Source organism: Salmo salar, chromosome 20, assembly GCF_965601325.2.
Source record: "Salmo salar chromosome 20, fSalSal1, whole genome shotgun sequence".
Taxonomy (NCBI): domain Eukaryota; kingdom Metazoa; phylum Chordata; class Actinopteri; order Salmoniformes; family Salmonidae; genus Salmo; species Salmo salar.
Genome location: NC_138310.1, coordinates 59,145,851 through 59,267,746, shown reverse-complemented (window position 1 = coordinate 59,267,746; position 121,896 = coordinate 59,145,851). Strand labels below are relative to the sequence as shown.

Genomic DNA, 121,896 nt, shown 5'->3' with positions numbered 1-121,896 from the left:
AATATATACAAAGTTCCATCTTGAGTGGATGGATAGGCTACAGTCTGATATCTGGAAATAATGGTATTTTCAATTATTGAACCATTGACTCTATTCTTGGATAATATAATGTATAAATGTACACCAAGGCAAGTCTTTGTCATGCCTCATCTGAGCTGGCTACATTCTGGCAAAGACTATATTCTTTTGTCTCACTTTCCCTGTTTTTGTTTGCTTGGAAATGTTGATACTGGAGGCTGTTAAAAGAAGAAACTGTGTAACCATAGCATGTATAGCAGCTAAGAAATGCATTGCCATTAATTGGAAGGTTGGTCATCCTCCCACAATGTCACAATGGATGGCAGAAATGTCAAATAATGTATCACTAGATTTGATTTATTACTAGATTAAGGGTATACTGTACAGATTTGATAAGGTACCTTATGGAATACTGTATGACAGATGGGGTCTGTAATGAAAACCTTTTTTTTTTGTCAAGCCGTCACAAATCTATATCAATTCCCCATTACAAATATCACCAGTAGTGGCCTACATTTACGGTTAATTCACAGAATTTCTCATCTGCAATGCTTACTTGGTTAGGGTAATTTACTGTTTTCAATGTCGGAGTGGATATATGTTTTGCAGAACTCACAACCTATGCTATACTTGTGAGAAACAAGTTTGTCTGATAGTATTTCTGATTGCCTTAACTCACCACCACTAATGAGCTGTGGAGCTTCTCAAAGTCATTTTTCTACACCTCAAACAGCAAGTAAACAGTCCTGTTTTTAGAATCCGTTAAGAATGACAATAGTATTTGAACAATATTTCCACCTCTCTCTCTTTTGATAACCACTCGGCAAGAAAGGGACAAATGTAATGCTCTGATCCAGTGGAAACGTCATAAAATAACTGACCCAGTTGATACAGTGTTTCGAGACGGTTGCAGACAGGCCATGCATGGCCAATGTGATTTATAGGATATTTAATTGTATCGGGATATTTTATGCCTGCAGGATGCATTGTTTTGTAGGCTTTATGTAGGCATTTGTTACATAGTTGGCAGTGGCACTAAAAGTTACTTTTAGATTTGTATAATTTTCATTTAGATTACCATTGTAGAATGTAGATTAACCACAGACAATGTTTTTGAGATACAAAGACTATTATAAATGAAATGAAAGTGTTCCACGAATATGTGCCTATTGAAAATCATAACTGGCACGCAGGTTGGTAGAAATGGTAAGATAAAAAGGCACATTGGATGTGTCTATAAATGGAAAAATCTTTTTTTAAATTTTGACAAATTGATTGGTCGAAAGAAAAGACTACTCTTGCTCGACCAAGATTTTTGTTGTTGTTGTGTACAGCACTAGTAGAAATGCAGGAAATTAGCATTAGATGCCCCAGAAAATGTATGGAGGACCCCCCCCCACTCTTCTAAAACCAGAGTTGCGCCGCCTACGAAAGGTTAAAAAAAATATGGCATCATTTAACATTACAACAGTTTTGGCAGGTTTGACCATTATTTGTGTAGACATCTGATATGAGGAAGTCTCCCTGTTGTGTAAGATCATGTAATTATCATTTCATATCCATGATTGTAGAATGTAGATTAACCACAGACAATGATTTTGAGATACAAAGACTATTATAAATTAAATTAAACTGTTCCATGAATATGTCCCTATGAAAATCATAACTGGCACGCAGTTGGGTAGAAATGGTAAGATAAATAGGCACATATAATGTGTCTATATATGGAAAATTTTGACAAATCGATTGGTTGAAAGAAAAGACTACTCTTGGTTGACCACGGTGCATTTTATCCATGCTTCTGATATCAGGAAGTCTCCCTGTTGTTTAGGATCATGTAACTAACATCTCATATCAATGATTTTATGTGCATTACACTTTCTGAAAACTGCCCTTCGAATCTGCTGGAGGTTAAGTCCATATATGACAGGGTTTAAGACAGGTGGTATAACAAGGAATTGTACAGCCATTGCATTACGCATATTTAGCGTAGTATTTACATTATTCCACCCTTGTAAATTGTCAAACAGGGTCACTGTGATGAAAATAAATATTGTTATTAAATGTGGCACACAAGTCTGTGTGAACTTAATCCTTCCCTTAGCTGACTTTACACAAGTCCTTACAATCTGACTGTAAGAAAATACAATGAATAGTATCTGTAAAACATGAACCACTATTACAAATTTGTTCAAATTCTGATTGATGGTTATGGGTAGACATGCATGTTTCAGTACAGACGGAATGTCACAGAAGATCTTATCAATGCGAGATCCACACAAAGGTAGTCTGACGGTTAAACTAACTGCTATGAGTGCTATAAATAAAGGATAACACCAAGAAAATAAGAGTAACTTTCTAACAGTTAAAGATGTCACAATGGTATGGTATAGTAGTGGTCTGCATATTGCCACATACCTGTCGTAAGACATCACTGTTAGAGTAGAAATTTCACACATGACAGATGTGTATATTACATAGGCTTGAGTGAAACATCCATCATAAGATATCACCTGAACATCTGACTGAAGGTCCAGTAAGAACTTAGGATAGAAACCAGCAGTTCCATACAATCCATTGACACATAGACTACACAGAAAGATATACATGGGCTCATGGAGACCTTTCTCCTGAATGATTGTTATGATCAGAGTCAGATTCACAGTGATGATGAGAAGGTATGTGATAAGAGACAAGATAAAATAGACCGATTTGTTGTTAAATGTCTCTTGTAAGCCAAAGAGATAAAATAACTCGACTTGGGTTGTGTTCTCCATAGCTTTTTGTTAATTTTCTTCCTCTGGTCAGTGCAAAAATTCTTAGTCCTTACAAGGCTTCAGCATGTATGGAGGTGAATGAATTCAAGTGTGAATCATTTGATTCTGTTTAGGCTGAGAAACTTGTGTCCATGAAATGTCTTCTTGCTTGAGAGAGGGATACTGGTTCAATAACTTGTCCTGGTAGCCTCTAAATATATCGTAGTGTATGATCACATGGGATTGTAGTTTCAGTGTCAACATGTAACCACTCCATAGAGATGGATCAATTTTGAGTTGATGACAAGCAGCTAATTGGTTGAAATTTACTCTATTTATGCATTAACCCAGCAAACAGGGGATGTCCTAAGGACTTTCGGCAATGTTCCAATTTAGTCCATTTCAGGCAGCGTTTACCAAACTCTGTACTGGGGACCCCAAGGGGTTCACAAGCATTTTTTTGCCCAAGCACTACATAGCTGATTCAAATAATCAAAGCTTGATGATTAGTTCATTATTTGAATCAGCTGTGTAGTGCTAGGGCAAAAACCAAAACGTGCACCCCTTGGGGTCTCAAGGTCAACGTTTGGGAAATGCTGCTTTAAGGGCTTCAGCGAGACGTTATCCCACTGATGTTCTGAGAACATTGTAGGAACATTAAATACATGACGTTAACCTCGGGACCATAATAGTGCGTTCAGTACAGATCCCAGTTTGGTCGCAGTATAACGTTATGATAAGGTATACCGAACAAAAATGTAAACGTAACATGCTTCAATTTAAAGGATTTTACAGAGATACAGTTCATATAATGAAATCAGTCAATTGAAATAAATAGAATTAGGGCCTAATCTATGGATTTCACATGACTGGGAATACAGATATGCATCTGTTGGTCACAGATACAGTACCTTAAAAATAGGGAGGGGTGTGGATCAGAAAACCAGTCAGTATTTGGTGTGACTTCCATTTGCCTCCTCCAGCACGTCACATCTCCTTCGCATATAGTTGATCAGGCTGTTGATTGTGGAATGTGGAAAATTTTCCCACTCTTCTTCAATGACTGTGCAAAGTTTCTGGATATTGGCGCGAAGTGGAACACGCTGTCGTACCCGTTTATCCAGATTATCCCGAACATGCCTGTTGAGTATGCAGACCATGGGAGAACTTGGACATTTTCAGCTTCCAGAAACGGTGTACAAATCCTTGAAACATGGGGCTGTGCATTATTATGCTCAAACGTGGTGATGGCGGCAGATGAATGGCACGACAATGGACATCAGGATCTCGTTACAGCATCTCTGTGCATTCAAATTGCCATCAATAAAATGCAAATGTGTTCGTTGTCCACAGTTTATGACTGCCCATACCATAACCTCACCACCACCACCGTGTTCACAACGTTGACATCAGCAAACCGCTCTTCCACACGATGCCATACACGTGGTCTGCAGATGTGAGGTCGGTTGGACCTACGCTACCATTCAAAAGTTTGGGTTCACTTAGAAATGTCCTTGTTTTTGAAAGAAAAGCACACTCCAGGATGCTGGCCTTCAAGGAGGAGTTGCAAAGAAAAAGCCATATCTCAGACTGGCCAATAAAAAGAAAAGATTAAGAGGGGCAAAAGAACACAGACACTGGACAGAGGAACTCTGCCTAGAAGGCCAGCATCCCAGAGTCGCATCTTCACTGTTGACGTTGAGACTGGTGTTTAGCGGGTACTATTTAATGAAGCTGCCAGTTGAGGACTTCTGTTATGTGAAGCATCTGTATCTCAAACTAGACACTCTATTGTACTTGTCCTCTTGCTCAGTTGTGTACCAGGGCCTCCCACTCTTTCTATTCTGGTAAGAGCCAGTTTGTGCTGTTCTGTGAAGGGAGTAGTACACAGCATTGTACGTGATCTTCAGTTTCTTGGCAATTTCTCGCATGGAATAACCGTCATTTCTCAGAACAAGATTAGACTGACGTGTTTCAGAAGAAAGTTCTTTGTTTCTGGCCATTTTGAGCATGTTATCGAACCCACAAATGCTGATGCTCCATATACTCAATTAGTCTAAAGAAGGCCAGTTTTATTGCTTTTTTAATCAGAACAACAATATTTTTCAGCTGTTCTAACATAATTGCAAAAGGGGTTTCAATTAGCCTTTTAAAATGATAAACTTGGATTAGCTAACACAACATGCCACTGGAACACAGGAGTGATAATGGGCCTCTGTACGGCTGTGTAGATATTACATAAAAAAATCAACCGTTTCCAGCTACATTAGTCATTTACAACATTAACAATGTCTACACTGTATTTATGGTCACTTTTGATGTTATTTTAAAGGACATTTCTAAGTGACCCCAAAGGGAATTTTTACTAGGATTTAATGTCAGGAATTGTGAAACTGAGTTTAAATGTATTTGGCTAAGGTGTATGTAAACTTCCGACTTCAACTGTATGTGTGGGGACCCTCTAGCCTGGTAATTTACACTGTAGAAGAAGTATGTGACATCACCAATGTGCTGGGCAGGCAAAGCTATCAGATCTATCATTAACTCTTTTAGCAGGAGTTTGTGTGCTATGTATTGTGCACCATGTACAAGAAAGAAATGCCTCTGACAAAGGAAAGGTTTCCCGGACCATATAACCTATCTAGGGAAAAGAGAGAATAACTCTGAAGTCAGAGATATACTTTAAAACCTAGGCCCAGAGCTATTCCTGCTCAGGTAAAAGTGAGGACCCTTATTGCCACTCTTGGATATCCTAGACGTTCAGTACACTTTCAGGGTCTACACTCCCAGAGGCCATGACAGAAGGTGTGTCACAAATGGCACTCTATTCCCTATATAGTGCACCACTTTTGACCAGACTAATCTGGTCAACATAGGGAATAGGGTACCATTTGGTATGCAATCAAGACCAGCCGTGCCTCTCCTTCAGCCCCTCAGGTCTCTACAGGTTAATAGCTGCAGTAATTGGGTCCCAGGGAGCGAGGTGATAGAGTGGACTAATGACCTCCTACTTACTGACTCAATAAACTTGTTTTTTATGCTCTTGTTATTGGCTTCTGCTTTCCCTATGGTAAGGTATGCATGGAGTGAAAAACATACTGGTGTTTCGCACATAATTTTCTTTTGACAGAACTACAAAACATACAATACATCATAATTACCCTTACTGTATTATTTTATTCAGTGGGTCAAACATATCTGCACAGTGACCTTAAAAAATCAAGATTGGTATGTGGTTGTCCCACCTAGCTATTTTAAGATGAATGCACTAACTGTATGTCGCTCTGGATATGAGCGTCTGCTAAATGACTAAAATGTAAATGTATAAATGGGTATCTGGTCCTCCGATTTCTCAATACAAATGAAATAAAGTATATGCAGTATATTTGTTATAAGCAAAGAATTATCTGGAATTTGTTAGGACAGAATAAGCTATCCATATTTGACAACAGGTTTCTCTTGTGTCCCAGGTAGTTGCCTTTCTGGTATGACTCGACATTTCTGAGGATTACCAAAACTAGTCATCTGTCAGATAGTTGGCACACAGATATCATGTTACATACAGTAGATCAACTGGTCCTCAGAGAATATAGTTTTTCATGCTACATTATTTCTCTCTCAAAATGTGAAACAATCGCCAACCTTGTACTGAATATACCATATAGGGCCTATTTTCCATTAGGGATGGACGTAATGGTACCAGATGGGCAAAAAGGTGGGCTTACCTTTTACACATTTCAAATCAAAGTTTATTTGTCACGTGCGCCGAATACAACAGGTGAAAACCTTACAGTGAAATGCTTACTTACAGGCTCTAACCAATAGTGCGAAAAAAAAGGTGTGTAGGTGTGTGTGTGAGTGGGTAAGTAAAGAAATAAAACAACATTAAAAAAACATTTGAAAATAAGAGTAGCAAGGCTATATACAGACACCGGTTAGTAAGGCTAACTGAGGTAGTATGTACATGTAGGTATAGTTAAAGTGACTGTGCATATATGATGAACAGAGTAACAGTAGCGTACAAAGAGGGGTTGGCGGGTGGTGGGACACATTTACATCCAGTGTATCGATCCAGGCAGTTTTAAATTTCTAGATTTGTTACTTACTTAGATTGTCACGCCCTGATCTGTTTCACCCCCCTCCAGGTGTTGTTTATTATCCCCGGTGTATTTATCCCTGTGTTTGCTGTCTCTCTGTGCCAGTTTGTCTTGTTTTGCCAAGTCAACCAGCGTTTTTTCCCTTGCTCCTTATTCCCAGTCTCTGTTTTTTCCTAGCCCTCCTGGTTTTGACCCTTGCCTGTCCTGACGCCGAACCCGCCTGCCTGACCACTCCCGCCTGTTCTGTCCTCAAGCCTGCCTATCGCCTGGTACTGTTTGGACTCTGACCTGATTACTGAACTCCTGCCTGCCCTGACCTCGAGCCTGCCTATCGGGACCTCGAGCCTGCCTATCGCCTGGTACTGTTTGGACTCTGATCTGGTTTATGAACTCTCGCCTGTCCCCGACCTGCCTTTTGCCTACCCTTTTGTTATAATAAATATTGGAGCTCAACCATCTGACTCCTGTGTCTGCATTTGGGTCTCGCCTTGTGCCCTTATAGTACGAACTGGCCATGACAGACCCAGCAGACTTGGACCAGCTTCATCACGTTGTCTCCCTGTAGGGAGCCACCATTGGGAGGCATGAGGCGCAACTTCGGGACCTCTTGGAAGGGCTTTGTTCCCTTACGGAATGCCACGACCAAGGGTTCAAGGCTATATCGGAGAAAATCTGTGAATTAGCTCATAGGCAGCATGCCACATTTGAGACCTCCCAACCACCCAGTAACCTTTCTACTACTAGTGGATTTGTTCAACCTACCCCGGATCCCCGAAAACCCTGCTTACCTCCTCCGGAGCGTTATGCAGGTAATCCTGGTACCTGCCGGCATTCCTTTCCCTGAGTTCCCTCATTTTCAAACTCCAGCTCTCTTCGTTCCCATCGGACCGATCGAAGATAGCGGAGAGCCGAAAACACCCGAGGTTCCCCGGGAATCATCGGCGGTGGGTGAGTTGGGAGTCCTTAATTTCCATCACCTGCCCACCTTTTTTTGTGATTCTGCTGTGGGGAGACCAGTCTAAGTCTGTATGGGTGCTCACTTACTCTGGGGCTGATGAAAGTTTTATGGACGCTACCATGGTTTCTGAATTAGGTATTGCCACTCAACTTCTCTGTCTCCATGGATGCAAGGGCACTAGACGGCCTCCCTTTTGGAAGAGTCACCCATAGCACAGTGCCCGTTCATATACGGGCATCAGGAAATCACAGTGAGACCATACAGTTCCTCCTCATCAATTTTCCCTCCCATGTTCCTGTGGTTTTGGGATTTCCTTGGCTCCAGAAACACAATCCTGTTATTGACTGGACCACAAGCTCCATCCTGGGTTGAAGCCCGTTTTGTCATTCTCATTGCCTTAAAGCGGCACAGCTGTCTTTGAGATGTCCCCCTCAGGACGTAAGCAAAGCCTCGGCTGTCTCTGCCATTCCCACTGAGTACCATGACCTCCTGGAGATCTTCAGTAAGGCACGTGCTACTTCTCTTCTCCCGCACCATCCTTATGATTGTGCCATTGATCTCCTCCCTGGCACCACACCACGGCGTGGTCGGCTATATTCTCTATCCAGCCCGGAGACCAAGGCCATGGAGGAGTACATAGAGGAGTCTCTGGCTACTGGAAGCATCCGTCCGTCTGCATCTCCTGCCGGCGCACGGTTTTTCTTTGTGGAGAAGAAGGACAAGGCCCTGCATCCGTGCATTGATTACCGGGGTCTGAATGACATAACAATCAAGAATTACCCCTTACCACTCCTCTCCTCGGCTTTCGAACATCTTCAGGGGGCCACTATTTTTTCCAAGCTGGACCTTCGGAATGCCTACCACCTTGTTTGGATACGCAAAGGACATGAGTGGAAGACAGCATTTAACACAGCCAGTTGCCGTTATGAGTACCAGGTCATGCCATTTGGACTCGCCAACTGTCTTCCAGGCTCTGGTAAACGATGTGCTCCGAGACATGCTAAACCGTTTTGTGTTTGTCTACCTTAACGACATCCTGTTGTTTTCCCGGTCTGCCCAAGTACATGTTCTTCATATCAGACAAGTCCTTCAGCGCCTCCTGGAGAACCAATTGTTTGTGAAAGCCGAGAAGTGTGAATTCCACCGCTCTAGCCAGTGGAGGCACTGGCTGGAAGGAGCAGAGCAGCCATTCTTGGTTTGGACCGACCATAAAAATTTGGAATATCTCCGTACAGCCAAGTGCCTTAACTCCAGGCAGGCCCGGTGGGCTTTGTTTACAATATTCAACTTCACCATTTCCTACTGCCCATGGTCCAAACATGTGAAGCCTGACACCCTCTCCCACCTATACAGTTCCTCTGCCACACACTCGGTCTCCAAAACCATTCTTCCTACCTCATGCCTTGCGGCTTCAGTTGGTTGGGGTATTGAAACCTTGGTCCGCAAGGCACAACGTTACCAGCCTGAACCTGAAGGGGGCCCGGCTAACCGGTTATTTTTTCCTAACTCAGTCCGGTCCCGTGTCCTGGAAAGGACTCATTCCTCCAGGCTGACCTGTCATCCAGGTTCCCGTCATAGCCTAACCTTCCTCCGACAACGTTTCTGGTGGCCCACAATGGTTCCTGACGTCTCTGCCTTCATCGCCACATGCACTGTGTATGCTCAGAACAAGACTCCGCAGCAAGCTCTTTCTGGCCTCCTTCAGCCGCTACCTGGCCCTCATCGCCTCTGGTCCCACATCTCTCTGGACTTTGTCGTTGGGCTCCCTCCATCTGATGGCAACACTGTCATTCTGACAATAGTGGATCGGTTCTCCAAGGCTGCCCATTTCATCCCTCTCCCCAAACTGCCCTCTGTCAAGAAGACGGCCCAGCTTATGGTGCAGCACATCTTCCGGATCCATGGACTCCCGGTGGACAAGGTCTCCAACCAGGGTCCTCAGTTCTCGTCTCTGTTCTGGAAGGCATTCTGCACCCTTATTGGGTTGTCGGCCAGCCTGTCCTCTGGATTCCATCCCCATTCAATGGCCAGTCAGAGCGAGCTAACCAGGACCTGGAAACCACCCTAAGATGCCTGGTGTCAACCAACCCTAATACCTGGAGCCGACAACTGGTCTGGGTGGAGTATGCCCGGAAAACCCTTCTCTGTTCAGCCACAGGACTCTCCCCCTTTGAGTGTTCAATGGAGTATCAGCCTCCGATCTTCCCAGAAGAAGAGCAGGAGGTTAACGTACCCTCGGCCCAGATGTTTGTCCGCCACTGTTGACGTGCCTGGAGAAGAGCTCGGGCGGTAACCATCTGCCTCCTGTGTCTGCATTTGGGTCTCGACTTGTGCCCTTATAGTACAATAAAGCAGTCTTTGGCAAAACTGTAAATGTAAGTAAGGAATTCAAAGTAATGAACTTCTGTTATTTCTTATTTTACATTTACATTTACCTCATTTAGCAGACGGTCTTATCCAGAGCGACTTACAAATTGGTGCATTCACCTTATGATATCCAGTGGAAGAACCACTTTACAATAGTACATCTATATATTTTTGTTGGGGGGGGGGGGGGGTGTAGAAGGATTACTTAATCCTATCCCAGGTATTCCTTAAAGAGGTGGGGTTTCAGGTGTCTACGGAAGGTGGTGATTGACTCCGCTGTCCTGGCGTCGTGAGGAAGCTTGTTCCACCATTGGGGTGCCAGAGCAGCGAACAGTTTTGACTGGGCTGAGAGGGAACTGTGCTTCCGCAGAGGTAGGGGGGCCAGCAGGCCAGAGGTGGATGAACGCAGTGCCCTTGTTTGGGTGTAGGGCCTGATCAGAGCCTGAAGGTACGGAGGTGCCGTTCCCCTCACCGCTCCGTAGGCAAGCACCATGGTCTTGTAGCAGATGCGAGCTTCAACTGGAAGCCAGTGGAGTGTGCGGAGGAGCGGGGTGACGTGAGAGAACTTGGGAAGGTTGAACACCAGACGGGCTGCGGCGCTCTGGATGAGTTGTAGGGGTTTAATGGCACAGGCAGGGAGCCCAGCCAACAACGAGTTGCAGTAATCCAGACGGGAGATGACAAGTGCCTGGATTAGGACCTGCGCCGCTTCCTGTGTAAGGCAGGGTCGTACTCTGCGAATGTAATGTTGTATAGCATGAACCTACAGGATCGGGTCACCGCCTTGATGTTAGCGGAGAACGACAAGGTGTTGTCCAGGGTCACGCCGAGGCTCTTAGCACTCTGGGAGGAGGACACAATGGAGTTGTCCACCGTGATGGCGAGATCATATAAAGGGCAGTCCTTCCCCGGGAGGAAGAACAGCTCCGTCCTGCCGAGGTTCAGCTTGAGGTGGTGATCCGTCATCCACACTGATATGTCTGCCAGACATGCTGAGATGCGATTCGCCACCTGGTTATCAGTAGGGGGAAAGGAGAAGATTCATTGTGTGTCGTCTGCGTAGCAATGATAGGAGAGACCATGTGAGGATATGACAGAGGCAAGTGACTTGGTGTAAAGCGAGAATAGGAGAGGGCCTAGAACTGAGCCCTGGGGGACACCAGTGGTGAGAGCACGTGGTGTGGAGACGGATTCTCGCCACGCCACCTGGTAGGAGCGACCTATCAGGTAGGATGCAATCCAAGAGTGAGCCGCGCCGGAGATACCCAACTCGGAGAGGGTGGAGAGGAGGATCTGATGGTTCACAGTATCAAAGGCAGCAGATAGGGCTAGAAGGATGAAAGCATAGAAGAGAGAGTTAGCTTTAGCAGTGCGGAGAGCCTCCGTGACACAGAGAAGAGCAGTCTCAGTTGAATGACCAGCCTTGAAACCTGACTGATTTGGATCAAGAAGGTCATTCTGAGAGAGATAGCAGGAGAGCTGGCCAAGGACGGCACGTTCAAGTTGTTGACATCGGAGGGATCGAGTGTAGGTTTTTTGAGAAGGGTGCAACTCTCGCTCTCTTGAAGACGGAAGGGACGTAGCCAGCGGTCAAGGATGAGTTGATGAGCGAGGTGAGGTAAGGGAGAAGGTATCTGGAAATGGTCTGGAGAAGAGAGGAGGGGATAGGGTCAAGTGGGCAGGTTGTTGGGCGGCCGGCCGTCACAAGACGCAAGATTTCATCTGGAGAGAGAGGGGAGAAAGAGGTCAAAGCATAGGGTAGGGCAATGTGAGCAGGACCAGCTGTGTCGTTTGACTTAACAAACGAGGATCGGATGTCGTCGACCTTCTTTTCAAAATGGTTGACGAAGTCATCCGCAGAGAGGGAGGAGGGGGGGAGGGGGAGGAGGATTCAGGAGGGAGGAGAAGGTGGCAAAGAGCTTCCTAGGGTTAGAGGCAGATGCTTGGAATTTAGAGTGGTAGAAAGTGGCTTTAGCAGCAGAAACAGAGGATTCCTGTAGAGAGGAGGGAGTGAAAAGATGCCAGGTCCGCAGGGAGGCTAGTTTTCCTCCATTTCCGCTCGGCTGCCCGGAGCCCTGTTCTGTGAGCTCGCAATGAGTCGTCAAGCCACGGAGCAGGAGGGGAGGACTGAGCCGGTCGGGAGGATAGGGGACATAGAGAGTCAAAGGATGCAGAAAGGGAGGAGAGGAGGGTTGAGGAGGCAGAATCAAGAGATTGGTTGGAGAAGGCTTGAGCAGAGGGAAGAGATGATAGGATGGAAGAGGAGAGAGTAGCAGGAGAGAGAGAGCGAAGGTTGCGACGGCGCAATACCATCTGAGTAGGGGCAGAGTGAGTAGTGTTGGAGGAGAGCGAGAGGGAAAAGGATACAAGGTAGTGATCGGAGACTTGGAGGGGAGTTGCAGTGACATTAGTAGAAGAACAGCATCTAGTGAAGATGAGGTCAAGCGTATTGCCTGCCTTGTGAGTAGGGGGGGACGGTGAGAGGGTGAGGTCAAAAGAGGAGAGGAGTGGAAAGAAGGAGGCAGAGAGAAATGAGTCAAAGGTAGACGTAAGGAGGTTAAAGTCACCCAGAACTGTGAGGGGTGAGCCATCCTCAGGAAAGGAACTTGTGAAGCTCATTGATGAACTCTCCAAGGGAACCTGGAGGGCGATAAATGGTAAGGATGTTAAGCTTGAATGGGCTAGTGATTGTGACAGCATGGAATTCAAAGGAGGAGATTGACAGATGGGTCAGGGGAGAAAGAGAGAATGGCCACTTGGGAGAGAATAGGATTCCAGTGCCACCACCCCGCTGACCAGATGCTCTCGGGGTGTGCGAGAACACGTGGTCAGACGAGGAGAGAGCAGTAGGAGTAGCAGTATTTTCTGTGGTAATCCATGTTACCGTTAGTGCCAAGAAGTCGAGGGACTGGAGGGTAGCATAGGCTGAGATGAACTCTGCCTTGTTGGCCGCAGACCGGCAGTTCCAGAGGCTGCTGGAGACCTGGAACTCCACGTGGGTTGTGCGCGCTGGGACCACCAGGTTAGAGTGGCAGCGGCCACGCGATGTGAAGCGTTTGTATGGCCTGTGCAGAGAGGAGAGAACAGGGATAGACCGACACATAGTTGATAGGCTACAGGAGAGGCTACGCTAATGCAAAGGAGATTGTAATGAAAATTAACTAAACAACTGGGGAAGCGAGAGAGCAGGGCCTCCCTCACTAACCATTCACTGAAACACTCAAATATAACTATTCCAACTTCCACTTAGAAATTATAATTGATGTAAACTACAGTGGTTCAATGTTTCCAGGAATAGGCTCAAACTTAGTTTATTCCGCTAGATAACTTGGTACAGTATTCTTCCGTGAAAACCCACCTAGTGCACCGTGTCCTATGACGCCGTAGCTAACTAGCATGCTAGCATCCTATAACACACGGTTAGCACCAATACTTGGTAACAACAAGCTACCAATGGATCATTCGTGTCCGTGTCTAGTTCATAACGCAGAAGTAATTAAACGTTGGCTAGCTAACACAAAGTCAGTCCTGCTAGCTACGCAAGTGGACTACACATCTCAAATTTTCAGAAAGTTAAGCTTACGTTGCAAAAATCTTATTGACTAAAAATGATACAGCTAGCTGGTAGGGTTAGCTAGCTAGCAGTGGGCGCGTTGTTGACTATGTTAGAAAATGTAGCTGGCTAGCTAACCTCGATAGTTACTCTGTACTACGCTTTTATCTTGATACAAAGACAACTATGTAGCTAGCTAACATTACACTAGTCAAATCGTTCCGTTGTAATGTATATAGTTTCTACAGCACTGCTAATTGGTAAAGTTGGCTAGCTAGCTGTGGTGATATGGTGTTAACGCCGTTTCAAAAACGGCGCGAACGAACGAATACAGCTGGCTAGCGAACCTTGTTAGTTCCTCAGAGCTACACCTTTATCCTTGATACAAAGACAGCAGAGACAACTATGTAGCTAGCTAACTATACACTAATCAAATCGTTCCTATGTAATGTAATGTAATGAAATGTAATATTACCCGCGGAGCGAGGTGCAGCACGACTACTCACTCCAGCATAATTTATTACATATGTAAAGTGCTTTTCATTATAAAATAATAATCTCAAAGTGCATAAAAAAGATAAACAAATCATGAAAGCAACAATCAAAGTCTAGAAAGAAGGGACAGCTCATATAGATGAGTCTTAAGGCCTGCTTTAACCTGTTATGGCTAGGGGGCAGTATTTTCACGGTTGGATAAAAAACGTACCCGATTTAATCTGGTTACTACTCCTGCCCAGTAACTAGAATATGCATATAATTATTGGCTTTGGATAGAAAACACTCCAAAGTTTCTAAAACTGTTTGAATGGTGTCTGTGAGTAAAACAGAACTCAAATGGCAGGTCAAAACCTGAGAGATTCCTTTACAGGAAGTGGCCTGTCTGACCATTTCTTGAACTTCTTTGCCATCTCTATCTTTTACAAAGGATCTCTGCTCTAACGTGACACTTCCTACGTCTTCCATAGGCGCTCAGAGCCTGGGAAAAACCTGAATGTCGTCATCCCAGCCCCAGGCTGAAACACATTATCGCCTTTCTCAAGTGGCCGATCAAGGGACTGTGGGCTTAGGCGCGTGACCTGGCCGCCCCCGTCTTTGTGATTTTTCCTCTGTTTGCCGAAAAGGATATTCCCGGTCGGAATATTATCGCTTTTTTACGAGAAAAATGGCATAAAAATGGATTTTAAACAGCGGTTGACATGCTTCGAAGTACGGTAATGGAATATTTAGATTTTTTTTGTCATGAATTGCGCCATGCGCACTTCCCTTATTTACCATTCGGATAGTGTCTGGAACGCACGAACAAAACGCCGCTATTCGGATATAACGATGGATTATTTTGGACCAAACCAACATTTGTTATTGAAGTAGAAGTCCTGGGAGTGCATTCTGACGAAGACAACAAAAGGTAATCAAACTTTTGTAATAGTAAATCTGATATTGGTGAGTGCTAAACTTGCCGGGTGTCTAAATAGCTAGCCCGTGATGGCTGGGCTATGTACTTAGCTTTTTGGTGAAAGCACATTTTGCAATATTCTATTTTAAAATCGGACATATCGAGTGCATAGAGGAGTTCTGTATCTATAATTCTTAAAATAATTGTTATGCTTTTTGTGAACGTTTATCGTGAGTAATTTAGTAAATTGTTAGTGAATTCGCCGGAAGTTTGCGGGGGGTATGCTAGTTCTGAACGTCACATGCTAATGTAAAAAGCTGGTTTTTGATATAAATATGAACTTGATTGAACAAAACATGCATGTATTGTATAACATAATGTCCTAGGGTTGTCATCTGATGAAGATCATCAAAGGTTAGTGCTGCATTTAGCTGTCTTCTGGGTTTTTGTGACATTATATGCTAGCTTGAAAAATGGGTGTCTGATTATTTCTGGCTTGGTACTCTGCTGACATAATCTAATGATTTGCTTTCGTTGTAAAGCCTTTTTGAAATCGGACAGTGTGGTTAGATTAACCTGTTGGGGATAGGGGGCAGTATTTGCACGGCTGGATAAAAAACGTACCCGATTTAATCTGGTTACTACTCCTGCCCAGTAACTAGAATATGCATATAATTATTGGCTTTGGATAGAAAACACCCTAAAGTTTCTAAAACTGTTTGAATGGTGTCTGTGAGTATAACAGAACTCCTATGGCAGGCCAAAACCTGAGAAGATTCCATGCAGGAAGTGCCCTGTCTGACAATTTGTTGTCCTTCTGTTGCATCTCTATCGAAAATACAGCATCTGTGCTGTTACGTGACACTTTCTAAGGCTTCCATTGGCTCTCTAAAGTGTTCAGAAAGCGGAATGACGTGTCTCCTGTCTCTGGGCAAAGTACAGCAGCAGAGTTTGTAAGTGGCCTGCCTGGGGACAGTGAGACTGAGATGCGCATTCACGAGACTTCTCCATTTTTTTCTTTCAGTCTTTGAATGAATGCAACGCTGTCAGGTTGAAATATTATCGCCATTTTAAGACAAAAATAGCATAAAAATTCATTTTAAACAGCATTTGAAATGCTTCGAAGTACGATAATGGAATATTTTGAATTTTTTTTGTCACGATACGCGCCGGCGCGTCACCCTTCGGATAGTGTCTTGAATGCAAGAACAAAACGCAGCTATTTGGATATAACTATGGATTATTTGGAACTAAAACAACATTGGGTGTTGAAGTAGAAGTCCTGGGAGTGCATTCTGACGAAGAACAACAAAGGTAATAACATTTTTCTTATAGTAAATCTGAGTTTGGTGAGTGCCAAACTTGGTGGGTGTCAAAATAGCTAGCCATGATGGCCGGGCTATCTACTCAGAATATTGCAAAATGTGCTTTCACCGAAAAGCTATTTTAAAATCGGACATATCGAGTGCATAGAGGAGTTCTGTATCTATAATTATTAAAATAATCGTTATGTTTTTTGTGAACATTTATCGTGAGTAATTTAGTAAATTCACCGGAAGTTTTCGGTGGGTATGGTAGTTCTGAACGTCACATGCTAATGTAAAAAGGTGGTTTTTGATATAAATATGAACTTGATTGAACAAAACATGCATGTATTGTATAACATAATGTCCTAGGAGTGTCATCTGATGAAGATCATCAAAGGTTAGTGCTGCATTTAGCTGTGGTTTTGGTTTTTGTGACATTATATGCTAGCTTGAAAAATGGGTGTTTGATTATTTCTGGCTGGGTACTCTCCTGACATAATCTAATGTTTTGCTTTCGTTGTAAAGCCTTTTTGAAATCGTACAATGTGGTTAGATAAAGGAGAGTCTTGTCTTTAAAATGGTGTAAAATAGTCATGTTTGAAAAATGGACGTTTTGGGATTTTTGAGGAGTTTGTAATTTGCGCCAAGCTCTATCATTGGATATTGGCGAGGCGTTCCGCTAGCGGAACATCTAGATGTAAGAGGATAACATAATGTCCTAGGAGTGTCATCTGATGAAGATCATCAAAGGTTAGTGCTGCATTTAGCTGTGGTTTTGGTTTTTGTGACATATGCTTTGAAAATGGCTGTGTGATTATTTTTGGCAGGGTACTCTCCTGACATAATCTAATGTTTTGCTTTCGCTGTAAAGCCTTTTTGAAATCGGACAACGTGGTTAGATTAACGAGTGTCTTGTCTTTAAAATGGTTTAAAATAGTCATACGTTTGAGAAATTTAAGTTATAGCATTTTTGAGGTATTTGTATTTCGCGCCACGCGATTCCACTGGCTGTTGACTAGGGTGGGACGCAAACGTCAAACCGTCCCACTGGCCCAGAGAGGTTAACCTCCCTGGGATATGTGGGACGTTATCTCATAATTCAAATTTCTCAAACATACAAGCATTATACACTATTTTAACCTCCCTGGGCGAGGTGGGACGCTTTCGTGCCACGCGATTCCAACAGCCAGTGGAATCGCGTGGCACGAAATACAAATACCTCAAAAATGCTATAACTGCAATTTCTCAAACATATGACTATTTTACACCAGAGATGCTGTATTTTCGATAGAGATGCAACTGAAGAACAACAAATTGTCAGATAGGGCACTTCTGTATGGAATCTTCTCAGGTTTTGGCCTGCCATATGAGTTCTGTTATCCTCACAGACACCATTCAAACAGTTTTAGAAACTTTAGAGTGTTTTCTATCCAAATCTACTAATTATTTGCATATTCTCGTTTCTGGGCAAGAGTAGTAACCAGTTTAAATCGGACCCTTCCAACTGTTTGGATTACAGAAATCTTGTTTCATTATTCAACCTTTTGATGTTATTGTACTGCAACTTCTCTCTGTGGTAACAAAGTGATTTAACTTCCATTTCTGAAAGAGTGGGAGAGAGTTTTCCTGCAGGTATTTCCGACAATCATAAAACTGTGGTGGGAGAGAGAGAGAGAGAGAGAGAGGTGGGATCTGGCATCTTTGATCCTTACTCAAAAGGGCAAGTCATGACACCTGATTACCCATATAGAAGTAGGACTAGTCTACCTGGCCTGCGTGCAAATCTAGGCCTATACATGTGCCCATTTAGGGATGTCTAATAGTATTTCTGAATGTCATAACTCACCACCACTAATGAGCTGCAGAGCTAATCAAAGTATTTTTTCTTCATCTCAAACAGAAAGTAAACAAAGTCTGTTTTTAGAATTAATTGTAACGCCCTGGCCATAGAGAGGGGTTTTTTGCTCTTTATTTTGGTTAGGCCAGGGTGTTACATTGGATGGGCGTTCTATGTTCATTTTTCTATGTTTTTGTATTTCTTTGTTTAGGGCCGTGTGTGGCTCCCAATCAGGCACAGCTGAAGTTAATTGTTGCTGATTGGGAGTCACACATAAGGAGCCTGTTTTTCCTTTGGGTTTTGTGGGGGATTGTTTTCTGTTTAGTGTAGTTCCTGACAGAACTGTTGGCTGTCGTTTCTTTTCGTGTTTTGGTATTAGTGTTCAATTCGGTCTATTAAAAGTCTCATGATGAACACATCCTCCGCTGCACCTTGATCTCCTCTTTCCACCAACGACGGTCATTACAGAATCCCCCACCAGAAACGGACCAAGCAGCGGAGGAGGGAGCAGCACAAGGAGGACTATAGGAAGCAGCGCGCTCGGAAAGTCATGGCATCCTGGTCGCTGGAGGTGTTGGAGTCCAGGATTGACTGGACATGGGATCAATTATTTGACCACTGCAACAACCTGCCGAGGGAGAGCGACGGACACGGGAGGCAGCCCCAATAATTTTTTGGGGGGGGGCACACGGGGAGATTGGCGGAGTCAGGCGGTAGACCTGAGCCAACTCCCCGTGCTTACCGGAAGCAGCGTGGTACTGGTAAGGCACCGTGTTATGCTGTGGAGCGCACGGTGTCCCCAGTATGCGTTCAAAGCCCAGTGCGCTACATACCAGCCCCCCGCAAGTGCCATGTGAGGGCAGGCATCGAGCCAGGACCGGTTGTGCCAGCTCAGCGCGTCTGGTCTCCAGTGTGCCTTTTCGGGCCAGGGTATCCTGCATCGGCTCTGCGCACTGTGTCTCCAGGGCGCTGGGAGGGTCCAGTTCGCCCAATGCCTGCTCCGCCCGTGCCGGGCCAAAGTGGGCATTCAGCCTGGAGTATGGGTAAAGAGCGTAAAGTCTAGAACTCCAGTTCTCCTACACAGCCCGATTTATCCTGTGCCTTCTCCTCGGACCAGGCCTCCAGTGGATCTCTCCAGCCTGGTCCGTCCTGTGCCACCTCCCAGGACTAGGCCTCCAGTGGGTCTCCCCATCCTGGTTAAGCCTGTGCCTCCTCCTCGGACCAGGCCTCCAGTGGGTCTCCCCATCCTGGTCCGTCCTGTGCCGCCTCCTAGGACTAGGCCTCCAGTTGGTCTCGCCAGTCCAGAGCCGCCCGCCAGTCCGGAGCCGCCAGAGCCGCCCGCCAGTCAGGAGCCGCCAGAGCCGCCCGCCAGTCAGGAGCCGCCAGAGCCGCCCGCCAGTCAGGAGCCGCCAGAGCCGCCCGCCAGTCAGGAGCCGCCAGAGCCGCCCGCCAGTCAGGAGCCGCCAGAGCCGCCCGCCAGTCAGGAGCCGCCAGAGCCGCCCGCCTGTCAGGAGCCTCCAGAGCCGCCCGCCTGTCCGGAGCCTCCAGAGCCGCCCGCCTGTCCGGAGCCTCCAGAGCCGCCCGCCTGTCCGGAGCCTCCAGAGCCGCCCGCCTGTCCGGAGCCGCCAGAGCCGCCCGCCTGTCCGGAGCCGCCAGAGCCGCCCGCCTGTCCGGAGCCGCCAGAGCCGCCCGCCTGTCCGAAGCCGCCAGAGCCGCCCGCCTGTCCAGAGCCGCCCGCCTGTCCGGAGCAGTCAGAGCCGCCCGGTGAGTCCTGTGCCTGCGCCTAGGGCCAGGCCTCTTACATGTCTCCTCAGCCTGGTGAATCCTGGGTCAGTGCCGTCGGAGCCGCCAGGGACGCCTGCCAGCCGGGCGCAGCCAGGGACGCCCGCCAGCCGGGCGCAGCCAGGGACGCCCGCCAGCCGGGCGCAACCAGGGTCGCCCGCCAGCCGGGCGCAGCCATCGCCGCCCGCCAGCCGGGCGCAGTCAGGGTCGCCCACCAGACCTTCGGCGCGGCCAGGTGCGCCACCTAAGAGGGCGACGCCGAGGGTGGAGCAGAGGCCACGTCCCGCACCTGAGCCGCCTCCGTAAGAAGGCCCACCCGGACCCTCCCATTCAGTGTCAGGTTTTGCGGCCGGAGTCCGCACCTTGGGGGGGGGGGGGGGGATACTGTAACGCCCTGGCCATAGAGAGGGGTTTTTTGTTCTTTATTTTGGTTAGGCCAGGGTGTTACATTGGGTGGGCGTTCTATGTTCATTTTTCTATGTTTTTGTATTTCTTTGTTTTGGGCCATGTGTGGCTCCAAATCAGGCACAGCTGAAGTTCATTGTTGCTGATTGGGAGTCACACATAAGGAGCCTGTTTTTCCTTTGGGTTTTGTGGGGGATTGTTTTCTGTTTAGTGTAGTTCCTGACAGAACTGTTGGCTGTCGTTTCTTTTCGTGTTTTGGTATTAGTGTTCAATTCGGTCTATTAAAAGTCTCATGATGAACACATGCTCCGCTGGACCTTTGTCTCCTCTTTCCACCAACGACGGTCGTTACATTAATTGAGAATGACAACAGTTCCTGAAAGTATTTGAACAATATTTCCATCTCTCTCCCTTTTGATAACCACTCGGCATGAAAGGGAAAAATGTAATGCTCTGATCCAGTGGAAACGTCATAAAGTACCTGACCCAGTTGATAGTTGATACAATGTTTAGAATTCGTTGCAGACAGGCCATGCGTAGCCAATGGGATTTATAGGATATTTATATTTATGAGGATATTTTTCTGACTGCAGGCTGCAATATTTTTATGTGTTGGCTTTATGTAGGCTTTTTTTTTACATAGTTGGCAGTGGCAATAAAGGTTACTTTTAGATTTGTATCATTTTCTTTTAGATTTGTATCATTTTCTTTTAGATTTGTATCATTTTCATTTAGATTAATATTTTAGAATGTAGATTAACCACAGACAATGTTTTTGAGATACAAAGACTATTATAAATTAAATGAAACTGTTCCACGAATATATGCCTATGAAAAGCATAACTCTCTCGCAGGTTGGTGGAAATGGTAAGATGTGTCTATATATGGAAAAATACATGTTTTAAAATGTAGACAGATTGATTGGTCGAAAGAAAAGACTACGATTCGTCGACCAAGATTTTTGTTGTTGTGTACTGCACTAGTAGAAATGCAGGAAATTAGCATTAGATGCCCCAGAAATTTAGGGAGGGCCCCCAGTCCCCCTGCCAGGCTATGTCCCACCCCCCCTACACTTCTAAAACCAAAGTTGCGCCTCTTACTAAAGGTATCAAGAAATAGGGAGCCATTTAACACTGCAACAGTTTAGCAGATTTTACCTTTATTTTGTTGACTTCTGATATTTTTGAGGGTTGCTCCCTAACTTTGAGTTGAATTAAGATTTGTGAAAATGTAAAAATATCTACAGTACTAGTCAAAAGTTTGGACACCTACTCATTCAAGGGTTTATCTTTATTCTTACTATTTTTTACATTGAAGAATAATAGTGAAGACATCAAAACAATGAAATAACAACTGTAGAATCATGTAGTAACCAAAAACGTGTTAAAGAAATCAAAATATATTTTTGATTCTTTTAAGTAGCCACCCTTTGCCTTGATGACAGTTTTACACACGGTTGGCATTCTCTCAACCAGCTACACCTGGAATGATTTTCCAACAGTCTTGAAGGAGTTCCCATATGCTGAGCACATGTTGGCTGCTTTTCCTTCAATCTGCGGTCAAACTCATCCCAAACCATCTCAACTGGGTTGAGGTCGGGTGATTGTGGAGGCCAGGTCATCTGATGCAGCACTCCATCACTTTTCTTCTTGGTCAAGTAGCTCTTACACAGACTGGAGGTGTGTTGAGTCATTGTGCTGTTGAAAAACAAATGATAGGAAAAGGGGGATATCTAGTCAGTTGTTCATCTGAATGTTTTCAACTGAAATGTGTCTTCTGCATTTAACCCAATGCTTCTGAATCAAAGAGGTGCGGGGGGCTGTCTTAAATCGACATACACGTCTTCGGTGCCCGGGCTACAGTGGGTTAACTGCCTTGCTCAGGGGCAGAATGACAGATTTTTACCTTCAAACCGCTAGGCTACCTGCCACCCCACTAAGCGCAAACCAGATGGGATGGCGTAACGCTGCAGAATGCTGTGATAGCCATGCTGGTTAAGTGTGCCTTGAATTCTAAATAAATCACAACAGTGTCACCAGCAAAGCACCCCCGCACACTCACACCTCCTCCTCCATGATTTACGGTGGGAACCACACATGCGGAGATCATCCGATCACCAATTCTGCGTCTCACAAAAACACGGCGGTTGGAACCAAAAATCTCAAATTTGGACTCATCAGACCAAAGGACATATTTCCACTGGTCTAATGTCCATTTCTGGTGTTTCTTGGCCCAAGCAAGTCTCTTTTTATTATTGGTGTCCATAAGTAATGGTTTCTTTGCAGCAATTTGACCATGAAGGCCTGATTCATGACGTCTCCTCTGAACAGTTGATGTTGAGATGTGTCTGTTAAAAGTTGTAAAGTTGCCTTTACATTTGATCATTTACATTTATATTAAGATTGTAGAATGTAGATCAACCACCAACAATGATTTTGAGATACAAAGACAATTATAAATTAAATTAAACTCTTCCACAAAAATGTGCATATGACTATCATAACTGACGCGCAAATTGGTAGAAATCGTATATAAATTGGCACATAGGGTGTGTCTATATATGGAAATATACATGTTTAAAAATGGACAAATCAATTGGTCGAAGGAAAAGACTATGTTTGGTCGACCAATAGAAATGCAGGAAAGTAGCAATAGATGCCCAAAAAAATGTAGGGAGAACCCCCAGAAATCCCTGCCAGATTATGTCCCCACCACACTTCTAAAACCAAAGTTGCGCCCCTTGATATAGGTATCAAGAAATGAGGCACCATTTAACCCTCCAATAGTTTTGGCAGATTTTACCTTTATTTTTGTTGACTTCTGACATCAGGAAGTCTCCCTGTCGTGTAAGATCATGTAACTAACGTCTCATTTCAATTATTTATGTGCATTACACTTTCTAAAAACTGCCCTTCGAATCTGCTGGAGGTTAAGTCCATATATGACAGGGTTAAAGACAGGTGGTATAACAAGGAATTGTTCAGCCATTGCATTACGCATATTGAGCGTAATATTTACATTACTATTCCACCCTTGCAACGTGTCAAACAGGGTCACTGTGATGAAAATAACCATTGTTATTAAATGTGGCATACAAGTCTGTGTGAACTTAATCCTTCCCTTAGCTGACTTTACACAAGTCCTTACAATCTGACTGTAAGAAAATACAATGAATAGTATCTGTAAAACATTAACCATTATTACAAATTTGTTCAAAATCTGATTGATGGTAATGGGTAAACATGCATGTTTCACTATAGACGGAATGTCACAGAAGAGTTTATCAATACGAGATCCACACAAAGAAAGTCTGGCGGTTAAACTAACTGCAATCAGTCCTATAAATAAAGGATAACACCAAGAAAATAAGAGTAACTTTCTAACAGTTAAAGATGTCACAATGGTATGGTATAGTAGTGGTCTGCATATGGCCACATACCTGTCGTAAGACATCACTGTTAGAGTAGAAACTTCACACATGACAGATGTGTATATTACATAGGCTTGAGTGAAACATCCATCATAAGATATCACCTGAACATCTGACTGAAGGTCCAGTAACAACTTGGGGTAGAAACCAGCGGTTCCATACAATCCATTGACACATAGACTACACAGAAAGATATACATGGGCTCATGGAGACCTTTCTCCTGAATGATTGTTATGATCAGAGTCAGATTCACAGTGATGATGAGAAGGTATGTGATAAGAGACAAGGTAAAATAGACCGATTTGTTGATAAATGTCTCTTGTAAGCCAAAGAGATAAAATAACTTGACTTGGGTTGAGTTCTCCATAGCTTTTTGTTAATTTTCTTCCTCTGGTCAGTGCAAAAATTCTTAGTCCTTACAAGGCTTCAGCATGTATGGAGGTGAATGAATTCAAGTGTGAATCATTTGATTCTGTTTAGGCTGAGAAACTTGTGTCCATGAAATGTCTTCTTGCTTGAGAGAGGGATACTGCTTCAATAACTTGTCCTGGTAGCCTCTAAATATATCGTAGTGTATGATCACATGGGATTGTAGTTTCAGTGTCGACATGTAACCACTCCATAGAGATGGATCTATATTGAGTTTATGACAAGCAACTAATTGGATTATATTTACTCTATTTATGCATTAACCCAGCAAACGGGATGTACTAAGGACATTAGGCAATGTCCCCATTAGGTCTATTTCAGGCAGCGTTTACCAAACTCTGTCCTGCGGACCCCAGGGGGTGCACAAGCATTTTTCTGCCCAAGCACTACATAGCTGATTCAAATAATCAAAGCTTGATGATTAGTTGATTATTTGAATCAGCTGTGTAGTGCTAGGGAAAGATTTGTAAGTCGCTCTGGATAAGAGCGTCTGCTAAATGGCTAAAATGTAAAATGTAAAATGAAAGAAACAAAACATGCACCCATTGGGGTCACCAGGTCAACGTTTGGGAAATGCGGTTTAAGGGTTTCAGCGAGACGTTATCCCACTGATGTTCTGAGAACATTGTAGGAACATTAAAACATGACAGTACAGATACCGATTTGGTCGCAGTATAACGTTATGATAAGGTACAGTGGGGGGGAAAAGTATTTGATCCCCTGCTGATTTTGTACGTTTGCCCACTTACAAAGAAATGATCAGTTTATAATTTTAATAGTAGGTTTATTTGAACAGTGAGAGACAGAATAACAACCAAAAAATCCAGAAAAACGCATGTCAAAAATGTTATAAAATTATTTACATTTTAATGAGGGAAATAAGTATTTGACCCCTCTGCAAAACATGACTTAGTACTTGGTGGCAAAACCCTTGTTGGCAATCACAGAGGTCAGACATGTCTTGTAGTTGGCCACCAGGTTTGCACACATCTCAGGAGGGATTTTGTCCCACTCCTCTTTGCAGATCTTCTCCAAGTCATTAAGGTTTCGAGGCTGACGTTTGGCAACTCGAACCTTCAGCTCCCTCCACAGATTTTCTATGGGATGAAGGTCTGGAGACTGGCTAGGCCACTCCAGGACCTTAATGTGCTTCTTCTTGAGCCACTCCTTTGTTGCCTTGGCCGTGTGTTTTGGGTCATTGTCATGCTGGAATACCCATCCACGACCCATTTTCAATGCCCTGGCTGCGGGAAGGAGTTTCTCACCCAAGATTTGACGGTACATGGCCGCGTCCATCGTCCCATTTATGCGGTGAAGTTGTCCTGTCCCCTTAGCAGAAAAACACCCCCAAAGCATGATGTTTCCACCTCCATGTTTGACGGTGGAGATGGTGTTCTTGGGGTCATAGGCAGCATTCCTCCTCCTCCAAACACGGCGAGTTGAGTTGATGTCAAAGAGCTCCATTTTAGTCTCATCTGACCACAACACTTTCACCAGTTGTCCTCTGAGTCATTCAGATGTTCATTGGCAAACTTCAGACGGGCATGTATATGTATCCTTGAGCAGGGGGACCTTGCGGGCGCTGCAGGATTTCAGTCCTTCACGGCGTAGTGTGTTACCAATTGTTTTCTTGGTGACTATGGTCCCAGCTGCCTTGAGATCATTGACAAGATCCTCCCGTGTAGTTCTGGGCTGATTCCTCACCGTTCTCATGATCATTGCAACTCCCCGAGGTGAGATCTTACATGGAGCCCCAGGCCAAGGGAGATTGACACTTCTTTTGTGTTTCTTCCATTTGCGAATAATCGCACCAAATGTTGTCACCTTCTCACCAAGCTGCTTGGCTATGGTCTTGTAGCCCAAATCTTGTCCCTGACATCCTTGGAGAGCTCTTTGGTCTTGGCCATGGTGGAGAGGTTAGAATCTGATTGATTGATTGCTTCTGTGGACAGGTGTCTTTTTTACAGTTACCAAGCTGCGGTTAGGAGCACCCCCTTTAAGAGGGTGCTCCTAATCTCAGCTCGTTACCTGTATAAAAGACACTTGGGAGCCAGAAATCTTTCTGATTGAGAGGGGGTCAAATACTTATTTCCCTCATTAAAATGCAAATCAATTTATAACATTTTGTCATGCGTTTTTTTTTATATTTTTGTTGTTATTCTGTCTCTCATGTTCAAATAAATCTACCATTAAAATTATAGACTGATCCTTTCTTTGTCGGTGGGCAAATGCACAAAATCAGCAGGGGATCAAATACTTTTTCCCCCCACTGTATACTTGTCACGATTGTCGTAAGGATTGGACCAAAATGCAGCGGGTACGTGAATGCTCATTTTCTTCTTTATTCAATAAATGAACACTGAACAAAAAGAACGACGAAAACAGTCCTGTCAGGCACACAGCTAAACAAGAAACAACTACCCACAAAACCCATAGAAAAACAACCCTACTAAATAGGACCTTCAATTAGAGGCAACGAGGAATAGCTGCCTCCAATTGAAAGTCAAAGCAATAAACTAAACATAGAAATATAATAACTAGAAAATAGAACATAGAAATACAAAACACAGAACACTACCCAAAAACCCCGACAACACAAAACAAACACACCCCTGCCACGTCCTGACCAACTACAATAACAAAATGTAAACGTAACATGCATCAATTTAAAAGATTTTACCTAGTTATAGTTAATATAAGGAAATCAGTCAATTGAAATAAATGAATTAGGGCCTAATCTATGGATTTCACATGACTGGGAATACAGATATGCATCTGTTGGTCAAAGATACAGTACCTTTAAAAAAGGTAGGGGTGTGGAAAAGAAAACCAGTCAGTATTTGGTGTGACTTCTATTTGCCTCATACCAGCGCGACACATCTCCTTCGCATATAGTTGATCAGGATGTTGATTGTGGAATGTGGAATATTTTCCCACTCTTCTTCAATGACTGTTGCAGGATATTGGCACGAAGTGGAACACACTGTCGTACCCGTCGATCCAGATTATCCCGAACATGCCTGTAGAGTATGCAGACCATGGGAGAACTTGGACATTTTCAGCTTCCAGAAACGGTGTACAGATCCTTGAAACATGGGGCTGTGCATTATTATGCTCAAACATGAGGTGATGGCGGCAGATGAATGGCACGACAATGGATCTCAGGCTCTCGTTACAGCATCTCTGTGCATTCAAATTGCCATCAATAAAATGCAAATGTGTTCGTTGTCCACAGCTTATGACTGCCCATACCATAACCCCACCACCACCACCGTGTTCACAACGTTGACATCAGCAAACCGCTCTTCCACACAATGTCATACACGTGGTCTGCAGATGTGAGGTCGGTTGGACCAAAGGTACCGTAAAAAGTTTGGGGTCACTTAGAAATGTCCTTGTTTTTTAAAGAAAAGCATACTCCGGGATGCTGGCCTTCAAGGAAGAGTTGCAAAGAAAAAGCCATATCTCAGACTGGCCAATAAAAATAAAAGATTAAGATGGGAAAAAGAACACAGACACTGGAAAGAGGAACTCTGCCTAGAAGGCCAGCATCCTGGAGTCGCCGCTTCACTGTTGACGTTGAGACTGGTGTTTAGCGGGTACTATTTAATGAAGCTGCCAGTTGAGGACTTTTGAAGCGTCTGTTTCTCAAACTAGACACTTTATTGTACTTGTCCTCTTGCTCAGTTGTGCACCGGGGCCTCCCACTCCTCTTTCTATTCTGGTAAGAGCCAGTTTGCACTGTTCTGTGAAGGGAGTAGTACACAGCGTTGTACGAGATCTTCAGTTTCTTGGAAATTTCTCATACGGAATAGCCTTCATTTCTCAGAACAAAAATAGACTCACAAGTTTCAGAAGAAAGTTCTTTGTTTCTGGCCATTTTGAGCCTGTAATCGAACCCACAAATGCCGATGCTCCAGATACTCAACTGGTCTAAAGAAGGCCAGTTTTATTGCTTATTTAATCAGGACAACAGTTTTCAGCTGTGCTAACATAATTGCAAAAGGGTTTTCTAATGATTAATTAGCCTTTTAAAATGATAAACTTGGATTAGCTAACACAACATGCCATTGGAGCACAGGAGTAATTAATTTATTTTATTTTTATTTCACCTTCATTTAACCAGGTAGGCAAGTTGAGAACAAGTTCTCATTTACAATTGCGACGTGGCCAAGATAAAGCAAAGCAGTTAGACACATACAACAACACAGGGTTACACATGGAGTAAAACAAACTTACAGTCAATAATACAGCAGAAAAATGGTGGCAATGTAAATACAATATAGCAAGTAAAACACTGGAATGGTAGATTTGTAGTGGAAGAAAGTGCAAAGTAGAAATAGAAATAATGGGGTGCAAAGGAGCTAAATAAATAAATACAGTAGGGGAAGAGGTAGTTGTTTGGGCTAAATTATAGATGGGCTATGTACAGTTGCAGTGATCTGTGAGCTGCTCTAACAGCTGGTGCTTAAAGCTAGTGAGGGAGATAAGTGTTTCCAGTTTCAGAGATTGTTGTAGTTCGTTCCAGTCATTGGCAGCAGAGAACTGGAAGGAGAGACAGCCAAAGGAGGAATTGGCTTTGGGGGTAACCAGAGAGATATACCTGCTGGAGCGCGTGCTACAGGTGGGGTGCTGCTATGGTGACCAGTGAGCGGAGATAAGGGGGGACTTTACATAGCAGGGTCTTGTAGATGACCTGGAGCCAGTGGGTTTGGCGACGAGTATGAAGCGAGGGCCAGCCAACGAGAGCGTACAGGTCGCAGATGGGGCTTTGGTGACAAAACGGATGGCACTGTGATAGACTGCATCCAGTTTATTGAGCAGGGTATTGGAGGCTATTTTGTAAATGACATCGCCGAAGTCGAGGATCGGTAGGATGGTCAGTTTTACGAGGGTATGTTTGGCAGCATGAGTGAAGGATGCTTTGTTGCGAAATAGGAAGCCAATTCTAGATTTAACTTTGGATTGGAGATGTTTGATGTGAGTCTGGAAGGAGAGCTTACAGTCTAACCAGACACCTAGGTATTTGTAGTTGTCCACATATTTTAAGTCAGAACCGTCCAGAGTAGTAATGCTGGACGGGCAGGCAGATGCGGGCAGCGATCGGTTGAAGAGCATGCATTTAGTTTTACTTGTATTTAAGAGCAGTTGGAGGCCACGGAAGGAGAGTTGTATGGCATTGAAGCTCGTCTGGAGGGTAGTTAACACAGTGTCCAAAGAAGGGCCAGAAGTATACAGAATGGTGTCGTCTGCGTAGAGGTGGATCAGAGACTCACCAGCAGCAAGAGCAACATCATTGATGTATACAGAGAAAAGAGTTGGCCCAAGAATTGAACCCTGTGGCACCCCCATAGAGACTGCCAGAGGCCCGGACAACAGGCCATCCGATTTGACACGTTGAACTCTATCAGAGAAGTAGTTGGTGAACCAGGCAAGGCAATCATTTGAGAAACCAAGGCTATTGAGTCTGCCGATGAGGATGTGGTGATTGAGTCGAAAGCCTTGGCCAGGTCAATGAATACAGCAGCACAGTATTGTTTCTTATCGATGGCGGTTACGATATCGTTTACGACCTTGAGCGTGGGTGAGGTGCACCCATGACCAGCTCTGAAACCAGATTGCATAGCGGAGAAGGTGCGGTGCGATTCGAAATGGTCGGTAATCTGTTTGATGACTTGGCTTTCGAAGACCTTAGAAAGGCAGGGTAGGATAGATATAGGACTGTTGCTGTTTGCTTCAAGAGTGTCCCCTCCTTTGAAGAGGGGGATGACAGCAGCTGCTTTCCAATCTTTGGGAATCTCAGACGACACGAAAGAGAGGTTGAACAGGCTAGTAATAGGAGTTGCAACAATTTCGGCAGATAATTTTAGAAAGAAAGGGTCCAGATTGTCTAGCCCGACTGATTTGTAGGGGTCCAGATTTTGCAGCTCTTTCAGAACATCAGCTGACTGGATTTGGGAGAAGGAGAAATGGGGAAGGCTTGGGCGAGTAGCTGTGGGGGGTGCAGTGTTGTTGACCACGGTAGGGGTAGCCAGATGGAAATCATGGCCAGCCATAGAAAAATGCTTATTGAAATTCTCAATTATAGTGGATTTATCAGCGGTGACAGAGTTTCCTATTCTCAGTGCAGTTGGCAGCTGGGAGGAGGTGTTCTTATTCTCCATGGACTTTACCATGTCCCAGTAATAATGGACCTCTGTACAGCTATGTAGATATTACATGAAAAATTAAACCGTTTCCAGCTACAATAGTCATTTACAACATTAACAATGTCTACACTGTTTTTATGATCAATTTGATGTTATTTCAAAAAAAAAATGCTTTTCTTTCAAAAACGAGGACATTTCTAAGTGACCCCAAAGTTTTACATAATAGGCTAGAAAAGTGGTGGACATTATTAGAAAATAAATTAATAAAAAGTACAGTTGAAGTCGGAAGTTTACATACACCTTAGACAAATACATTTAAACTCAGTTTTTCACAATTCCTGATGTTTCATCCGAGTTAAAATGCCCTGTCTTAGGTCAGTTAGGATCACAACTTGATTTTAAGAATGTGAAATGTCAGAATATTAGTAGAGAGAATGTTTTATTTCAGCTTTTATTTCTTTCATCACATTCCTAGTGGGTCAGAAGTTTACATACACTCAATTAGTATTTGGTTGCATTGCCTTTAACTTTTTTAACTTGGGTCAAATGTTTCAGATAGCCTTCCACAATCTTCCCACAATAAGTTGGGTGAATTTTGGCCCATTCCTCCTTACAGAGCTGGTGTAACTGAGTCAGGTTTGTAGGCCTCCTTGCTCGCACATGCTTTTTCAGTTCTTCCCACAAATTTTCTATAGGATTGAGGTCAGGGCTTTGTGATGGCCACTCCAATACCTTGACTTTGTTGTCCTTAAACCATTTTGCCACAACTTTGGAAGTGTGTTTGGGGTCATTGTCCATTTGGAAGACCCATTTGCGACCAAGCTTTAACTTCCTGACTGATGTCTTGAGATGTTGCTTCAATATATCCACATAATTTTCCTACCTCATGATGAAATCTATTTTGTGAAGTGCACGAGTCCCTCCTGCAGCAAAGCACCCCACAACATGATGGTACCACACCCATCTCTCACAGTTGGGATGGTGTTCCTCGCCTTGCAAGAGTCCCCTTTCCCCTCCAAACATAATGATGGTCATTATGACCAAACAGTTCTATTTTTGTTTCATATAGCTACTTGCCCTGTTAAGAAACCATACTCTGGTGAGCCAGACTGGGTCTCCCCTAATTTCCATCACCTGCCCACCTTTTTTTGTGATTCTGCTGTGGGGAGACCAGTCTTAGTCTCTCTGGGTGCTCATTGACTCTGGGGCTGATGAAAGTTTTATGGATGCTACCATGGTTTCTGAATGAGGTATTCCCACTCAACGTCTCTGTCCCCATGGATGCAAGGGCACTCGACGGCCGCCCTATTGGAAGAGTCACCCATAGCATAGTGCCCATTCATATACGGGCATCAGGAAACCACAGTGAGACCATACAGTTCCTCCTCATCGATTTTCCCCCCCATGTTCCTGTGGTTTTGGGATTTTCTTGGCTCCAGAAACACAATCCTGTTATTGACTGGACCACGAGCTCCATCCTGGGTTGGAGCCCGTTTTGTCATTCTCATTGCCTTAAAGCGGCACAGCCGTCTTTGAGATGTCCCCTTCAGGACGTAAGCAAAGCCTTGAATGTCTCTGCCGTTCCCACTGAGTACCATGACTTCCTGGAGATCTTCAGTAAGGCATGTGCAACTTCTCTTCTCCTGCACCATCCTTATGATTGTGCCATTGATCTCCTCCCAGGCACCACATCACGTCGTGGTTGGCTATATTCTCTATCTGGCCCAGAGACCTAGGCCATGGAGGAGTACATAGAGGAGTCTCTGGCTACTGGAGGCATTTGTCTGTCTGCATCTCCTGCCGGCGCAGGGTTTTTCTTTGTAGAGAAGAAGAACAAGACCCTGCGTCCATGCATTGACTACCGGGGTCTGACTGATACTACGATCAAGAACGTCTCCAGTGGGCTACCATATTTTCCAAGCTGGACCTTCGCAATGCCTACCGCCTGGCTGGGATACGTGAATGAGATGAGTGTAAGACAGCATTCAACACAGCCAGCGGACATTATGAGTAGCAGGTCATGCCATTTGGACTCACCAACTGTCTTCCAGGCTCTGGTAAACGATGTTCTCTGGGACATGCTAAACCGTTTGTGTTTGTCTACCTTAACGACAGCCTGTTTTGTTTTGGAGGCGCCTTCAGCGCCTCCTGGAGAACCAATTGTTTGCGAAAGCCAAGAAGTGTGAGTTCCACCGCTCTAGCCAGTGGAGGCACTGGCTGGAAGGAGCAGAGCAGCCATTCTTGGTTTGGACCGACCATAAAAATTAGGAATATCTCCGTACAGCCAATGGTCTTAACTCCAGGCAGGCCCGGTGGGCTTTATTGTTTACAATATTCAACTTCACCATTTCCTACTGCCCATGGTCCAAAAATGTGAAGCCTGACACCCTCTCCCGCCTATACAGTTTCTCTGCCACACATTCGGTCTCCAAAACCATTCTCCCTACCTCATGCCTTGCGGCTTCAGTGGGTTGGGGTATTGAAACCTTGGTCCGCAAGGCACAACGTTACCAGCCTGAACCTGAAGGGGGACCGGCTAACCGGTTATTCTTCCCTAACTCAGTCCAGTCCCGTGTCCTGGAATGGGCTCATTCCTCCAGGCTGACCTGTCATCCAGGTTCCCGTTGTATCCTAGCCTTCCTCTGCCAACGTTTCTGGTGGCCCACAATGGTTCCTGACGTCTCTGCCTTCGTCGCCACGTTCACTGTGTGCTCAGAACAAGACTCCACGGCAAGCTCCTTCTGGCCTCCTTCAGCCACTACCTGCTCCTCATCGTCCCTGGTCCCATATCGCTCTGGACTTTGTCATTGGGCTCCCTCCATCTGATGGTAACACTGTCATTCTGACGGTAGTGGATCGGTTCTCCAAGGCCGCCCACTTCATCCCTTTCCCCAAACGACCCTCTGCCAAAGAGACGGCCCAGCTTATGGTGCAGCACATCTTCCGGTGGACAGGGTCTCCAACCGGGGTCCTCAGTTCTCGTCTCTGTTCTGGAAGGCATTCTGCACCCTTATTGGGTTGTCGGCCAGCTTGTCCTCTGGATTCCATCCCCAATCAACGGCCAGTCGGAGCGAGCTAACCAGGACCTGGAAACCACCCTAAGATGCCTGGTCTCAACCAACCCCAATACCTGGAGCCGACAACCGGTCTGGGTGGAGTATGCCCGGAACACACTTCCCTGTTCAGCCACAGGACTCTTCCCCTTTGAGTGTTCAATCTGGTATCAGCCTCCTCTCTTCCCAGAAGAAGAGCAGGAGGTCAACGTACCCTCGGCCCAGATGTTTGTCCGCCGCTGTCGACGTACCTGGAGAAGAGCTCGGGCGTCAACCATCTGTCTCCTGTTTCTGCGTTTGTGTCTTGACTTGTGGCCTTATAGTACGATAAAGCAGTCTTTGGCAAAACTGTAAATGTAAGTAAGGAATTCAAAGTAATGAACTTCTGTTATTTCTTATATATTATAATAATAATTTATTAAATTTGTAAAGTTCTTTTCATTATAAAATAATCTCAAAGTGCATAAAAAAAAGATCAAAGTCTAGAAAGAATGGAAGGCTCATAGAGATGAGTCTTAAGGCCTGCTTTAAAGGTAGTCAATGGAGATCAGCAAGTGGATAAAAGGTAAATGAAAATATTATACAAATCAGCAAATGTTTTACAAGTCTGATTTTGAACATCCTCACCTCCATTCATTATTGCACCTACTGTATAAGCAACAAAACACACAAGTCAACATCACAAAAATCTGACAATCAGGACAAAAAAGGTCACACTAATGTTTAGCTTATGTTTTAGGATACAGACCACTGGTAGTATGTTTTTATAAGCCTGTCTGATTTCAGCCATCCTAAATCCATACACAATAGGATTTAAAAGTGGCTGGCAGATCAGATTCAAAGACTCAAGTCATCCAAGTCATAGACTGTTTTCTCTGCTACCGCACAGCAAGTGTCAAGTTTAGCTCCAAAAGGCTCCTTAACACCTTCACCCCCAAGCCATAAGACACCCCACCCCCTTTGATTTTACACTGCTGCTACTCGCTGTTTATTATCTATGCACAGTCACTTTACCCCTACCTACATGTACAAATTACCTCGACTAACCTGTACCCACGCACATTGACTAGGGACCGGTACCCCCGTATATAGCCTCGTTATTGTTATTTTATTGTATTACTTTTTATTTTTTACTTTAGTTTATTTAGGAAATATTTTCTTAACTTTATTTCTTGAACTGCATTGTTAGTTAAGGGCTTGTAAGTAAGCAATACACAGTAGGGTCTACACCATGTGACAAATACAATTTGATTTGATATGCGATAGTACACCGATGAAATAGTGGGTACAGTTGGAACATTTTTCATAGGCCTTTCAAATCTACTCTGGGGCAGATTTAAGAAACAGATGAAAGAGAAGTTGAGCACAGGTGCTGAAAGCTTTCTATCTGGTCTCGATGGAAGTTTTCCCAACAGTTTTTTTTTCTCTCGTCAGGACCAGAACGAAAGAAACTGCTCAGACATTTTTTTTACACATATTACATTAAGTCAGGTTGACACAAATGAGAGAACACCTCACTCCGACCATTTTAGACACCATAGCAGAGCTGGTTAGACTAGTTTTCAAGTTATACACAAGACACACCCACATAAAAGCACGCCTCCAATACACGTCTCTCTGGCTGTTAACTAACATGTTATTTGACATTCCCAATAAACTTACTTTCTTAAAGCCGCACTGCCCCCTCAAGACAAACTTACACTTTCAAACTTGGTGAACTTGATAGCCATGCATGGTAGGTGAGCATTTTATATAAATAATTAAGTCATTGTTGGAGGATCTATCCATTCAACGCTAATTCCCCCAGGGGTGACTGAATACAGGTGAATGACTACAAAATATGTAACTTTAACAAGAAACTCAATTCAGACAACTGACAAACATTTTCTTTCACTTTTATGTGATACTGTTGTTACATAACAAATACTGTTGCAAAACAAATATAGCTACCCTGGCCCTGAAATAAAATAGCTAAAACTAGTTTGAGGTGTCTGTTAACGAATGTTGGACTTCCGTTGCCCGCGATACTGCAAAATGTAGCGCTGTATAGAAGCTAGTTTTCATCCTCTGAGCCTAATTGAAAGAATGATAACACTACCACTTCTTCATCACAGAGGGAAGGGCCAGCAAAGCTACAATCAATGGTTGGCAAGTCAATATGTCAATCCAACTCAAGATTCAAGTTTGTCCAATCACAAGTGTAAATCATCTGACTTTGCCTATTTGGAGGTTAGTCTCTCATATTTGGGAGTTGCTCTGTTTCTCTTATAGTTACTGCTTGAAGCTAAACATAACCTATAAGACATTAAAAATACATAATTTCTAATTGTCAGAATATTTATATAGACAATAATTTTGGCAGAAAATGTACATAGAATATATATTCCAATTGGAGAAAAATGTGTGTAGTGATTCAATTGAATTGAAAATCAGAATGGGATATTTCTGCTCAGTATTCTTTTATCTTGTTTATTCAATTTATCACTCCAAATGTGTAGCCTACATTCAACCATACTTTCTAGTTACATGCATATTGTTGTTATAGCGTCAATGAAATAATGATTTTTATTCAAGTGGTCGTTAATATCCACTTATTTTGAGATACACTGAGGAGGGCTGGTTAAGAACATAGATGCGTTATCAGAACTCAGTAACCTAAAATAATATAAATTATTTGACAGTATTTTCCCCACAAACATTATTGACATCATTTATTTTCTGAGAGTATTAAGAATAAAGCACACTTGACAGAGTAGCTTTGCATGTTGTTGCATATTGTTGTTCAAAAAGCCTACAGTACATGTTAGGTTACCCAGTGTCTAACCAGGAGGAGGATTGGCCATTCCTTTTATAACATTTGGAAGATGAACAAGATAAGTCATAGTGACACAAATGAGAGAACTGACTCTGACCATTTTAGTCACCCTAGCAGAGCTGGTTAGATTTGTTTTCAAATTATCTAGAGTGGTGACTTTAATGCAGGTTAGCGTTTTCGTCATGAATCTTGATCTGGAGGCAGCTCTGCAGTGTTCACTAGCTGGCACAGCCACAAACTGATTTTAAACAACCTTAACCACACTGCTAACACTAATGCCTAACCCTAAATTAAGACCAATAAGCAAATAGTTATTCCTGAATTAACACAATATAGCCAATTTTGACTTTGCAGCTGGCCTATCTAAGTGGAAATAGCTCAATTCTGCTTCCAGGACAAGACTCAGAAAATAAATGTCATCCTGTGACTGTAACTATGTTAGTGTTTTGCATGTACAAACACTTCCCACTTGCAAAGACACAAAAAAGAAACACCCACATCAAAGCACGCCTCCAAGACTCAAATCATTTTAGCTGTTAACAAACATGCTATTTGACATTCAAATCAAATCAAATCAAATTGCATTGGTCACATACACATATTTAGCAGATGTTATTGCGTATGTACCGAAATGCTTGTGTTCCTAGCTCCAACAGTGCAGTAGTCTCTAACAATTCACAATGCTCACAAATCTAAAAGTAAAAGATTGGAATAAAGAAATACAGTGGCAAGAAAAAGTATGTGAACCCTTTGGAATTACCTGGAATTCTGCATAAATTGGCCATACAATTTGATCTGATTGTCAAAGTCACAACAATAGACAAACACAGTCTGCTTAAACTAATAACACAAAAAAAGATACGTTTTCACGTCTTTACAGTGCAGGATAGAAAAAGTATGTGAAACCTTGCATTTAATAACTGGTTGACCTCAACCAAACGTTTTCTGTATTTGCGGATCAGACCGGCACAACGGTCAGGAGGAATTTTGAAGCATTCCTCTTTACAAAACAGTTTCAATTTAGTAATATTCTTGGGATGTCTAGTGTGAACCGCTCTCTTGAGGTCATGCCACAGCATCTCAATCGGGTTGAGGTCAGGACTCTGACTGGGCCACTCCAGAAAGCGTATTTTTCTTCTGTTGAAGCCATTCTGTTGTTGATTTACTTCTGTGTTTTGGGTTGTTGTCCTGTTGCATTCACCCTACTTTTGTTGAGCTTCAATTGGCAGACAGATAGCCTAAGATTCTCCTGCAAAATGTCTTGATAAACTTTTTCCCGTCGATGATAGCAAGCTGTCCAGGCCCTGAGGCAGAAAAGCAGCCCCAAACCATGATGCTCCCTCCACCATACTTTACAGTTGGGATCAGGTTTTTATGTTGATGTGTTGTGGTTTTTTTATCCACACATAGTGTTATATGTTCCTTCCAAACAACACAACTAAGTTTCATCTGTCCACAGAATATGTTGCCAGTAGTGTTGTGGAACATCCAGGTGCTCTTTTGCAAACTTCAGACGGGCAGCAACGTTTTTTTTTGGACAGCAGTGGCTTCTTCCGTGGTGTCGTCCCATGAACCCCATTCTTTTTTTGTGTTTTACTTATCGTAGACTCATCAACAGCGATGTTAGCATGTTCCAGAGATTTCTGTAAGTCTTTAGCTGACACTCCAGGATTCTTCTTAACCTCATTGAGCATTCTGCGCTGTGCTCTTGCAGTCATCTTTGCAGGGGAACCACTCCTAGGGAGAGTACCAACAGTGCTGAACTTTCTCCATTTATAGACAATTTGTCTTACCGTAGACTGATGAACATCAAGGCTTTTAGAGATACTTTGTAACCCTTTCCAGCTTTATGCAAGTCAACAATTCTTAGGAATAGGACCTAGTGGGACACCAGCCGACAACATCCGGTGAAATTGGAGGGCGCGCAATTCAAATAAATAATCGTAATATTAAACATTCATGAACATGCAAGTATCTTATATCATTTAAAAGCTTAACCTCTTGGGGCTAGGTGGGACGCTAGCGTGCCACCCGTGGTGCACTCCATCAACAGCAGGTGCATTTCAAGAGCGGCAAATTTGAATCCAAATAAATGTCAAAATTCAAATTTTTCAAAAATACAACTATGTTACACCATTTGAAAGATAAACATCTCCTTAATCTAACCACGTTTTACGATTTCAAAAAGGTTTTACGGCGAAAGCATAAATTTAGAGTATGTTAGGACAGTACATTTACAAGAGTTGTGTGTAATGTTTTGTCAAGTCAAAGACAGGGTCACCAAAACCATAAAACCAGCTAAAATTATGCACTAACCTTTTACAATCTCCATCAGATGACACTCCTAGGACATTATGTTAGACAATGCATGCATTTTTAGTTCTATCAAGTTCATATTTATATCGAAAAACAGCGTTTTACTATGGCATTGATGTTGAGGAAATCGTTTCCCTCCAATAACCGGCAGTCAAGTCAGCGTAACAAATTAAATAATTAAAATTAGAAAACATTGGTAAAATATTATATTGTCATTTAAAGAATTATAGATTTACATCTCTTGAACGCAATCAACTTGCCAGATTTAAAAATAACCTTACTGGGAAATCACACTTTGCAATAATCTGAGCACTGCGCCCAGAAAAATACGCGTTGCGATACAGACTAGACGTCATGTTGGGGAGATCTAAAATCGAAAATACTATGTAAATAATCCATTACCTTTGATTCTCTTCATCAGATGTCACTTCCAGGTATCACAGGTCCATAACGAATGTAGTTTTGTTAAAAAAAGCTCATCATTTATGTCCAAAAATCTCCGTCTCGTTAGCACATGATGTAAGCCAGCCGGACTTCTCGTCATGAACGAGGGGAAAAAATATATTTCCGTTCGTTCAAACATGTCAAACGTTGTATAGCATAAATCATTAGGGCCTTTTTTAACCAGAACATGAATAATATTCAAGGTGGACGAATGCATACTCTTTTATAACGTATTGGAACGAGGGTACCCAACATGAACTCGCGCGCAAGGTGTCTAATGGGCCATCATCGTTCCATGGCTCTTGTTCGGTCAGATCTCCCTCCAGAAGACTCAAAACACTTTGTAAAGGCTGGTGACATCTAGTGGAAGCAATAGGAAGTGCCAAAATATTCCTAAACCCCTGTGTTTTTCAATGGGATAGGTTTAAAGTCAATACAACACATCAGGTATCCACTTCCTGTCAGAAAATGTCTCAGGGTTTTGCCTGCCAAATGAGTTCTGTTATACTCACAGACACCATTCAAACAGTTTTGGAAACTTTAGAGTGTTTTCTATCCATATATAATAAGTATATGCATATTCTAGTTACTGGGTAGGATTAGTAACCAGATTAAATCGGGTACATTTTTTTTATCCAGACGTGCAAATGCTGCCCCCTAGACCCAACAGGTTAAATTATTGTTAATCTAACTGCGTTGTCCGATTTCAAATAGGCTTTACGGCGAAAGCATACCATGCGAGTGTCTGAGGATGGTGCCCCACAACATATTTTTCAACCAGCACAGGCTTCATAAAATCACAATTGCGATTAAATAAATCACTTACTTTTGAAGATCTGCCTCTGTTTGCAATCCCAAGGGTCCCAGCTACAATATGAATGGTCGTTTTGTGAGATAAAATACTTCAGTTTAATTGGCGCCATCGATTTCAGTAATCCACTTGTTCAACATGCAGACAAAGGAGCCCAAAAAGCTACTGCTAAACAAGTCAAACAACGTTTCTATTTAATCCTCAGGTACACTAAAATGTAAATAAACAATAATATACGGAAAGTAGTATGTTCAATTGGAAAGGAAAATTAGTAAGCCCTCTCCCTCGTGCACCGAAAGACTATTGTTCCGGTGCTCTTCTCACCAAAACTCCAAATACTTGTTCGTTTTTCAAAAAACAAGCCTGAAACCTTGAATAAAGACTGTTGACATCTAGTGGAAGCCATATAAATTGCAACCTGGGAGACAGATTTACACAGAAACAATAGGTTTCCATAATAAGAGCCTGGGACTTCAAAAAAAAATGTCTGGTTGGATTTTCTTCTGATATTTGCCTCTGTAAATAAATATATAAATGAGTTGCCATACCAGGCAGTGATACAGCCCGACAGGATGCTCTCAATTGTGCATCTGTAAAAATGTGTAAGGGTCTTAGGGGCCAAGCCAAAGTTCTTCAGCCTCCTAAGGTTGAAGAGGCACTGTTGCGCTTTCTTCACCACACTGTTTGTGTGGGTGGACCATTTGAGATTGTCGGTGATGTGTACGCCGAGGAATTTCAAGTTTTTCACCTTCTCCACTGTGGTCCGGTCGATGTGCATAGGGGCATGCTCCCTCTGCTGTTTCCTGAAGTTCACAATCAGCTCCTTCGTTTTGTTGACGTTGAGGGAAAGGTTATTTTCCTGGTAGGGCCCTCACCTCCCTATAGGTTGTCTCGTCATTGTTGGTACTCAGGCCTGCTACTGTGTCGTCTGCAAACTTGATGATTGAGTTGGAGGCCTCTGTTTCCCCGCAGTCATGGGTGAACAGGGAGTACAGGAGGGGGCTGATCAGACACCCTTGTGGGGCCCCTGGATCAGCGAAGTGGAGGTGTTGTTTCCTATCTTCACCTCCTGGGGGCAGCCCGTCAGGAAGTGCAGGACCCAGTTACACAGGGCGGGGTTCAGACCCAGGCCTGCGAGCTTAATGATGAGCTTTGAGGGTACTATGGTGTTGAAGGCTGAGCTATTGTCAATGAACAGCATTCTTACGTAGGTATTCCTCTTGTCCAGATGTGATATGGCAGTGTGCAGTGCGATGGCGATTGCATTGTCTGTGGATGCATTGGGGCGGTATGCAAATTGAAATGTGTATAGGGTGTCAGGTAAGGTAGAGGTGATATGATCCTTAACTAGCCTCTCAAAGCACTTCATGATGACAGAAGTGGGTGCTATGGGGCGATAGTCATTTTTAATTCAGTCACCTTCCTTTGGTACAGGAACAATTGTGGACTTCTTGAAGCAAGTGGGGACAGCACTGGGATAGGGAGAGATTGAATATGTCCGTATACACTCCAGTCAGCTGGTCTGTGCATCTGGGCTGGGCAGCCTTGAGAGAATTAACATGCTTAAATGTCTTACTCATGTTGGCCACGGAGAATGAGAGCCACAGTCCTTGGGAGCGGACCGTGTCGGTGGCACTGTGTTATCCTCAAAGCGGGTGAAGAAGGTGTTCAGCTTGTCCCGTAGCAAGATGTCGGTGTCCGCGACATGGCTGGTTGTCCCTTTGTAATCCATGATTGTCTGTAGACCCTGCCACATACGTCTTGTGTCTGAGCCATTGAATTGCGACTTTGTCTCTGTACTGACATTTTGCCTGTTGGTTGCTTTACGGAGGGAATAACTACACTGTTTGTATTCGACCATAATCCCAGTCACCTTGCCATGGTTAAATGCGGTGTTTCCCGCTTCAGTTTTGTGCGAATCATGCCATCTATTCACAGTTTCTGGGTTGGGTAGGTTTTAATAGTCTCAGAGGGAACAACATCCTCTATACACTTCCTGATGAACTCAGTCACCATGTCCGTGTATACGTAAAGGTTTTTCTCAGAGGCTACCCGGAACATAACCCAGTCCCCGTAATCAAAACCATCTTGAAGCATGGATTCTGATTGGTCAGACCAGCGTTGAATAGACCTTAGCATGGGTACTTCCTGTTTGAGTTTCTGCCTATAGAAAGGGATGAGCAAAATGGAGTTCTGATCTGATTTGCCGAAGGAAGGGCAGGGGAGGCCCTTGTAGGTCGAGGGTTTTAGCAGAGCGAGTTCTACAGTCAATGTGCTTTGTTAAAATCACCCGCTACAATAAATTCAACCTCAGGATATGTGGTTTCCAGTTTGCACAAAGTCAGGTGTAGTTCCTTGAGGGCTGTTGGGGTATTGCCTTGAGGGGGAATATACACGGCTGTGACTATAATTGACGAGAATTCTCTTGGTAGGTAATATGGTCGGCATTTGATTGTGAGGTGTTCTAGGTCGGGTGAACAAAAGGACTTGAGTTTTTGAACGTTATCAAATTTACACAATGAGTGGTTAACCTGTTGGGGATAGGGGGCAGTATTTACACGGCCGGATAAAAAACGTACCCGATTTAATCTGGTTACTACTCCTGCCCAGTAACTAGAATATGCATATAATTATTGGCTTTGGATAGAAAACACTCTAAAGTTTCTAAAACTGTTTGAATGGTGTCTGTGAGTATAACAGAACTCATATGGCAGGCCAAAACCTGAGAAGATTCCATACAGGAAGTGCCCTGTCTGACAATTCGTTCTCCTTCTAGGGCATCTCTATCAATAATACAGTATCTCTGCTGTAACGTTACATTTTCTAAGGCTTCCATTGGCTCTCAGAAGGCGCCAGAAAGTGGAATGACGTCTCTGTAGTTTCTGGGCGAAAAACAGCAGGAGTTTTGTGAGTGGTCAGGCAGGGAACAATGACACTGGAGTGCGCATCCACGAGAGGACTCCATGTTTTTCTTTCAGTCTATGAATGAATATAACGTCGCCCGGTTGGAATATTATCGCTATTTTACGAGAAAAATAGCATAAAAATGTATTTTAAACAGCGTTTGACATGCTTCTAAGTACGGTAATGAAATATTTAGAATTTTTTTGTCACGAAATGCACCCTTCGGATAGTGACCTCAACGCACGAACAAAACGGAGCTATTTCAATATAACTATGGATTATTTCTAACCAAAACAACATTTGTTGTTGAAGTAGAAGTCCTGGGAGTGCATTCTGACAAAGAACAGCAAAGGTAATCCAATTTTTCTTATAGTAAATCTGAGTTTGGTGAGGGCCAAACTTGGTGGGTGTCAAATTAGCTAGCCGTGATGGCAGAGCTATCTACTCAGAATATTGCAAAATGTACTTTCGCCGAAAAGCTATTTTAAAATCTGACACCGCGATTGCATAAAGGAGTTCTGTATCTATAATTCTTAAAATAATTGTTATGTATTTTGTGAACGTTAATCGTGAGTAATTAAGTAAATTAACCGGAAGTTTGTGGTGGGTATGCTAGTTCTGAACATCACATGCTAATGTAAAAAGCTGTTTTTTGATATAAATATGAACTTGATTGAACAAAACATGCATGTATTGTATAACATAATGTCCTAGGAGTGTCATCTGATGAAGATCATCAAAGGTTAGTGCTGCATTTAGCTGTGGTTTTGGTTTTTGTGACATATATGCATGCTTTGAAAATGGCTGTGTGATTATTTTTGGCAGGGTACTCTCCTGACATAATCTAATGTTTTGCTTTCGCTGTAAAGCCTTTTTGAAATCGTACAGTGTGGTTAGATTAACGAGATTCTTGTCTTTAAAATGGTGTAAAATAGTAATATGTTTGAGAAATTGAAGTTATAGCATTTATGAGGTATTTGTATTTCGCGCCACACGATTCCACTGGCTGTTGACTAGGTGGGACCTCCTCCCTATAGGCTGTCTCATTGTTGTCTGTGATCAGGCCTACCACTGTTGTGTCATCGTCAAACTTGATGGTGTTGGAGTCGTTAATGGCCGTGCAGTCGCAAGTGAACAGGGAGTACAGGAGGGGACTGAGCACACACCCCTGAGGGGCCCGTATTGAGGATCAGTGTGGCAGATGTATTATTTCCTACCTTTACCACCTGGGGCCGGCCCGTCAGGAAGTCCAGTTTCAGAGGGAGGTGTTTAGTCCCAGGGTCCTTAGCTTTTTGATGAGTTTTGTGGGCACTGTCCCGTCCCGGGGACGTTTTTGGGATGTTGTGAAAGGGTACCCTGGAGTTCTAGTTCCTGGATTGTCCGTGGGATGTCCCTGAGTATATTTAAGACGTTCTTGGGAAGTTGTCATGTTCCCCTTGAGGTTTTTTTGCCACGAGATGGTCCCAGGTGTCCCAAACCATTATAAAATCAATGGTATGGGCGTTCAGGTAAGTGTTACGCTGGTCAGCTAAAAATAGTTTTAAAATCTTTGACAGGATTACTTAGAACTGACTTTTCATCATGACCCCACCTGGCACTTGAACTTGGGGTATACTGATGTTTCTGCTTGCCACAAAATCTGTTGAATTTCAGAAGTCCCCCCTCTGCACATTCATTACCTATAATACATCTCTGCGCAGCAAAACAGTGCCAGCTCCAAAGTCATTTTAGTTATCAGTATAACGTATACCCGGAGAGTCAGGAAGCGGGTACAGAATGTGAGTTTAATAATAATAAACAAGAAAAAAGTACAAAACAGGAGAAGTGTACTGAACGTAACCAAAACCAAAAATGCCTGATGAGGGCTATATGAAGGGAGAGTAATCAGGGAGGTGATGATGTCCAGATGTGCTTAACGATTGGGAGCAGGTGTGCGCAATGATTGTTGCCAGCACCGGTGGCTAGTAGACCGGCGATGTCGAGCACCGGAGGGATGTGAAGCTGACCGTGGACCCTAGGGCGAGGAGCAGGCCGGTCTGGACAGCAGAGATGGAAATCCCGGATGATGTTGGGGTCCAGGATGTGGACGCAAGAGCGCTCCTCAGGACCGTACCCCACCCAGTCTACCAGGTACTGGAGCCAACCTCCACGACATCAGGAGTCCAGGAAGGGCTTAACAACATAGGCTCGATGTCAGCTCGATGTCCAGGGGAGGCGGAGGGGTGTTGCAGGGGACGGCGTCAGCCAGGGGACCAGTAACCACCGGCCTGAGGGAAACATGAAAGCAGGGTGAGACAGGCAGTTGGTGGAGAGTTCTAAACAATAGGTTACCTCATTGACCCTCCGGAGGACCTTGAAGGGGCCCAGAAACCGGGGGCTCAGCTTCCGGCAGGGCAGGCGGAGAGGGAGGTTCCTGGTGGAGAGCCAGATGCGATGGAACACGGGAGCCTCACTGCGGTGGCGGTCCACCAGATCCTTCTGACGGCAGGCTGGAGCCTCATGTGAGCAGAGTTCTACACCTCTGCTTGCCGGAACCACTCGTCAACTGCAGGGGCCGCGGTCTGGCTCAGAGTCCTCGGAGCCAAGGTCAGCTGATATCCCAGAACGCAATGGAAGGGAGTCTGTGCGTAATCCACCCAGGGAAATAACTGGGGCATCTGACCCTACCGGTCCTGGCAGTGATTCTTCAGCAACCTCCCCAGATCTTGGTTTGTCTTCTCCACCTGCCTGTTAGACTGAGGCCGGTACCTGGATGTGAGGCTGACCGTGGCCCCCAGCTTCTCCATAAAGGCTTTCCAGACCCGCTACGTGAATTGGGGACCATAGACGGAAATGATGTCCTCCGGAAGGTCATTGAATGCATAACGAACATGAGTTGACATAGTGGGTGACGTCCTGTGCCAAAGTGGTCCACCAGTATTTATCGGAGAGGGATTAGATGGTGCGGGGTCATGCCTGGGTGTCCAGCAGTGAGGAATGTGTGTACCCAGGTCAACAACCGATCTCTGACCCCTGTGGGGACATAGATGCGCTCTGGAGGGTAGGTGGCAGGAGCAGGTTCCTTCCAGAGCGTGACGGATGTCCATATCTACGTCCCAAAACACGGGGCCAACGGTACTGGAGGACCAATTGATGGGCTGGAGGACACTCACAGGACCCTCCACTGACGTGGAACCACAGGGTGTGGTAAAACAGGTCGTCTGGCATCCTGGTCCCCAGGCGGTGATTCTCATCTTTGACTAGGAGATGGTAGGGTTATGAAGTTGGAGCCACGGGGGCTGAGGATGACTGTGTATGGGTGGTGATGAAGTGAAGGCTTTCCTGGTGCTTGCATCCCACTGTGAGGGGTGCTGTGACATAATTGTAATTGTGCCAGATCCCAATGTTCACATATCCAGAGATTGGACAGGAAAAGGAGAGGGGGTATGAAGTTATGTTCAGGGAGGAGGCAACGGCCTGGTCGATAAAGTTCTCTAGGGACAGCCAGCAGTGAAATGGGAACCAGCAAGGGTTTGGCCGCAAACAATGCACCGGATACCACTGAAGCTGGTGCCTCTCCAGCGAACCCTACTGCCATAGGTTCAGGCTCTGCCTCAGGACAGCCAAAGGAGGGAGTTGAGTGGCAGGTCGACACCGGCGCACCCGAAGAAAGTTAAGATAAACGGCCATCGCGATGAGAGCGTCCAAGAATATGTTGTTGCAGAATAGAGTGCGCAGCGCATGTTCATTCCATCCGCTGGAGGCTACTACAGTCCGAAAGGTGAGGGTGTACTCCGCAGCGGTCTGAGCACCCTGCTGGAGTTGGCCGTTGCCCACGCCAACGCCTGTCCGGATTGCAGAGAAATTACTGTGGCAACCTTTGACCTCTCTGTGGTGGGGGCTCCCATCTGATAGGCGGAATAGAACTGGACGGATGGCTGGGTAGGCTGGGGGACTGGCTCACTGTGACGGCCCATGGTAGGAGGCCCTCCATCAGTGGTATGGAGAACCTCGCAGGTGGTGTCGAGCAAGTGGAGAACCTACTTCATGGTCGTACACAGTAGAGCCAGCCGGTCGTGGGGTTGGTGGAGTAGAGGACCCTGTTCCTCAACCGTCTGGAAGATGGTGTAATCTTCTGCTGCTTCCATAATATCTGAGGCAGTATTCTGTAACGTTTATGCAGGGAGTCAGAAAGCAGGTGCAGAAGCTGAGTTTAATAATAATAAACTTGAAGAAAATACAAAACAGGAGACTCATACTGAATGTAACAAAATCCAATCTTGACTGAGGCTGCTGAGGGCTATATGAAGGGAGAGAAATCAGGGTGGTGATGAAGTCCAGGTGTGCTTAACGATGGGGCGCAAGTGTGCGCAATGATGGTTGACAGGTGTACGCAATGTGTGTTGCCATCTTTAGGTGGGTTGCCAGGACCGGTGGTTGACAATCAGTTAATCTGACTATTCACTTATTATTGATTTCATTTTCTTATTTCAGCTATTTGAGTTTAGGTTTTCAGTATAGTTGTCTAATGTTGGTGGGGCATATTATTTGGTTTTAATCGTTCTCCAGAATCACTACAAGTATAATAGTTTTACTTGAGTGTATTTTTAACAGAGCTGAGATTTACTTTGAAGTGTAAAGTGTAGGAATAGAAGTGAAGTCAGTCATTGACAGACACGGTGGCATAGCAGGAATATCGGAATGCTATGCAGGAAGAGGTTGTGAGTTCGAATCCCAGGTGAGGACATATTTGAATAGTAATTACTGTATGAATGAAAATGCACAATGTAATCATTTACAGTATGTCAAATATGTTAGTTGAAAACAGATGGTATGGTAAAAGCACTGTGTAGGGGGTTTTCCCTAACATTGCAAAAGGCAAAGAGCTGTAAATGGATCAGTGGTTCACAAATCAGGGACTTGATGGGCTTGACAACAGTAGCAAGGGGTGATGTCTAATGAAACAAGGGTATGCATGCACTGGATATTTATATTTATTTTTTGGGGGGGAGAATGTTTCTTTTCTACCGTCAAGTGAAGTCCCCGGGAAAAACTGGGAACTAGACAAAAGATCCAGGGGACAATGACACAATGTCCCAAGAATGTCCTAAAAACGCAGTGGCGAACCGAGACTATTCAACCTAGGCCTTCAGAAGGAACAAAGATTTTTCAATAGCCAACATTGAATCAAACCAAAAAATCCAGAAAAGTAACAGACAACATAGCTTCACTTAATGAGCTAAAATTAATGAGCTAAAATTTGAAGGGGATGGCCAGCAGAGATAGGTGGGATGAGATGAGAGAAACTGAGGGTTGAAATCTGGAACTGAAGATGAGTGAGAGTGAAGTTTCTCTGTAAAATGACGATTAACTTCTTTGGGATAGGGGGCAGTATTTTCACGGCTGGATAAAAAATGTACCCGATTTAATCTGGTTACTACTCCTGCCCAGAAACTAGAATATGCATATAATTGTTTCATTTGGATAGAAAACACCCTAAAGCTTCTAAAACTGTTTGAATGGTGTCTGTGAGTATAACAGAACTCATATGGCAGGCCAAAACCTGAGAAGATTCCATACAGGAAGTGCCCTGTCTGACAATTTGTTGTTCTTCTGTTTATCTCTATCAAAATTACAGCATCTGTGCTGTAACGTGACATTTTCTAAGGCTTCAATTGGCTCTCTAAAGCCGCCAGAAAGTGGAATGGGGTGTCTGCTGTCTCTGGGCAAAGAACAGCAGCAGAATTTGTTAGTGGTCAGCCTGGGGACAGTGAGACTGTGATGCGCGTTCACGAGACTACTCCATTTTTTTCTTTCAGCCTTTGAATGAATACAACGTTCCCCGGTTGGAATATTATCGCTATTTTACGAGAAAAATTGCATAAAAATGGATTTTAAACAGCGTTTGACATGCTTCGAAGTACGGTAATGGAATATTTTGAATTCTTTTGTCACGAAATGCGCTCGCGCGTCACCCTTCGGATAGTGACCTGAACGCACGAACAAAACGGAGCTATTTGAATATAACTATGGATTATTTGGAACCAAAACAACATTTGTTGTTGAAGTAGAAGTCCTGGGAGTGCATTCTGACGAAGAACAGCAAAGGTAATCCAATTTTTCTAATAATAATTCTGAGTTTAGGTTGTCCCAAACTTGGTGGGTGTCAAATTAGCTAGCCGTGATGGCAGAGCTATGTACTCAGAATATTGCAAAATGTGCTTTCGCCGAAAAGCTATTTTAAAATCGGACATAGCGATTGCATAAAGGAGTTCTGTGTCTATAATTTAAAAAAATAATTGTTATGCATTTTGTCAATATTTATCGTGAGTAATTTAGTAAATTCACCAGAAGTTTTCGGTGGGTATGCTAGTTCTGAACATCACATGCTAATGTAAAAAGCAGTTTTTTTATATAAATATGAACTTGATTGAACAAAACATGCATGTATTGTATAACATAATGTCCTAGGAGTGTCATCTGATGAAGATCATCAAAGGTTAGTGCTGCATTTAGCTGTGTTTTGGGTATTTGTGATGCGTGCTAGTTGCTTGGAAATGGCTGTGTGGTTTTTTGTGTCTATGTACTCTCCTAACATAATCTAATGTTTTGCTTTCGCTGTAAAGCCTTTTGGAAATTGGACAACGTGGTTCGATTCAGGAGAAGTGTATCTATAAAATGGTGTAAAATAGTCCTATGTTTGAGAACTTTGAATTATGACATTTTGTGGTTTTAAATTTGGCGCTCTGATTTGTCACTGGCTGTTGAATAGTGTGGGACGATTTCGATCTTTTATATATATATAAAAGATTACAACATCATCCACCTTGAAGTTGATCACAATTGATGCTGATGCAGTTGTCGTCGCCACCGTCACACTATTAAAACACAGCTAGCGACTAGCTACTAGCATGTGAAGATTACTGCTTGCTATTGCCACTGATTCTTTACTCTTGCACACTCAGTAGTGACGTACCTAGAAAAGTCAGTTCTTTTTTTTGTACAGTACCACTCATTGCAAGTCAAAATGTGGTTGGTTCATTCCATTCTCACTCCACAATTTTGCTCTAATACAGTTGAATGGCAGGGAAAGGGGATACCTAGTTAGTTCACAACTGAATGCATTCAACCAAATTGTGTCTTTCGCATTTAACCCAACCCCTCTGAATCTACATCATCAGCGCCCAGGGAGCAGTTGTTGTCGGGGGTTAACGAGATTTTTGCACCTTACCAGCCCAAGGATTTCAATCAGCGACCTATCGGTTACTGACTCAACACTCTTAACCGCTAGGCTACCTGCCACCCAGCATCTGAAGGCCTAGGCAATGGCTGGCTGAACTAGATGGATTCTTCTACCCAGAGACCACCAAAGAAAAAAATCCTGATATTTTTTGCTTCAGTATTAACCCTACTCTTTCCAAAATGAATAAAACAACTGAAGAGATGCAATCAGAATATCATTAAATTATTGAAAAGATGAATTAGAATTTAAAACGAAATCTAAAAAGTCATCGGGGAAGCCCCCAGGATAAACCGGGAACTAAACAAAACCTCTAGGGGACTATGACACAACGTCCTGACCAACATTTTTGTGACGTTCCGGGGACTTCCTAATAACACATTTTTGTTTGCAGGGAACCAATCCAAACATCTGCCAGCAGAACATACATTTTCACCCCAATTCTGAATACTGTATAAAACCAGAATTGTTCTAAAACAGCCTAGGGAACACCATATTTAATTGGTGAATTATAAAGATCAGATACCTAATATTACATATAACATTCTCAGTGACAATACACAATGCAATGTTTTAAATCATCTTTGGGCTACAGAGAAACGATGCCAAAATGCCACATATTTCTATAGTCAATTATAGCAACTTAAAAAACACAACATTGTCACATAATCCATCGTGCTGTTGAAAGGAGGACCAAGGCGCAGCGGGAATATGGATGCTCATATTTTAATTTAAAAAAAGGGAGTAAAGCATCCACTGAAAAAACAATAAACAGTACTCACGATACGACAGTGTAGCAGGCTAAACCCCAAAAAAGCAGTGCTCACAACAATTCCCCACAAACACACCCAACTAATATAGGACTTCCAATCAAAGGCAACACCACACAGCTGCCTTCAATTGGAAGTCCACCCCAATTACCTCTACATAGAAACACCCAACCTAGACAGAACAAAGAACCCAACTTCTTCTGCCACGCCCTGACCAACACTTGTACACCTACTCCACCTGCTGGTCAGGACGTGACATTACCCCCCCCCCAAAGGTGCAGACCCTGAATGCACCTTCAAAAGAAAAACACAAAACACCCAAAACAACCCGAAAATTTCCCCCTAACTACAGGGAGGGAAGGGAGGGTGGCTGCCGTCAACGACGGCACTGTGCTACACCCCCCCTCCCCAACCCACCTATGTTGGAGGCGGCTCAGGTTCTGGCCGTTCCAGGCAGTCGGGGCAGTCCGGCGGCTCGGGGCAGCCTGGGGCAGTCCGGCCACTCTGACGACTGTTGACTGGCGGGCAGCTCTGACGACTGTTGACTGGCGGGCAGCTCTGACGACTGTTGACTGGCGGGCAGCTCTGACGACTGTTGACTGGCGGGCAGCTCTGACGACTGTTGACTGGCGAGGCTGGGTTTACGCACTTGGAGCCTGGTGCGTGGTGCTGGTACTGGCCGTACCAGATTGGGAACACGCACCTCAAGGCTAGTGCGTGTAACGGGAAACACCGGACCGTAGAGGCGCACTGGCAGTCTTAAGCGCAGGGTTGGCATCTCCGGTGCTGGCTCGATGCCTACTTTCCCCTGGCACGTGCGGGGTGCTGGTATTGAGCCTACTGGCCTAAAAATACCAGGCCTTACCATGACACCTACCCCAAAGCACGGGACCTGTCCAGTCTGTTTACTTTTAACAAGGGTACGGGGCGCTGGCCTGGGTCTCCAATCTTGCCCCGTCACACAGCCCTTGTGCCCCCCCCTAAAAAAATTATTGGGGGTGCCTCTCGGTCTCCCTTACCCGTCGTGTTCCCCAGTCCTCGCCAGAATTCTTCCGCTGCTTGGTCCTGTGTTGGTGGGGAATTCTGTAACATAATCCATCGTGCTGTTGAAAGGAGGACCAAGGCGCAGCGGGAATATGGATGCTCATATTTTAATTAAAAAAAAGGGAGTAAAGCATCCACTGAAAAAACAATAAACAAAACAATGAACAGTACTCACGATACGACAGTGTAGCAGGCTAAACCCCAAAAAAGCAGTGCTCACAACAATTCCCCACAAACACACAGACAAACACACCCAACTAATATAGGACTTCCAATCAAAGGCAACACCACACAGCTGCCTTCAATTGGAAGTCCACCCCAATTACCTCTACATAGAAACACCCAACCTAGACAGAACAAAGAAAACCCAACTTCTTCTGCCACGCCCTGACCAACACTTGTACACCTACTCCACCTGCTGGTCAGGACGTGACAAACATTCAATATTACAAAAATAGGTTAACCTGTTGGGGCTAGGGGGCAGTATTTTCACGGCTGGATAAAAAAACGTACCCGATTTAATCTGGTTACTAATCCTACCCAGTAACTAGAATATGCATATACTTATTATATATGGATAGAAAACACCCTAAAGTTTCTAAAACTGTTTGAATGGTGTCTGTGAGTATAACAGAACTCATTTGGCAGGCAAAACCCTGAGACATTTTCTGACAGGAAGTGGATACCTGATGTGTTGAATTACCTTTAAGCCTATGCCATTGAAACACACAGGGGTTGATTAATGTTTTGGCACTTCCTATTGCTTCCACTAGATGTCACCAGCCTTTACAAAGTGTTTTGAGTCTTTTACTGTGAGATCTGACCGAATTAGACTCTGGCGCGCGAGTTCATGTTGGGTACCCTCGTTCCAATACGGTATAAAAGAGAATGCATTCGTCCACCTTGAATATTATTCATGTTCTGGTTAAAAAAGGCCCTAATGATTTATGCTATACAACGTTTGACATGTTTGAACGAACGTAAATATATTTTTTCCCCTCGTTCATGAAGTGAAGTCCGGCGGGCTTAAATCATGTGCTAACAAGACGGAGATTTTTGGACATAAATGATGAGCTTTTTTGAACAAAACTACATTCGTTATGGACCTGTGATACCTGGAAGTGACATCTGATGAAGAGAATCAAAGGTAATGGATTATTTACATAGTATTTTCGATTTTAGATCTCCCCAACATGGCGGCTAGTCTGTATCGCAACGCGTATTTTTCTGGGCGCAGTGCTCAGATTATTGCAAAGTGTGATTTCCCAGTAAGGTTCTTTTTAAATCTGGCAAGTTGATTGCGTTCAAGAGATGTAAATCTATAATTCTTTAAATGACAATATAATATTTTACCAATGTTTTCTAATTTTAATTATTTAATTTGTGGTGCTGACTTGACTGCCGGTTATTGGAGGGAAACGATTTCCTCAACATCAATGCCATAGTAAAACGCTGTTTTTGGATATAAATATGAACTTGATAGAACTAAAAATGCATGCATTGTCTAACATAATGTCCTAGGAGTGTCATCTGATGGAGATTGTAAAAGGTTAGTGCATCATTTTAGCTGGTTTTATGGTTTTGGTGACCCTGTCTTTGAATTGACAAAACATTACACACAGCTATTGTCAATGTACTCTCCTAACATAATCTAACTTTATGCTTTCGCCGTAAAACCTTTTTGAAATCGTACAACGTGGTTAGATTAAGGAGATGTTTATCTTTCAAAGGGTGTAAGATAGTTGTATGTTTGAAAAATTTGAATTTTGACATTTATTTGGTTTCAAATTTGCCGCTCTTGAAATGCACCTGCTGTTGATGGAGTGCACCACGGGGGGGACGCTAGCGTCCCACCTAGCCCATAGAGGCTAGTTCCTTTTTACAAGCCTGCCTGGTTTTAATGATCCTAATGCCATACATAATAGGATTTAAAAAGGATTTAAAAGTATAGGAGGACAATGTGCAGTATCATGCCTTGTAGAATCACAAATAAACAGCCAAAGGAGAAGTTCAGCAATGAGGTGTGCAAGTGTCAAACACTTTCTGTTTTGTCTCTTTTGAACATATTTCAAAAATTCTTACCTATGATTATATGTTAGGAAATATAGTACATGCCAAAGACAGCACAGTTACAACAAGACCCCATATGATATTTTCGTGTAATATTTGAACAAGCAAGTGTCAGTGGAATTTTCTATCCCAATGATAATAATTAACAATCAATAAGCATTGACTAATCCCCAAGGTTTGTAAGACACTGGGTTAAGAATAATTAGGCAAGGACTCAGCTTTCTGCAAAAGGTCTGTACAGTTTATTCAGAGAACGTTCTGAAGTCCATTACACAAAGACATTAGTTTTATGCTAACTCTCCACTTACGCACTGTTGTATCCCTCCCTGGAGTTCTCACCACTGTTAATCACTACCCAGTGCTGTCTGTTCCTTTCCCCCGAGATTAGAGAAACCTTGAGGGTCACTCCCTTTCTTCTCTAAGTTACTCAAAGTTCCTCAGCTGTTGGGTCAATCACAGTCCAGTTGTTGTTTTCTTAGGCTCACTAATACACATACACACACATTTAATTTTTGTTCCGGGCCTCTACTAGACCTTATGGGCCTTTCGATTAGTACTTTAATTATTCATTATACATGCTACATAACTACTAATTACTAATTGGTTACGTGACAGGGTTGGATTCTTTAATCATTTACCTTTGAACATATTATTCCCTTATCAGCAAGCTTGACTACCAACTAGTTCACAATACACTCTGTCTATAACATTACCGCAAACTCAGGGAAATAGGGATGACATCCACTGAAAATGAATACAACCAGGACAGCAGAAGTAAGCCACTAATTATTTTAGTTTTTGTAATATTGTTATACAGTAGAGCAGTGCTTCCCAAACCTTTTCACTCGGGCCCCCCTCATCACTGGGAAACATGTCTTATGTGTCTTCATGTGATATCTGAACCATCAAATGGGCAAAGCATCAATACAGGACTAAGATCGAATCGTACGACACCGGCTCCGACACTCGTTGGATGTGGCAGGGCTTGCAAACTATTACAGACTACAAAGGGAAGCACAGCCGAGACCTGCCCAGTGACATAAGCCTACCAGAAGAGCTAAATTCCTTCTATGCTCGCTTCGAGGCAATTAACACTGAAACATGCATGAGAGCATCAGCTGTTCTGGACGACTGTGTGATCACGCTCTCCGCAGCCGATAAGAATAAGACCTTTAAACATGTCAACATTCACAAGGACGCAGGGCCAGACAGATTACCAGGACGTGTACTCTGAGCATGTGCTGACCAACTGGAAAGTGTCTTCATTGATTTTTTTCAACCTCTCCCTGTCTGAGTTTGTAATACCAACATGTTTCCCTCAGACCACCATAGTCCCTGTGCTCAAGAACACTAAGGCAAGGATTCCATATCTGTTATTTCATAGAATTGATGTCTTCACTATTATTCTATTTCAGCAAACTTAACATGTGTAAATATTTGTTGTTGAACATAATGAGATTCAACAACTGAGACATAAACTGAACAAGTTCCACAGACATGTGACTAACAGAAATTGAATAATGTGTCCCTGAACAAAGGGGGGGCTCAAAATCTAAATTAACAGTTAGTATCTGATGTGGCCACTAGCTGCATTAAGTACTGCAGTGCATCTCCACCTCATGCACTGCACCAGATTTGCCAGTTCTTGCTGTGAGATGTTGGCACCTGCAAGTTGGGTGAACGGTTGGGTCACAGCAAGAAGTTGGGTCAACTACTTCAAGGTCTCAGAGCGAGTGACGTCACCGATTGAAACGCTATTAGCGCGCACTCCGCTAACTAGCTTGCTATTTCACACCGGTTACACCCGACTTGAATTTTTTTTTAAATATACACATTGCGAGATATTTGGCAAAATAGACAGACATGCCTATATTTCCACCATAGGAAACAATGGGAAGACCGCAGAGTTCCAATATTATTTTTGTTGTTTACATTTTGTTGTTTACATTTTAACTATAAAACAATGTGAGCAGGTCTCATTGCCAACAATAGCGAAGCAGGCATTGTGACGTTGAACAATAAGTTTGGAATTGAATGTTCGGAAGGCCGAGTTGATGCCACAGTGCTCAGTAGTTCTAATAGGAGCTGGCAGGGTGAAAAATGCACTAAAATAAGGCCTGTTTTTTCGTGATTAATTCAAAACGACAGCAAGCCGCTGGGAAATATGGTCATATTATGAAACTGGGCTCCACGGCGGATGCAATGAACTAGTTTTTATCAGAAAAGAACGTTGTTAAAATGTTTGTGTCCAGCCTACTATCTACACGGATTTCAGAGCACCCTCGTCTGAGTGTACCAGAGCGCAGAATAATTACTTTATGAGCGCTCAACACCCATTGAATATGGCCGGTGTCAGTAAATGGTCAGAGTGGTCTCATTTGTGTCTGGAAGTAGCTAGCCAAAGTTAGCTTGGGTGCTTGACTTATGTTGTATGGCCAGAACGCTCAAATCAACCCAACTCCTCGCCCGAACATCCAGTGTGCGCTCAGAGAGCGCAACGGTCTGAATTTACAAACTGACAATATTTCTCTGAATGGAAACACCATACTATTAATCAAATTAATTAAGCCAAATTTCTTAAAATCAATCCCATATACTATGTTATTACAATAAAGGTTTTAAATTCTCTGGTAATGCCAATACTGAACACTATCAAATGCTTCTCAAAGATGCCCTCTGGTGGTCAAACTAGCAATAACTTGCAGTAGCTGATGAAATGGCTGAGAATTAAATGACGTGCCACAGAATGCTGCAGCAGCAGGCAGGGTGTGCCGCAGTATGACACAACTTTTAAAGGAGGAACCACTGTACGTACTAATATGACCCCAGCTATGGAAAGGGGAGACTCTCATGAACTCGATGGTGTTCTCTGTTTTGCTCAGTGTCATGGGACTCGTCTGAAGGTAACCCATACAAAGAGTGGAAGTATGGAGGTAGTTTTGTGCTAAGGGGATAAATATGTGTCCAAAAAACACAAACATTTCCTTAGCTATCTTATATCTCCTAGATATATGCCTGACACTTCAAAACCTTATTTGTTGTGATTTATTTTTGGATTGTCTTTTGGGACATTTATGAATGTGTTATTAATTGCGTTTCGATGGGCTGTAGTAATAAAGGCCAAATTCAAAATGTGTATCAAATAATTTGTCAATATTTATTTTTCATATACCTAAAGATCCTACACCTGTAGTACACAGGCCTGACTAATATTAGGCTTAGGGATGACTGAAACACAATACCCTTATGCCTGCAACTTGACAGATGGCCACTTGTTTTAGTCTTGCTGGAAATTGCAATCATTATAAAGACAACTCATTTGGGATTTCAGTGTTTTGAAATGCACTCTATTTATATGGGAATTTCTTCAAGGGAAGGTAAAACATTATATGTAATATTGTGTGTTTGAGATATAACATAAAAGTGTATACCACATAGAAACGCAGAGACATTGGGATGTTAAGTAACGACTTAGATGCCTGTTCATTATCCTCATGCCTTAGGGTATATAGAAGTTGGTCAGTTGAGCAGGAAAACATGTTTAATGTATTTGTTTGGCCCTGAGTCTTCAGAAAACAGGTCATTAGTCCACTGTATCTCTCAATTCCCTTGAAAACCTTATAGCAACACCTACCTGTGAGATCAGAAAGACTGAAACAACAACAAAGTTAGGCCTTGGTTACCGTCTCTTGTCTCTTGTTAAGCCAATTGAAGGGTTAGTCCCAGGGAGGTTTACAGTGGCATTAGGCTTAATGGCCTCCCTTCAGACTGGTCTGATGTGAATGATGCAACAATATTGAACTGGGCCTAACAAGAAGTTGGCTGCACCAGAAAGATACTACATACACATATTGTTGATCATACTATGTTGGCCTGTGACCTGAGAGTGAAAATTATGATAAGGTCAAGAATATGTAAAATGGTGTTAGCTTCTCAAGCTTGATCTATCTGCTAGGAGAATAGAAAATACAGACCATTGCAACCAATGTGTTGAACCTTGGGTTGAACTGTGTGTCATTAAAAATCTGTCACAACTACTCAATAGGGAAATTGGCATGCTCAGATATCTTGTATGTTAACATTTACACCTCAACTATAAAGATTATTAGAATCTATTCTTACACAATCATTGCAGTTTGCCTAAATGTAACCAAATCTAGACAAACTGAAGTGATGACAACATGCGTCCCACATGTAGTAACTTTTAAAAATTTGAGCTGTTCCACAGCAGATTTGATATTGAGTCATAGCACACCAAATTGGGGTGAATCTATCTGTATTTTTGTATCTATTTCACCTGCTGTAAATTCAATCAACTATGGAGATAGAACACAAAAGATTGTCATTGCAATACAGAACAAGATATTTGTATATTTTGGAGGATACATTTGTTTTATTTTACAGTGGGAGAAAATTTTTTTTTTAAATATATCTTTTTTTATTAAATGTAAAACGTGTATTTTGATACATCTATAGGTGATATAATGTTCTACACTTAAACTTGAGAAAACTAAAGTGCATCAACCATTCAGGACAACTGAAAGCTAGGAAAAGGTTCAGCAATTTTTTCAGTGTAGTGTTTTCAAGATTAAGCATTCATGGATCAATTCAATTTAATTAACCTATACTGTATTATTGACATTTTTATTTAACCTTTATTTAACTAGGCAAGTCAGTTAATAATAAATTCTTCCTGCCTTGTTCAGGGGCAGAATGACAGATTTTTACCTGGTCAGCTCAGGGATTTGATCTTGCAACCTTTCGGTTACTAGTCCAGTGTGCTAACCACTAAGCTACAGTGGGGCAAAAAAGTATTTAGTCAGCCACCAATTGTGCAAGTTCTCCCACTTAAAAAGATGAGAGAGGCCTGTAATTTTCATCATAGGTACACTTCAACTATGACAGACAAAATTAGAAGAAAAAAATCCAGACAATCACATTGTAGGATTTTTACTGAATTTATTTGCAAATTATGGTGAAAAATAAGTATTTGGTCACCTACAAACAAGCAAGATTTCTGGCTCTCACAGACCTGTAACTTCAACTTTAAGAGGCTCCTCTGTCCTCCACTCGTTACCTGTATTAATGGCACCTGTTTGAACTTGTTATCAGTATAAAAGACACCTGTCCACAACCTCAAACAGTCACACTCCAAACTTCACTATGGCCAAGACCAAAGAGCTGTCAAAGGACACCAGAAACAAAATTGTAGACCTGCACCAGGCTGAGAAGACTGAATCTGCAATAGGTAAGCAGCTTGGTTTGAAGAAATCAACTGTGGGAGCAATTATTAGGAAATGGAAGACATACAAGACCACTGATAATCTCCCTCGATCTGGGGCTCCACGCAAGATCTCACCCCGTGGGGTCAAAATGATCACAAGATCGGTGAGCAAAAATCCCAGAACCACACGGGGGGACCTAGTGAATGACCTGCAGAGCGCTGGGACCAAAGTAACAAAGCCTACCATCAGTAACACACTACGCCGCCAGGGACTCAAATCCTGCAGTGCCAGACGTGTCCCTCTGCTTAAGCCAGTACATGTCCAGGCCCGTCTGAAGTTTACTAGAGAGCATTTGGATGATCCAGAAGAGGATTGGGAGAATGTCATATGGTCAGATGAAACCAAAATATAACTTTTTGGTAAAAACTCAACTCGTCGTGTTTGGAGGACAAAGAATGCTGAGTTGCATCCAAAGAACACCATACCTACTGTGAAGCATGGGGGTGGAAACATCATGCTTTGGGGTTGTTTTTCTGCAAAGGGACCAGGACGACTGATCCGTGTAAAGGAAAGAATGAATGGGGCCATGTATCGTGAGATTTTGAGTGAAAACCTCCTTCCATCAGCAAGGGCATTGAAGATGAAACGTGGCTGGGTCTTTCAGCATGACAATGATCCCAAACACACCGCCCGGGCAACGAAGGAGTGGCTTCGTAAGAAGCATTTCAAGGTCCTGGAGTGGCCTAGCCAGTCTCCAGATCTCAACCCCATAGAAAATCTTTGGAGGGAGTTGAAAGTCCGTGTTGCCCAGCGACAGCCCCAAAACATCACTGCTCTAGAGGAGATCTGCATGGAGGAATGGGCCAAAATACCAGCAACAGTGTGTGAAAACCTTGTGAAGACTTACAGAAAACGTTTGACCTGTGTCATTGCCAACAAAGGGTATATAACAAAGAATTGAGATAAACTTTTGTTATTGGCCAAATACTTATTTTCCACCATAATTTGCAAATAAATTCATTAAAAATCCTACAATGTGATTTTCTGGATTTTTATTTCTCATTTTGTCTGTCATAGTTGAAGTGTACCTATGATGAAAATTACAGGCCTCTCTCATCTTTTTAAGTGGGATAACTTGCACAATTGGTGGCTGACTAAATACTTTTTTGCCCCACTGTACCTGCTGAGATTACCTGCTGCAGTAGCTATTTTTCACATGGTCAAATAAAATCACAGAATTGTTAATCTTGTCAATCACCTCCCCAGGCATGTCAGTAATCTCCATCAACCAAGCATTTTCCTTAATTTTGGCACTAACCTAACCACCCACGGTAGGCTGAGAGTCACACCATGACAATTGAATTCTTCGTGTCATTGGAGTTCAAGAGAACATACTGCTGAATACTGGGTTTTTTCTTCTTACAGCTCCTTAAGGATAGGGGGCAGTATTGACAATTTCGGAAAAAATATGTGCCCATATTAAACTGCCTCCTACTCAAACTCAGAAGCTAGGATATGCATATTATTAGTAGATTTGGATTGAAAAGTTTCTAAAACCGTTTGAATGGTGTCTGTGAGTATAACAGAACTCATATGGCAAGCAAAAACCTGAGAGAAATCCTACCAGGAAGTGGAAATCTGGATGCATGGGCTCTCTTCAAGTCGTTTCCTATTGAATACACAGTGACGTAGTAATAATTGTGCACTTCCTACGGCTTCCACTAGATGTCGACAGTCTTTACAAAGTTGTTTGAAGCTTCTACGATGAACAGAGCCCGAATGACAAGGTGGGGAAGTTGTTGAGGCAGGGGGTGACATCACTTCTTGGAGCACGTTCATGAGGATGGATCCCTCCCATTCCAAAACCTTTTTCAAGACACAGGAACCGTCCGGTTGAAATATTATAATCTTCACATTCTGAAGGCCCTAAAGATTGATGTTTTACAACGTTTGACATGTTTGAACGAACGTAAATACAACTTTTTTTTAATTTTTCATCGCGACATCGTCCACGCGCTTTCTACACTTGGAGTAGCATACCGGATGCATGAACAACAAGGAGTTATTTGGACATAAATTATGGACTTTATCGAACAAAACAACATTTGTTGTGGACCTGGGATTCCTGGAAGTGCCTTCTGATGAAGATGATCAAAGGTAAGGGAATATTTCTAATGCAATGTATGATTTTAGATGACTCCAAGATGGCGGCTATCTGTATAGCCTAGTGTATTTTTCTGAGCTCAGTACTCAGATTTTTGCAGATCTTTCATAGCGTTTGTATAAAGGAGATGTTCATCTATAATTCTTTGAATGACAGTTTAATTTTGTATCAATGTTTATGACAAGTATTTTTGTAAATTGTGGCGCTGAAAATATTTTCTGAACGTCACGCGCCAATGTAAAATGCTGTTTTTATATATAAATATGAACTTTATCGAACAAAAAATGCATGTATTGTGTAACATGACGTCCTAGGAGTGTCATCTGATGAAGATCGTCAAAGGTTAGTGCTGCATTTGGCTGTGTTTTGGGTATTTGTGATGCATGCTAGTTGCTAGGAAAATGGCTGTGGGGTTGTTTTTGTCGATGTACTCTCCTAACATAATGTAATGTTTTGCTTTCGCTGTAAAGCCTTTTTGAAATTGGACAACGTTGTTCGATTCAGGAGAAGTGCATCTATAAAATGGTGTAAAATAGTCCTATGTTTGAGAAACAGAAAAAAAATGATTTGGTTTTGAATATGGCGCTCTCGTTGCACCATGAGAAGAGGATGGCTGCATCAAAGCTCCCAAACAAAAGGTTGGTAAAGTATGTTACACTAAGATAGGACAAAGATTTTTGGTACACATCATCTTTAACCTGTTAGGGCTAGGGGGCAGTATTGACACAGCCGGATAAAAAACGTACCCGATTTAATCTGGTTACTACTCCTGCCCAGTAACTAGAATATGCATATAATAATTGTCTTTGGATAGAAAACACTCTAAAGTTTCTAAAACTGTTTGAATGGTGTCTGTGAGTATAACAGAACTCAAATGGCAGGCCAAAACCTGAGAAGATTCCATGCAGGAAGTGGCCTGTCTGACAAGGTGTGTTTTATCTTGGCTCTTTTTATTGAAGACTGAGGATCTTTGCAATAACGTGACACTTCCTACGGCTCCCATAGGCTCTCAGAGCCCGGGAAAAAGCTGAAGGATATCGAGGCAGGCTCTGGCTGAAACACTTTATCGCTTTTGGCAAGAGGCCGCTCAGAGTACTATGGGCTTAGGCGCGTGCCCGAGTCGACCGAATGCTTTCTTTTCTTTTGTCTGTTTACCTAAACGCAGATTCCCGGTCGGAATATTATCGCTTTTTTTATGAGAAAAATGGCATAAAAATTGATTTTAAACAGCGGTTGACATGCTTCGAAGTACGGTAATGGAATATTTAGAAATCTTTTGTCACGAATTGCGCCATGCTCGTAACCCTTATTTAACCTTTCGGATAGTGTCTTGAACGCACGAACAAAACGCCGCTGTTTGGATATAACGATGGATTATTTTGGACCAAACCAACATTTGTTATTGAAGTATAAGTCCTGGGAGTGCATTCTGACGAAGACAGCAAAGGTAATAACATTTTTCTTATAGTAAATCTGACTTTGATGAGTGCTAAACTTGCTGGGTGTCTAAATAGCTAGCCCTGTGATGCCGGGCTATCTACTGAGAATATTGCAAAATGTGCTTTCACCGAAAAGCTATTTTAAAATCGGACATATCGAGTGCATAGAGGAGTTCTGTATCTATAATTCTTAAAATAATTGTTATGCTTTTTGTGAACGTTTATCGTGAGTAATTTAGTAAATTCACCGACAGTGTTCGGTCGGAATGCTAGTCACATGCTAGTCACATGCTAATGTAAAAAGCTGGTTTTTGATATAAATATGAACTTGATTGAACAAAACATGCATGTATTGTATAACATAATGTCCTAGGGTTGTCATCTGATGAAGATCATCAAAGGTTAGTGCTACATTTAGCTGTGGTTTGGGTTTATGTGACATTATATGCTAGCTTGAAAAATGGGTGTCTGATTATTTCTGGCTGGGTACTCTGCTGACATAATCTGATGTTTTGCTTTCGTTGTAAAGCCTTTTTGAAATCGGACAGTGTGGTTAGATTAACGAGAGTCTTATCTTTAAAATGGTGTAAAATAGTCATATGTTTGAAAAATTGAAGGTTTTGCATTTCTAAGGTATTTGAATAACGCGCCACGGGATTACACTGGCTGTTGAGTAGGTGGGACGCACCTAGCCCATAGAGGTTAAGGTGTCTAGTATTGATATATGTGTTTGCAATTACTCAACTTTGTTCAGTGTGGTCATAGGATGAGTAAACATGTTGACGGCAACAATAGTGATCGGCAGGATAACACAGTGCATCTAGTGTTACGGCTCGTTAGTGATTGCAGCTGGTGTGATTGGAGCCACCTGGGCTCAGGGTATTTAACCAACTGCTCCACTAACCTCTCTCTGGTCTGGCTGGTCTGGCTCCTCGCTGAGCTTCTGGCTCGCTGGGCTTGCTCTCTCTTTCTCCCTGCTCCTCCAGGTATGATCCGGTTTTGTTTGTTCCTTTGTAGCTGTATTTAGTTTCCACTCAGTCATGTTTACACATACATATTCACGCATCCATGCACCTTACATTATGACATTTCCACACCTCATTCCTTTTTCTTTGTTTATAGTTAATAGTTTTGTTTTATAATAAAGAACGTTTTGAATTGGCCTATACCAGTTGTCGATGTCCTCGCATTTTTGCCACAGGCTATGAGCCGGTATACACATACCTATACACATACATAGTTCTTGTTCTACCTAACTTTCTACTCTGTTCTTTCTTTTAGTTTCACTTTGAGTTCTGGATATGTTGGATCTATGTGACTGCTCAGACGAGGCGTGCAACATTGCAGTTATCCCTCAGAGATTATGATAGCGATGGGTCAGACATGGACTATGAGGGGGAGACAGGCCATTTGCCAGCCAGGCTGTTGAATGTATATGCTGAACCTATGCAAACGGATCATGACAGGAACAATGTTATCAGTGATGATGACCTACTCCTCACCACCCCACACTCTCCTCCCTGAGACTGGGTTGGGTCATGGACCCAGTGTCGTTCTTGGTGTTGCAGAGCAATCTCAGGTGCCTCAAGGTTGCAAGTTCCTTCATGACAACCTCTTCACTTCGCTTACACTCCTCGATGAAATGACAAAAAGAGGATAGGGGAGCTCTGGAACGATGAGGCAAAATTGTCTGTTTGATGTCCAAGCCACAGAAGGACTTCATGAAGTTAACCCGGGGAACCTCTGAGGTTCTGACCCAAGGAGACAAGTTGCTGATCCATTAGAAAGACAATGACATTGTCACAGTGGCAACAAACATGGAGGAGAAATACAGTGAGACCTCTGTCAAGAGATGGAACAAGGAGTGACGTGCCTTTTGACAAAGTCCCACAAGCAAAATGCATCAACCGATACAATGAGCACATGGGTGGTGTTGAACTTCACAACCTACAAGTTTCAAGATACCATATCTCCATCAGGTCTAAGAAGTGGTGGTGAACCGTCTTTGCATGGTCTCTCAACAATGCACTCGCAAACAGCCATTTATTTTACAGAGATGTTATGGGAGGGACCATCAACCTGCTCACCTTCTCATGGATAGTGGCACAGTCTCTTATGCAAAAGTTTGGCACGAAACCACTGAGCCATGGAAGGAGATCTCTACTGGCTGCTACTGTTTAAGATCAGGCAAGATATGACAAAGCTTCTTACTGGCCAATCAACACGATGCATCAGTTCCATAGATGTCGTCATTGTGACGAACGCACTACCTACACATGTGAGAAATGCAAAGCGCCACTGCACATTAAGTGCTTCAAGATATACCACGGACAGAAGAAAAGGAGATAAGAGCAAATGAAAAAGGCTGAAAAAGCCAATAAAAGAAAAATAGAAAAGTCACTAAAGGGTGAGGAGAAGCAGTACAACGGACTCTAGCAAGAAAAGAAAAGTTGACAAAAAAGGGAAAAAGACAATCAAAATGACTGAAATGTTTTTGGAAAAGAGGATCAATTGATTCAAGACATACTGTGGTCTGACTGATCGTAGTTTAAAATAGTGATGCACAAACTAATCGTGCACTTGGTTCTGAAGCCTACCGCTATAATAAATATATATATATATATATATATATATATATATGTATGTGTGTGTATATATGTATGTGTATAATATATATAATTTTTTTTGTTTGTTCAGTGTAGGCCTCTACTTGAATGCATGTTCTACAGGCTACCTCTATCCTAAATGTTACCTTTATGTTCAATGTGAATGAATGACACGACTACTATACAGTTATTAGGGAATGTTGCACTAAAATGTCACAATGTTACAATGAATATTGCCCTAAAGTTCAACTGTTACAATAAAGTTACAATATTAATGTTTCAATACATGTTGCACTAAAGTAACAATGTTACAATGTATGTTACAATGTATGTTACAATAAAGTAACAATGTTGAAATACGTTGATGGTTGTTGTTTTTTTGTTTTTGCTCTCGGTATTCATATCGGTGTTGTAGAAGGGTTTTTGATATGTAAAATAGTCACACTAGAATGTGATGGGGCATTTTGGTAGCAATGCTGGGGACTGCCAGTGACAGTTTTAAATGTGTTAATAACTGGGCTGGGATATATAAGAATTTTCATGACTGCATAGGAGAATCATGTTAATTCAGTATACACCATAAAACACACTTTTTCACCTACTTTTCCATGAAAATTTTTAAAAAAAAGATTGATTATTTTAAAGGCTTACTAATGACACAAGATTTGGATATTTTCATGTCTGGGAATTTTTTTTGGATTAAATGGTGTAAATCCTGTATTTATTTTTATATACTTTTATCGGTACTATTAGGAAATTAGAGAACTCAACACAATTCGCATAATTTATACTAGCTGGATATAGCGACAGTGGACAACTAAAGTACTTGTATTTCATTATAAAACTGTGTTATACGTCTCCACAGTTTTTGCGAACACAGTGCTTATTGTGGTTATTTGCATGGAGAGACGCCTTCCTACATGAATCCATGTATCTGTTTCTGTGCAGTTTGTTTGTAAATGACTTATATGGTAGCACTGGTTTGTTCCCTACACTCATGACTCATTTGGTTTCAGATGACCATACAGTTTCCACTGTGTGATGTTACCTACAGATATTTTGCATGAACACATATGGAACTATTGAATTCAGCAATTTAGCAGCCGATGTCCTATGACAGGTACCTTGCTATATGTTATCCACCACAGTATAACAACATCATGACACACAACAGGGTGTGTATTTTAATTTGTGTAATATGGTTGTACTCTTTTGCTAAAAGCATAAAAACACTGTCTTTAATCATTCATTTGCAATTGTGTGGGAACGTTATCTTCTATGGGCTAGGTGGGACGGTTGCGTCCCACCCTAGTCAACAGCCAGTGGAATCGCGTGGCGCGAAATACAAATACCTAAAAAATGCTATAACTTACATTTCTCAAACATATAACTATTTTTCACCATTTTAAAGACAAGACTCTCGTTAAACTAACCACATTGTCCGATTTCAAAAAGGCTTTACAGCGAAAGCAAAACATTAGATTATGTCAGGAGAGTACCCTGCCAAAAATAATCACACAGCCATTTTCAAAGCAAGCATATATGTCACAAAAACCAAAACCACAGCTAAATGCAGCACTAACCTTTGATGATCTTCATCAGATGACACTCCTAGGACATTATGTTATACAATACATGCATGTTGCTGTATGCTGTATTTTCATGCAATACATGCACAGATGCTGTATTTTCGATAGAGATGCAACAGAAGGACAACAAATTGTCAGACAGGGCACTTCCTGTATGGAATCTTCTCAGGTTTTGGCCTGCCATATGAGTTCTGTTATACTCACAGACACCATTCAAACAGTTTTAGAAACTTTAGAGTGTTTTCTATCCAAATCTACTAATTATATGCATATTCTCGTTTCTGGGCAAGAGTAGTAACCAGTTTACATCGGGTACGTTTTTTATCCGGCCGTGAAAATACTGCCCCCTAGCCCCAACAGGTTATAGACAAAGTGTATTGTGACAAGTACCTGGTAGTAAAACTTGCCTGTTGAACTTCAGACATGACAGTTAATAAGATCTATGGACTATGTGGTATTGTTTGACTGTTATCCCTGTTGAGGAACCCTTCCCGCTCTGATCCCGGTACCGGGATTTATTGACAAGATACCATGGCGGGAAATTCAAAACTGCAAGAATCTAATAATTTCAATTTCTCAAACAATCAACTATTTTTCACCATTTGAAAGATAAACATCTCCTAAATCCAACCACATTGTCCGATTTCAAAGAGGCTATACGGCGAAAGCATAAAGTTAGGTTATGTTAGGAGAGTACATTGAAAATAGCTGTGTGTAATGTTTTGTCAATTCAAAGTCAGGCGTCACCAAAAGCAGAAAACCAGCTAAAATTATGCACTAACCTTTGACAATCTTCATCAGATGACACTCCTAGGACATTATGTTATACAATACATGCATTTTTTGTTCCATCAAGTTCATATTTATATCCAAAAACAGCATTTTACAGTGGCGGTGAAATTCCGCATTTTTTTCCCTCAAATGCTTCCGGTGAATCAGCGTTACAATTTACTAAATTACTATTCGAAAACATTGGTAAATTATAATATTGTCATTCCAAGAATTATAGATTAACATCTCGTAAATGCTACTGCATTGCCAGATTTCAAAATAACTTTACTGGGAAATCACACTTTGCAATAAACGGGGTGCTAAGCTAAGAACAATAGGCTAGGATATACAGGTTAGCACCATCTTGTAACCATCTAACATCAATAATAATATTGTAAATAATCCCTTACCTTTGATTATCTTCATCAGAAGCCACTTCCAGGAATCCCAGGTCCACAACAAATGTGGTTTCTTTCGACAAAGTTCATAATTTATGTCCAAATAACTCCAAGTTATTCCATGTTGTTAGTGTTCAGTAGGCTCCTCAAAAGTAGGGCGGGGGGGGGATGGGAAGTCACGACGAAAAGTAAAAAAAAATCTATTTACGTTCGTTCAAACATGTCAAACGTTGTTTAGCATCAATCTTTAGGGCCATTTTTAACGTGAAACATCAGTAATATTTCAACCCGACCTCTCCTGTGTCTTGAAAAACGTTTTGAAAAATGTCTCGCCTCACATGAACTCACATGAACGCGCAGGTGCGCGCAATAATGAAGTGACGACATCCCAGGGCCGTCAACTTCTCTTCCTTGTCATCCAGTCTCTGTTCATCATAGACGCTTCAAACAACTTTATAAAGATCGTTGACATCTAGTGGAAGCCGTAGGAAGTGCGAAATGAATCCTTTGTCACTGTGTGATCTATTAACAATGACTCGAAAATAGTACAGCCACAAAATTCTAATTTCCTGGTTGTATTTTTCTCAGGTTTTTGCCTGCCATATGAGTTTTGTTATACTTACAGACACCATTCAAACAGTTTTAGAAAATTCAGAGTGTTTTCTATCCAAATCTGTTAATAATATGCATATCCTAGCTTCTGAGTTGGTGTAGGAGGCAGTTAAAAATGGGCACATATTTCTTTCAAAATTCTCAATACTGCCCCCTAGCCTCAACAGGTTTTAATTACTATGTGTTCATCGAGACCTGACAAAAAGCTTTCAGCACCTGGATTCCTGATCTGGCCTTGCTGCTCAACTTCACTTTGTGTTGTTTCTTAAATCTGGTCCAGAGTAGATTTGATAGGCCTATGAAAAATGTTTGAACTGTACACACTATTTTATCAGTGTACTATCTGATGTGCCAGCCACTTTTAAATCCTATTGTGTTTGGAGTTAGGATGGCTAAAATCAGACAGGCTTATAAAAACATACTACCTGTAGGTCTGTACCCTAAAACATAAGCTAAACATTAGTGTGACTTGTCCTGATTGTTAGATTTTTGGGATGTTTACTTGTGTGTTTTGTTACTTAAAGGTGCAATAGTGAATGGGGGTGAGGATGGTGAAAATCAGACATAAAACATTTGCTGATTTTTATAATATTGTCATTGACCTTTTATTCACTTTCTGATCTCTATTGACTATCTGTCCCTCAAAGAATTTACTTTAACATTCACTTCCTTGTCTACAACGCCCTGAATGGAATCGGACCCGCCTACCTGTTAGACCTACTCTCCCCCATGAACCTCCATGCACCCTAAATTTAAGCCTCGCCAAGCTGCTCCATGCCAGCAGGACCTGTATTAACACAATGGTGGAACGTTTCTTTTGCCTTTGGAATTCCCTTCCTGACAATCTCAGGGCTGCTCAGACTGTTGGGGCCTTTAAAGCAGGCCTTAAGACTCATCTCTATAAACCTTCCCTTCCTCCTAGACTTTGATTGTTGCTTTCATGATTTGGTTATATATGTTTTGTTGTCACGATTTACCAGGAGCAGTAGAGAGGCATAGTCAATTGCAGGAGACAGAGGTCCGGTAGTGCGATAGCGTTTAATAACAACCCGAAAACAACACAAGAAGCCGAAAGGCACAGGGTGCACACAATACCCAAAGAGGGAACACGTTCCCAAAACAAATGACGCACGGGGCGCAGCCCGGCCAATACTAGAATAGGGAGCAGCGCTTACTAACGTCTGTCCTGAATAGACATAAAACAATTCATACGAAATCCTGAACTGAAAAGACACACTAAATACCCCCCCCCCCCCCCCCCCACTAATGACAGACAAGGAACAGGTGCGGATCAGACAGACAAAACCAAAAGACACAGAAACATGGATCGGTGGCAGCTAGTAGGCCGGTGACGACGACCGCCGAGCACCGCCCGACCGAGGAGGGGCGCCACCTTCTGTGTATCCTGTGACATTTGTACTCTCTTTTTTTGTACATTTTTTATTTTATGGACTTTGAGATTACAATTTTATAATGAAAAGCACTTTACAAATGTAATAAATTCTTATTTAAATAAAAAAAACAGAAGTTGATAAATTTGAATTCCTTACTTATTAACCTGTTATGGCTAGGGGGCAGTATTTTCACAGCCGGATAAAAAACGTACCCGATTTAATCTGATTATTACTCCTGCCCAGAAACTAGAATATGCATATAATTATTAGCTTTGGATAGAAAACACTCCAAAGTTTCTAAAACTGTTTGAATGGTGTCTGTGAGTATAACAGAACTCATTTGGCAGGCCAAAACCTGAGAAGATTCCATGCAGGAAGTGCCCTGTCTGACAATTTCTTGCCCTTCTTGATTATCTCTATCCATTACAGAGGATCTCTGCTGTTACGTGACACTTCCTATGGCTCCCATGGGCTCTCAGAAGGCGGCAAAAAGCTGAATCGTGGCTTTGCAGGCTCTGGCTGAAAAAGTAGCGCGTTTGGGTAGTGGCTGGTTACAGTACTGTGAGACTCAGGCTCGTGCCCGCGTCGACCGAATGCTTTGTTTTCTTTTGTCTAAACGCAGATTCCCGGTCGGAATATTATCGCTTTTTTATGAGAAAAATGGCATAAAAATTGATTTTAAACAGCGGTTGACATGCTTCGAAGTACGGTAATGGAATATTTAAAAATCTTTTGTCACGAATTGCGCCATGCTCGTCACCCTTATTTACACTTCGGATAGTGTCTTGAACGCACGAACAAAACGCCGCTGTTTGGATATAACTATGGATTATTTTGAACCAAACCAACATTTGTTATTGATGTAGCAGTCCTGGGAGTGCATTCTGACGAAGAACACCAAAGGTAATCAAACTTTTGTAATAGTAAATCGGAGTTTGGTCAGGGCTAAACTTGGTCAGTGTCTAAATGGCTAGCCGTGATGGCTGGGCTATCTACTGAGAATATTGCAAAATGTGCTTTCACCGAAAAGCTATTTTAAAATCGGACATATCGAGTGCATAGAGGAGTTCTGTATCTATAATTCTTAAAATAATTGTTATGTTTTTTGTGAATGTTTATCGTGAGTAATTTAGTAAATTCACCGGATGTTTGCGGGGGGTATGCTAGTTCTGAACGTCACATGCTAATGTAAAAAAGCTGGTTTTTGATATAAATATGAACTTGATTGAACAAAACATGCATGCATTGTATAACATAATGTCCTAGGGTTGTCATCTGATGAAGATCATCAAAGGTTAGTGCTGCATTTAGCTGTGGTTTTGTTTTTTGTGACATTATATGCTAGCTTGAAAAATGGGTGTCTGATTATTTCTGGCTGGGTACTCTGCTGACATAATCTAATGTTTTGCTTTCGCTGTAAAGCCTTTTTGAAATCTGACAGTGTGGTTAGATTAACGAGAGTCTTGTCTTTAAAATGCTGTAAAATAGTCATATGTTTGAAAAATTGAAGTTTTCGGATTTTAGAGGAGTTTGTATTTCGCGCCACGCCCATCATTGGATATTGGAGCAGGTGTTCCGCTAGCGGAACGTCTAGATGTAAGAGGTTAAATTGACATTTTTGCCAGAGGCTGCTGTATCTAAGTATGTAACAAATCTAGAAATGCTAAACTGTCTGGATCGATAAACTAGATGTAAATGTGTAAAAGGTAAGCCTACCTTATAGCCCAACTGGCACCCTTACATAGCTCGCTAATGGAAAATAAGCCCTGTAGGGTACATACAAGCTTGGGGATTGTTTGACATTTTGAGAGAGAAATCTAAGGAAATACAGATCTCAAACTATATTCGGTCTTAGATCTGGATGCATGTCATGTTTTCTGAGGGACAGCTGTTCTATGTGACATGATATCTGTGTGCCAGCTATCTAACAGATTACCTGCTTTGGTATTCCTCAGAAATGTTGAGTCATACCAGAAAGGCAACTACCTGGGACACAAGAGGAACCTGTTGCCTGATTTGGATATCTTACTCTGTTATTATGGTTCACCAACTACTTCTCTGATAGAGTTCAGTGTGTCAAATCGGAGGGCCTGTTGTCCGGACCTCTGGCAGTCTCTATGGGGGTGCCACAGGGTTCAATTCTTGGGCCAACCCTTTTCTCTGTATACATCAATGATGTCGCTCTTGCTGCTGGTGAGTCTCTGATCCACCTCTACGCAGACGACACCATTCTGTATACTTCTGGCCCTTCTTTGGACACTGTGTTAACTACCCTCCAGACGAGCTTCAATGCCATACAACTCTCCTTCCGTGGCCTCCAACTGCTCCTAAATACAAGTAAAACTAAATGCATGCTCTTCAACCGATCGCTGCCTGCACCTGCCCGCCTGTCCAGCATCACTACTCTGGACGGTTCTGACTTAGAATATGTGGACAATTACAAATACCTAGGTGTCTGGTGTTAGACTGTAAACTCTCCTTCCAGAATCACATCAAACAACTCCAATCCAAAGTTAAATCTAGAATTGGCTTCCTATTTCGCAACAAAGCATCCTTCACTCATGCTGCCAAACATACCCTCGTAAAACTGACCATCCTACCGATCCTCGACTTCGGCGATGTCATTTACAAAATAGCCTCCAATACCCTACTCAACAAACTGGATGCAGTCTATCACAGTGCCATCCGGTTTGTCACCAAAGCCCCATATACTACCCACCACTGCGACCTGTACGCTCTCATTGGCTGGCCCTCGCTTCATAATCGTCGCCAAACCCACTGTCTCCAGGTCATCTACAAGACCCTGCTAGGTAAAGTTCCCCCTTATCTCCGCTCACTGGTCACCATAGCAGCACCCACCTGTAGCACGCGCTCCAGCTGGTATATCTCTCTGGTCACCCCCAAAGCCAATTCCTCCTTTGGCCGTCTCTCCTTCCAGTTCTCTGCTGCCAATGACTGGAACGAACTACAAAAATCTCTGAAAATGGAAACACTTATCTCCCTCACTAGCTTTAAGCACCAGCTGTCAGAGCAGCTCACAGATCACTGCACCTGTAAATAGCCCATCTATAATTTAGCCCAAACAACTACCTCTTCCCCTACTGTATTTATTTATTTATTTAGCTCCTTTGCACCCCATTATTTCTATTTCTACTTTGCACTTTCTTCTACTACAAATCTACCATTCCAGTGTTTTACTTGCTATATTGTATTTACTTTGCCACCATGGCCTTTTTGCCTTTACCTCCCTTATCTCACCTCATTTGCTCACATTGTATATAGACTTATTTTCTATTGTATAATTGACTGTATGTTTGTTTTACTCCAGGTGTAACTCTGTGTTGTTGTATGTTGTCGAACTGCTATGCTTTATCTTGGCCAGGTCGCAATTGTAAATGAGAACTTGTACTCAACTTGCCTACCTGGTTAAATAAAGGTTAAATAAAATAAATAAATACAAATTATTGAGAAATCGGAGTACCAGATACACATTTACATTTTAGTAATTTAAGCGACTTACAGTTAGTGTATTCATCTTAAAATAGCTAGATGGGACATCCACATACCCATCTTGTTTTTACAGGGTCACTGTCAGATATGTTTGACACACAGAATAAAATAATACAGTAAGGGTAATGATGATGTATTGTATGTTTAACACACATTGGTCATGTACTCCATCCATCCTGTAAAAAGCTGTAAAACGTTGTGTAGTGTTGTCAATGAAAAAAATTTGAAACACCAGTATTTTTTTTTACTCCATGCATACCTTACCATGGGGAAAGCAGAAGCCAATAACAAGAGCATAATAAACATGTTTATTAGAGTCATTAGGTATCAGGTCATTAATCCACTCTATCACCTCGTTCCCTGGGAACCAATTAATGCAGCTTTTAACCGGTCTTCTTGAATGCATACCAAATGGTACCCTATTCCCTATAGTGACCAGAGCCCTCTGGTCAAAGTTGGTGCACTATATAGGGAATAGTGCCATTTGGGACGCAGATCCTTCTGTCAAGCGTACTGTAGGCCTAGGATAGCCCAGAGTGACAATAAGGGTCATAAATGTTTTATTCATTTAACCTTTATTTAACTAGGCAAGTCAGTTAAGAAAAATTTCCTATTTACTCTGTTGGCCTAGTTGCAACCTCCCCCACCCCCCGGTTTTACATGTAATCAATTTACTACTTTTCCTTTGAATGTAGGAAGTAATATTTTATTCAACTCAGTCAGGCTTTCAACTTGCTCTTGAAAGTTATAATAGTCGAATGCACAAGGTGCAATTTCGATATTGGGTAATGCATCAGCAGTTTACCTCGTCATGTCAGTGATTGCAGACCTTAGAGAGCTATTTAACTGTAACTTGTCAGAAATGTCCAGATCAACTAGCTCATGTCAGCTAACGTTTTTCAGATAGGTTTTTTAGCCCATTGATTTTGTTGTAATGTTTGGGTCACTCAGATATTACATGAACACTTGAACGTGCCGTCCTTGGCCAGCTCTCCTGCTATCTCTCTCAGAATGACCTTCTTGATCCTAATCAGTCAGGTTTCAAGACTGGGCATTCAACTGAGACTGCTCTTCTCTGTGTCACGGAGGCTCTCCGCACTGCTAAAGCTAACTCTCTCTCCTCTGCTCTCATCCTTCTAGACCTATCTGCTGCCTTTGATACTGTGAACCATCAGATCCTCCTCTCCACCCTCTCCGAGTTGGGCATCTCCGGCGCGGCCCACGCTTGGATTGCGTCCTACCTGACAGGTCGCTCCTACCAGGTGGCGTGGCGAGAATCTGTCTCCGCACCATGCGCTCTCACCACTGGTGTCCCCCAGGGCTCTGTTCTAGGCCCTCTCCTATTCTCGCTATACACCAAGTCACTTGGCTCTGTCATATCCTCACATGGTCTCTCCTATCATTGCTATGCAGACGACACACAATTAATCTTCTCCTTTCCCCCTTCTGATAACCAGGCGGCGAATCGCATCTCTGCATGTCTGTCAGACATATCAGTGTGGATGACGGATCACCAGCTCAAGCTGAACCTCGGCAAGACGGAGCCGATCTTCCTCCCGGGGAAGGACTGCCCGTTCCATGATCTCGCCATCACGGTTGACAACTCCCTTGTGTCCTCCTCCCAGAGTGCTAAGAACCTTGGCGTGATCCTGGACAACACCCTGTCGTTCTCCACTAACATCAAGGCGGTGACCCGATCCTGTAGGTTCATGCTCTACAACATTCGCAGAGTACGACCCTGCCTCACACAGGAAGCGGCGCAGGTCCTAATCCAGGCACTTGTCATCTCCCATCTGGATTACTGCAACTCGCTGTTGGCTGGGCTCCCTGCCTGTGCCATTAAACCCCTACAACTCATCCAGAACGCCGCAGCCCGTCTGGTGTTCAACCTTCCCAAGTTCTCTCACGTCACCCTGCTCCTCCGCTCTCTCCACTGGCTTCCAGTTGAAGCTCGCATCCGCTACAAGACCATGGTGATTGCCTACGGAGCTGTGAAGGGAACGGCACCTCCATACCTTCAGGCTCTGATCAGGCCCTACACCCAAACAAGGGCACTGCGTTCATCCACCACTGGCCTGCTGGCCCCCCTACCTCTGAGGAAGCACAGTTCCCGCTCAGCCCAGTCAAAACTGTTCGCTGCTCTGGCACCCCAATGGTGGAACAAGCTCCCTCACGACGCCAGGACAGCGGAGTCAATCACCACCTTCCGGAGACACCTGAAACCCCACCTCTTTAAGGAATACCTAGGATAGGATAAAGTAATCCTTCTAACCCCCCCTTAAAAGATTTAGATGCACTATTGTAAAGTTGTTGTTCCACTGGATATCATAAGGTGAATGCACCATTTTGTAAGTCGCTCTGGATAAGAGCGTCTGCTAAATGACTTAAATGTAAATGTAATGAACACACATAGGACATGTTCCCAAATGATGAAGGGAGGCCCGAGTTAAAATGTTTGTGAACCACCGCTCTACTGTGTAACAATTATTATGAAACCTAAAATAATTAGTGGCTTAATTCTGCTGTCCTGGTTCTATTACTTTTTCATCAACACCATCCCTATCTCCCTGAGTTTGCAACTGTCATTTTGTGGTAATGTTATATGATGATATATAATAAGAAGAATTTGTTCTTAACTGACTTGCCTAGTTAAATAAAGGTTAAATAAAAAAATTAAATAAAAAATATAGACAGTGTAATGTGACAACTACTTGGTAGTCAAGCTTGCTTGTTGAAATATTACACCAAATATAATATGGGATTTTGTTGTAACTGTGCTTTCTCTGGGTTGTACTATGTTTCCTAACGTATACTCATATGTAAGAATTCTAGATATATGTTTAAAGTCTTCAAAAGTGACTAAACAGAAAGTGTTTAACACTTGTACACCACATATAGCCTCTTTGCTGAACTCCTCCTTTGACTGTTTATTTGTGATTCTACAAGGCAGACATAATACTGCACATTGTCCACCTATACTTCACACTATTATTTGTTTATTTTCTAATATGTCCACCACTTTTCAATTATGTTATGTATATCTTCATTAGGATCATTAAAACCAGGCAGGCTCAAAAAAAGGTACTAGGCCTTAACCCTTAACTTGATTGTTTATTTTTTAAATATTAAATTAAGTGTGTTTTGTGTTTTTTAAGTTGCTATAATTGACCATACAAATATGTGGCATTTTGGCATAGTTTCTCAGTAGCCTAAAGATTATTCATTGCATGTGTATCATGTACTGTCACTGAGAGAATGTTTTATGTAATATTAGGTATCTGATCTTTATAATTCACCAATTAAATTTGGTGTGCCCCAAGGCTCTGTTTTTACAACCATACTGGTTTTATGCGGTATTCAGAATTGGGGTGACAAAGGTCGCTGATTCGAATCTCCTGGGAAAATCTGCTTTTCAGCCATGGAGCAAGGCAGTTAACCCCCGACAACAACTGCTCCTCGGGCGCTGAGGACGTAGATTCACAGGGGTTGGGTTAAATGCGGAAAACACAATTTGGTTGAATGCATTCAGTTGTGCAACTGACTTGGTATTCCCTTTCGCTGCCATGCAACTGTATTAGAGCAGAATTATAGAGTGAGAGTGGCATGAACCAATCACATTTTGACTTGCAATGGGTGGAACCGTAAAAAAAAGTGTCTAGGCACGTCACTATTGAGAGAGCAACAGCATAGAATCAGTGGCAATAGCAAGCAGTAATCTTCCCACGCTAGTAGCTAGCGTGTGTTTTAATTTAATAGTGTGTACAATCACGACGACAGCTGCAGCAGCAGCAGGTGTTAACAAGTTTAAGGCGGATGATATTGCAAAAAATATTTATATATTTGTTTTGTATTTTAAAGTACAATCCATTCTCAACATTTACGTTATATATTAGTCATCTAGCAGATGCACACATCCAGAGCGACTTACAGGAAAAACCGTCCCATCCATTGGATGTAACAACCTTTTTTTTGTATTTTTGTATTTTTTGAACTGTAATTTTTCCCCTCATTCAGCAACTTCAATCTCTCTAATCTCCAGTTCCAGATTCCAACCCTCGGTTTCCCTCATCCCATCCCATCTGTCTCTGCTGGCCATCCCCTTCGGATTTCAACGCATTAAGTGATGCTATGTTGTCTGTTATTTTTCTCGATTTTTTGGCTTGATACAACATAGGCTATGTTGCCTCTGAATGCCTAGGTTAAATAGTAATGGTTCGCCACTGTGTTTTTTTTACATTCTTGGGACATTGTGTCATGGTCCCCTTGATCTTTTGTCTAGCTCCTGGTCTGTCCCAGGGACATCACTTGATGGTAGGAAAGCAACATTCTCCACCCCCGCCCCTCCCCCCAATCTACCCAGGCCATGCGCACCCTAATTTCATTACACATCACCCCTTGCTACTGTTACCAAGCCCATCAAGTCCCTGATTTGTGAACCACTGATCCATTCACAGGTCTTTGTCTTTTGGCAATGTATTGTTTGCAGGGACACTACGTCCTAATGACTATTAAAATTAAAGTCCTTGGAACATCCTAAGAAAGTCCTGATATGGTCCTCAGTGACGTCCTAGTAACTTAGCGGGAACTAGACAAAGGTTCCCCAGTGAACATTCCCTTGGGACCATCTCGTGACGTCCTGAAGACTAGTAAAATGAAGTCCTGACAACGTCCTAAAAAATTCCATCATGTGACCCCCTTGACCATTATGAAACGTCTCTTTCTGATCATTGGATGTCTCATGGATAACATCCGACACAAATAGGAACCTTTTCATAATGTTCCCTAATGGACATCAAAATACACTGAACAAACATATAAACACAACATGTAAAGTGTTGGTCCTATGTTTCATGAGTGTAAATAAAAGATCCCAGTAATTTTGCATATGTAAAAAGTTTGATGCACAAATATTACTAAGTAATTTAAGAGTTTATTCGGAAGATAACAGCTCTATAAACGTTCTTCCGTGGTGCCCCGACTTTCTAGTTAATTACATTTACATGATTAGCTTAACCAGGTAATATTAATTACAGAGAAATCATTTTATAAGTTAGCATGTCATATCACTTAATCCGGCATAGCCAAAGACACGACATATTGGAGCCCCTGTGCGAGGAATCTAAAATAGGATGAAGCTTTTATTTTGATTCAGCATATATAAAATTGAAAAGCAGATTACATAATATACCAAGTTGATTATATACATTATGGGAATTGTAGATCGGAATTATTGGTGCGTGTGTGCTCTGGAGAATCGCCTCCGTGTTGTGCTCTGACTTAGTCAGTGGGTAGCATAAGCTATACAGTTCTGTAGGACTGATAAAGCTATCTGAGAAATAGCGTTTCAGACGCGTGTTGGCTAGGTCATTATTAATTTCTCGAGCGAGGACAAAGAGCCAGCCGATTGAAATTTAGGAGAGATTAGCTTGACCAGCGATAAGTATCTCTCTGTCTCTCGCGTTTCGATGCGAGTAGACCACGGTGCGTTTCGTTGTTTCCCGCGAGTTCCGGTTAAAACATCGTCAAATATCGCCGAAAAGGGTTGAACATAATACGTTATAAGTAAAACCTTTCCCTTGCCAAGGGAATCCTATGTTGAGCATTTTTCAGGCATAAAGTAGCATTAGCTTGCTCGAGATGCTAAGCTAACAAAATGGAAAACAGCCATTTTGTTTGTGCCACATTGTAATTCATCCGTCTTGAGTTGGATTTCAGCGTGTGCCAGCAGGGACCTTCCTTCAAATAATTAGTCAGGTGACACTCAAGTCGTTACTCGTGATATCCAGACGGATATCGATGTCTTATTCAATTGAACTAATAAGTGAAATTGCCAGATTTACATTCTCAAGTTTAAATAATATCCAAATTTATGAGTTTTCTAAATGAGACTTTGTAATCTTTTTTCCACATTAACCTAGATGATAAACCTCTCAGGTTAATTAAAGTTTAAATCCCATATAGCCTATACAGGTTTGATTTATCATTAAAATTGATCAATCAGTAAAATTTGGTTTTTGCAAAACCCATTCAGTAATCCAGTACTGACAGAAGTCCCGCCCCAGCGGGAATCCCATGTGGCTTCAGCCCAAGGAAGAAGTGTACCATAGTGGGGAGTGTTCCCAACATTTGATCTACTGTTTACACTTATGATATCCAATCAATGGAGATTGTATGGATTATCATCTCATTCAATTTAATAAGTTAAATTGTTGAACATACCTTAATGTTCTTGCAATCAAATGAGACACTTTTAAACTTCCCATATTAACCTGGATGAAGCAACCTCAGGTTAATTCAAGTTTAATACCCAGATAGCCTACCCAGGTAGGATTAATCATTGGCATTGATTAATTAATTCAATTTGCTTTTGCAAATTCATTCACGTCCAATTTCCACATTACTGGTACAGTACTGATGGTTCATCAACATCTATAAATAGATTAAACTTGTCTTTGCAGCTTCCAATGAATTCCAAACCCAAACATTGAAAAAAAAATAGGAACATTTTTCCTCAAAATTTTTCTAATAATGTGCAAGCTACCAAAGGAGGTGGTCACCACTCCTCCGCTAATTAGTGAACCTCCACCCATAAAAGGATTGATCTCTGACCTCAGCAGTGATACCAACCCTAATTATGCCATTAGAAAAACAACAGCCGAAATTGCGAACGCTCTCCAAAATCAACCATAAAATACAGGCTTTGTGACTGTTCTCTCCACTTTAGCACCTATGTATCGCCATCAAAGGTTGGCATCGGTCCAATACCACAGTGCACAGCTGAAGCACGTGCAAGACATGGCTAACATGAGGGCACAGGTGGAGAGAACTGAGCAACTATTGACAAAAGCAGGAAATGAAAACATTCTGCTAGTCAAGGAACTGCGTTTGAAATCGGAACAATTAAAAGTAATTGCAAATACTTATGACGATGAACGAGCACAAACTCTCCAACAAAATCGTCATCTGCAGGAACAACTCGATTTAGCCAAAACTAAATGCGATGTAGTCCACGCCAAACTAGATAAATCTGTCGAGTTACCTACAAACAGGAACGCGCAATTTGATAACATGCAGGCAGTTTTGTTTAACGTTACTCAAGGTAACAATGTTCTACTCCAAATTCTGCAGACCAAAGACGATCAGTTGATGAACACAATGACAAAGTTGGATGACAAATCAGCAGAACTTATTGAAGTCGCTGACCAAATGAATGATGAGAGAACTCAGGTGATGAGGATGGAAATATTGATTTCTAAGCAAGCAAAGGAAATCTCATCACTGAATCTCTCGCTCCGTACTCGAGACCTCTATCTGCAAACCATGACAGATAAGTTTGAGACCGAAAGGAGCAGGTGTGACACTCACGTGTCCAAAATTGGTACTCTAAGCGCTCAAGTGGACTCTGCAATGCAGCAGAAGACCACCCTTAGGTACCATCTGGAGGAAGTCCAGAATGGTCACGCTCTACAGCATGACTACCCATCCAAGCAACCGGAGTCCGGTACTCAAAGGAGTGAAGACGATAGGTTTCAGACATTGCCTCCATCATGTGTCCCTCAGTCTTCTCCTCTTGGCCATTCGGCACTGAGTAATATGGAGCCTCTTGGCCAACAAAGCCAAAGCTTGGCTTCTCCTCTTGGCCTGTTGGCCCCAATTTCTCCACAGGATGAAGCCAACCCTCTCCGCCCGCTTGGCGCGGAATACCTTGACAAACTCGTCAAGAATTTCCCCACCTTTGACCCCGTTCCAGGTCAGCCAAACGATACTGAGACGTTCCTAGCTGACATAGAGGACGCGTTGGGTGGCTACCCGAATGCTACGGGTTCTGACAGGGTTTACCTGTTGAAGCGAACGTCGAATAGACACGTGACGAGGTTCATTCGCCTACAACAGCAACACGTGCTAAATGACTACGCTAAACTTGCCACAGCTTTGATATTAGAATTCAGTGGTTCTGCGACTCGCAAACACGATAGCTCACTGGCTAACACGGTCAAACAAGCTCGGAACGAACACCCACAAGCTTTCTATCATAGGCTTCGTTCAGCTTACTTTGGCCTACTTACGGAAACAGGAATGGAAGAGCTGTTACCATTCAAACAAATGTTTCTGTCGAACATGTATCCCACCTTCATTACCTACTTGGGCCCTGCAGCCCACGTTGGCTTGCCTATCTTACAACTCAGAGAGCTTGCAAGCACAGCTTTTGAGGCATCAAAAGTTCACAACGCTAAGAGCCCTGACCACTCGGTTTTGAAGTTTAACCAGGAGCACTCACTCCAGTTAGAGGGTGCATTATCAGGTATTGGAGCGTCGAGAGATGACGCACAACAACAGTTTCTACCACGAAACCATGATTCCAATAACCTCCGCGGTCGAAATAACTGTAAAGTACGTAGCCATCAACATGACTACCGCTACAAACGACCCGTTCGCTACGTTCCTGCACCCAACCCACAAAAAGTGTCAGAGCACAAGGGTAACAAAGGGTTGAATGACGATCAAAACGTAGACCAATGTTCTCCAGAAGTCCCACTACGGGAAGAACTTAAGCGAGAACAATTTGAGAAAAGGGTAAAAGATAAGTCACAAGGACTAGACGGGGAATTACCGGACACCAGGTCCGCAGGAATTAACACCCATAGCAAGGACGTTAAAGTTCAAATTTCTCCCGCTCTCATTCAAGACCCTATCCAGGGCCCGCTTGATCAAGAAACAAGCCCCCGGGCTCTGTCTATAGACTCTGATACAAAAGTTGCGAAGAAAAAGGTCAAACGCTTCGTTAAAGCCAAGCCCACTCAAAATCGGAAAAGTCAATCTGCTTCCATCTTGAACAGACATGGCACATCACGTCGTTGCGAACGACCACTCCACTTTGTGGGGAATATGTCCACTAACCACGAATCTAAACGGCCATACCTGGAAACAGTCCTGGAGGACTGCTTAGCTTGTCATGCGCTAATTGATTCGGGTGCGACAATATCACTCATCTCTCAAACATTGTTTGATGATCTCAAAAGGGCTTTGAAGCCAACTAAACGTTGGTTAAAAGTGGAACGATGCGACACTACACTTCGAGGGGTCACTCAGACTACCTCGCCTCTCACATTGAGAGTCATGCTGAAACTACACTTCCAGGACGTATCGCTCGTTCACCCTGTGTATGTTACCAGCCTCGAAACTGTAACCCTGCTACTTGGAGCAGACTTGATGGATCGGTTACTCCCATTGATGGATTGGAAAACCAACCAGGTATGGTCACAGGCCACAGTGCCTTCTCCACTGACCACACTGTCTTCCCCTAACGCTAGCTGCAATGCAGTCATTCACGAGGGGTGTCTGTCGAAAGCACCCCTTTGGGAAAAGACGTTTAGAAACCTCTTGGTGCAGAATCCGATCCAAGGAGATATTACGATATCTCGACACATTCCATCAGCCAATCTAATTGACCATTCTTTTCATGATTTCGAGCCAGCTGTCTCTGTGAATGAGCAACTTCCCTCCTTCTTGCAGTCGTGCAATACGGTAGTTGAGATGAACTTCTCTTGCCCTTCGGACACTTCCGCAAGCACTGCGGCCGTCTCAGCAAGAAAAACATTGATGTGCAGAGTACACTCTGCTTCCGATGATACACCTTCTGCTTTGTTGGGGACTGTCACCCCTTACAATGACACTAATGGCGTCAGTCCAGCAACTGACCCGATGACTCCCACTGGTGAAACACTTTGCGATATCACAGACCGATATCCTCGTCTCAGTTTGCAGGTACTGAAAAGGTTGCCACACGAGGACGCGGTGGTGACTGACAGACCTCAACAGCCACTGAGGGTGTTGAAGCACAAACACCAGGAGATTTGGTTGAAAGGTTACAGCCATTCTCATAATAACGCGGCCACGGACAACTCGTACATAGGGTCCGACCTTTTCGTTTGCGCCTCGGACACCAACACCACCCGCTGGTGGGGGGGTCCCGAGACACAAAGGGGGGGAATAGTATCCCAGACCCATGATGAGCCTCATCGAGGCCGGTGGGGGGGTCGAGACTACGGACAACACCGTACGAGGCCGCCAGAGCATAAATCAAATCTAGTTGTAAACTCCCCTATGAGAACAGTGAGGAGCAGACAGGCCCCTAGACGGGGATTATCTTAGAACACGTCTAAGATAGTACTGAGGTGTACCACACTGGTCGTAAAGGAAGTCCAATGGACTTGTCCAACTCCAAAACAAATGGAAACAATAATCATTCCTTGCCCTGTGTAGGTTCAACTACAATACAACTAGTAATATGCTCCAATCATGTGTTCCGGATAATATTTCAGAATAAATCGGTAGGACAACTGGACCCCTTGAATACCAGTACCAATACCGCAGTCAGTCCAGCAACACTCAGTAAGAGGATTAGTAACCTCACAAGTTAAATTGCTATTGATAATAGCGACATAGGAGTCACTCAGAGTGCAACACGGGGAAGGGAATCTCCATCGCACTCTTCCAATGGTTAACACATGCCACTAATAAATAGAACCCTCCGTCCAGGAGAAAATTATTAGAAGTCATGAACCATGATCACACCACGTACGACTGGTCTAATACTTAGAGTACTTCCGTCGTGAGGTTAGCTCCTCCGGGGATAACATAGCTATGAAATTGACTTCATACCTACTGCCACTACAATAGTGGAAGACACAGTGACTTGTAGAAAACTACTACAGACTCCCTTGACACCAATTCTGACTGACCTCTAGGCATTGACCTGAAAATTACCTGACTACGTCCGACTCATTCTGAACAAGTTGCAATCTGCCAGGATACTTGGTTTTCTTCCCTTGACATGCGCGATTGTGTAAGCATAAACGCACATGCACAACGGAACATCCAATTAGGATTTATGCTAGGATCACTTAAGGGTCCAAGCAAAATACCAGCCTTAGTAAAGTTGAACATTTACTTCTAGGCCTTTGACTCTACAGCACTCACCAGTTTTCTAACCAGAAGTCCATAGGTCATCCTGTAGACTGCCCAAAACTAGTGCCTTACAGCTGTAGACTTATCATATAGTTGTCAACTTAGGATAGTACCCTAAGCGCCACCCCGCAAATTAGGAAATCCCTAAATATGTCATTAGACAATGCCATGATAGGGTCATTTTGCAAAGACCATGGACGTAGATAGAATACAGTCCAATTAGATGATTAAGGTGGCATAACTATATTTTGTTTTGTTTATGCTTTCATTCATTTTGTTTCATTTTCTTCGGCACATAGAAAGTGATAGAGCCATAAACAACTCCCCCATACAACCATCAGTTAGTGCCACAACGCCGCTCATTTGGGAGGAAATGTAATGATATATTTCATGAGTGTGTGTGCGTTGTTAACATCTGCCTAAGTTACTGCCCAGATATTCTAGTCTGGACGACCAGACGACGGGTCCGGAACGGCGATCCCAATCCGGACATCCGCTGCCGAGTCATGGAACGGACATCTTCATTTGCAGAGACCCTACCCGGGTCGACCACCAGAGGGGGGACTGCAATAGCAACCACCAACTGGACATCTACTGCCCAGCCTTGGAGCGGACTTCTTCATTTGCAGACACCCTACCCAGGTCGACCGCCAGATGGGGACCACAACGATGATCCACAACCAGGACAACCCACGTTCATTTTTATGATTGGTTTACAACATGCAGTTTAATCGCAAGATTGAACCCAACATGGGGGGACTGTCATGACGTTGGCCTGTGGGTAAGGTTTATGACCCCCCCCCCATAAATACCTTTCCCCCTTCCCCTCTCTTACTGACCCTACTGAAGGACTGCTGTCCTGTTAAATATAGAGAGTCTGGGAACATCAAACAAATGTGGAAAGGTACCACATATTTTGTTAATAAAACCAGTTGGAAATATGCTTGGGAACTTAATGAGTATGTATGTCAGTTCGGTTGTCATCTGAGACATTATGACTAATGACAGGACGACATAAACTGTATGTGAGAAAGTATACACCCCCTAGTTATCAGAGTCACATGGAATTGTTATGCAATTGAAATGTTTGATATTGAAAATGTTTGTTAGGAGATGAAATGTAATTTTAGCTTCCGAATGAGAGATTTGGGTTTTCATAAGGAAAGTGCCCTGCTCGATCAGTGGCCCAACCCTGTGAAGAGACCAAGGGGTTATAAACGATGAAACACCTCCCTCCCCCTCTCCACTATATAATCCTTTGACGAAAAGATAACCAGGTAGTTCCAGTACGGGAGGCCTGCAGCCTCTACGTTAGAAGGACACACATGTCAACTAAGCCAACCTCGGCGTGAGCTATGGTATGAACTGGTATGAACTTTGAGCTTATTCACTACAGAAGTGCTACTTCCTAGCCGTTGAGTTAGCAGCGGCTGCTGTAACGTGGGCTAGGAAAGGACGGACGACGGATCCAGTCTAACAGACGGACGAAGATACCACCACGTATCCAATTGACCACCAGAGACATTCTTCCGAGTAACAGGAAGATCTGTTGGCCAACCGGCCAGCATCTACGACCAATCTACCGAAGCGCAGCTCAGAGTAAATATTTATTGCATTTTCCTTTTCCAAATGGGCGGTAATTTAGAATGCATAAGATAATGTATTTACGATAGCATAGCTGCTGTTTCTCTGTTCCTAAATCTTCCCGCTCTTTCATTCAAGCCCAACCCCCTTTCCTTTGTGTAACCAGCCGTCATATCTGTTCCGTCTACCGGGACGTTTTCTGTATGACGACATTGTATTCTGTGTATTTGTAATTCTGTGTGATTAGTTAGGTATTTAGTAAATAAATAATTAAACCCAATTTTGTATTGCTGATTCAACTTGTTAGCCAGGGTTCGTGAAGATAGCCAAGAACTTACAACTTTCATTATGAGACTGAAAATAAGACAAGGGTTAATATTGACTGCTATCGAGGTAAAATATTACTAAGTATTTTAAGAGTTTATTCGGAAGATAACAGCTCTATAAACGTTCTTCCGTGGTGCCCCGACTTTCTAGTTAATTACATTTACATGATTAGCTTAACCAGTTAATATTAATTACAGAGAAATCATTTTATAAGTTAGCATGTCATATCACTTAATCCGGCATAGCCAAAGACACGACAGTCTGCATACTTACCAGACATGTCACCCATTGAGCATGTTTGGGATAATCTGGATTGACATGTGCGACAGCGTGTTCCACTTCCCGCCAACATCCAGCAACTTTGCACAGCCATTGAAGAGTAGTGGGAAAACATTCCACATTACACAATCAACAGCCTGATCAACTCTATGCGAAGGAGATGTGTCATGCTGGATGAGGCAAATGGAAGTCACACCAAATACTGACTGGTTTTCTGATCCACACCCCTACCTTTTTTTAAGGTACTGTATCTGTGACCAACAGATGCATATCTGTATTCCCAGTCATGTGAAATCCATAGATTATGGCCCAATGAATTTATTTCAATTGACTGATTTCCTCATATGAACTGTAACCAGGTGAAATCTTTTAAATTGTTGCATGTTATGTTTACATTTTTGTTCAGTATACCTCAAATCAAATCAAATCAAATTGTATTAGTCACATGCGCCGAATACAACAGGTGTAGACCTTACTTACTTACGAGCCCTTAACCAACAGTGCAGTTTCAAAAAAATATGGACAAGGAAAAGAGATAAAAGTAACAAGTAATTAAAGAGCAGCAGTAATAAATAGCAATATATACAGATGGATGACGGTACAGAGTCAATGTGCGGGGTCACTGGTTAGTTGAGCTAGTATGTACATGTAGGTAGAGTTATTAAAGTGACTATGCATAGATGACAGAGAGTGGCAGTGGTGTGGAGGGGGGGGCAATGTAAATAGTCTGGGTAGCCATTTGACTAGATGTTCAGGAGTCTTATGGCTTGGGGGTAGAAGCTATTTAGAAGCCTCTTGGACATAGTCTTGGCGCTCCGGTACCGCTTGCCGTGCGATAGCAGAGAGAAAAGTCTATGACTAGGGTGGCTGGAGTCTTCGACAATTTTTAGGGCCTTCCTCTGACACCGCCTTGTATAGATGTCCTGGATGGCAGGAAGCTTGGCCCCAGTGATGTACTGGGCCGTTTGCACTACCCTTTGTAGTGCCTTGCGGTCGGAGGCCGACTGATGCAACCAGTCAGGATGCTCTCGATGGTGCAGCTGAGGATCTGAGGACCCATGCCAAATCTTTTCAGTCTCCTGAGGGGGAATATTTTTTGTCGTGCCCGCTTCACGACTGTCTTGGTGTGCTTGGACCATGTTTGTTTGTTGGTGATGTGGACACCAAGGAACTTGAAGCTCTCAACCTGCTCCACTGCAGCCCCGTCGATGAGAATGGGGTGTGCTCAGTCCTCTTTTTCCTGTAGTCTACAATCATCTCCTTTGTTTTGATCACGTTGAGGGAGAGGTTATTGTCCTAGCACCACACTGCCAGGTCTCTGACCTCCTCCCTAAAGGCTGTCTTGTTGTTTTCTGTGATCAGGCCTACCACCGTTGTGTCATCGGCAAATTTAATGATGGTGTTGGAGTCGTGCCTGGCCGTGCAGTCATGAGTGAACAGGGAGTACAGGAGGGGGCTGATCACGCACCCCTGAGGGGCCCCTGTGTTGAGGATCAGCGTGGCGGATGTGTTGTTACCTACCCTTACCACCTGGGGGCGGCCCGTCAGAAAGTCCAGGATCCAGTTGCAGAGGGAGGTGTTTAGTCCCAGGGTCCTGAGCTTATTGATGAGCTTTGAGGGCACTATGGTGTTGAACGCTTAGCTGTAGTCAATGAATAGCATTCTCACATAGGTGGGAAAGGGAAGTGTGGATTGCAATAGAGATTGCATCATCTGTGGATCTGTTGGGGCGGTATGCAAATTGGAGTGGGTCTAGGGTTTCTGGGATAATGATGTTGATGTGAGCCATGACCGGCCTTTCAAAGCACTTCATGGCTACAAATGTGAGTGCTACAGGTCAGTAGTCATTTAGGCAGGTTACCTTAGTGTTCTTGGGCACAGGCACTATGGTGGTCTGCTTAAAACATGTTGGTATTACAGACTCGGACAGGGAGAGGTTGAAAATGTCAGTTGGTCAGCGCATGCTCGCAGTACACATACTGGTAATCCGTCTGGACCTGCGGCCTTGTAAATGTTGACCTGTCTAAAGGTCTTACTCACATCGGCTACGGAGAGCGTGATCACACGGTCTTCCGGTACAGCTGGTGCTCTCATGCATGTTTCAGTGTTATTTGCCTCGAAGCGAGCACAGAAGTAGTTTAGCTCATCTGGTAGACTCGTGTCACTGGGCTGCTCTCGGTTGTGCTTCCCTTTGTAGTCTGTAATGATTTGCAAGCCCTGCCACATAAGACGAGCATCAGCCGGTGTAGTATGACTCGATCTTAGTCCTGCATTGACGCTTTGCCTGTTTGATGGTTCGTCGGAGGGCATAGCAGGATTTCTTGTAAGCTTTCGGGTTAGAGTCCTGCTCCTTGAAAGTGGCAGCTCTAGCCTTTAGCTCAGTGCGGATGCTGCCTGTAATCCATGGCTCTGGTTGGGGTATGTACGTACGGTCACTGTGGGGACAATGTTTTTTATTTTTTTATTTCACCTTTATTTATTATTTATTTCACCTTTAATGTTATCGATGCACTTATTGATGAAGCCAATGACAGATGTGGTGTACTCCTCAATGCCATTGGAGGAGACCCGGAACATATTCCAGTCTGTGCTAGCAAAACAGTCCTGTAGCTTAGCATCTGCTTCATCTGACCACTTTTTTATTGATCTAGTCACTGGTGCTAGCAGGAATCAGGAGGATGGAATTATGGTCAGATTTGCCAAATGGAGAGCGAGGGAGAGCTTTGTATGCATCTCTGTGGATGAAGTATAGGTGGTCCAAAGTTATTTTCCCTCTCGATACACATTTAACATGCTGATAGAAATTTGGTAAAACTGATTTAAGTTTCCATGCATTAAAGTCCCCGGCTACTAGGAGAGCCTTCTCTGGGTGAGCATTTTCTTGTTTGCTTATGGTGGAATACAGCTCATTCAATGCTATCTTTATGCCAGCCTCTGACTGTGGTGGTAGGTAAACGGCTACAAAGAATACAGATGAAAACTCTCTCGGTAGGTAGTGTGGTCTGCAGCTTATCATGAGAAACTCAACCTCAGGCGAGCAATAGCTCGAGACTTCCTATAGGTCATGCTCCAGCAGTCTACCAAGCACCTTGCGCACCAGGGACACATGCGCGGAGCGAGTGGCGGAATATATCAGAATGTCATCGATATAGACAATCATGCCCTGCCCGTGCAGGTCCCTGAGAATTTTGTCAACAAAGGATTGAAAGATGGCTGGAGCATTTTTCAACCCATACGGCATGACGAGGTACTCATAATGGCCTGATGTGGTACTAAAGGCGGTTTTCCACTCGTCTCCCTTCTTGATACGCACCAGATTATACGCACTCCTGAGATCCAGTTTTGTGAAGAACTGTGCTCCGTGAAATGATTCCACCGCCGTAGCGATGAGAGGTAGTGGGTAACTAAACCCCACCGTGATAGCGTTTAGACCTCTGTAATCAATGCACGGACGCAGACCTCCCTCCTTTTTCTTGACAAAAAAGAAACTCGAGGAAGCGGGTGAGATGGAGGGCCGAATGTACCCCTGTCCCAGGGATTCCGTGACATATGTCTCCATAGCCGCCGTCTCCTCCTGTGACAAGGGGTACACGTGACTCCTGGGAAGCGCAGCGTTAACCTGGAGATCTATCGCACAATCCCCTTGTCGATGAGGTGGTAATTTAGTCGCCCTCTTTTTAAAAAAAGCGATCGCCAAATCGGCGTATTCAGGGGGAATGTGCACGGTGGACACCTGGTCTGGACTTTCCACCGACGTGGCACCTATGGAAACTCCTAGACACCTCCCTGAACACTCCTCCGACCACCCCTGGAGAACCCCCTGTTTCCACGAAATACAGGGATTGTGACCAGCCAGCCAGGGGACCCTCAGCACCACCGGAAACGCAGGCGAATCAATAAGGAAAAAACTCATGCGTTCCTTATGATTCCCCTGCGTTATCATGTCCAGTGGCACCGTAGACTCCCTGACTAGCCCTGACCCTAATGGTCGGCACGGGGAAAGGGGAATCTATCGGCACCCGCGGAATGCCCAGCTTAATGGCAAGTCCACGGTCCATAAAGTTCCCAGCTGCGCCTGAATCAACTAGCGCCCTATGATGGGAAGAGGGAAAAAAAATTGTAAACAAAACAGGTAAAAACACGTGACCAACAGGGGGTTCTGGGTGAATCTGGTGCTGACTCACCTGAGGTGACCGAGAAGTGTTCTGCCTGCCCTCTCGACTCCCAGACTGGCTCCTCCAGCATCGGTCGGCCGTGTGTCCTCTCCGACCACAGCTGGTGCAGGAGGAGCCAACTCCTCCTGTGCTCCTTGGCACGGCCCCCACCTACCTCCATAGGGGTAGGGGCGGGGGTGCACAGGGGTGGAACGGGCAGGACCCTCTCCGAACGCCCGCGGGCAGCCAGCAAATTGTCCAGACGTATGGACATGTCTATCAGCACGTCCAGGGACAGAGCTGTGTCCCGACAGGCCAGCTCCCTGCGGACGTCCGCCCGGAGACTGCAGCGGTAGTGGTCTATGAGGGCCCTGTCGTTCCACCCCGCCCCAGCAGCCAAGGTCCTGAACTCCAGCGCGAAGTCCTGAGCACTCCTCGTCTCCTGCCTGAGGTGGAACAGCCGTTCACCCGCCGCTCTTCCTTCCGGAGGGTGGTCGAACACGGCCCGAAAGCGGCGGGTGAACTCTGGGTAGTGGTCCCTCGCCGAGTCTGGACCATTCCAGACCGCATTAGCCCACTCCAGAGCTCGGCCCGTCAGGCAGGAAACGAGGGCACTCACGCTCTCCTCTCCTGTGGGAGCAGGTCTGACGGTGGCCAGGTACAGCTCAAGCTGGAGCAAAAACCCCTGGCACCCAGCCGCCGCCCCATCGTACTCCCTTGGGAGCGCCAAACGAAGCGCACCAGAGCCAGACGTCGTGGGAGGCGACGATGGCTGTATCGGGGGAGGTGGAGGTGGAGAGAGGATACCACTTCTCTCCCATCGGTCCATCCTCTCCATCATCTGGTCCATTGCCGATCCGATGCGGTGTAGGACCGTCGTGTGGTGGAGCACGCGTTCCTCCATCGAGGGCAGAGGAGTGCCCGCTGCTCCCGCTGATTCCATGGCTTTTCAGACGGTGCGGGATTCTGTAAGGGCTTTGGTAGTCGCGTTTGCAGGAATGAGGCGCAGGAAGCAACGAACACAGGGAGTGGTGTTTTTAATAACACTTGAAGGAAAAAAACAAAGTTCCCAAGCACAGGGGAATAAATACAATCAGCGACAATGTCAAGCCGACACGAACAAGACAGTCGACATACAACAATCAATCCCGCACAACAAGGAGCGGGCCAGCTAAACTAAATAGCCCCTCTAATGGCTAATTGACCACAGGTGTCCAAAATCGAAAAAGGGGAAAAGCAAAAGGGAATCGGTGGCAGCTAATAGGCCGGTGACGACGACCGCCGAGCGCCACCCGAGCAGGAGGGGGCGCCACCGTCGGTGGGAATCGTGACACCGTCCTCTGGGCCTCTCTTTCTCCGCCTCCTCTTCACGCAGATCATGGGGCTCGGGGCCTGTTCCCGAGGGAGCCATATATCCTCCGCCTCGGGCTCGTCAGAGTCGTGAAAGATGAAAAAGGATTCTGCTAGTCCGTGGTGAGTAATCGCAGTCCTGATGTCTAGAAGTTATTTTTGGTCATAAGAGACAGTAGCGGCAACATTATGTACAAAATTAGTAAAAAAATAAGTTACACACAATGCAGCTATACCAACAAAAAACACAATCGGTTGGGGGCACGTAAAACATCTGCCTTCTGCTCCAGCGCCATCTTACCTAACGTTATACTGCAACCAAACGCCCTCTTATGGTCCCGAGGTTAATGTCATGTTTTAATGTTCCTACAATGTTCTCAGAACATCAGTGGGATAATGTCTCGCTGAAACCCTTAAAGCAGCATTTCCCAAACTTCAACCTGGGGACACCAAGGGGTGCACGTTTTCTTTTTTGCCCTAGCACTACACAGCTGATTCAAATAATCAAATAATCATCGAGCTTTGATTATTTGAATAAGCTATGTAGTGCTAGGGCAAAAAAACGCTTGTGCACCCCTTGGGGTCCCCAGTACAGAGTTTGGTAAACGCTGCCTGAAATGGACCTAATGGGAACATTGCCTAATGTCCTCAGGACATCCCCTGTTTGCTGGGTTAATACATAAATAGAGTAAATAGAATCAATTGTGTTGCTTGTCATAAACTCAATATAGATCCTTCTCTATGGAGTGGTTACATGTTGACACTGAAACTACAATCCCATGTGAGCTTACACTATGATATATTTAGAGGCCAGAAGGACAAGTTATTAGAGCAGTATCCCTCTCTCAAGCAAGAAGACATTTCATGGACACAGCTTTCTGAGCCTACACAGAATCAAATGATTCACTCTTGAATTCATTCACATCCATACACACTCAAGCCTTGGAAGGACTAAGAATTTTTGCATTGACCAGAGGAAGAAAATTAACAAAAGCTATGGAGAACTCAACCCAAGTCAAGTTCTTTTATCTCTTTGGCTTACAAGAGACATTTAACAACAAATCGGTCTATTTTATCTTGTCTCTTATCACATACCTTCTCATCATCACTGTGAATCTGACTCTGATCATAACAATCATTCAGGAGAAAGGTCTCCATGAGCCCATGTATATCTTTCTGTGTAGTCTATGTGTCAATGGATTGTATGGAACCACTGGTTTCTACCCCAAGTTGTTACTGGACGTTCAGTCAGATGTTCAGGTGATATCTTATGGTGGATGTTTGACTCAAGCCTATGTAATATACACATCTATCATGTGTGAAATTTCTACTCTTACAGTGATGTCTTACGACAGGTATGTGGCCATATGCAGACCACTACTATACCATACCATTGTGACATCTTTAACTGTTAGAAAGTTACTCTTATTTTCTTGGTGTTATCCTTTATTTGCAGGACTGATTGCAGTTAGTTTAACCGCCAGACTTTCTTTGTGTGGATCTCGCATTGATAAAATCTTCTGTGACAATCCGTCTATACTGAAACATGCATGTTTACCCATAACCATCAATCAGAATTTGAACAAATGTTTGATAGTGGTTCATGTTTTACAGATATTTTTCATTGTATTTTCTTACAGTCAGATTGTAAGGACTTGTGTAAAGTCAGCTAAGGGAAGGATTAAGTTCACACAGACATGTGTGGCACATTTAATAACAATATTTTTGTTCATCACAGTGACCCTGTTTGACAATTTGCAAGGGTGGAATAATGTAAATATTACACTAAATATGCGTAATGCAATGGCCATACAATTCCTTGTTATACCACCTGTCTTTAACCCTGTCATATATGGACTTAACCTCCAGCAGATTCGAAGGGCAGTTTTTAGAAACTGTAATGCACATAAAATCATTGATATGAGATGTTAGTTACATGATCCTACAGAACAGGGAGACTTCCTGATATCAGAAGCAAGGATAAAATGGGCCTTGGTCAACCAAGAGTAGTCTTTTCTTTCGACCAATCGATATGTCTAAATTTTTAAACATGTATTTCTCCATACAGCCATATTTCTCACATTCTATGTGCCTATTTATCTTACCATTTCTACCAACCTGCGTGCCAGTTATGATTTTCATCGGCACATATTCGTGGAACAGTCTTTTTATCTCAAAATCATTGTCTGTGGTTAATCTACATTCTACAATCATGGATATGAAATGATAATTACATGATCTTACACAACAGGGAGACTTCCTCATATCAGATATCAACAAAAATAAAGGTAAAATCTGCCAAAACACAAGCGGCACAACTTTGGTTTTAGAAGTGTAGGGGGGTGGGACATAACCTGGCAGGGGGTCTGGGGGTCCTCCCTAAATTTTCTGGGGCATCTAATGCTAATTTCCTGCATTTCTACTAGTGCTGTACACAACAACAAAAACATCTTGCTCGACCAAGAGTAGTCTTTTCTTTTGACCAATCAATTTCATAGGCACATATTCGTGGAACAGTTTCATTTAATTTATAATAGTCTTTATATCTAAAAAGCATTGTCTGTGGTTAATCTACAGTCTACAAAATGAATCTAAATGAAAATGATACAAATCTAAAAGGAAATTTTAGTGCCACTGCCAACTATGTAAAAATAGCCCACATAAAGCCAACACATAAAAACAATGCATCCTGCAGGCAGGAAATATACTGATACAAATAAATATCCTATAAATCACATTGGCTACTCATGGCCTGTCTGCAACAAACTCAAAACACTGTATCAACTATCAACTGGGTCAGTTATTTTATGACGTTTCCACTGGATCAAAGCATTACATTTGTCCCTTTCTTGCTGAGTGGTTATCAAAAGAGAGAGAGCTGGAAATATTGTTCAAATACTTTGTGGAACTTTTGTCTTTGTTAACGGATTGTAATAACAGACTTGTTTACTTGCTGTTTGAGGTGTAGAAAAATTACTTTGAGAAGCTCCACAGCTCAATAGTGGTGGTGAGATAAGACATTCAGAAATAGTAGGGATATATATAATGGGCACATTTATAGGCCTACATTTACACGCAGGCCAGGTAGACTAGTCGTACTTCTATATGCGTAATCAGGTGCGAGTCCTTACTTAATAAAAACATTGATAGGAGAGTTTCAAACAAAAAACTATGAACAAAATGATAAAACTCATAAATGGAATGAAATAAACAAAAACGTATTTCTCTCAATATAGCATAGGTTATGAGTTCTGCAAAACAAATATCCACTCCGACATTGAGATGGTAAGTTACCGTAACCAAATAAACATTGCAGATTAGAAATATTGTGAAGTAATGGTAAATGTAGGCTCATACTGGTGATATTTGTAATGGGGTATTGATAGAGGTGGCAAATGCACACAATGAAGTTATGCAACAATGAATATGGAGGAAGAGAGCCACAATCCCCATATTCTTGAACGGTGGCCTCCCCGCAGCCTCTCAATGGATTAATCCACGGAGACATGCGCAAATCAGATAGGTGTCTCGTGTGCCATAAAAAAATCTAGATTTTGTGACTGACTAAAAAAAATGTTTCATTACAGACCCCATTTGTCATACCCAGACCTTATCAACATTGTGCAGTATACTCTTAATCTTGTAATAAATCAAATCTAGTGATACATCATTTGGCATTTCTGCCATCCACTGTGACATTGTGGGAGGATGACCAACATTCCAATTTATGTCAATTCATTTCTTAGCTGCTATACATGCTATGGTTACACAGTTTCTTCTTTTAACAGCCTCCAGTATCAACATTTCCAAGCAAACAAAAACAGGGAAAGTGAGAATCTGTAGACATGCTGAGACAAAAGAACACAGTCTTTGCCGGAATGTAGCCAGCTCAGATGAGGCATGACAAAGAATTGCCTTGGTGTACATTCATACATTATATTATCCAAGAATAGAGTCAATGGTACAATAATTGAAATGACCATTATTCCCAAATCTCAGACTATAGCCTATCCATCCACTCAAGATGGATCTTTGTATCTATTCACTGATTGTTATAATATACTGCAAAATTCACCTGCGCTCTAAAGACTGGCCTTCCCTCGCTGTCTGATCCTGCTAAGACATGATGAGCATAGTGTTGTGTACTGACTGTGCACCATGACAGTAAAGCTTTTAGAGCTGTTTATACCATGTCCGTGTGAAAAGTAGGGAACTATATAGGAAAACTGACAGATCAATAATGTTACATTGCTATACTGACACTAATAAAAACTCACATTGCGCTCTCAAAAAACATCAGAATATCGGTCTTCCATCCATTGGCTGCTGGTTCCATTACATACACAAATCCAAAAATAATATTTTTTTTAGGTTATTAAGTTGTGATCGATGCATTATGTGCTTATAACCAGGCCTCCATAGTGTATCTCTCAAAATAAGTGTCACGTCCTGACCATAGAAAGCTGTTATTTTCTATGGTAGAGTAGGTCAGGGCGTGCCAGAGGGGTTTTTCTAGTTTCGATTTTCCATGTTGTTTTGTAATTCTATGTTGGGCTTTGTTTGGGATGATCTCCAATTAGAGGCAGCTGGTCATCGTTGTCTCTAATTGGAGATCATACTTAAGTAGGTGTTTAGCCCACCTGGGTTTGTGGGAGAACGTTTTTGAGTAAGTGTATGTTGTAACTCTTCGTCACGGTTTGTTGTTTTGTTCATTCAGTTTATTTGTATGTATTGCATAGTTTCACAGTTTAATAAAGAAAATGTGGAATGATACACACTCTGCACTTTGGTCCGCTCCTTCATCCTACGACAACCGTGACAATAAGTGGATATTCACAACCACCTTGGAAGAAAATTCATTGTTGCATTGATGCAATAAGAATAATATGCATGTAACTAGAAAGTATGGTTGAATGTAGGCTACATATTTAGAGTGAAATAATGTGCATAAACAAGATACAAGAAATACCAAACAGAAATATCACATTCTGAATTTCTATTTAATTTAATCACTACATTTTTAGAAATCCTAGTTTAACATTATATATTCATATTCTGACAAGTCGAAATAATGTATTTTTAAAGTGTTATGGTGGTATGAATGATTGTTTTAGAAATGGAACAAAGTAGGCTATGTATAGCTTCAGGCAGTAAATCAAATGATTTACACTTGTCATTGGACAAACCTTGCATCTTGAGTTGGATTGACATATTGACTAGCCAACCATTGATTGCAGGTTTGTTTGCCCTTCCCTCTCTGATGCAGTGGTAGTGTTATGATTTTTTTTCTACTAGCATAACAGGATGGAAAATAGCCTACTATGTATAGCCTACTATACATTGTTGCGGTATCAGGTTCAACGGAAGTGCAAAATTCAAAACAGACACCTCAAATGAGATTTTAACTATTTTATTTCAGTGCCAGGGGTAGATATGTCTGTTTTGCAACAATTGAATAGCACATACAAGTGTAAGTAAAAATAAAAAGGTTTGCCAGTTCTCTGCGTTCTGGCCTTGAATGGATCCTCTAACAAAGATTTAATTCTACAATCGTGGCCAAAAGTTTTGAGAATTACACAAATATTAGTTTCCACAAAGTTTGCTGCTTCAGTGTCTTTAGATTTTTTTTGTCAGATGTTACTATGGAATACTGAAATATAATTACAAGCATTTCATAAGTGTCAAAGGCCTTTATTGACAATTACATGAAGTTGATGCAAAGAGTCAATATTTGCAGTGTTGACCCTTCTTTTTCAAGACCTCTGCAATCGGCCCTGGCATGCTATCAATTAACTTCTGGGCCACATCCTGACTGATGGCAGCCCATTCTTGCATAATCAGTGCTTGGAGTTTGTCAGAATTTGTGGGTTTTGTTTGTCCAACCACCTCTTGAGGATTGACCACAAGTTCTCAATGGGATTAAGGTCTAGGGAGTTCCTGGCCATGGACCTAAAATATCTATGTTTTGTTCCACGAGCCACTTAGTTATCACTTTTGCCTCATGGCAAGGTGCTCCACCATAATGGAAAAGGCATTGCTTGTCACCAAACTGTTCCTGGATGGTTGGGAGAAGTTGCTCTCAGAGGATGTGTTGATACCATTCTTTATTTGTGTCTGTGTTCTTAGACAAAATTGTGAGTGAGCCCACTCCCTTGGCTGAGAAGCAACACCACACATGGATGGTCTCAGGATGCTTTACTGTTGGCATGACACAGGACTGATGGTAGAGCGCAACTTGTCTTCTCCGGTCAAGCTTTTTTCCGGATGCCCCAAACAATCGGAAAGGGGATTCATCAGAGAAAATTACTTTACCCCAGTCCTCAGCAGTCCAATCCCAGTACCTTTTGCAGAATATCAGTCTGTCCCTGATGTTTTTCCTGGAGAGAAGTGGCTTCTTTGCTGCCCTTCTTGACACCAGGCCATCCTCCAAGTCTTCGCCTCACTGTGCGTGCAGATGCACTCACACCTGCCTGCTGCCATTCCTGAGCAAGTTCTGTACTGGTGGTGCCCCGATCCCGCAGCTGAATCAACTTTAGGAGACGGTCCTGGCGCTTGCTGGACTTTGTTGGGCGCCCTGAAGCCTTCTTCACAACAATTGAACCGCTCTCCTTGAAGTTCGTGATGATCCGATAAATGGTTGATTTAGGTGCAATCTTACTGGCAGCAATATCCTTGCCTGTGAAGCCCTTTTTGTGCTAAGCAATGATGACGGCACGTGTTTCCTTGCAGGAAACCAAGTTTGACAGAGGAAGAACAATGATTCCAAGCACCACCCTCCTTTTGAAGCTTCCAATATGTTATTCAAACTCAATCCGCATGACAGAGTGTTCTCCAGCCTTGTCCTCGTCAACACTCACACCTGTGTTAATGAGAGAATCACTGGTCCTTTTGTGGCAGGGCTGAAATGCAGTGGAAATGTTTTTTTGAAATTCAGTTCATTTGCATGGCAAAGAGGGACTTTGCAATGAATTGCAATTCATCTGATCACTCTTCATAACATTCTGGAGTGTATGCAAATTGCCATCATACAAACTGAGGCAGCAGACTTTGTGAAAATTAATATTTGTGTCATTCTCAAAACCTTTGGCCACGTCTGTATATGTAAAATGCTCACCTACAATAAAAGTTCACTAAGTTTGCAAGTGTAACTTTGTGGGGGACAGTGCGGCTTTGAGAAAATAAGTTCAACCACAAAGTTATTTGTAAATGTCAAATAGCAGGTTAGTTAACAGCCAAAGAGATGTGTGTATTGGAGTCGTGCTTTGATGTGGGTGTTTCTTGTGTGTGTCTTTGCAAGTGGGGGCTAGGGGGCAGTATTGAGAATTTTGAAAAAAATATGTGCCCATTTTTAACTGCCTCCTACACCAACTCAGAAGCTAGGATATGCATATTATTACCAGATTTGGATAGAAAACACTCAGAATTTTCTAAAACTGTTTGAATGGTGTCTGTAAGTATAACAAAACTCATATGGCAGGCAAAAACCTGAGAAAAACAAGAGTTTTGTGGCTGTACTATTTTTTCGAGTCATTGTTAATAGATCACACAGTGAGAAAGGATTCATTTCGCACTTCCTACGGCTTCCACTAGATGTCAACGATCTTTATAAAGTTGTTTGAAGCGTCTATGATGAACAGAGACCGGATGACAAGGAAGAGAAGTTGACCTCCCTGGGATGTCGTCACTTCATTATTGCCCGCACCTGCGCATTCATGTGAGTTCATGTGAGGCGAAACATTTTTCAAAAACGTTTTCAAGACACAGGAGAGGTCGTTACTGATGTTTCACGTTAAAAATGAGCCTAAAGATTGATGCTAAACAACGTTTGACATGTTTGAACGAACGTAAATAGATTATTTTGAACTTTGTTGAAAGAAACCACATTTGTTGTGGACCTGGGATTCCTGGAAGTGCCAATGGATGAAGATAATCAAAGGTAAGGGATTATTGACAATAGTATTATTGATATTAGATGGTGCTAACCTGTATAGCCTAGCCTATTGTTCTTAGCACAGCACCCCGTTTATTGCAAAGTGTGATTTCCCAGTAAAGTTATTTTGAAATCTGGCAATGCAGTAGCATTTACGAAATGTTAAACTATAATTATTTGAATGACAATATTATAATTTACCAATGTTTTCATAGTAATTTTGTAAATTGTAACGTTGATTCACCGGAAGCATTTGAGGGGGAAAAAAAAATCAGAATTTCACCGCTACTGTAAAATGCTGTTTTTGGATATAAATATGAACTTGATGGAACAAAAAATGCATGTATTGTATAACATAATGTCCTAGGAGTGTCATCTGAGGAAGATTGTCAAAGGTTAGTGCATAATTTTAGCTGGTTATCTGCTTTTGGTGACGCCTGTCTTTGAATTGACAAAACATTACACACAGCTATTTTCAATGTACTCTCCTAACATAACCTAACTTTATGCTTTCGCCGTAAAGCCTCTTTGAAATCGGACAATGTGATTGGATTTAGGAGATGTTTATCTTTCAAATGGTGAAAAATAGTTGATTGTTTGAGAAATTGAAATTATTAGATTCTTCTTGCAGTTTTGAATTTCCCGCCATGGTCTCTTGACAATAAATCCCGGTACCGGGATAAGATCCCCAAGAGGTTGAGATGTGTGTATTGGAGTCGTGCTTTGATTTGTGTGTGTCTTTGCAAGTGGGAAGCGTCTGTACATCCAAAACAGTAACACAGTTATAAGCTGTGTTCGAATACTCATACTAACCGCACTACCTGTACTATTTGTGACCCCCCCCATTCTGGGAAAAATATGATTCGTCCCCCCCAATATATCACTGAAACATAACTATGTAATTTAAATAATATTAATAATACCCAATGAAAGCAATTGTGCTGATTATAGACACTTAATAGCGCGTTTTTAAGTTTCAAAAGATTGCGACCCCCCCCCCACCCTTTGCCTCAATGGTTTGATCCACTGCCAGTTCCTTAGTTGGCAAGGTAACAGAGGGGTCGTGTCTACTGTCTGAAAGGCACTCAATGCACGTAACTGACGTGAGGTTAATCCAGTCAATCGCGCACACACTAGCTGAATATGCAGAGCTAGCGCGCAAATATTAACTATTAAGCTAGCTAGTACCTATTCCATTTATGTGGTGTCGTCAAAGATGGAATCTTTGCTATCGTCAATTTATTCCAAGCTCAGCATGCAGATGATGTAAGTTAGTACTTCAAAGTCCCTGTGATAAGGTTAGTGATAAACTGAAGTCCAAACTGAACAGAACTACACTCTCTTCTACCATTGTCTTAAATATATTTAATGGTCTCGTTGCAAAAGCTAAATTGTCGCAAGGGAACATTTATTTATTTATTTTATTTCACCTTTATTTAACCCGGGTAGCAAAGATTATAGCAAACACCACCGAAACTGAATTGGTGCTCGCTAGCTTTGTAAATTCAGCTATTGTTGGAAGCCAGCCAATATGAAACAAACTATTAAAATTACAAAAGGTTGCAGCATATGTTGTGTAAATGGTGAACTCATACCGCTGTCAGCTCTTGTCATTTTAATCCGTTTCAAATTTGCTAGCTACCTTTTAGATCGAAGCCCAAATAGAATGATAGATGATAGAAGCCCATCTCCTACTGTAAATAACCTACACACTGTGTGTGTGTGTAGCCAGCCAGCCAGGTAGAAAAATGGCAGAAAAATAAAAGACGGACATCAGAGTATTTTTCAATACACCAAAACGCATAGTAAGAACCCTAGTAGCCTAATATCTCAAAGACTAGTTGATAAAATGTTCATAAGAAAGAAATGAAATTCTAATGGAAATGTTTCACAATGATGTCATTAGGCAGAGCAGGCAACAGATGGCACACAGACAGCAGAGTTGGGGACAGATATGCAGGGACAGACTGGCAGAGACAGGGAGTCTCAGGTAAGTTTGTTGAGTCTTTGTTTGGCAACATTATGAAAGGTTCTCAATTTTTTTGACTTGTAAAATAGGAACATAATTGGAAAATGCCATGGATACCCCCACTCTTAACTTAAACTGGTGACTGAACTAAGATTTGTTAAAGGCAATGGTATTGCTGTTGTGAATAGTTGTGTAGTTTGGGGTACCGGTAGTTAGGAGTACGACAAACACCTTATTTCTTTGGTTCCTCAATATACATTTACCATATTACAACGTAGGCTATGTGTTACAGCATTACTTTTGGTGTCCCCCTCAGGAATTGCTCTTGAGAAAATTTCATGTAATTGTCCCCTCCAAAGTTGATATCAGATTTTTGCCCCTGCTGTGACTTATCTCGTTCATCTTCCAAATGTTATAACAGGAATGGCCAATCCTCTTCCTGGTGAGACACTGGGTAACCTAACATGTACTGTAGGCTTTTTGAACAACAATATGCAACAGCATGCAAAGCTACTCTGTCAAGTGTGCTTTATTCTTTATACTCAGAAAATACATTTTCAATGATGCTTGTGGGGACAATACTCTATAATAATATTCTGACAATTAGAAATGATGTATGGTTACTGTCTTATTGGTAATATATAGCTTCAGGCAGTAACAGAAACAGAGCAACTCCCAAATATGAGGGACTAACCTCCAAATAGGTGGAGTTAAATGATTTACACTTGTGATTGGACAAACCTTGTATCTTTAGTTGGATTGACATATTGACTAGCCAACCATTGATTGTAGCTTTGCTGGCCCTTCCCTCTGTGATGAAGTAGTGTTAGTGTTCTAATTTTTTCGATTAGGCTAAGAGGATGAACACTAGCTTCTATCAGAGCTTCATTTTGCATTATCGCGGTCAACGGAAGTGCAACGTTTGTTGAACTAGTTTTAACTATTTGATTTCAGTGCCAGGGTAGCTATGTTTGTTTTACAACAATATATGTTTTGCAACAAAGGTATCACATAAAAGTGAAATAAAAAGTTTTCAAGTTATCTGCATTGAATTTCTTGTTAAAGTATTCAGCCATCGCTGGGGGAATTAGCCTTGAATTGATCGATCCTCCAACAAAGACTTCATTCTTTATGTAAAATTCTCACCTGCCATGCATGACTACCATGTTCACCATGTTTGAAAGTGTAAATTTGTCTTGTGGAGGCAGTGTGGCTTTGAGAAAATATGTTTATTGTGAATGTCAAATAGCATGTTAGTTGACAGCCAATGAGATGTGTGTGTTGAAGGAATGCTTTGATGTGGGTGTGTCTTGTGTGTGTGTTTGCAAGTGGGAAGTGTTTGTACCTGCAAAACAGTAATGGTTGTAGTCACTAAGCTGTCTAGATAACTTGAAAACTAGTCTAACCAGCTTGGCTACTGCGACTAAAATGGTCCGAGTGAGAGGTTCTCTCATTTGTGTCACCCTGACCTAACGTATCAGGCGTAAAAAAAAAAAACATCTGTGTGTCGTTTCTTTGTTTCTGGTACTGATGAGAGAAAAAACACTGTTGGGATGTTGTCTTCTGCACTGTTCAACCAATCCGGTAAATGTGGAGGATGAGTTAAGATGGCTGGAACACAGGCTCTTTCAATTTCCTTAAAAAACTGGATGCATCCACTTTTTTCCACCCGCAGAGGGTGGTGCCTCTCAGACTTATCTGCTTAGCTTCCAAATGTTTAAACAGGAAAGGCCAATCCTTCTCTTGGTGAGCCATTGGATAGCCTACCTTATACACTTTTGTTCCAGCCCTGCTCGAACACACCTGATCCTACTAATTATCTGCTCATCTTGACTTTGATTAGCTGAATCAGGTGTGTTAGAGCAGGTCTGTAACAAAAGACTACCTAGGCTACCCAGTAGCCCTACAGGAGGATATTTTGATTTGCTGATGATAAAATAATATATTAAAACTTTCTAAGGTTCATTATAATAATAAAAGCAAAACATATTGATGATGGTCTTACAGGAGTGTAAAACAATGTTCTGCCCTTATTTCTACATTGTGAATACAGTACAATTACAGTACAACCATCACAACTACTCAGAGGCCTGGAAAGAGGTAGAAGTGCTTTGTTAGAGTTGCTCTGTCTTTGGTAGGTGTCTTCAAAGCGACCCATGACCTGTATGGAACAAAATACAAACACGTTGTGGCTCAAAGTAAATCAAAGCTGATACATTTTTCCAGGCAGCAGAATGCAATGAGGAAAGAGCATTGATAACTGTTCGGTTCCCAGATACTTGCCTTCTTGAACAATTCTCATATGATCATCACGTTTTGTCATGGTCAAAACATATTGACGCAACAGTAGCTAAGATGGGGAGAGGTCTGTCTGTAATAAAGTACTACTCTGCTTTCTTGACATCGCTGTCAACAAAACAAGTTTTACAGGCCCTAGTTTTGTTGCACCCGGACTACTACCCAGTCATAGGGTCAAGTGCCACAAAGAGGGACATAGGCAAATTACATTTGGCCCAGAACAGAGCAGTATGGCTGGCCCTTGAATGTACATGGAGCGCTAACATCAATGACATGCATGTCAATCTCTCCTGGCTCAAAGTAGAGGAGAGATTGACAGCATCACTATATTGTCTTTGTAAGAGGTATTGACATGTTGAAAGCACCATGCTATCTTGCGCTCAGACACTGATGCATACCCCACAAGACATGCCACCAGGGGTCTCTTCACAGTCCAAAAGTCCAGAACAGACTCAGGGAAACACACTGTAGTACATAGTCATGACTACATGGAACTCTACTTTTTCATTATTTCAAAACGTTTCTGCTTTAATTTCCAACATTTTGGTAGGCTATTTGTTACCCAACTTGTCTATAATTAGATACATGCAGCTTCTCTTCTGCCATATCTTTCCCTTGACGACTAAGTAAAGCTTTCTCTGTCAACTCTGGTTCCTTCGCAGAGCCAAGACATTTAGGGACTGGGGAGAAAATGCAATAACAAAAATAAAACTGGAAAGACTTTCTGTGCAACATTTTAAAATGACATCATTTTGACCTGTTATAAGGAAATAGAAAGCTATGAAAATGACCCAACATGTTACTGGTTGAAATACTATCAGCTTTATGATGCTGATAAAGATAGCACCTCTATACAGACAGTATCTAACTGCGAATTCGCATTCTCTCAAGATGCTGAAAGACATCAATTATATTTCTCCACTCCTGTTCCCGAGTCCAAATTTGGCCTACATTTGGTGTATAATTATACTGCAAGGAATGCTTCATTCTGCAGGAGTTAATATTAAGGCCATGTGAGAGGTTCTATACCTACAGTCTGTGTCCAGATTTCAGTTTCCTTTTAACCCATCTGAACAGTAGGCTACAGTTCTCTTGACGTGCCATAGGCCTATTTGAAGTCCTGTCCTGTGACTTTTCTAATTGTATCATCCTCTTTTACCACTTTACCACATTTTCCCCAAACTACTTTTCTGGACCTCCCTTCGCTTTATTTTTAACTCTTCATTCAATAAGAGAAAGCTGCAAAACTCTGACATTCTCCTTTTTTTGGCTCCATGGATCGACATGAACTTTCTCTGCCCGTTCCCAAAAGCATTTAGTGACTGGCATGTAGGCTATTTGGCACACCTACAGTTTGGCCCTAAAGCTTAGGTTTACACACTAATGCGATATAGCCTAAAATAATGAAACAAAAACCTCAAAGTAGCTTATAGATATATATAAATTGTGGAAGAATTATACTTTTTTATGTTTTAAGGTAGGCTATTGTTTTCTCTTTGTTCAACCCAAATTCAAGCCTGATGCTACCTGAGCCAGATGAGCCATACATTTAACATATCCTTTATTAAAAGACATTTAATTAGCCTGAGCCCAAGCCAAAATAAGGCCAAATGATTGTGCCATTATACAATACATATATGATATAGGCTACTGCACATTACGGACGACAGCAAAATAAAAAAGCCCATAGATGTAGCTAGATATATGCTCTCTTGGGTAAATAAATGAAACTAGTTCCAGTAGGGCAGTGGTTCCCAAACTTGTTATAGTCCCATACCCCTTCAAACACCAGGGTCAGTGTGATATGTAAATGTTGTTTTTTGCGATCATTGTAAGCCTGCCACACACACACACTATACAATACATTCATTAAACATGAGAATGAGTGTGAGTTTTTGTCACAAATTTTGCTCTTTATTTATCCATCTTACATATAAAACCTTATTCACAATTTTTTATGAACAAATAACTCACCACAGGTTAATGAGAAGGGTGTGCTGGAAAGGATACACGTAACTCTGCAATGTTGGGTTGTAGTGGAGAGACCCTCAGTCTTAAATCATTTTCCACATGCAGTCTGGGCCTGTATTTAGTTTACATGCTAGTGAGGGCCGAGAATCCATTCTCACATAGGTACGTGGTTGCAAAGGGCATCAATGTCTTAACAGCGTGATTTGCAAAGGCAGGATACTCTGAGCGGAGCCCAAACCAGAAGTCTGGCAGTGGCTTCTGATTAAATTACATTTTCACAGAACTGCTTGTTGCAATTTCTATGAGGCTGGAGGCAGGGCATGAAAGGGATAACGAATCCAGTTGTTGTGTCGTCCGTTTCGGGAAAGTACCTGCGTAATTGCGTACCCAGCTCACTCAGGTGCTTTACTATACCAAATTTGACATTTTCCGTAAGCTTGAGCTCATTTTCCCAGAAATATCATCATACAAGACCTGTGTTGTCCTTGTTAATGCAGACAGAGAAGAGCACCAACTTCTTAACCTGTTATGGCTAATAGTAATAGCATTTTTAAGGTATTTGAATATCGCGCCACGGGATTAGACTGGCTGTTGCGTAGGTGGGACGATTTGGTGCCACCTACCCTAGAGAGGTTAAAAATGCTATTACTTCAATTTCTCAAACATATGACTATTTTACACCATTTTAAAGACAAGACTCTAGTTAATCTAACCACACTGTCCGATTTCAAAAAGGCTTTACAACGAAAGCAAAACATTAGATTATGTCAGCAGAGTACCCAGCCAGAAATAATCAGACACCCATTTTTCAAGCTAGCATATAATGTCACCAAAACCACAGCTAAATGCAGCACTAACCTTTGATGATCTTCATCAGATGACACTCCTAGGACATTATGTTATACAATACATGCATCACATTTTGACACCCACCAAGTTTGGTACTCACCAAACTCAGATTTACTATAAGAAAAATTTGATTACCTTTGCTGTTCTTCATCAGAATGCACTCCCAGGACTTCTACTTCAATAACAAATGTTGGTTTGGTTCCAAATAATCCATAGTTATATCCAAATAGCGGCGTTTTGTTCGTGCGTTCAAGACACTATCCGAAGAGTAACACGCCCGGCGCGTTTCGTGAGAGATGCAACAGAAGGACAACAAATTGTCAGACAGGGCACTTCCTGTATGGAATCTTCTCAGGTTTTGGCCTGCCATATGAGTTCTGTTATACTCACAGACACCATTCAAACAGTTTTAGAAAGTTTAGAGTGTTTTCCATCCAAATCTACTAATTATATGCATATTCTCGTTTCTGGGAAAGAGTACTAACCAGTTTAAATCGGGTACATTTTTTATCCGGCCGTGAAAATACTGCCCCCTAGCCCCAACAGGTTATGAAGTTGGTGCTCTTCTCTGGCTGCATTAACCTCTTACATCTAGACGTTCCGCTAGCGGAACACCTGCTCCAATATCCAATGATAGGCGTGGCGCGAATGACAAATTCCTCAAAAATCCAAAAACGTCAATTTTTCAAACATTTGACTATTTTACACCATTTTAAAGACAAGTCTCTCCTTTATCTAACCACACTGTCCGATTTCAAAAAGGTTTTACAGCATACGCAAAACATTAGATTATGTCAGCAGAGTACCCAGCCAGAAATAATCAGACACCCATTTTTCAAGCTAGCATATAATGTCACAAAAAACAAAACCACAGCTAAATGCAGCACTAACCTTTGATGATCTTCATCAGATGACACGCCTAGGACATTATGTTATACAATACATGCATGTTTTGTTCAATCAAGTTCATATTTATATCAAAAAACAGCTTTTTACATTAGCATGTGACGTTCAGAACTAGCATTCCCACCGAACACTTCCGGTGAATTTTCTAAATTACTCACGATAAACGTTCACAAAAAACATAACAATTATTTTAAGAATTATTGATACAGAACTCCTTTATGCAATCGAGGTGTCCGATTTTAAAATAGCTTTTCGGTGAAAGCACATTTTGCAAAATTCTGAGTAGATAGCTCGCCATCACAGGCTGGCTAATTTGACACCCACCAAGTTTGGCCCTCACCAAACTCAGATTTACTATAAGAAAAATTAAATTATCTTTGCTGTTCTTCGTCAGAATGCACTCCCAGGACTTCTACTTCAACAACAAATGTTGTTTTGGTTCCAAATAATCCATAGTTATATCCAAATAGCTCCGTTTTGTTCGTGCGTTCAAGTCACTATCCGAAGGGTGATGCGCCGGCGCATTTCGTGACAAAAATTTTCTAAATATTCCATTACCGTACTTCGAAGCATGTCAAACTCTGTTTAATAACCTCTTACATCTAGACGTTCCGCTAGCGGAACACCTGCTCCAATATCCAATGATAGGCGTGGCGCGAATTACAAATTCCTCAAAAATACAAAAACTTCAATTTTTCAAACATATGACTATTTCACAGCATTTTAAAGACAAGACTCACCTTTATCTAACCACACTGTCCGATTTCAAAAAGGCTTTACAGTGAAAGCAAAACATTAGATTATGTCAGCAGAGTACCCAGCCAGAAATAATCAGACACCCATTTTTCAAGCTAGCATATAATGTCACAAAAACCCAGAAGACAGCTAAATGCAGCACTAACCTTTGATCTTCATCAGATGACACACCTAGGACATTATGTTATACAATACATGCATGTCTTGTTCAATCAAGTTCTTAAATTCAATCTGGAGTGCCAGAGTAAGCTCGTAAATTCAGAGCATTGTCAGATTGTCCGTTTGCAAATTCAGAGCGTTTCGCTCTCGGGGGGCACATACTGAGCATTCTGACCTTACAACGGCAGTCAAGCACCCAAGCTAGCGTTGGCTATCTTGCTAGCTACTTCCAGACATAAATGAGTCCACTCTGACCATTTTACCCGCCCTAGCAAAGCTGGTTAGGCAGTTTTCATGTTATCCAGAGGGTTGGTGACTGTAACTGTGCTGCTGGCAACAATTTAATTACGATTTTTATGCTGACGTTTTACTGACACCGACCAAATTGAAGTGGTGTTAGGCGCTCGTAAATTCATTATTCTGCGCTCTGGTATAGTCAGACGAGAATGCTCTGAAATCTGAGTAGATAGCCAGAGCGAATTTACGAAAGCACCCGGATGTCCATTGAGCATGCACAACAACGATACCATTTAGCTAAGCTAAGAATGACAGGAATAATGAAGTCAATAAACATTGGGTATTAGTTAGCCTATTGTTAGGTGCCTCCTAAGAAGAGGTAGGTGCAGGAGTCAGGAGCAGGAGAGCAAGGAATTTCCAGTAGCACAATCGTTTATTGAACATCCCAAAACAAGACAACAACAGGTGGGGAAACACACCCAACGAAGTCACCACACACAGGGAAATAAATGCAACACACAGAGGAGAAACCTCTACTCCTAAATACACTACAAATGGTACAACACGACCGTGAAGGGAAAAAAAACCCTGTGGCACAAATACGCACCCCTAGCAGAGCAACAACAGCAAATAATCCCGCACAAAGAATAGCAGGCAGCGGAGGTTAATAAACCCACCGAAATTAACTAATAGGACACAGGTGTAACCAAAACAGACACACAAACAAAAAGGAAAAATAGATCGGTGGCAGCTAGTAGGCCGGCGACGACGACCGCCGAGCACCGGCCGAACAGGGAGAGAAGCCATCTTCGGTGGAAGTCGTGACAGTACCCCCCGACGCACGGCTCCAGCAGCGCGCCGACGCTGGCCTCGAGGACGACCCATAGATGGGTCCAAGACATCCTCCACCGGCACCCAGCATCTCTCCTCCGGACCGTACCCCTCCCAATGCACGAGGTACTGCAGGCCCCTCACCCGACACCTGGAATCCAGTATGGATTGCACTGCATATGCCGGGGCCCCCTCGATGTCCAGGGGGGGCGGAGGGACCTCCCGTACCTCAGCTTCTTGAAGCGGACCAGCTACCACCGGCCTGAGGGGAGACACATGAAACGAGGGGTTAATACGGTAATAAGGGGGGAGCTGTAATCTATAACACACCTTGTTTATTCTCCTCAGGACTTTAAATGGCCCCACAAACTGCGGACCCAGCTTCCGGCAGGGCAGGCGGAGGGGCAGGTTTCGGGTCGAGAGCCAGACCCGGTCCCCTGGTGCGAATCCCGGGGCCTCACTGCGGTGGCGTTCAGCACTCGCCTTCTGCCGCCCTTCGGCCCGTTTCAGGTACCCGTGGACGGCCTCGAGCACTTCACCCATTCCTTCACCACCGGAGCCTCGGTCTGGCTCTGATGCCACGGTACCAGGACCGGCTGATACCCCAACACGCACTGGAAGGGTGAAAGGTTAGTTAAGGAGTGGCGGAGGGAGTTCTGGGCCATCTCTGCCCATGGAACGTACCTCGCACACTCCCCTGGCCGGTCCTGGCAATACGACCACAGAAACCTACCCACATCCTGGTTTACTCTCGGGGTGAAAACCCGAGGTCAGGCTGACCGAGACGCTCCATAAATGCCTTCCAAACCCAGGACGTGAACTGGGGACCCCGATCAGAAACTATGTCCTCAGGCACCCCATTGTGTAAACAGGGCCTCTGTCTGTAGGGCCATAGGGAGACCGGGCAAAGGGAGGAGACGACAGGACTTAGAAAACCGATCCACAACAACCAAGATTGTGGTGTTGCCCTGGGACGGAGGAAGATTGGTCAGGAAGTCCACTGACAGGTGTGACCAAGGCCGCTGTGGAACGGGGAGGGGTTGTAACTTCCCTCTGGGCAGGTGCCTAGGAGCCTTGCTCTGAGCGCACACCGAACAGGAGGAGACATAAACCCTCACGTCCTTAGCTAAAGTGGCCCACCAGTACTTCCCCCTAAAGCATCGCACCGTCCTATCGATACCTGGATGACCAGAGGAGGGTAACGTGTGAGCCCACCGAATCAACCTGTCGCGAACACCAAGCGGGACGTACTTCCGTCCAGCTGGACACTGAGGTGGAGTAGGCTCTGACTGAGATGCCCGCTCGATGTCCGCGTCCACCTCCCACACCACCGGTGCCACCAGACACGAGGCCGGAAGTATGGGGGTGGGATCGATGAACCGCTCCTCTGTATCATACAGACGGGACAGTGCGTCTGCCTTAGCGTTCTGGGAACCTGGTCTATACAAGATCGTAAATCTGAATCGGGTAAAAAACATAGCCCACCTTGCCTGGCGAGGGTTCAGTCTCCTCGCCACCCGGATGTACTCCAGATTACGGTGGTCAGTCCAGATGAGGAAAGGGTGTTGAGCCCCCTCAAGCCAATGTCTCCACACCTTCAGAGCTTTTACGACAGCCAGTAAATCCCGGTCCCCCACGTCATAGTTACGCTCCGTCGAGCTGAGCTTCCTCGAAAAGAAAGCTTCGGTGGCGCGCCCGAGCGCTGTGAGAGCACGGCTCCAATCCCAGCCTCAGATGCCTCCACCTCCACCACGAATGCTAAAGAGGGATCCGGATGAGCCAACACGGGAGCCGAGGTAAACAGATTCTTCAAGCGACAAAACGCTCTGTCCGCCTCAGCCGACCACCGCAGATGCACCGGTCCCCCCTTCAGCAGTGAGGTAATGGGAGCAGCCACCTCCCCAAAACCCCGGATAAACCTCCGGTAGTAATTGGCAAATCCTAAAAACCGCTGCACCTCCTTTACCTTAGTGGGAGTCAGCCAATTACGCACGGCAGCAATGCGGTCACACTCCATCACCAACCCTGATGTGGAAATGCGATACCCCAGGAAGGAGACGGCCTGTTGGGAGGACACGCATTTCTCAGCCTTGACGTGCAGGTCATGCTCCAACAGTCTACAAAGGATTGGAAGACGGCTGGAGCATTCTTCAACCCATACGGCATGACTAGGTACTCATAATGGCCGGATGTGGTACTAAATGCTGTCTTCCACTCATCTCCCTCCCGGATACGCACCAAGTTATACGCCCTCCTGAGATCCAGTTTTGTGAAGAAGCGTGCTCCGTGAAATTACTCAATCACCGTGGCGATGAGAGGTAGCGGTTAACTGTACCCCACCGTAATGGAATTTTGACCTCTATAGTCAATGCACGGACACAGACCTCCCTCCTTCTTCTTCACAAAAAAGAAACTCGAGGAGTCGGGTGACGTGGAGGGCCGAATGTACCCCTGCCTCAGAGATTCAGAGACATATGTTTCCATAGCCACCGTCTCCTCCTGTGACAGGGGATACACGTTACTCCGGGGCAGTGCGGCGTTTACCAGGAGGTTTATCGCACAATCCCCTCATCGATGGGTTGGTAATTGGGTCGTCCTCTTTTTACAGAAAGTGATAGCCAAATCGGCATATTCGGGAGGAAAGCGCACGGTGGAGATTTGGTCTGGACTCTCCACCGTCGTTGCACCGATGGAAACTCCCACACACCTACCTGAGCACTCCTCTGACCACCCCTTTAGAGCCCTCTGTTAACCCGAAATAGTGGGGTTGTGAAAGGCCAACCAGGGAATCCCCAGCACCACTGGAAATGCAGGAGAATCAATGAGGAAGAGACTAATTCTCTCCTCATGACCCCCCTGCGTAACCATGTCCAGTGGAGCCGTGGCCTCCCTGACCACCCCTGACCCTAATGGTCGACTATCTAGGGAGTGCACGGAGAAGAGTTTGTCCATCTGAACCAGGGGAATCCTTAACCTATGTGCGAAACCGCAGTCCATAAAATTCACCGCTGTGCCTGAATCTACTAGCGCCTTATGCTGGGAATGGGGGCAAAACTCAGGGAAAGAAATCAACACATACATGTGACCAACAAGTGTCTCTGGGTGAGCCTGGTGCTGACTCACCTGGGGTGTCCGAACAGTGCTCGGCCTGCCGTCTATACTCCCAGACGAGCCCCTCCAGCACCGGTCGGCAGTGTGCCCTCTCCAACCACACCTAGTGCAGCAAGGAGCTCATCCTCCAATCACCCTTGCTGCAGCGGCCCCTAACTCCATGGGTGTTGGAGCGGAGGCGCTGGGGGGTGAAACAAACAGGACCCGATCTGGACGCCCGCCCGTAGCCAGCAATTTGTCCAACCTTATGGACATGTCCTCTAGCTGGTCCAGGGTGAGGGTTGTGTCTCTGCATGCTAGCTCCCTGTGGACGTCCTCATCTAAACTGCACCGATAGTGGTCAATCAGGGCCCTGTTGTTCCACCCCGCGCCAGTGGCCAAGGTCCTGAACTCCAGAGCGAAGTCCTGTGTGCTCCTTGTCTCCTGTCGTAAATGGAGCAGACGTTCACCCACCGCTCGATCCTCAGGTGGATGGTCGAACACGGCCCGGAAGCGGCGGGTGAAGTCTGGGTAGTGGTCTCTCGCCGAGTCTGGTCCATCCCAGAACGCGTTGGCCCACTCCAGAGCTTTGCCTGACAGGCATGAGACGAGGGCGTTCATGCTCTCACCTCCCGAAGGAGCCGGGTGAATGGTTGCCAGGTAAAGATCCAGCTGGAGCAGGAACCCCTTGCACCAGGCAGCCGTCCCATCGTACTCCCTCAGGAGCGCGAGCCGAATACCGCTGGGGCCAGACGACGTCGGAGAAGGTGGTGGTGCTGGTTGGAGTGTGGCTGGTGGAGGGGTAGGGAGGCCATCACTTGATCCATGGCGGTCCCCAGCTTGTGGAGGACTGTGGTATGGAAGTGGAGAAACGTCAGCTCCTGCTGACTCCATGATAGTTTTTTGGGATTCTCTTAGGTGCCTCCTAAGAAGAGGTAGGTGCAGGAGTCAGGAGCAGGAGAGCAAGGAATTTCCAGTAGCACAATCGTTTATTGAACGTCCCAAAACACGACAACAACAGGTGGGGAAACACACCCAACGAAGTCGCCACACACAGGGAAATAAACGTAACACATGGAGGAGAAACCTCTACTCCTACAAACGGTACAACACGACCGTGAGGAAAAAAACACTGTGGCGCAAACACGCACCCCTAGCAGAGCAACAACAGCAAATAATCCCGCACAAAGAATAGCAGGCAGCGGAATAGCAGGCAACCCACCAAAATTAACTAATAGGACACAGGTGTAACCAAAACAGACAGACACAAACGAAAAGGAAAAATGGATCGGTGGCAGCTAGTAGGCCGGCGACAACGACCGCCGAGCACCGCCTGAACAGGGAGAGGAGCCACACCTATAGTTAATATACTGGCAAGTTTGATGTATAAGTAGCCAACAAAATTTAGGGAGCTAGCCTCTTGGGGCTAGGGGGCAGTATTTTCACGGCCGGATGAACAACGTACCCAATTTGAACAGGTTACTAATCTGGCCCAGAAACTAGAATATGCATATTATTAGTAGATTTGGAATAGAAAACACTCTGAAGTTTCTAAAACTGTTTGAATGGTGTCTGTGAGTATAAAATAACTCATATGGCAGGCAAAAACCTGAGACAATTCCAAGCAGGAAGTGGAAAGTCTGGTTGTAGTTTTTTCAAGTGATTGCCTTGACTGTATACAGTGAGTTAGGGTTCATTTTGCACTTCCTAAAGCTTCCACTAGATGTCAGCAGTCTTTAGAATGGTGTTTGAGGATCCTATGGTGAATTTGATGGGAATTACAGCCCTAGGAAGTAGGTGTCCCATTATAGGGCATGGGCTCAGTCACGCGCAATGACTTGGGAGCGAGCTGAGTTCATATTCACTGCTAAAGAGAACATATAGGTCCGGTTGGAATTTTATTCAAGATATATGATAAAAACAACATAAAGATTGATTCTATACATCATTTGACATGTTTCTACAAACTGTAGTATAACTTTTTTGACTTTTCATCTGGACTAAGTAAGCATGCACGTTGTGAATTTGGATAGTGAACCTAACACGCAAACAAAATGGATTATTTGGACATATAAATGAACTTTATCGAACATTTATTGTGGCGCTGGGGTTCCTGGGAGTGCCTTCTGATGAAGATAATCAAAGGTAAGTGAATATTTATAATGTAATTTGTAAGTTTTATTGACTCCAAGATGGCGGGTTTCTGTTTGCTAGTTGTTAGTGTCATCTGGGCTGTACTCAGATTATTGCAAATTGTGCTTTCACTGTGAACCTTTTTTGAAATCTGACAATGCGATTACATTTAGGAGAAGTGTATCTATAATTCTGTGCATAACACTTCTATATTGATCAAACATTTTGATGAGTATTTCTGTAATATGTGTGCTCATTGTGCTGATTCACCGGGGAGGTTTGGAGGGAAAACATTTCTCAACATTACGCGCCAATGTAAAATGCTGTTTTTGGATATAAATATGAACTTTATTGAGCAAAACATACATGTATTGTGTAACATAATGTCCTAGGAGTGTCATCTGATGAAGATCGTCAAAGGTTAGTGCATCATTTAGCTGTGTTTTGGGTTTTTGTGATGCATCTAGTTGCTTGGAAAATGGCTGTGTGATTTATTTTTGTCAAATGTACTCTCCTAACATAATCTAATTTTATGCTTTCGCCATAAAGCCTTTTTGAAATCGGACAATGTGGTTGGATTTACGAGAAGTGTATCTTTAAAATGGTGTAAAATAGTTGATTGTTTGAGAAAATGGAATTATGAGATTTTAGCTGTTTTGAATTTGGCGCTCTGATTTTTCCACTGGCTTTTGTTAACCTGTTGGGGGTAGGGGGCAGTATTTACATGGCCGGATAAAAAACGTACCCGATTTAATCTGGTTATTACTACTGCCCAGAAACTAGAATATGCATATAATTATTGGCTTTGGATAGAAAACACCCTAAAGTTTCTAAAACTGTTTGAATGGTGTCTGTGAGTATAACAGAACTCATATGGCAGGCAAAAACCTGAGAAGATTCCTTACAGGAAGTGCCCTCTCTGACAAGATCTTGTTCTTCTTGTCTCTGTTTATTGAAGACTGAGGATCTTTGCTGTAACATGACACTTCCTACGGCTCCCATAGGCTCTCAGAGCCCGGGAAAAAGCTGAATGATATCGAGGCAGCCCCAGGCTGAAACACATTTGCGCTTTTGACAAGTGGCCGATCAGAGGACAATGGGCTTAGGCGCGTGCACGAGTCGACCCCATGCTTTATTATCTTTCGTCTTTTTACCTAAACGCAGATTCCCGGTCGGAATATTATCACTTTTTTATGAGAAAAATGGCATAAAAATTGATTTTAAACAGCGGTTGATATGCTTCGAAGTACGGTAATGGAATATTTAGAATTTTTTTGTCACGAAATGCGTCGTGCTCGTGACCCTTCTTTACCATTCGGATAGTGTCTTGAACGCACGAACAAAACGCCGCTATTTGGATATAACTATGGATTATTTTGAACCAAACCAACATTTGTTATTGAAGTAGAAGTCCTGGGAGTGCATTCTGACGAAGAACACCAAAGGTAATAACATTTTTCTTATAGTAAATCTGACTTTGGTGAGTGCTAAACTTGCTGGGTGTCTAAATAGCTAGCCCTGTGATGCCGGGCTATCTACTGAGAATATTGCAAAATGTGTTTTCACCGAAAAGCTATTTTAAAATCGGACATATCGAGTGCATAGAGGAGTTGTGTATCTATAATTCTTTAAAAAATTGTTATGCTTTTTGTGAACGTTTATCGTGAGTAATTTAGTAAATTTTTTTGTAAATTCACCGGAAGTTTGCGGGGGGTATGCTAGTTCTGAACGTCACATGCTAATGTAAAAAGCTGGTTTTTGATATAAATATGAACTTGATTGAACAAAACATGCATGTATTGTATAACATAATGTCCTAGGTGTGTCATCTGATGAAGATCATCAAAGGTTAGTGCTGCATTTAGCTGTGGTTTGGGTTTATGTGACATTATATGCTAGCTTGAAAAATGGGTGTCTGATTATTTCTGGCTGGGTACTCTGCTGACATAATCTAATGTTTTGCTTTCGTTGTAAAGCCTTTTTGAAATCGGACAGTGAGGTTAGATTAACGAGAGTCTTGTCTTTAAAATGGTGTAAAATAGTCATATGTTTGAGAAATTGAAGTAATAACATTTCTAAGGTATTTGAATATCGCGCCACGGGATTACACTGGCTGTTGAGTAGGTGGGACGCAAGCGTCCCACTGGCCCAGAGAGGTTAACTAACCTGCTATTTGACATTCACAAAACTTTGTGGTTGAACTTATTTTCTCAATTCCACACTGCCCCCCACAATATTACACTTGCAAACTTAGTGAACTTGCAATGTAGGTGAGCATTTTACATATAGAGTCGGGGACAAAGGTTTTGAGAATGACACAAATATACATTTTCACAAAGTCTGCTGCCTCAGTTTGTATGATGGCAATTTGCATATACTCCAGAATGTTATGAAGAGTGATCAGATGAATTGCAATTCATTGCAAAGTCCTTCTTTGCCATGCAAATGAACTGAATCCCCCAAAAACATTTCCACTGCATTTCAGCCCTGCCACAAAAGGACCAGTGATTCTCTCATTAACACAGGTGTGAGTGTTGACGAGGACAAGGCTGGAGATCACTCTGTCATGCTGATTGAGTTCGAATAACAGACTGTAAGCTTCAAAAGGAGGGTGATGCTTGGAATCATTGTTCTTCCTCTGTCAAACATGGTTACCTGCAAGGAAACACATGCCGTCATCATTGCTTTGCACAAAAAGGGCTTCACTGGCAAGGATATTGCTGCCAGTAAGATTGCACCTAAATCAACCATTTATCGGATCATCAAGAACTTCAAGGAGAGCGGTTCAATTGTTGTGAAGAAGGCTTCAGGGCGCCCAAGAAAGTCCAGCAAGTGCCAGGACCGTCTCCTAAAGTTGATTCAGCTGCGGGATCGGGGCACCACCAGTACAGAACTTGCTCAGGAATGGCAGCAGGCAGGTGTGAGTGCATCTGCACGCACAGTGAGGCGAAGACTTTTGGAGGATGGCCTGGTGTCAAGATGGGCAGCAAAGAAGCCACTTCTCTCCAGGAAAAACATCAGAGACAGACTGATGTTCTGCAAAAGGTACTGGGATTGGACTGCTGAGGCCTGGGGTAAAGTCATTTTCTCTGATGAATCCCCTTTCCGATTGTTTGGGGCATCCGGAAAAAAACTTGATGGGAGAAGACAAGGTGAGCGCTACCATCAGTCCTGTGTCATGCCAACAGTAAAGCATCCTGAGACCATTCATGTGTGGGGTTGCTTCTCAGCCAAGGGAGTGGGCTCACTCACAATTTTTCCTAAGAACACAGCCATGAATAAAGAATGGTACCAACACATCCTCTGAGAGCAACTTCTCCCAACCATTTAGGAACAGTTTGGTGACGAGCAATGCCTTTTCCAGCATGATGGAGCACCTTGCAGTAAGGCAAAAGTGATAACTAAGTGGCTCGTGGAACAAAACATCGATATTTTGGGTCCATGGCCAGGAACTCCCCAGACATTAATCCCATTGAGAATTTGTGTTCAGTCCTCAAGAGGCGGGTGGACAAACAAAACCCACAAATTCTGACAAACTCCAAGCATTGATTGTGCCAGGGCGGATTGCAGAGGTCTTGAAAAAGAAGGGTCAACACGGCAAATATTGACTCTTTGCATCAACTTCATGTAATTGTCAATAAAGGCCTTTGACACTTATGAAATGCTTGTAATTATACTTCAGTATTCCATAGTAACATATGACAAAAAAAATTTAAGACACTGAAGCAGCAAACTTTGTGGAAACTAATATTTGTGTCATTCTCAAAACTTTTGGCCACAACTGTAGAATTAAATCTTTGTTAGAGTATCCATTCAAGGCTAGATCCCCCAGTGGTGGTTGAATACAGGTGAATTACTACAAAATATGTAACTTTAGCAAGAAACTCAATGCAGAGAACTGGCAAATCTTATTATTTTACTTGCACTTGTATGTGCTACGCGATTGTTGCAAAACAGACATCTACCCCTGGCACTGAAATAAAATAGTTAAAATCTAATTTGAGGTGTCTGTTATTGAATTTTGCACTTCCGTTGAACCTGATACTGCAACAATGTATAGTAGGCTATACATAGTAGGCTATTTTCCATCCTGTTATGCTAGTAGAACAAATCATAACACTACCACTGCATCAGAGAGGGAAGGGCAAACAAACCTGCAATCAATGGTTGGCTAGTCAATATCTCAATTCAACTCAAGATGCAAGGTTTGTCCAATAACAAGTGTAAATCATTTGATTTACTGCCTGAAGCTATACATAGCCTACTTTGTGCCATTTCTAAAACAATCATTCATACCACCATAACACTTTAAAAAGACATTATTTCGACTTGTCAGAATATGAATATATAATGTTAAACTAGGATTTCTAAAAATGTAGTGATTAAATTAAATAGAAATTCAGAATGTGATATTTCTGTTTGGTATTTCTTGTATCTTGTTTATGCACACTATATCACTCGAAATGTGTAGCCTACATTAAACCATACTTTCTACATGCCTATTATTCTTATTGCATCAATGCAACAATGAATTTTCTTCCAAAGTGGTTGTGAATATCCACTTATTTTGAGAGATACACTAAGGATGTCACAAGCGTCGCTGTAGGTAGACCAAAACGCAGCGGGTATATTAATCATCTTCTTATTTATTAAAGAAAAAAACACTAGAACAAAACAAACGACGAAAACAGCCCAGTAAGGTGCACAGACTATACGAGGAACAACCACCCACAAACACAAGAAAAACTAACCCACTTAAATATGGCCTCCAATTAGAGGCAACGACATCCAGCTGCCTCTAATTGGAGATCGTTCCAAAACCCCCAACATAGAAATAGAAAAACTAGATAAACACATAGAAATAGAAAATATAGAACAAACCAAAAACCTCGAAACACACAAACCAAACACCCCCTGCCACGCCCTGACCAAACTACAATAACAAATAACCCCTTTTACTGGTCAGGACGTGAGAGTACCCTCCCCAAATGGTGCAGACCCCGAATACACCTAAACACAAAAACCCCACAAAAATAACCCCAAAGTTGAAGGGAGGGTGGCCACCGTCAACGACTGCTCCCGTGCTACACCCCCCCCCCCCAATCCTCCAACCACGGAGGTGGCTCTGGCTCCGGCCTTAGTCCCCATTTTAACCTGCCCACACCCGCCGAAGGCTAATGACTGTAGACCATTGCTGAAGGATCTGGGCTGAGGTGCGTCGCTGGAGACCTCGGGCTGAGGTGCGTCGCTGGAGACCTCGGGCTGAGGTGCGTCACTGGAGACCTCGGGCTGAGGTGCGTCGCTGGAGACCTCGGGCTGAGGAGCGTCGCTGGAGACCTCGGGCTGAGGAGCGTCGCTGGAGACCTCGGGCTGAGGAGCGTCGCTGGAGACCTCGGGCTGAGGAGCGTCGCTGGAGACCTCGGGCTGAGGAGCGTCGCTGGAGACCTCGGGCTGAGGAGCGTCGCTGGAGACCTCGGGCTGAGGAGCGTCGCTGGAGACCTCGGGCTGAGGAGCGTCGCTGGAGACCTCGGGCTGAGGGCCGTCTCTGGCGGTTCCGGGCTGTGGGCCGTCTCTGGCGGCTCCGGGCTGTGGGCCGTCTCTGGCGGCTCCGGGCTGTGGGCCGTCTCTGGCGGCTCCGGGCTGTGGGCCGTCTCTGGCGGTTCCGGGCTGTGGGCCGTCTCTGGCGGTTCCGGGCTGTGGGCCGTCTCTGGCGGCTCCGGGCTGTGGGCCGTCTCTGGCGGCTCCGGGCTGTGGGCCGTCTCTGGCGGCTCCGGGCTGTGGGCCGTCTCTGGCGGCTCCGGGCTTTGGGCCGTCTCTGGCGGCTCCGGGCTGTGGGACGTCTCTGGCGGCTCCGGGCTGTGGGACGTCTCTGCCGGTTCCGGACTGTGGGACGTCACCGGAAGCACTAGACGGGGAACTGTCGCCAGTAGCTTTGGACAGGGAACTGTCGCCGGAAGCTCTGGACGGGGAACTGTCGCCGGAAGCTCTGGACGGGGAACTGTCGCCGGAAGCTCTGGACGGGGACTGCGCACTGAAGACCTGATGCGTGGGGCTGGCTTAGGAAGCGCCAGATTATTGACATGCACCTCAGGGCTAGTGCGAGGAGCAGGAACAGGACATACTGGACTGGGCAGGCGCACTAGAGGCCTGATGCGTGGGGCTGGCTTTGGAGGCGCCAGAAAAGTAACACACACCACAGGGCTAGTGCGAGGAGCAGGAACAGGATACACTGGGTCTTAAAGACGCACTGGAGGCCTGGAACGTACAGCCTGCACAACCGTCCTGGCTGGATTGTCACTGTAGCCCTGCACGGGCGGAGTGCTTGCACAGGGCAAACTGGGCTGTGCTGAGCCATGATGGCTGCCGTGTGTAGAGCTGACACAGGGTAGCCTGGGCCTAGGAGATGCACTGGTGGCCAGATGTACTGAGCAGGCATACTCCTTCCTGGCTGGATGCCCACTCTAGAACA

At 43.3% G+C, this 121,896-nt stretch overlaps 3 protein-coding genes and 1 pseudogene across 3 annotated transcripts; 2 read left to right on the top strand and 2 right to left on the bottom strand.

The window, feature by feature from the left end:
- Nucleotides 1-1,596: 1,596 nt before the first annotated feature.
- LOC106580982 (olfactory receptor 6N1-like) lies at nucleotides 1,597-2,795 on the bottom strand. Its single transcript, XM_014162597.3, has one exon. The coding sequence runs from the start codon at nucleotides 2,793-2,795 to the stop codon at nucleotides 1,860-1,862; it is 936 nt and encodes a 311-aa protein (XP_014018072.2). The 3' UTR covers nucleotides 1,597-1,859.
- A 20,555-nt stretch (nucleotides 2,796-23,350) lies between these two features.
- LOC106580981 (olfactory receptor 1D2) lies at nucleotides 23,351-24,271 on the bottom strand. The gene has a single exon (XM_014162596.3). It carries the CDS (start codon nucleotides 24,269-24,271, stop codon nucleotides 23,351-23,353), a length of 921 nt encoding a protein of 306 aa, XP_014018071.3.
- Nucleotides 24,272-32,221: 7,950 nt separating this feature from the next.
- Nucleotides 32,222-67,365, top strand: LOC106580980 (olfactory receptor 11A1-like; annotated as a pseudogene).
- A 25,929-nt stretch (nucleotides 67,366-93,294) lies between these two features.
- LOC106594396 (olfactory receptor 1D2-like) lies at nucleotides 93,295-94,230 on the top strand. Its single transcript, XM_082966101.1, has one exon. It carries the CDS (start codon nucleotides 93,295-93,297, stop codon nucleotides 94,228-94,230), a length of 936 nt encoding a protein of 311 aa, XP_082822227.1.
- The last annotated feature ends 27,666 nt before the right edge of the window (nucleotides 94,231-121,896 follow it).

Bases quoted from the DNA above. Each gene is read 5' to 3' on its own strand.
- LOC106580982 (XM_014162597.3), bottom strand. From the start codon at position 2,795: ATGGAGAACACAACCCAAGTCGAGTTATTTTATCTCTTTGGCTTACAA.
- LOC106580981 (XM_014162596.3), bottom strand. From the start codon at position 24,271: ATGGAGAACTCAACCCAAGTCAAGTTATTTTATCTCTTTGGCTTACAA.
- LOC106594396 (XM_082966101.1), top strand. From the start codon at position 93,295: ATGGAGAACTCAACCCAAGTCAAGTTCTTTTATCTCTTTGGCTTACAA.